We start from the raw sequence: 130,000 nt of genomic DNA on the forward strand, positions 1-130,000 counted from the left end.
TAATATTGCCTTTGCTCTGTACAACAGCAGAACCCCACCCCCCCCAACCCCCCCACCGCCAAGGTACAGAGTCTAACTCCAAAATAAGGGACCTGGGGGGGGGGGGGGGGGGGGGGGGCTGGCCTGGAACGCACGGCGATTTGGGTACCTGCAGCATTTTTCCACATCTCTGTAATGGCACACGGTCGGTAGTGCAGAAAATGGCTGCGGGTGGGTGCATCAGAGGGGTGTCCGGCCTTTAGCTGGGGGCGGGTAAGGGGGGCAGGGGGGGGCGGGGGTGGGGGGGCTGGTGTGGGGGAGAACACGGCTTGAGGAAATGTTTTTGTGTGTTTTTGAACAGTCGAGCGCTTGCTTGCTTTGACAGTGGAAGAAGCGAGAAGTGAAGGCACACTGTCACGGGATCTGGACCACAGGCTCCCGGGAGCGACTCCGGGTCCGGACCTGGGCCGAATCCGGGCCCCCGAAGTCAGCGCCGCCCGGCCCGGCCCGGCACAGATCCGGGCCCAGAGTCGCTCGCAATCTCGGAATATGTCGTCACATTTCCATGTGAGTATATATCAATTTTTCCCACTTTAGATTAAAAAGAAATTATACATATATATACTGTAAATACTGTATATACTGACGCAAGGCGTCTCCACTTAGCATTCATGCTGTTGCGCTTCAGGCTACAATTCCACCCGTATGAGCCAAGCCCCATTCCCTCCATGCCAACAATTACGCAGAGGGCTGATTGGGGGGGGAGGGGGGGGGGGGGTGTGCATGTCAGTTCCGATCCTTATGGCATTTTGTTTCACCCAAATGCCGGGAAAGCACATGCCTGACCTTGCAATCCGTCTGCAAGATCTGGCCAATCAATGACGCGTCGCCGCGTGCAATAAATTGGCAGTTACGGTTTTACGGACGCTCGGATCGCGCTGCGCCGAGCGTCGACTCCCGGCTGCCGGTGTCAGTTTTTTTCTTCTTCTTGTTTTCTTTTTTTTTCTCTCTCTCTCTCTCACTCTTTCTTGCTCTTGATGAAGTGTGATAACTGTTAACTGTGACAAATCGCCGCTGGAACGTCCCTCAACGCCCGCCGCGCAAACTCTAGGCGCGGTTTCGTTTGTTTGTCATTTTTAATTGCTTTCCGACGGGGCGAACGCAGTCGCACCCCCATCCGTTTGCGCTCCCCGCTAATCTGCTCGAGTAATTACGACTGCGGCACGTCCGAACGCGGAGTTATTTATTTATTAACGGCGTCAGATCGCATTATGCGAAGAGGCTTACGAAAGCGCGCGCGGCGCGCGTTACGACACGAAAGCTTCGACGTCCCGGGAGGCCGACATCGCTCGCTGCTTCCGGCACGTTTCGCGGTCCTCGCAGATCCGTAGCGAATCGCGGATCTCAGAGAACGCGAATCCTCCAGCCGCCGGTTCACTGCGCCCGCGAACCGGAGAGCATCCAGCAGGCATGGGAGCTGGGGGGAGAAAAAATAAAAAATAAGCGCAGGAACTGGGCTGTGCTGGTGGAATGGGGGAATTAATGAATATCTGGAAAAGCCATCTGATGCGGTCGGAGATCCTTTGTGGGGATGGGGATGGGGATGGGGGGGGGAGGGGGGAGGGGGGATAGGGGCTAGTGGGTTAGGGGTGATTATAATTGTGGACAGGGGTGGTGGTAGGGGTGGCAATTGTGGACCCAGGGCCGGGTGCGGGGGGCGCATGTGGGGTTTTAGGGGAGAAGGATAGCGATCGCGGACCACCAGTGAGCCGGCAGATTACAATCGTTGACTCGAGGGGGGGTGGGGGGGGGGGCAGGGTTTGGCCAGGGGCGGGGAATTTTAAACTGCCTTTTCAGAGAACCTCACGGATGCACAAACTGTACATAAACAGAGCTCATTGAGTAGCAGAAGGCTTGAAGAAGTGCTGGTGCTCGTATGAACACAACGCAGAGGGACCCCTACGGCCTGACGGTTCGGTTTAAGTTCTGTCTCACAACCCTTTTCGACAAGTGTCGCATGACAAAAACGAAGTATCTTCAAAGGAGGAAAAAAAGTGTCGCACGACAGTTTTTTTCAGCGTCGCGCACCTCTAGAATTTTGTTATGTCGCAGAACTTCATACTTTGCCACTACAGTGTTGATTGGACAGCCAAAGGCAACACCCAAAATTCACTCGTCATTATTTTCGGTCTATGTGAGTGACAGACCACCTTCTTTTTTTTTTCCTTTTGCATCATTTTTTTTTTCTTTTTTAAACATAAGTTGATATAAAATGTGTTCCTCCCCAATTTCTCTGCAATTTCACCGAGTGGCGCAATGTTTGCACACTTGTAAACACCAGCAGTTTGGCGTTTTCGTTGCCACAAATAACAGAATCCTCTCCACAGCCCTTCGCCGAAGCACAAATGCAAAACGTTGCGCGAAACTTGTCGGAAGGGGTTGTCGGACGAAGTATATATCAGGCTTAACAGCTCAGGGTGGCTTTAGCAAACGAAACTCTATGAAAGTTTGAGGAAGTTTTTAGGAGAGAAAAGTGGTACCGTTAAGGGTAAGTGACTGTCAATCAACCGTAGTGTCACCCAAAACGTATGGCTAACTTTACACCCTATAGGCCAGGGGTTTTCTGATCAGGGGACCCCCCGCACAGGCACAGAGGCATCCAGGGGGAGCCCCATCTTGAGTTAAAAAGAGTTTTCGCAAATCTAAATATAGTCACTGCATACCAAGTCTGGCCACAAACCCCCTGCAGTACCTTCAACGCCCCCCAGGGGTCTGAAGATGCCCTGTTGAAAACCTAGGCCATGTAGCCCACACAGTACTATAGGAGAGAGCTGTGGGCCCAAACTGAAGACCCACCTCTTCTGACTGCTACTCGGGTCCTCCTCTCCAACTCTCTCTAATCCTAAAACTCAACCCTAACACGTGATTAGGTGCAACTTCTTTTTCTGATTTCAGAGTCTCCCATAGGAAAGTAAAATCCAAGAAGAGATCTCATAGTTGTTTCTTTCATTTCTCCTAGACACAAATTAGCTATTTTTAATACTAAGGTGAGACCAAAGGCTTTTTCTCCTACTTCTCAAATTCAACTCAAGAGAAACAACCACATATAATCTAATTTATGTCTTACTCTGATCAAAACAAGAGTTCTCTAAATGATCTTAAATAAGTCTAATTTAGGTCTCCTGAACATGGGACCATGAGATCAGAGAAAGAGCTCAAAGAAAACTCAGCTATGACTCCTAGGATCTCATGATTCTTCTCAAATATGTCTCAGTTTTCTCATAGTGACCTCATGAGAAACAACCGCATCTCAATTCAATATCCATTAGTCTTACTGAAGCTCAAATTCATTCTCTCATTATCTCATCTTTTCTCCTTAGGAGCTACAATTCAGGTTGAAGTGATCTCAAAAAGATGTACAACTGAGATCTTACTACTTTCTCAAGAGTTAAAGAAAAGACTATCCTGAGCAAAAGATTTTTCCTCTGGGCTGTGGTTCATCGCCCTTGTCCACATAATGTAGATTAATCCTCATTAAGGTAGTTTTAGTTGCTGTTTCATTTTCAGCAGGGAAGTCAACAAGCTGTCCTTCAAATCTACACTTCCTGCTCTTGGTCTTGGGACGGTAATCTCCCGCTCAGGCCAAATTACTGCACTTCGATCCCTGGTCCCTGGCCTTGTGTTTGCATGGTAAGTTGTTCTGGGTAGGAGCGTCTGCTAAGTGGCAGTAAAGCAGAGTAAAGCTAGCCCTGAATGCAGCGCAGATTTATCTTTCAATGACAGGCAGTAGCCTACAGGAGCTTAGCCTGTCACTGGGAGGGAGGAACCCTGGCCAATTGAAATCCATCTTGTCTCTGGCATGAAGAAGCCAATAGTGTCCCTCCACTGTGGATTCCCAGGGTGTGTGCTATTATGGGCATGAGTGATTTTGGCGTTCTGTTCTGGGGAAGAGGGGGGGGGGTGTCACAGACCAGAGACAGGTGTGCAGTGTAGGGGGGAGGGGGTGCAGGGAAGGGGTGGGGGGGTAGAGGGGAATGTGAGGACACGGAGGCATGCTGCCAAGGGCCTTGGATCTCCTTAAAAGCATTCTAACCCACTCCGGCTATGATCTGGATCCAGAGGAGAGGGTGAGGTGAGGGAGGGATAGAGGAGAGAAGAACAAACAGACAGACAGATAGACAGACGGCCGGTAGGTGACCTTTCGAGAGGTCAGATATGCTGCCTGCCAGACAGGAGAGAAGCAGGTCCACCGGATCAGGAGATGTATGCAGGACGGGTCCATCAAATGCTGTACAGGAATATTCCGCAGATCTGCTTCAGACATGACCAATTACCCTTTAAAGTGTGAGGTCCACAAATGTTATGTGATTAGAACGTTCTTAACCGAACATTCTAATGCCGATGTAGCAATCACTACTGGTGACTGAAAGCAATGTAGTTCTAGAAAACTGACTTAAGATTTTGAAGCGAAAAAAAAAAAAAAAAAACATTCCAAAAAACCTACTCTTCAAAAAAATTGGGCAAAGGACACCTTGGCTCAAACGTATAATTGCAGTGCTTCAGCTGGAAATCAAACCTGCAAACCTAGGACGGAGTGTGGCACAGTGGGTAAGGAACTGGGCTTGTAACCGAAAGGTCGCAGGTTTGATTCCCGGGTAGGACACTGCCGTTGTACCCTTGAGCAAGGTACTTAACCGAAATTGCTTCAGTATATATCCAGCTGTATAAATGGATACAATGTAAAAATGCTATGTGAAAGTTGCGTAAGTCGCTCTGGATAAGGGCGTCTGCTAAATGCCTGTAATGTAATGTAATGCAACCTTGGAGGTACAAGGCCAGACTGACACAGTGATTGGGTGAAACTGGCAGACATCTACAGTGGCCTCCTTCCAGAACCAGGGTTCAAAACCCGCAGAAGGCCCAACTGCTGCTGTTCTACGCAGTTTATTAGACCCACGTCTTTCTTTTTAAGCACATCGGTTTTCATTTTCGTTTTTTTTATTTTTTATTTGTTTGTCTAAATTCATTATACCGATTTTCCGCTCGGCAACCTCCCGCACACACAGCGCTCGAGGGACAAAAAAGGAGAGAAAGCCAGCTTAAGCAGGGGAGAAGGTCCGCGTCGGAGTCAGCTGGGATCCTGCCAAAAAGCTGACGACGCGCGTGTGCGTCCGTGAGATCAAATCCGCCACGTGTGCAGGGCTCCCCACAAACGCCAGCTCCTTCGGACGAGCCCCCTGAAATGAGCATCGTCGTCTCGGAGAATTTAAAAAAAGGGAGCAGAACAAACAATTAATCAAACGGGATTTGCGGCGGGCTCGCATTTAGGATTTTTTTTCGGCCTTGCGAATCGACCGTCACGTGACAGGGGAGACGTCCACCGCGCTGTATTTATGTGAGAATCACACACCACTGTACACGTGCAGATCAGAGGAATTAAGAACAAAATAAAACGGCCTTGTTCATTTCTGAGGATCGACTCCCCCCCACCCCCCCCCCCCCTCCCAATCTCATCTTTCCCCTGAGGAAATCCGACACCTTCTTCATGCTGTTTTGGTTTCCTGTTTCCCCCTCCCACCAGCGGGGCAACTGTCCCGCATCTTGAGGCACTTCTGCTGTCTTCCCCCCCCCCCCATCCCCCCATCCCACCCCATTCTGCTCCAGCCCACCACCCCATTCTAGCCCCCCCCCCCCTTTAAAACTGGTCTGGACATGCCACTGTGCAAAGGCGTACTGCAGACCTTTCTGTCAGATTCCCTCAGGAATCAAAGATCCTCTTCCCCAAAAATGACTGAGCATTTCCTTCAGTTGTTCACATACGTTCATGTTTGCTTCGACAGACACAGAAAGCTTGACGGACACAGCAACAGTAACCAGGAGGGGGGGGGGGGGGCGGGTCTTAGGGAAGGATGGAGGGCCACCTCCTGATGCTTTAATACAACAAGTCTCAAACTGATTAGGCAAACTGCAAATTGGCCTGAACATTTGTCCGTGAAAACTCAAACCCTGAGCCGGCCACAGGAGGGTGAGCTCCTCGTCTGCTTCTTCCCCAGGGGCCCTGCCTGTATGTCATCCAGAGAGGCGTTCTTTGCCACTAGTACCTCTGGCTGGCTTTGTGGGGCATTAGGTTGTGCTATATCGTCAAGCGTTTTGCGACTAATACTTTGTGAAATCCGCAGGTATAAAGAATTCTGATTAGCTCTGACATGCCCATCTTTAGCCCTTTGAAGAGAGGGGGGTTTTTTTTTTTGGAATGTTTTATATTTTATTAATTCTAAGGCAGTGTTCTAGAACTCAATGGCCGGCAGTGGTTGCTATGCCGCCGTTAGAATGTTTTTTGCTAAGAACATTCTGATCACATAAGGTATTTGTGACCTCACAAACACAAAGGGGTTAACAAAGGTCCTCTCGTTCAACAGGCCTGGCCGCTCAGACAAGAAACTCACGACTCACTCAGCCTTCCCAGCTGGAGCTCTAATAGGCTTTATTTACCGGAGAATCAGCCCGGGTCCCCGATTATTCATAACGTAAAAATCCTATTTTTTTTCTTTTACTTTTTTATACTCTCCCTCTGTTCTTTTTCATTCTCATTACTTGAGCGAGAATCGGTGAGGGGTTGCCGTTAGACCGCAACACGGTCAATAATATTACTGTTTCACCGGCCCGCTTGCCTTTTATTTTTTTTTTATTTTTTATTTTTCCATTCGAGAGACGATAATGATAACAGGAACAATAATTCGAGGTCATCGCAGAAGACTCCGTGTCTACTTGGCCTGGGGAGAGAGGAAGTGGAGATGAGACGTTCATCGCTGCCAGGGCGTTGGTTAAGTCCCGCTTGTTATCGATTTAAAAAAATAAATAAGAACTAATCGGCTGGAGACGCTCGACGGGTTGATGTTTTCCTTCCGCGCAGACGGAACATTGGGCCGACTGTGTCATCCCTTCGAGCGGAGGAGGACTATAGCGCTAACTGTTTGCAGCGCTAATTTCCGCGTGGAAGGAAAATAAATCTAACTGTTTCATTTCTTCCAGTGCAGAGGGAGCGTAGGGCTGACTCTGTTTCGTGTCTGTGTACATGGAGCACACTCTGTCTGTGAAATATGGCAGCACTCTCCTGACTTTTCTCTGTTAACACACGGCACCGGGAGAGTTTGTTTCAGAGCAGTGTTCTCATCGCACAGACACATACACACAGAGTAGACACACACATGCACACACACACACACACACACACACACACACATGCATGCAAACACACACACACACACACACACACAGCAGAACACAGCCAATTACTGAGAAACGGCTCCATGTGAATCCTCCGGGGGTCGGACGCAGGCTGCGGTGTAAATGACATGCGAGGGAACTGAAGAGACAGGCGAGGAATGCATCCTCAGCTCCGCGCCCCCCCCCCCCACAAACACCCCACCCCCCCTCGGCCAGCCGCAGGATCATCCTCTCCCCAGGTACGCACCTGTACGCGGAGAACGCTCCAAGCCTACCTCGCTAGCCTCAAGGTTTTTCCCCGCACTTTTTTAAATTTTATTAAAATAACTAATACAAGTTTCAGACTGGAAATACACACAGAAATGCAAAACAACCCGGGCATCTTTTGTCTATTACAAATTATTTTGCGCTATGCGTCCAATGTGTGGAATAGCCTGCCAGGTCATATAGAAGAGACAGAAACTCTGGGGATTTTCAAGACCAGGCTTGATACAGTGTTAGATACTATCTGGTCTGTAGGTAATCAGAGCACTAATTAATTCAGGAAAATGGCAAGCACTGTTGTACTGATCGGCCTGTTCTCATCATTATGTTATGTTATGTTATGTTATCTCATGTTATGATATGTTATGTTAGGTTAGGTTAGGTTACGTTATGTTTATATCATGTCGTGTCATGTTATGATATGTTATGTTAGGTTAGGTTAGGTTACGTTATGTTTATATCATGTCGTGTCATGTTATGATATGTTATGTTATGTTATGTTATGTTATGTTATGTTATGTTATGTTATGTTATGTTATGTTATGTTATGTTAATGTCATGTTATGATATGTTATGTTATGTTAGGTTAGGTTATGTTGGGTTATGTTTATGTTATGTCATGTCGTGTTATGGAATGTTATATTATGTTATCTATCACATCTGCGTACCCCAGGAGGGAACCCGCCAGGCGCCACTGCAGCTGCTCACAGCACACTGTGTAGCCTTTAAAAACAAATATGGCCGACATTCTGGAGCTCTTTTTGAGGGAGACGGGGGTGGGGCAAGCAGTCTCCTCAAAGCTCTGATAAACACCTTCACAGCAGGAAGGACTGAGGAGCCGGGAGCTTGTTAGGGGGGGGGGGGGATGGGGAGGGTGGGCGTTGTGTGTCTCGATAATGGCTCCACAGCAAATGCGCTGCAAGGGAGAACAACCTCCTTTCAAAAAAGCGATGGGAGGAGATGGCATCTGTTTGTTCCGACTGGCGAAAACGATCCGTGGTTTTGTGTGGCCTCTGAGCACTGATGGGGGACAAAGGTTATAGAGAAAAACAAGTAAGGGCAGAGGGTAAATCTTCAGAGGTCAAAACAGAGGTTAGCCCCCCCCCCCCCCACCGCCCACTTTCCAAGCACAGTGTCTGCATGAGTGTAGAATAAAGAGGGGAAACGTGTGTGGACAGAAGGGGTCTAGGGAGACTGAGGAAGTCACTGTTTCATACAGCAATGCTTCAAACCCATCAGAATCCCAAAGCTTGTTGCTTTGCTGGTGATAATTAGATTTGGAGATCTAATTAGCTCCTTGACAAAAATGGAAGGATACCCTAAAATTCATTTTTTTAAGAAAAGCTCTCAGCAGCGACAGCAGCTCAGCACGGAATGGCAGCCACAACCATTTTGTTGAAAACACCCGTTTCCTGAACTCCCACGCGACTCGGCCACCCCAAGCTTTTAAAATCAAGAAGAAGCCGCATCACATCATAATAACAGGGTTGTTTTTATGTCAACAGGCTTTTCCCTCTAATGGAAAAAAAAGCTAAAAATGGAAGGAGGTTACGAAACCGTTGATCCGCCCCGGCCTTTGGCTTGGCAAGGCTCTGCATCTTCCCCCAGAGAACTCCGAATGCCCAGGAGAGCTTTCCGAACGTCGTTTACGGAGGTTTCGCAACACTGTGCCGCACAGGACCTTCGTCTCGGCTTAAAATAATCGGGAGGCGTTTTGAAAAAGTGAAATGTGAGTTCGGCTCGTAATTTCTGCGCCTTCCGCCAAGAAAAAAGGTGCCTCGTCCGCACGACACTCGCCCACTCGCGCGATTCGCTGTCGAAGAGCTTCGCCGCGGCGCGGCACACGCATCCGCGCGATCTACCCAGACGGGGGGGCAAAGGGCAATCTAGCCAATAAAATCAAGAGGTATCCTAGGAAACAAGCTTCTTCTACACAAGCCATGTGCCGTATATATTAGTCAATATGCTAATGTAAACAGCGCTCGCTTCTCGTGTTGGATTTGCATCAAAGTGATGAGTGTTTTTTCTTCATTTTTCCAGGTTTGCAGAGAGCAGTCATACATATATTACATATATTACAAGCTTTTAGCTGGGGGGGGGGGGGGGGGGGGGGGTGGTGTGTGTGCATAGATGCCAGAACAGAGACACAAAAACACTATCACCATGCATGCCTTGTAAAATAAATTATTTAATTTAAGGTTTTACGACAATTGTGATGTCCGTTGACCGTCGTAAATTAGTCGTAATGGGCCTAATTATTCGGCGCAGCGCGGTCAATATAACCGTAATTAAACGCCGCTGACAACAGCGACCCGCTAACTGCAAGCCCTTTCGCGTGAAGCAGGCCGGGGTTATGCTGGAGTCGCTGCTATCTGCTGTAAGCCTGTGTTAGCCACTGTTAGCCGCAGTTACGCTGGAGCCACTGTTAGCCACTGTTAGTCGCTGTTAGCCACTGTTAGCCGGTGTTAGCCGCAGTTACGCTGTTAGCCGCTATTAGCCACTGTTAGCTGGTGTTAGCCTCAATTACGCTGTTAGCCGCTATTAGCCACTGTTAGCCGGTGTTAGCCGCAGTTACGCTGTTAGCCGCTATTAGCCACTGTTAGCCGGTGTTAGCCGCAGTTACACTGTTAGCCGCTATTAGCCACTGTTAGCCGGTGTTAGCCGCAGTTACACTGTTAGCCGCTATTAGCCACTGTTAGCCGGTGTTAGCCGCAGTTACGCTGTTAGCCGCTATTAGCCACTGTTAGCCGGTGTTAGCCGCAGTTACACTGTTAGCCGGTGTTAGCTACTGTTAGCCGGTGTTAGCCACTAATTGAGACAAACACTTAACCTCCGTCAGGAAGCAGCTGTGTTTGATCAGAAAAAACTACCTCCTGACGCTACTCCAGTCAATCTGTGCGAGCTGTTGCAGATAAAATGCATCAATGACTTAATTTATCCACAAGAATTATATTTTAGACGGATAGTACGGTATGTATCAATGCTAATAGAACTAATATTCACATTACACCAACTAACACAGTAACTAATCGATGATTGTAATTGATGATTAATCATTTGAACTGATTTTAATTTTGATGCCAGGTGAAGATTGCTTGCTGCTACTTTCTTTGCCTGTTCTTGATTATGGTGATCTGGCATCCATGAACGCTTCGAATCACTGCCTTCACATGTGGGATTCTGCGCATCAACGGGCTTTGAGATTCATTTCCAACTGCAGAGCCCTGAACTCATCGTTGCGCTATGTTTTTACTTGCAATGCTATTTTTGGATGACTTCCCTCCTAATTGCTGCAGATTAATGACACTCAAATGTGAAGGCAATTCTAGGTTGCGGTTTCACGGCTGTTTGTAAAGTTCCCACTGAGGTTGGAGAGGAGGCCTTCATGCATTCTGCCCAGAATAGCCTTCAGAAAGAGCTACAGCTTTGGGGTTTGGCAACTCTCGGGGCATTTAAAACTCTTGTCAAGAGGTTGTAAACAGATTCTGTGGGAAATTGCAAATGGTTTTTTTTTTGGTTTTTTTTCCGCACTGTAATTCGATTGTCTTCATACTTTTTTTGTACGCTTTTCATGTTGTGTTTGTCTAAAACAAAATGTGCTGCCCTTCTTGGCCAGGAGATCTCTTATAAAAGAGATTTTAATCTCAAACCTGGTACAATAAATAAATAAATAAATAAATAATGCTGTAGTCCAGGTGGACGGAGACTGGGAGATGTAAGGAAGTTTTGCCGAAGCTTTCTCAGAAATACTTTACATGTGAATTGTCTCTCTTATAGTACATGTTTACTGATTCACTTATAGTACATGTGTACATACAGTGAGCCCCATAATGTTTGGGACAAACACATTTTTTTTTCTCAATTTGGGTCTGTACTTTTCTGCAATTTTAGATTATGGGAGAAAGTACAAAACATGACTACATTTATTCATATAACATTAATATGCCCCAAACATTATGGTGCCCTGAAATGCTATGCGTAAAACTGCCAACACAGTTTCTCATAGCAATTTCTACATGGCGAAACCAAACTGCACAAAACGTGCCCTCAGATAAAAGGTGAAACCGTACACTTCAACCACGTGTGAATTACTTGATTACAGATCTAAAATTGGGTTCGTACACAGCCTAATTGAGATGTGTTTGATCCCAGTCATTGTGGAGCCCAGCGTACGTCCATCTCTCTTACAATAGGAATGCTGTGTCTCTAGTACGGCAGTGCAGAATGGACAGGGAACTGGGGTCGCAACTCAAGGCTTTGTAGGTTCGTTTCCCAGGCCGGGGCAGCACAGTTCTGCCCCTGAGCCGGGTACTTAACCCGAACGGCTTCAGTAAAAAATAAACTCCATCCGCACAAACGGACGGAACGCGCGGAATGTGTGCGGTGGATAAGAGTGGCTGCTAAAATCCGAAATGTAAAATATGACCCTGCTTCCCTCATACAGTAACTCGAAGTGGGGGGTGGGGGGGGGGGGAGGAAGGGGGTATGGCAGGTTCAGGCAGAGTGGGGTGTAATTTGACTCGTCCGTGTGGAGATGAGAGAAAGTGGAAAGCGTAGCTCACCCCACACCCTCTTCTCTCTCTGTCTCTTTCTCTCTCTTCCTCATAGCTCAGAGGTCTGACTTCCCTTTTCTCTCTCCCTCTTTCATCCCTCCCTTTTCTCTCTCCCTCTTTCATCCTTCCCTTCCCCCACCCCCCCCCCGCCCTCTGTTGCTGTGGGGGCTCGGCTGTCATTAAAAGGGTGTCAGGTGAAGTGCCCCCCCGACGCCACCCCCCCCCCCCCCGGGTCCGAGGATACGCGCAGTCACAGATTGAAACAGACGGAGTGTGGTAAGAGGAGGAAGGAAGGAGAACAGAAGGGGAGGGGGGAGAATGGTAGTATTTTAACAGTTTAACAACAAAAATAAATACATTTTTTAAAAAGCAGGACGGAAGGCTTTTATCACGTCAGTCCTGGAGGGGGAGAGAAAGAGAGAGAGAGAGAGAGAGAGAGAGAGAGAGAGAGAGAGAGAGAGAGAGAGAGAGAGAGAGAGAGAGAGAGAGAGAGAGAGAGAGAGAGAGAGAGAGAGAGAGAGAGAGAGAGAGAGAGAGAGAGAGAGAGAGAGAGAGAGAGAGAGAGAGGTACGTCCCTCTTGTCTGAATGGGACACAGGCGGATGGCGGATTGCGACGGGAGGCTCTGGGAGTGATGGGGGGGGGGGGGGTGTAGTGGTAGCGGTGGCGCTGTGGGGGGGGGCTTGGATGGCAGGAGCTGTTAAAAGCAGTTCTCTCCAAAAACACGTACCCCAGAGGCACAGGGACATATTTCAGATCTGTCATCCTCAGATGCACAGGGCTATTATCAGTCCCGGGGGGGGAAGTAGTGGGGGGTGGGGGGGTGGCTGGACTCCCCTCAGCCTCTCCTGGGTCCCGCCCACAATTAAAAGTGCGGAACAGACAGCCAATCGTTACACAGGACGTTTTTTTGCTTCTTTTTCAGTTTTTTTTTTTTTTTGGTTGCTGTTACCGGGGTGGTAATTGTGTCCGAAGGGAGCGATCACCATGTACTAAATTGACTGGAACACAGTAACCGTGGCAACAGCAAGACGAAAGTAGGGCGGTAGGATGTGGGGGGTGGAGCAGGGTGGGGTGGGGGGGGGGGGGGGGTTGTGGTCAGGGGTGACAGCTGACTACGGGCACAATCAGCACTGCGCCCTGGTTGGTTGTTTTGAAGGGGTCCGGTAAGAAAAAAAACGCGAATGTTGTGGCTGGCGGGGGTTGCCACGGGTACAGGAACGGAACGCTACGAGGCGGGAGGGGCTGCAAATGCAGCTCGCTCGGTTTGTGTCACCTGATGTATGTCCCAAGGAAGGAGACGGAGGAGGAGGGAGAAAGAGAAGAAAGAGAAGAAAGAAAGAAAAATCGATAAATATTATTCCTCCTGCCGCTGATGAGACCATCGATTTCTCTTCCAGGGGCCAAACCAGAGTTTCGGGAGCAATAAAAACAATCGACTAACACCGGCGACCCTTGACCCCCCTTTTTCCCCGCCGTTCCGCCCGCTCCTTACCTCCGCGGCGGAGGAGGAGAACAGGTCTCACGGGGCCTGAAATACGCGCCTCCGTCCGCTAAAAACCGCTAACGGTCACGTAGCATGGCGCTCTGGCACGGCCGGTTCACACACTGTGTATACATGGGCTCGGTTAGCGCTCCGCTACAGCGCGCAGAAAAACAGGCTGGAAGGAGAGGACCCACAAAATGACAGTTGGGCTGCAGGAGCTCTGGCTTTCAGGCGGGAAAAAACAGCCCCGCGGAGGGGGCACTAATGGGCCTGTTCCTGATTGTCCTCCAAGAGCAGAAAAAAATGTTCATATTCAGAGCCTTTATTACTCATTCATACTGGATGTAGTTTTTGTGGTGCTTCTAATCTTTAACAACAATTTTGATCAAAACAAAGATTAGAGATGTACCCTTTTTTAGACCAGTTGTTTCATGAAGAATATATATATATATATTCCACTCACCCGCCCCGCCACTCACCCACTCCCTCGACCCCCACTCACCCACTCACCCGCCCTGCCACTCACCCACTCCCTCGACCCCCACTCACCCACTCCCCCGACCCCCCACTCACCCACTCCCCCGAACCCCCACTCACCCATTCCCCCCCACTCACCCACTTCCCCCCCCCCACTCACCCACTCCCATTCCCATTCCCTGGAGGAAAAGCAAGTACTTTTCTGTTCAATTATTTTGCTTTGTTTTTTTTATTTATTTCTTTTTATTTATTTTTTTTTAAACGGAAGAATTCAATTCTCGAGGCTGAAAGCCGGAGGTGACGCGTCCGGGAGATGAAAAGAAGGACGGAGGGGGAAGGATGAAGAACAGATTAGAGACGACAAAAGCAGAAAAGGCATTAGACTGACGTTTGAAGAAAAAAAAAAAAAAAAAAACCCCGCCCACTCGAACAGATGGGCAGCCAAGTCAGGAGCACCCAGCTCGACACACCTGATCTTTGTCATCATCATCATCATCGTCATCATCATTATCATCACAGGGTCAAAGCTGGTAATGAGACATTGATGTGCCATCCCTATTCATTTCCGTCAGATTAATGACAATTGACAAAAGACAAAGATAATGATAAATGAGCTTTAAACCTCATCAGATGTGATAAGCTTATTTTTTCTTTTTTTCTTTCTCCACAATTCCTGTAAAGCAGACATCAATCCTTAGGGGAGGGGGAATATATTTTTACCACTTCCTGTTTTAAAAACATTGTCATTATAAAAGTATCACTCAAGACAAATCAATTATATAGTGCAAACTTTGTGAGGCGATTCCTCTGAAGTAATCTGGAAGCATTTACTTGTTGTTCCTTTTTTCTGTTTGATATTTTTTTTGTTTTTAATGGATTCTTTCCAAAGGGGCTGCAGACAAAAATGGCGCCGTGTATGAAAAGCGCAGAAACAGTGAAGTAAACAGAAAGGCCGCGTTCCTGCTCACTCAAACGAGCTGCGGAGATGCCCCCGCTCCTTAAAACATCACACCCCTGTATCCCTGGCGCGGTTCCACTGACCTCCAATGTGACGAGCAGGCACAAGACTTCCTACCCCCTCAGGGAAAATGAAGGCTAATGCAGCGGTGGCTACGTTACCTCCCGCCAAAGTGCAGCCAACATTCTTCATCATTTTTTTTTTTTTGGTTTTTTTTTTTTTTTTTAGCGGAGGTCATTTAATGACCTAGAATCATTTCCCGCCTCTTTAAGCCAGCTTGCAGTATTTACTGAGTTAAGTGAGTGCGTCTGCCTCTAATTGCAGGAAAGCAAGTTTCTAGTCATTTCACTCATCAGCCCCCCCCCCCTCCCCCCCCAAACAAATCACGATTCCGTCAGACGGTCCTTGAGTTCAGTGAGAGAACCCTGTGACCCCTGAACTCTGACTTTAATGCGCATGCACTATCTCAGTGCAGTGCGCGAGCCATAAGAAAAAAGGACTTAAATAGTCCGATACCTACAACTGATAATCATCATCATCATAGGCCTATTTGTAATAATCATTGTATAAAAGACCATGCTTTACATTACATTACATTATAGGCATTTAGCAGACGCTCTTATCCAGAGCGACTTACACAACTTTTACTTAGCACTTTACATTGTATCCATTTATACAGCTGGATATATACTGAAGCAATGCAGGTTAAGTACCTTGCTCAAGGGTACAACGGCAGTGTCCTTACCCGGGATTCGAACCTGCGACCTTTCGTTTACAAGCGCAGTTCCTTACCCACTGCGCCACACTCCGTCCTATACGAAATAGTTTCATTCATTCATATAGTTTATTCGGTAGGGACAATGCACGTTCACATAGTACCACTTCAACTCGTTACAAACAAGTTGATGTGACTGATGTACCACATGCAGAGATCATAGCCGTTGCTAGTTTCCAACTTCTGTCCCTAGTTAGGCTTTTAATAAGAGACAAAAGAAACACAAAAACATAGAATTATAGAACATTATTTAATGCAAAGGAAGCGTGTGTACAATTCGATGCACGGTTCAGAGTGCACGTGCTGTGCCAGTCCGATACCCTTGTGCTCTATGACACTAAGCACGAGAAAGATACGTACTGTACTATCGATTGACCTCTTTCATAATTCCATGTTGATATTTGGTTGGCAATGGCCTTTCGGCGTTATAAGGTTAATTAAATTCATTTTTTTTTTTCCTTTTCGATTTTGTTTTTTTTTCTAAAAATCCATAATGCATCGGTGTTGACTTGCGAAGAGAGCAGTTGAAGAGGAAAACGGAAAGAAGCGAATGGTTTTTGTCAGAGCTTAAAGGATGCAGAGGCTGTTTTTTTCTGTGTTGTTGCAGGAATGTTTCAATTATGGTAAATGGACTGCATTTATATAGCGCTTTTATCCAAAGCGCATTACAATTGATGCCTCTCATTCGCCAGAGCAGTTAGGGATTAGGTGCCTTGCTCAAGGACACTTTGACACGCCCAGGGCAGGGGTTTGAACCGGCAACCCTCCGACTGCCAGACAATCGGTCTTACCTCCTGAGCTATGTCGCCCCATTATATTTGTAACCGCCTGATGACAGAAAAAAACACAAGGTGGAAAGTCCAGGGGTCAGAAAACAAAAGTGCTGCCATGTGTTTCCTCCTCCCATAATAACATAGGGCATGGGGCGACATATTGTGCTAATTAGCTGAAACAAAATACTGGAGCGACATAGCTCCAATACAGGGCGACGTAGCTCAGGAGGTAAGACCGATTGTCTGGCAGTCGGAGGGTTGCCGGTTCAAACCCCGCCCTGGGCGTGTCGAAGTGTCCTTGAGCAAGACACCTGACCCCTAGCTGCTCTGGCGAATGAGAGGCATCAATTGTAAAGCGCTTTGGATAAAAGCGCAATATAAATGCAGTCCATTTACTGGAGAGTACTTTTACTCTCTGAACCAGGATTTTCCGCCTCTAAATAAAAGTAAATAAAAACAGCCTTTCGATCTGAGAGTAAACACAGAGAAATGTGACCGGCTGTGTGATTATTCTGCGATTGTGCAGCAGCCGGTTTCATTGGGTGGGATCTTACTGGAAAGGTTGAAGGAAAGCACCCCACGTTCAAGGGTTCAACAGAAGCATCCCTATCTGGCACACGATCAGTACCTCCGGGCCATTCCATCTCTCACCAGCAGGGGGCAGCAAACCTGCATGGGGATTGCAAGACCGTTTCTCTATCCAATGGGACGCAGCGTGTTTTTGCATCTCTCCTTCTCCAGCCTCCAGCCCAGTTCATCCCTGTTCCTGGAGATCTATTGTCCCATAGCTTTTCATTTAAACCCTAATTTGCCACGCCTGACTTCACTCATTCAAAGCTCCCTGGTTATTTAACGAGGCGTGCTTTGTTAGGGTCGCAGTGAAAACCTGCAGGACGTTAGATCTCCAGGGACATGGTCGGACAGCCCTGCTCTTATCCAGACTCTAATGGGCAGGGCTCCCTTTCAAAGACATATCAGATCAGATTTAATTTACCTGGTTAAATAAAGGTTAAATTCAGCTAAAAAGATCGGATGAATGGAATCCACAAGTCAGCTGTTGTGGTGGGTCTTACATGTCCAGCATGAAGGAGAGAGCGGGCAGCAGTGTAGCATAGTGGCTAAGGAGCTGGTCTTGTAACCTAAAGGTCACAGGTTTGATTCCCAGGTAGAACTCTGCCGTTCCAGCCTTGAGCAAGGTACTTAGCCTGCATTGCTTCAGTGTACTTCCTGCTGTATGCTATTTTTAAATCTGGATACGATTACAGGAAAGATTCAAAGCAGTGTACGTCACTGTGGAAAAGGAGCGGTGTGTAAGGTTCGTTAATTTAATTTACCTCCAGGAAGGACCTCCAGGATTTCCAGTATAATATCACATCTCTTTCCACCTTTAATATCAGCCCCGATTATGTTTCACCACGGTACAGTAAATCTGACAGCAGGTTACTAATGGAAGAGCCAAGGGGGAGGTAAACTTCCTGACTGGTCACATGTAATATAGGGACCGCAAGCATATACTGTAAGAGAGAAACTGCAGAAGAGAGGTCAGTGTGTGTGTGAGAGAGAGAAAGTGTGTGTGTGAGAGTGTGAGTGAAAGTGTGTGTGTGTGCGTGTGTGAGTGTGTGAATAAAATAAAATCTCAGCGTTTTGTTTCATTCATGTCTGGATTTTCAACAATGATTCTATTATATCACTACAATGTGCGTCTTCATTTTCCCAGTGAATTTTCCCACAGTCCTCCATGTAGATTTAGTTTCGTTTAATTATTTCTCATGTCAAACACCAGAAAGATGACCAGCCCCTATGGCCTTTCGAGACACAATCAATCAGTGTGCACAGAAGAAGAAAAAAAAAACATAAAGAACACAAATAATCTTAATTGTAACATATACATGAGACCAAAATTCTAGGCATGAACTGATCCATATAATGCTTTCATTCATAGTTGGAAGGTATTTCTCAGAAACTGAGCTTCCTGGAAGTTTTGTTAACAAACAGGTATTGAAGCTTACATTCATGATGATTCACTCAGATGGGCGCAAGTACATTTCCTATTTAAACAACGTGGGCGCTGGACGGGAAAATGACAACTGCATGGTCTGAAACTAGCAAAGACACTTGCGTTGCGCTTGGCGCCGCTTTGCACCGGGTGTAAGATAGAGCCCTTAGTGTGCACTGCGGGAGAAGGATGCACTCAGCCCCAGCACTGATTGGCTGCAGCATGCCCAGGCCAGGCACTGATAGGGCCAGACATACAGGTGACACGTGTCCTAGGACAGAAGCCCACACCGGAGGGTTAATTTATGCCAAGATGGTGTGGGTGGCATTTGGGTGCAATTACAGGCATTTAGCAGACGCTCTTATTCAGAGCGACTTACACAACTTTTTACATAGCACTTCACATTGTATCCATTTATACAGCTGGATATATACTGAAGCAATGCAGGTTAAATACCTTGCTCAAGGGTACATCGGCAGTGTCCTTACCCGGGAATCGAACCTGCGACCTTTCGGTTACAAGCGCAGTTCCTTACCCACTGTGCCACACTCCGTCCAAGTTGTTGTTTTAGCCCTGCGCTACGACACCTGATTCTACCCATCAAGGTCTTCATTAGTTAATCAGCTGATTCGGGTTTCGTAGTGCTGGGCTAAAACAAAAACATGAACCGACGTTTTTTTATGAGACTGGACACCGTAGTTTGACCCGAACGCTGGCCGTCAGCCATTGGGGAGTAAAGCATCACTTTCCAGAAAAGATGGGGGAAAAAGTGAAAAGCTCATAATGGAAATTCTTCTGGTTTCCTCCCCGTTGATATGTAATATATATATATATTTAAAAACACTTAATAAAGGTTCCTCAGAACTCTGCTTGAATCATAACCAGTCGCATGCCACATTATTACACAACGTTCGCACACGCCCAAAAGACTTGAGACAATGCCTTCACAAACTCCCCAGAGCAAGATTACCCAGATCTACCGGCAGCCCCGTGCATGACGGCAGTTCTGGTACGTGTCAATGCGCTGACATCCTTTGGAAATCGTATTACACAAAGCACAACCACCCTCGGACATGATTGCAAGATGAAGTTCTAAGGAAGGAGAGAAAGTTTCGTTCTTTTACATTGCGTCAGAAGGGAAGGGGACCAGACGGCTTTTCTTTCCAGCTTTTTTCTCAGGACGGGCCGTTGGATACCTCAGTTAATACGACGAATGGGAAACACACGCAGGTCTTTTACGCAGCACCCACCCACTAATGAGCAGAACTACGTCACCACACGTACACCGTAGATGGGTGCTCTTGTATATGTATTTCGCTTGTTTATTACTTATCAGCGAAACAAAAAGATAAGAAAAAAATGTGTAGAAAATGTGCTAATCATAGCTCTATTCGTAACTTTAGTAGAGGCAGCATTGCTATGGACTGGTTTAGAACCTCCGTTCTTCATTGGATAAGCACTTGCAGCGCGAGGACAGGGATTTGGAGCGCGAGCAGCCCAGATGTCCTTATCCGGTCGTTCCAGGAAATACTTCTCTGCCTTACGATCCATCATTTAAATGAACGGCTTTGAGGAAAATTTGAAAGTTCTCTAGATTCATCTTTTTTTATTTCCTTAAAACTGTTAAGATTTTTATTTTTTAATTCTCTAAAAAAAATTCAGATGAAACATGGATAAATACTGCTCTCTAGTGGAGCAATAATAATAATAATAATAATAATAATAATAATAATAATAATAATAACAATAATAATAATAATAGCTTCATTTATATGGCACCATTCATAATAAAATAAAACATTGTAAGACATTACAATAAAATCATGGATCATTAAAATAACTGGGCGGCAGGGTAGCCTAGTTTTTAGGGTGTTATATTTCGGGCCCTACAAGAAAGAACTCTGCCATTGGGCCCTTGAGCGAGGCCCTTAACCCAACCAACTGCTCCAGGGCTTTACCATTACATCTGTTCCCTTGTTCTCTTTCTCTTTCTTTGCTTGAGGGAGCCTCAACCAGCTTTTTTCATTCATTAATACAGATAAAAATTCAACATATTGATGCCTCTTAAATCAATCTTGACTCCTGCAAACCTATCCACGCATATGCTTGCCCAATTAATGTACCGCATGCTTGTACACATAGGGCCAAGTTACTTGAAACAATTCAGGAAACATTGGTTAGCAATGCTTTGGAACACAGCATGTTCAATTTGTGTGAGGTAAAATGGCTAATATTGTATCTTGTAACGAGGTGGAATTTTGAGATCAATACTTTTAATGGAAGGCATAGATTTTGCTAGTTTGAATTAATGACTCACATGTGTGAGTAACTTGGCATTTTTGTATGTTGAAAACATGTTTTTCATCACATATTACATTACAGGCATTTAGCAGACGCTCGTATCAAGAGCAACTTACACAACTTTTTAGATAGCATTTATATTGCATCCCATTTATACAGCTGGTTATACACTGAAGCAATGCAGGTTAAGTACCTTTCTGAAGGGGACAACGGCAGTGTTCTACCCGGGAATCGAACCTACAACCTTTAGGTATATAGATACAGATATAGATCATGCCGCCAGTACCTGCGCGTCATTACCCTCAGCGGGAATTTCAGCTATCGGGACATCGGTATCTAAAGGCAAAGCAGCACGCGTGCAGTCTGCCTTTAAGATACAGGTAAAGTGTTCTCCTGGCCTCCTCTCAAGTCTGAGATTAACCGATGGACTTCGAAGCGAAAAGAAGGAACCGCCAACTTCGTGCGCTTAGGCTAAGAGCGCGTGTTTGTTTTCGCGCTGCTGATAACATAGAAAAGTTGGAACTATGGGGATAAACACGGAACATTTGGTCTTTCCGAAATTTGGATATAAAAAAGGGGTAAATCGTGTTATTTATTTATTTATTACTTTTTGCAGCAAGTAGCTCGCCTATGAACTTCAGACCACAAACGTCAATAAATCCAAAACAATATGGTAAAAACAATGGTCACAGCTTGGATTGAGTTGCGGTCTCGAGCATAGTTTAAATATGATGGACCACATGATGTGTGTGACAGCAAGCACAGACAGACATTCGACTTCGTGTGTGTGTGTGTGTGTGTGCACTTCCACTCGAGCGCATGTGCATACGTGCTACTTATAATTACCTACGGCTTTATTTTGGCTGGTCTAAACACTAGTCCTTACTTGTGTAGGCGATTCTGAGGATAATGTATAGGATTACAGTGCTACACCATTTTAGTTTTGTATCAGTGACTGAAAGGTGAATTCCAAATGTAATTGGAAATGATCCTGGAGGAATACGGCTAGATCATCTTTTTCTTTTTTTTTTGTAAACCATTTGTATCATTTGCTGCGTTTTCAAGCAGTTTATATTTATGTACATTACTGTAGCCTACGTTGTTCTCCAAATACTTTATTTTAAGTGCAATCCGTAACCTTCGTACGTTTGTGTATACTTGGTGAATCATATGGTGAATCAGCTCCAGCTCCATTAAAAATGTGGTTAGCAGCCTCGAGCTGTTGGATCCGACGTCCATGAGCTATTTCTTTGTGCTCGTTCAGCATGTTTCTCCCGGTAACCGTGTGTTTTGTACTTCGTTTTACAGGTAAGTTTCCTTCTTGGACTTGAAATTTCCCATCGCAAGACTATTAACGGAAGGTGAACAAATGTTTTTTGAGACGTAGCCTACACTCAAATACAAGGCTAACTAATGAAACGTACTGAAAGTTGCCCAAGTAAAGTTACCGAGATAGCGATAGCTGTTGGCTAGCTGTAGACTGTTTGTCGGTTTCTTTGTTACCTGTGGGATGATAGCTAAATTTCGTTTTATATTGGGAATGCGAATAATTTCAGCGCGTGAATGACTAATTCAAGGGAACGATTTAAGTAATTTCGGGGGCATTATTTAAAAATTCTAGTGAACGGACTGCTAATTCGAGGGAAATATTTATCAAGCGTTCCCCCTGGACAGTCGCCCTCCACCGAAATCGGAATAGCGTTCGAATAGCTGTATGATGTTTGTACATGCCTGTAACATTCACAAGTGAATGAAGAGTTCATTAACTTGCGTATCTTATAGACGTGGATGGTCAGGCTTGATGGTGCGTAAAGCCACAATGTGGAAATGTCGTCGCACGTTTGATTTCGCAGTTGATATCCTGCGCCCACAAGTAGCCTACAGGTGTGCATGTTTGCAAGGGAAATCTAATCGGTAATAGCCTAGTTGTGTTTAATGTAAAACGACTCTTTCAGCTCTGGTGCGAAAGCCACGAAGGTTTATTACATTACAGGCATTTATTTAGCAGACGCCCTTATCCAGAGCGACTTCCACAACTTTTTTTTTTTTTTTTTTTTACATTGTATCCATTTATACAGCTGGATATATACTGAAGCATTTTCGGTTAAGTACCTTGCTCAAGGGTACAACGACAGTGTCCTACCCGGGAATCGAACCTACGGACCTTTTGGTTACAAGTCCAGTTCCTTACCCACTGTGCTACACTCCGTCCTTATTGTTCTTTCCCCCCGCTAACGTTGTAATGACCGTTTAAAGGACCCTTTGTTTGTTGTTACTGTATTTATTTTAGGTACCGTAGTTACGAGAATGCAGAGGGATTTGCTGACTTATTTATGGCTAGCCTCAGTCTAGACCGGCCTTTGCCGAATATGGTGAGATTAAGAGGCTTTGAGTTGCGTGGGACTGACATTCAGTAACATTGCAATTATCTCCTTGTGATGGGTTTCATTTGTACTGGGTTAATGCTGAGAAGGGGCGATGTGGTTTCTGACAGTCGCGTATCAGACAGAATATCATATATTTCAACCAATAATAGTTCGAGAATATCTACTCGCGCTGATTATTGGCATTAAATTGACGCCATACTTTTCATGGCAGGAAATATCCAGTAAATGAAATCCGTTCAGCAGCTCATGTGATGTGTTACTATCTGAGCACCCTTTCACTAAATCGCTTCATAGTTGAATTTGAATCTCGTGATTTAGGTTTTAAGCCTGTTTAATGAAAAGAGTCTTACACACTGGCCCTTTCTGGGTCTGGAGTTTGCACAACTGCGAGGTTTTCATGCAGTCACATCCACTTGTGAAAATGCATGTCTCAACCAGGCATGCCAGTAAGATACATCAGGGTTCCTGCATTCTCACGCCTTAAACTTTTCATCGTTACCTGAACCCCGGCGCTCTCCCTGCCTCCTCTGTGATTTGGTGCGAGCGCAGACGAACATGTGCACTCTCTCTCTCTTTAGCGATGCGTGATGACAGCCCGGTGCACTGCACTGCACTGGCTCAGTTTATGGATGCGCCGCGTTCAGAAACAGTGTGGAAGGGTGGTGTGGCTAGAGTGCCATCTGCAGGCATTTAGCTGGCCTGCCGCCGCAGCTGTAGGCAAATTGCAGTGAATTACGCACGTGCAGCTGGAGTAACGCTTTATCTGGTTTGCCTGCGGCGAGACCGCGGCGCCAGAACGAGAGACGCACACGGGACAGACGTGGCGTTTAAGCCCCTCCCCTACCGGGTGTGTTGTGCTTTTTGTGTACCAGAGTGTATGCAGACCTGCCAACCTTAGGAAAATATTTTGAGTACCATAATAGTCAGTGTAACGCTTAGTTCACATGCTTCCGCACCACTTCGCTTTGCACGCACACACAAGCCTTTCTTCATAATTCTAGTTTTGACTGTTAAAGTGATCAGGCAAAATTGTATAATTTGACCTGATTCTAAAATATTGCTTGCACTGCACTGGGCTATATAATGATATACTTTCAAGTCAAAAGTGTCACGGCGCGGGTAGGGGGGGACCCAAACGCAGAGGGAAAAGAAAACACAAATCCAAAATGGGAGGGGAACAAAGACTTTACTATAGACGGGAAAACAAGCAGGGAACAGACAAGGCCACAAAGGGAAAAAACACGAACTCAAAATCTCTAAATAAAACAGAAAACAAGAGGAACTCAAACACAGTCAGGGCAGAACGCAGGCAGGCAGAACACAAGGGCAAATCAACAAGTCAGGAACTAAACAAGTCAGGAACTAAACAAGTCAGGAACTAAACAAGTCAGGAACTAAACAAGTCAGGAACTAAACAAGTCAGGAACTAAACAAGTCAGGAACTAAACAAGTCAGGAACTAAACAAGTCAGGAACTAAACAAGTCAGGGACAAAACAAGTCAGGGACAAAACAAGTCAGGGACAAAACAAGTCAGGGACAAAACAAGTCAGGAACTAAACAAGTCAGGGACAAAACAAGTCAGGAACAAAACAAGTCAGGAACAAAACTGGTCAGGAAACAAACACAAGCAGGCAGGTACATGTAAGTCAGGGAACAAACACAAGCAGGCAGGTACATGTAAGTCAGGGAACAAACACAAACAGGTAAAAGAACGCAGGCAGGTATAAATGGACTGAACATACATCGGTAACAAACACAAGGCAGAACAAACGCAAGGAACCAGCACCCGAGTCAAGGGAACAGAGAACTTAAATAGACAAGGGTAACAAGACACAGGTGAACTCAAAAAACAATCAAACCAGAAGGAGGGGAAAAGACACAGGTGGGAACAATGATGGGATAACGAGACAATGAAACAATCATACAATTAACAGGGGGGGAGCAGGACACAAAACAGAAGTGCCGCCATCTGGCGGCCCAACAGGGGAAACACAGACAGGAAAACAGGACCATGACAAAAAGTTTGAGTACACCTGCTTAAAACAATTTTTTCATGATTAATATTTCATTATATGATATGTGTGCTTATACAAACTGATAACCACAAGTGAACTGCATTCACTTATTTAATAAAAATGGAAATAATTTATTTTGTATATTGTAACATATGTTTTCATTTTCAAGTATTTACAGAAACTTATGTTGTAATGTAAAAAAAAAAAAGCTTATGTTGTTAATGTACTCCCCACTTCCCATTTTACCTCAGCAATGCAGCGTTACGCCTCGGTGGATAATAAAGTACCGCTGCGTACCAGTGGATGTTGAGTCGGTCGGGGAGGGGTTACAGAACCACAAGCACAAGGTCGTAGCATCTGGTTCAATCCGAGGGATGTAGTTTAAATACCGAATAAATGTACGGTATTGTTTTGTATTAATTGGTTGTTTTCCGTAATTAAATTGTAATAATATATATATATATTTTTTGGGGTAGTTTCAGCTGGCATTTCGTACCTGCGTATTTTGACCAAGAACTGCGTGGTTGGTACACAAAATGCGTGCAGGTTGGCAGGTCTGTGTATGTGACCAGCGCACAGTAAAACCCGTGTGTGTCCCGGATCTGCGGATTGTGTGGTTTGTGGGGAGAAGGACCGCAGAACTTCTTACACTCAGTGTTTCCATAACTTAGTACAGTACAGTATGGCCATACAAAACCCCCTGGGCCTGAAGAATCCTTAAATGCTGTGTGTGCAGTCAGATTAAGGGGCCGCCCTCGGGGAGTGCGTGGTGTGCTATGCGACTCAGACATCCTGCCAAACCCTAACCCCCCCCCCCCCCCAACAGTGGCGCTGTAGCTGGGGGTGCACGGCTCTGTGGGGGCCAGTCTGGACTGCCACGGATTTGGTGCCAGACCGCGAGGCAGACCCCCTGCAGCTAGAACCACGTCGTTACAGGTTAAGCCAGCCAGCTATCCCCTTTTTCAAAGGTTTTTTTTTTTTTTTTTTTTTTGTTAAACGCTTGCAGGGTCGTCTCTGGCTGCCTTTGAGGTAAGCGTCCCGCAGCGGAGGGTGCTGGCGGTGCGAGGCCGGCCGGTGGTTTTGGGGTGCAGCTACGCGCCCAGCCTCGGCAACAGTCTGGAGGGCCTGGTGGTGACGTGGCAGACAGCGGAGGACAACTTGGTCCTGCACAGCTTCTATTATGGGCAGGACCAGCTGGACCAGCAGAGCGCCCGCTACTGGAACCGCACCTCGATGTTCCGCCCCCTGCTCGGCACCGGAAACGCTTCGCTGAGGCTGGACCGGGTCGGCCCGCAGGACTCCGGGCGCTACCTCTGCTCCGTCGACAGCCTGCTGGGAAATGGCAAAGCGGAGGTGCAGCTGGAGTACGCGGGTGAGACAACTTCCTGTCCCAGAACGGCAGACAGCCAGGTGCAGCCAGGTAGAGATGAGCACAGCCAGGTACAGCCAGATGCAGCCACGTAGAGATGAGCACAGCCAGGTGCAGCCAGGTAGAGATGAGCACAGCCAGGTACAGCCAGATGCAGCCAAGTAGAGATGAGCACAGCCAGGTACAGCCAAGTAAAGATGAGCACAGCCAGGTGCAGCCAGGTAGAGATGAGCGCAGCCAGATACAGCCAAGTAGAGATGAGCACAGCCAGGTACAGCCAGATGCAGCCAAGTAGAGATGAGCACAGCCAGGTACAGCCAAGTAAAGATGAGCACAGCCAGGTGCAGCCAGGTAGAGATGAGCGCAGCCAGATACAGCCAAGTAGAGATGAGCACAGCCAGGTACAGCCAGATGCAGCCAAGTAGAGATGAGCACAGCCAGGTACAGCCAGGTGCAGCCAAGTAAAGATGAGCACAACCAGGTACAGCCAGGTGCAGCCAAGTAGAAATGAGAACAACCAGGTACAGCCAGGTGCATCCAAGTAGAGATGAGCACAGCCAGGTGTAGCCAGGCACAGCCAGGTGTAGCCAAGTAAAGATGAGCACAGCCAGGTATAGCCAAGTAGAGATGAGCACAGCCAGGTGCAGCCAAGTAGAAATGAGAACAACCAGGTACAGCAGGTGTAGCCAAGTAGAGATGAGCACAACCAGGTACAGCCAGGTGTAGCCATGCACAGACAGACATATCTGGCAAAGTGAAAGTATTCTGTCAATATTCATGGAAATTTAATCAACAGACTTCTCCCAGTATTGCAGCAACAGTTTAATTACCTTCAGACGCTCCCTATGACTCACTGCAACATGTCACTGCATTAAATGCACATGACCCCCCCCCAGTAAATCTCACTAACTTCAGGTGCTTTCCCCCCCTCCCCCGGGCAGCGTTCTACACCGAGCCCAGGCTCAACATCCAGGTCCACCCCAGCAGCATCAGCCTGGAGTATCAGAGCGAGGGGTACCCCGCGCCCCAGGTCCAGTGGACCGACTCCGCGGGCCGCAACCTGACTGCCCGGGAGGAGCTGTCCGGGCCCGGGGAGGACGGGCTCCTGTCCCTGAGGACCAGTGTGACACTGAAGGACCCTGGACCCGGAGTCAACCTGAGCTTCACCCTGAGGAACGCCGCCCTGGGACAGGTGCTGGAGAGGCCCGTCTGCCTCAGGCTGGGTAAAAACCTGCTCAAATTTTATGTGCCTTGTTTTCAGTTGCAGTTGAACTGCCTTGGTGTGTTTTCAGTTACATTTGAACTGCTTTGGTGTGTGTGTTTCAGCTTCCGATGACATTGGGCATTGCACAGACTGCGCCAGAGTGACCATCCCGCTCATTTGCTTTCTCTGCCTGCTGCTGCTGTGTCTGGGACTGGCGGCCTTCGCGTACCTCCGACGCAAGAGGAACAGAATGCAGACGGAATGCTGGAACGGCTCGGAAAAATTACCTCCGCGTGACCCTGGGGGGGGTGGAGACATTACATTACATTACATTGCAGGCATTTAGCAGACGCTCTTATCCAGAGCAACGTACAACAAGTGCATTAGTTCAAGGTGCAGAGGTGCAAAAGAAACACACTAGAGTGAAGTAAAGATCGTAGTGCCAGAAGTGACCACATAGATCAGGACTCCAACCCTGTAGGGTAACCTGTTTAGCAAACAAACAAACAATCCTGCCAAGTATAAACTAGCACTGAAATCACATTTGCCTAATCAGAATCAGACAGAAACAATCCTGCCAAATAAAAACGAATGTGATCGTATTAGCCTAACTAGGTACATTGAGCTAAACTATAGGCTAGGGAGGGGTGGGGAGAGGCGCAGCCTGAGGAGATGAGTCTTTAGTCTGTGTTTGAAGATAGTCAGATTCTCTGCTGTTCTGACCGCCACGGGGCTGGTCATTCCGCCAGCGAGGGGCCAGGACAGACAGCAGACGGGAGCGGGAAGTACAGACACGAAGAGGGTGAGGTGCCAAGCGTCCAGAGGTGGCAGAACGGAGTGGTCTGGCTGGTGTGTAGGCTCTGATGATCCTCTGACGGAACGGAGACGGTCGACCAGAGACAAGCTGCGCAAAAAGGCTGGCGGCGAAACGTCCCACCCGTGCCAGTTAAGAGCAACGGTGACCCTAGGGGGTGGGAGCTAAATACATTAAATTAATGTTTTTATACTCGTCTAGTAATTTATGTACACATCATGCCCGTTATGCGTCTGATTCTAATGTTACCCTGACCTTATTGTGCTCATTTATGCTCTGCATCACATATTTAAAGTTAGATTGACTGGACTTTGTCGTAATCCCTCACTGTCCAGATCATAGCACAGGTGTCAGACTCCAGTCTGATTGGCTAAGGGATCCGCACACCTTGTCCTCAAGGCCTTAATTGGCAGCCGATTGAAAGGAACCCGCGAAAAACCACAGCCCCCTGTGGGATTCAGCTCGACACCCCCTGGTCCTATGGTATAGTTACATCGACTGATTATACTGTAGGTCAGGGATCGTCAACAACCAGACTGTCTTCACACCTGACTCCCAGGCAAAGGGAGGGTGGAAAACCAGCAGTTCTCGGCCCTCAAGGACCATCAGTTGCTGATCCCTGCTGTAGGCCTTTCATTCCTTTTCTCTGGCAGCTACATACACAACCCTGTTGATAATCTGTTGTTAAACTTTTGTGGCCAAAGCTTTTCGTGACTACAGTAGTTGGAAAAACTTTTTTTGGAGTCCTTGAAGACACTTCCCTGGAACGTTAGACTTTCCATTTGCATTTCTCCAAAAAAAAAAAAATGCTACACAAGTAAGACTGAATTGAATTAATCCTTGGGTTGTGTTTTATGCCGTTTCTATTGTTTTTGTTCTGCTCCTAAATCAGGCAGTCCATTTGAACTATTTATAAAGCAATAATAAAGCATATATTTTCACCTAATGTTGCGTTACACCTTTTAACCAGCTTCATTTCCAGTCATCACAAGTTTTACACTTCTTTTTGATATAGTCTACAGACCTCATTTTTTTTGAAGTAAAATAAGCAATTTATTTGAAAAAGAATAGTCATATAACATCAAAACTTGTTTCAAAATGAACATTTATTTTGTACACTCCGAAATAAAGGTACAGTGAATGTATGTAAAAAAAAAAAAAAGTATGCTTTTTTTTCTCTTTAAGGATCAAATTTCTCAAACTGTTACCCTGGAACGTGCAATAACGTTCTAATAAGCAGGAGACCTCAGTCTTATCCAGAAAGGTTCGGTGTTGGTGCAGGCTTTTGTTCCAGCCAAGCCGTGACTGCACCTGATTCTACCAATCGAAGGTGCACGCTCGGCAAAGACTGTTGTAGTCGATCAGTGGAATCAGGTGTGCACCTGCTCCGTTGAAACAAAGGCTTGCAGCTGCACCAGCCCTTTCTGGATACGACTGAGGAACGTGGTCTATGTGAAGGACAGCGCTCGGCGGAGAATCGAGCCCTTATCTTTTGTTGATAGCAGAGCTGGGGGAACCTTGGGCATATTTATTTGGACAGTTCCAAACAGCAGCTCCCCACTGGATGATAGTTTCCCACTTTCCATATGGCAAACCTCCCTCAGGTTGGGGTTTTTAGGGAGCTTATTCTTCAAGCATTGCAGCACAGTCCTTCGAGGTTGCATGTTTATGATGTCATTATTTCGAGGAGGCGAGGAGACCAAAAATTGTTACTAGGACAGAAATCCTGCCCCCCCCCCCCCCCCGATGGCTGGTCCTGGCATTGCATGCTGACCAGATTTTCATGCCTTGCTTCCCTGGCTCTTGGCATGTAATTGTCTGAAGGGACATATACCTTTTGAAAGTGACCAGGTGCTCATCCACAGTAACTTCATGTATGTGTAAAGAGAAGGTGGCTTGTGAGAACAAATGACCAAACTCATCACTGGGCTGGCAAATAAGCGGGAGGGGGGGTGTTTTTAAAGGCAAGCAAGCGAATCATATGAGCCTGTAGTTCTAACAGCCGAAAGACATCACCCACTTTCAGAACCATAAATTCCTGGGTTGCTTTACCACCTTGTTGGCCAATGAACAGGGCCCCACCTCTGACCTCGTGAGATTTCCGCAATTAGCAGATGCTCTTATCCAGTGTGTGTGAGTGTGTGTGTGTGTGCGTGTGTGAGTGAGTGTGTGTGAGTGTGTGAATAAAATAAAATCTCAGCATTTTGTTTCATTCATGTCTGGATTTTCAACAATGATTCTATTATATCACTACAATGTGCGTCTTCAGTTTCCCTGTGAATTTTCCCACAGTCCTCCATGTAGATTTAGTTTTGTTTAATTATTTCTCATGTCAAACACCAGAAAGGTGACCAGCCCCTATGGCCTTTCGAGACACAATCAATCAGTGTGCACAAAAGAAGAAGAAAAAACATAAAGAACACAAATCATCTTAAATGTAACATATACATGAGACCAAAATTCCAGGCATGAACTGATACATATAATGCTTTCACTCATAGTTGGAAGGTATTTCTCAGAAACTGAGCATCCTGGAAAGTTTTGTTAACAAACAGGTATTGAAGCTTACATTCATGATGATTCACTCAGATGGGCACAAGTACATTTGCTATTTAAACAACGTGGACGCTGGACGGGAAAATGACAACTGCGTTGGTCTGAAACTAGCAAAGACACTTGCGTTGCGCTTGGCACCGCTTTGCACCGGGTGTAAGATAGAGCCCTTAGTGTGCACTGCGGGAGAAGGATGCACTCAGCCCCAGCACTGATTGGCTGCAGCATGCCCAGGCCAGGCACTGATAGGGCCAGACATACAGGTGACACGTGTCCTAGGACAGAAGCCCACACCGAAGGGTTAATTCATGCCAAGATGGTGTGGGTGCAAGTATATTATCATGGGGAAATAATAAACTTTTTTTCCCAATCAAATTTTTTTTTTTTTTTTTTTTTTTTTGCCACAGACACAGACAAGTCTTGCCACTGACACGTTTGTCCGTGTACAGACCAAGCGGCCAAAATCAGACTTCGTTTTTGAAGCTCATTTCCTGGTCTTGTTGTTCCTGGTTTCTCACTAGCGCCACTACGGTTGGCTCCATTATAGGTGTTTTCATATCCGGTTTCCATGTAAGTCTATGGTTAATCACCGCTGACACTGTTAATTTTTATTCGGTAAAAAGTGACTTAAGAACGACCGGTCAGCTAGCGTCACCCAGCAAGTGAACACCACAAACGGCGATGGAGTAGGCTAGTAGCAGTTACTGGCTCATTAACTGACTGTGGCGAAAACCTACAATAACCTGCTCGGTTAACAGCAGGTCTACCAGACAGTTATATGAAAATTAGCCTAGTCAAATCACCAGTAGCCTACACATCTCTGATTGATTGACCATCAGTGTAGTCGATGCTCTTCCCCTGTGGTTCATATTGCTAATGCGTGAGCTAAACACGGATAGCCTACCTAGCTCACTGGCAAGCTGATAAGCTAGCTAAGCATATTCGTTTTGCTGAGAAACATAAATTGAAGATAATTGAACATAATTGTATTATTAATGTCGAATATATAACGTGATTACATTACACAGTACACTCACGGATGGAAATTAAACACCGTAAACATTTGATAATACAGTAAGTCAGCTAGCCTCAAGTTCGTTCTGCAACCGTTCGTTCAGGTTGATTGGCTTTTCCGCACCGGACTGTCAATCACATTATAAAAACCACAAGATCGCGTAACTCTATGGTTTTGGCTCCAAATCAACAACATGGCCGCGCCCGCCGAGCTTCAAAACGTGTTTTAGAGACCCACGGAGAGTCAATGGGTGACGTCACAGTAGCTTTGTCCATATTGTTTACAGTCCCTGCTCAGAACTCTGTCTCATATCAACGCTTTGTAAACCATTTACAAAACAGCATTCATTTTTTTTTGTTTAGTCTTTCAGTGAACACGTGCAGTCATCACGACACTAGGCCTACATAGTATAGTATAAAAAAGGGATAAATCGTTTATTTATTTATTTATTTATTTATTTATTTATTACTTTTTGCAGCAAGTAGCCGCTCCAAGCCTACCTCGCTAGCCTCAAGGTTTTTCCCCGCACTTTTTTAAATTTTATTAACAAAACTAATACAAGTTTCAGACTGGAAATACACACAGAAATGCAAAACAACCCGGGCATCTTTTGTCTATTACAAATTATTTTGCGTTATGCGTCCAATGTGTGGAATAGCCTGCCAGGTCATATAGAAGAGACAGAAACTCTGGGGATTTTCAAGACCAGGCTTGATACAGTGTTAGATACTATCTAGTCTGTAGGTAATCCGAGCACTAATTAAGTCAGGAAAATGGCAAGCACTGTTGTACTGATCGGCCTGTTCTCATTATGTCATGTCATGTCATGTCATGTCATGTCATGATATGATATGATATGATATGTTATGTTATGTTAGGTTATGTTTATTTCATGTCATGTCATGTTATGTTATGATATGTTATGTTATGTTAGGTTGGAAGCAGCTGTGTTTGATCAGAAAAAACTACCTCCTGATGCTACTCCAGTCAATCTGTGCAAGCTGTTGCAGATAAAATGCATCAATGACTTAATTTATCCACAAGAATTATATTTTAGACGGGTAGTACAGTATGTATCAATGCTAATAGAACTAATATTCCCATTACACCAACTAACACAGTAACTAATCGATGATTGTAATTGATGATTAATCATTTGAACTGATTTTAATTTTGATGCCAGGTGAAGATTGCTTGCTGCTACTTTCTTTGCCTGTTCTTGATTATGGTGATCTGGCATCCATGAACGCTTCGAATCACTGCCTTCACATGTGGGATTCTGCGCATCAACGGGCTTTGAGATTCATTTCCAACTGCAGAGCCCTGAACTCATCGTTGAGCTCTTCATTCTGTTCTAAACATGCCTGCTTTGTCCACATCAAGGCTTAGTCATGCATCTGTTTTTACTTACAATGCTACTTTTGGATAACTTCCCTCCTAATTTCTGCAGATTAATGACACTCACATGTGAAGGCAATTCTAGGTTGCGGTTTCACGGCTGTTTGTAAAGTTCTCACTGAGTTTGGAGAGGAGGCCTTCATGCATTCTGCCCAGAATAGCCTTCAGGAAGAGCTACAGCTTTGGGGTTTGGCAACTCTCGGGGCATTTAAAACTCTTGTCAAGAGGTTGTAAACAGATTCTGTGGGAAATTGCAAATGGTTTTTTTTTTTGGTTTTTTTTCCGCACTGTAATTCGACTGTCTTCATACTTTTTTTGTACGCTTTTCATGTTGTATTTGTCTAAAACAAAATGTGCTGCCCTTCTTGGCCAGGAGATCTCTTGTAAAAGAGATTTTAATCTCAAACCTGGTACAATAAATAAATAAATAAATAAATAAATAAATAATGCTGTAGTCCAGGTGGAGGGAGACTGGGAGATGTAAGGAAGTTTTGCCGAAGCTTTCTCAGAAATACTTTACATGTGAATTGTCTCTCTTATAGTACATGTTTACTGATTCACTTATAGTACATGTGTACATACAGTGAGCCCCATAATGTTTGGGACAAACACATTTTTTTTTTCTCAATTTGGGTCTGTACTTTTCTGCAATTTTAGATTATGGGAGAAAGTACAAAACATGACTACATTTATTCGTATAACATTAATATGCCCCAAACATTATGGTGCCCTGAAATGCTATGCGTAAAACTGCCAACACAGTTTCTCATAGTAATTTCTACATGGCGAAACCAAACTGCACAAAACGTACCTTCAGATAAAAGGTGAAACCGTACACTTCAACCACGTGTGAATTACTTGATTACAGATCTAAAATTGGGTTCCTAATTGAGATGTGTTTGATCCCAGTCATTATGGAGCCCAGCGTACGTCTATCTCTCTTACAGTAGGAATGCTGTGTCTCTAGTACGGCAGTGCAGAATGGACGGGGAACTGGGGTCGCAACTCAAGGCTTTGTAGGTTCGTTTCCCAGGCCGGGCAGCGCAGTTCTGCCCCTGAGCCGGGTACTTAACCCGAACGTCTTCAGTAAAAAATAAACTCCATCCGCACAAACGGACGGAACGCGCGGAATGTGTGCGGTGGATAAGAGTGGCTGCCAAAAGCCAAAATGTAAAATATGACCCTGCTTCCCTCATACAGTAACTTGAAGTGGGGGGTGGGGGGGGGAGGAAGGGGGTATGGCAGGTTCAGGCAGAGTGGGGTGTAATTTGACTAGTCCGTGTGGAGATGAGAGAAAGTGGAAAGCGTAGCTCACCCCACACCCTCTTCTCTCTCTGTCTCTTTCTCTCTTCCTCATAGCTCAGAGGTCTGACTTCCCTTTTCTCTCTCCCTCTTTCTTCCCTCCCTTTTCTCTCTCCCTCTTTCATCCTTCCCTTCTACCACCCCCCCGCCCTCTGTTGCTGTGGGGGCTCGGCTGTCATTAAAAGGATGTCAGGTGAAGTGCCCCCTCAACGCCCCCCCCCCCCCCCCCCCCCCGGGTCCGAGGATACGCGCAGTCACAGATTGAAACAGACGGAGTGTGGTAAGAGGAGGAAGGAAGGAGAACAGAAGGGGAAGGGGGAGAATGGTAGTATTTTAACAGTTTAACAACAAAAATAAATACATTTTTTAAAAAGCAGGACGGAAGGCTTTTATCACGTCAGTCCTGGCGGGGGAGAGAGAGAGAGAGAGAGAGAGAGAGAGAGAGAGAGAGAGAGAGAGAGAGAGAGAGAGAGAGAGAGAGAGAGAGAGAGAGAGAGAGAGAGAGAGAGAGAGAGAGAGAGAGAGAGAGAGAGAGAGAGAGAGAGAGAGAGAGAGAGAGAGAGGTACGTCCCTCCTGTCTGAATGGGACACAGGCGGATGGCGGATTGCGACGGAGGCTCTGGGAGTGATGGGGGGAGGGGGGGGGGGGTGTAGTGGTAGCGGTGGCGCTGGGGGGGGGGGGGGGGCTTGGATGGCAGGAGCTGTTAAAAGCAGTTCTCTCCAAAAACACGTACCCCAGAGGCAAAGGGACATATTTCAGATCTGTCATCCTCAGATGCACAGGGCTATTATCAGTCCCGGGGGGGGAAGTAGTGGGGGGTGGGGGGGTGGCTGGACTCCCCTCAGCCTCTCCTGGGTCCCGCCCACAATTAAAAGTGTGGAACAGACAGCCAATCGTTACACAGGACTTTTTTTTTTGCTTCTTTTTCAGTTTTTTTTTTTTTTTTGGTTGCTGTTACCGGGGTGGTAATTGTGTCCGAAGGGAGCGATCACCATGTACTAAATTGACTGGAACACAGTAACCGTGGCAACAGCAAGACGAAAGTAGGGCGGTAGGTTGTGGGGGGGTGGAGCAGGGTGGGGTGGGGTGGGGTGGGGGTGGGGGGGGGGGGGGGAGCGGTTGTGGTCAGGGGTGACAGCTGAATACGGGCACAATCAGCACTGCGCCCTGGTTGGTTGTTTTGAAGGGGTCCGGTAAGAAAAAAAACGCGAATGTTGTGGCTGGCGGGGGTTGCCACGGGTACAGGAACGGAACGCTAGGAGGCGGGAGGGGCTGCAAATGCAGCTCGCTCGGTTTGTGTCACCTGATGTATGTCCGGAGGAAGGAGACGGAGGAGGAGGGAGAAAGAGAAGAAAGAAAAGAAAGAAAGAAAAATCGATAAATATTATTCCTCCTGCCGCTGATGAGACCATCGATTTCTCTTCCAGGGGCCAAACCAGAGTTTCGGGAGCAATAAAAACAATCGACTAACACCGGCGACCCTTGACCCCCCTTTTTCCCCGCCGTTCCGCCAGCTCCTTACCTCCGCGGCGGAGGAGGAGAACAGGTCTCAACGGGGCCTGAAATACGCGCCTCCGTCCGCTAAAAACCGCTAACGGTCACGTAGCGTAGCGCTCTGGCGCGGCCGGTTCACGCACTGTGTATACATGGGCTCGGTTAGCGCTCCGCTACAGCGCGCAGAAAAACAGGCTGGAAGGACGGGACCCACAAAATGACAGTTGGGCTGCAGGAGCTCTGGCTTTCAGGCGGGAAAAAACAGGTCCGCCGGGGGTGTGGGGGGGGGGGGGGGGGGGGGGGGGCACTAATGGGCCTGTTCCTGATTGTCCTCCAAGAGCAGAAAAAAATGTTCATATTCAGAGCCTTTATTATTCATTCATACTGGATGTAGTTTTTGTAGTGCTTCTAATCTTTAACAACAATTTTGATCAAAACAAAGATTAGAGATGTACCATTTTTTAGACCAGTTGTTTCATGAAGAATATATATATATATATTCCACTCACCCGCGCCCCCACTCACCCCCACTCACCCACTCCCCCGACCCCAACTCACCCGCTCCCCCAAACCCCCACTCACCCATTCCCCCTCCCCCCCACTCGCCCACTCCCCCGACCCCCCACTCACCCACTTCCCCCCCCCCCACTCACCCACTTCCCCCCCCCCCACTCACCCACTCACCCACTACCATTCCCATTCCCTGGAGGAAAAGTAAGTACTTTTCTGTTCAATTATTTTGCTTTGTTTTTTTTATTTATTTCTTTTTATTTATTTCTTTTAAACGGAAGAATTCAATTCTCGAGGCTGAAAGCCGGAGGTGACGCGTCCGGGAGATGAAAAGAAGGACGGAGGGGGAAGGATGAAGAACAGATTAGAGACGACAAAAGCAGAAAAGGCATTAGACTGACGTTTGAAGAAGAAGAAAAAAAAAAAAAAAAACCCCGCCCACTCGAACAGATGGGCAGCCGAGTCAGGAGCACCCAGCCCCGGGGTATCGCTCGACACACCTGATCTTTGTCATCATCATCATCATCATCATCATCGTCATCATCATTATCATCACAGGGTCAAAGCTGGTAATGAGACACTGATGTGCCATCCCTATTCATTTCCGTCAGATTAATGACAATTGACAAAAGACAAAGATAATGATAAATGAGCTTTAAACCTCATCAGATGTGATAAGCTTTTTTTTTTCTTTTTTTCTTTCTCCACAATTCCTGTAAAGCAGACATCAATCCTTAGGGGAGGGGGAATATATTTTTACCACTTCCTGTTTTAAAAACATTGTCATTATAAAAGTATCACTCAAGACAAATCAATTATATAGTGCAAACTTTGTGAGGCGATTCCTCTGAAGTAATCTGGAAGCATTTACTTGTTGTTCCTTTTTTCTGTTTGGTTTTTTTTTTTTTGTTTTTAATGGATTCTTTCCAAAGGGGCTGCAGACAAAAATGGCGGCGTGTCTGAAAACCGCAGAAACAGTGAAGTAAACAGAAAGGCCGCCTTCCTGCTCACTCAAACGAGCTGCGGAGATGCCCCCGCTCCTTAAAACATCGCACCCCCGTATCCCTGGAGCGGTTCCACTGACCTCCAACGTGACGAGCAAGCACAAGACTTCCTACCCCCTCAGGGAAAATTAAGGCTAATGCAGCGGTGGCTACGTTACCTCCCGCCAAAGTGCAGCCAACATTCTTCATCATTTTTTTTTTTTTTTTTTTTTTTTTTTTTTAGCGGAGGTCATTTAATGACCTAGAATCATTTCCCGCCTCTTTAAGCCAGCTTGCAGTATTTACTGAGTTAAGTGAGTGGGGGCTGCCTCTAATTGCACGAAAGCAAGTTTCTAGTAATTTCACTCATCAGTCCCCCCCCCCCCCCCCCCCCCCCCCCCCCCCCCCCCAAACTAATCACAATTCCGTCAGACGGTCCTTGAGTTCGGTGAGGGAACCCTGTGACCCCTGAACTCTGACTTTAATGTGCATGCACTATCTCAGTGCAGTGCGCGAGCGATAAGAAAAAGGACTTAAATAGTCCGATACCTACAACTGATAATCATCATCATCATAGGCCTATTCGTAATAATCATTGTATAAAAGACCATGCTTTACAAAATAGTTTCATTCATTCATATAGTTTATTCGGTAGGGACAATGCACGTTCACATAGTACCACTTCAACTCGTTACAAACAAGTTGATGTGACTGATGTACCACATGCAGAGATTGTAGCCGTTGCTAGTTTCCAACTCCTGTCCCTAGTTAGGCTTTTAATAAGAGAAAAAGAAATACAAAAACATAGAATTATAGATCATTATTTAATGCAAAGGAAGCATGTGTACAATTCGATGCACGGTTCAGAGTGCACGTGCTGTGCCAGTCCGATACCCTTGTGCTCTATGACACAAAGCACGAGAAAGATACGTACTGTACTATCGATTGACCTCTTTCATAATTCCATGTTGATATTTGGTTGGCAATGGCCTTTCGGCGTTATAAGGTTAATTAAATTCATTTTTTTTTTTTCCTTTTCGATTTTGTTTTTTTTTTTCTAAAAATCCATAATGCATCGGTGTTGACTTGCGAAGAGAGCAGTTGAAGAGGAAAACGGAAAGAAGCGAATGGTTTTTGTCAGAGCTTAAAGGATGCAGAGGCTGTTTTTTTTTTCAGCATCTTTTTTTTTTGTGTTGTTGCAGGAATGTTTCAATTACATTTGTAACCGCCTGATGACAGAAATAAAGACAGAGGTGGAAAGTCCAGGGGTCAGAAAACAAAAGCGCTGCCATGTGTTTCCTCCTCCCATGATAACATAGGGCATGGGGCGACATATTGTGCTAATTAGCTGAAACAAAATACTGGAGCGACATAGCTCCAATACAGGGCGACGTAGCTCAGGAGGTAAGACCGATTGTCTGGCAGTCGGAGGGTTGCCGGTTCAAACCCCGCCCTGGGCGTGTCGAAGTGTCCTTGAGCAAGACACCTGACCCCGAACTGCTCTGGCGAATGAGAGGCATCAATTGTAAAGCGCTTTGGATAAAAGCGCAATATAAATGCAGTCCATTTACTGGAGAGTACTTTTCCTCTCTGAACCAGGATTTTCCGCCTCTAAATAAAAGTAAATAATAACAGCCTTTCGTTCTGAGAGTAAACACAGAGAAATGTGACCGGCTGTGTGATTATTCTGCGATTGTGCAGCAGCCGGTTTCATTGGGTGGGATCTTACTGGAAAGGTTGAAGGAAAGCACCCCACGTTCAAGGGTTCAACAGAAGCATCCCTATCTGGCACACGATACCTCCGGCCCATGCCATCTCTCACCAGCAGGGGGCAGCAAACCTGCACGGGGATTGCAAGATCGTTTCTCTATCCAATGGGACGCAGCGTGTTTTTGCATCTCTCCTTCTCCAGCCTCCAGCCCAGTTCATCCCTGTTCCTGGAGATCTATTGTCCCATAGCTTTTCATTTAAACCCTAATTTGCCACGCCTGACTTCACTCATTCAAAGCTCCCTGGTTATTTAACGAGGCGTGCTTTGTTAGGGTCGCAGTGAAAACCTGCAGGACGTTAGATCTCCAGGGACATGGTCGGACAGCCCTGCTCTTATCCAGACTCTAATGGGCAGGGCTCCCTTTCAAAGGCATATCAGATCAGATTTAATTTACCCGGTTAAATAAAGGTTAAATTCAGCTAAAAATATCGGATGAATGGAATCCACAAGTCAGCTGTTGTGGTGGGTCTTACATGTCCAGCGTGAAGGAGAGAGCGGGCAGCAGTGTAGCATAGTGGCTAAGGAGCTGGTCTTGTAACCTAAAGGTCACAGGTTTGATTCCCAGGTAGAACTCTGCCGTTCCAGCCTTGAGCAAGGTACTTAACCTGCATTGCTTCAGTGTACTTCCTGCTGTATGCTATTTTTAAATCTGGATACGATTACAGGAAAGATTCAAAGCAGTGTACGTCACTGTGGAAAAGGAGCGGTGTGTAAGGTTGGTTAATTTAATTTACCTCCAGGAAGGACCTCCAGGATTTCCAGTATAATATCACATCTCTTTCCACCTTTGATATCAGCCCCGATTATGTTTCACCACGGTACAGTAAATCTGACAGCAGGTTACTAATGGAAGAGCCAAGGGGGAGGTAAACTTCCTGACTGGTCACATGTAATATAGGGACCGCGAGCACATACTGTAGGAGAGAGGCTGCAGAAGAGAGGTCAGTGTGTGTGTGTGAGAGAGAAAGTGTGTGTGTGAGAGTGTGAGTGAAAGTGTGTGTGTGTGCGTGTGTGAGTGTGTGAATAAAATAAAATCTCAGCGTTTTGTTTCATTCATGTCTGGATTTTCAACAATGATTCTATTATATCACTACAATGTGCGTCTTCATTTTCCCAGTGAATTTTCCCACAGTCCTCCGTGTAGATTTAGTTTCGTTTAATTATTTCTCATGTCAAACACCAGAAAGGTGACCAGCCCCTATGGCCTTTCGAGACACAATCAATCAGTGTAGAAAAAAAGAAGAAGAAAAAAAAACATAAAGAACACAAATAATCTTAATTGTAACATATACATGAGACCAAAATTCTAGGCATGAACTGATCCATATAATGCTTTCATTCATAGTTGGAAGGTATTTCTCAGAAACTGAGCTTCCTGGAAGTTTTGTTAACAAACAGGTATTGAAGCTTACATTCATGATGATTCACTCAGATGGGCGCAAGTACATTTCCTATTTAAACAACGTGGACGCTGGACGGGAAAATGACAACTGCATGGTCTGAAACTAGCAAAGACACTTGCGCTGCGCTTGGCACCGGGTGTAAGATAGAGCCCTTAGTGTGCACTGCGGGAGAAGGATGCACTCAGCCCCAGCACTGATTGGCTGCAGCATGCCCAGGCCAGGCACTGATAGGGCCAAACATACAGGTGACACGTGTCCTAGGACAGAAGCCCACACCGGAGGGTTAATTTATGCCAAGATGGTGTGGGTGGCATTTGGGTGCAATTACAGGCATTTAGCAGACGCTCTTATCCAGAGCGACTTACACAACTTTTTACATAGCACTTCACATTGTATCCATTTATACAGCTGGATATATACTGAAGCAATGCAGGTTAAGTACCTTGCTCAAGGGTACAACGGCAGTGTCCTTACCCGGGAATCGAACCTGCGACCATTCGGTTACAAGCGCAGTTCCTTACCCACTGTGCCACACTCCGTCCAAGTTGTTGTTTTAGCCCTGCGCTACGACACCTGATTCTACCCATCAAGGTCTTCATTAGTTAATCAGCTGATTCAGGTTTCGTAGTGCTGGGCTAAAACAAAAACATGAACCGACGTTTTTTTATGAGACTGGACACCGTAGTTTGACCCGAACGCTGGCCGTCAGCCATTGGGGAGTAAAGCATCACTTTCCAGAAAAGATGGGGAAAAAAGTGAAAAGCTCATAATGGAAATTCTTCTGGTTTCCTCCCCGTTGATATGTAATATATATATATATTTAAAAACACTTAATAAAGGTTCCTCAGAACTCTGCTTGAATCATAACCAGTCGCATGCCACATTATTACACAACGTTCGCACACGCCCAAAAGACTTGAGACAATGCCTTCACAAAACTCCCCAGAGCAAGATTACCCAGATCTACCGGCAGCCCCGTGCATGACGGCAGTTCTGGTACGTGTCAATGCGCTGACATCCTTTGGAAATCGTATTACACAAAGCACAACCACCCTCGGACATGATTGCAAGATGAAGTTCTAAGGAAGGAGAGAAAGTTTCGTTCTTTTACATTGCGTCAGAAGGGAAGGGGACCAGACGGCTTTTCTTTCCAGCTTTTTTCTCAGGACGGGCCGTTGGATACCTCAGTTAATACGACGAATGGGAAACACACGCAGGTCTTTTACGCAGCACCCACCCACTAATGAGCAGAACTACGTCACCACACGTACACCGTAGATGGGTGCTCTTTTATATGTATTTCGCTTGTTTATTACTTATCAGCGAAACAAAAAGATAAGAAAAAATGTGTAGAAAATGTGCTAATTATAGCTCTATTCGTAACTTTAGTAGAGGCAGCATTGCTATGGACTGGTTTAGACCTCCGTTCTTCATTGGATAAGCACTTGCAGCGTGAGGACAGGGATTTGGAGCGCGAGCAGCCCAGATGTCCTTATCCGGTCGTTCCAGGAAATACTTCTCTGCCTTACGATCCATCATTTAAATGAACGGCTTTGAGGAAAATTTGAAAGTTCTCTAGATTCGTCTCTTTTTATTTCCTTAAAACTGTTAAGATTTTTATTTTTTAATTCTCTAAAAAAAATTCAGATGAAACATGGATAAATACTGCTCTCTAGTGGAGCAATAATAATAATAATAATAATAATAATAATAATAATAATAATAGCTTAATTTATATGGCACCATTCATAATAAAATAAAACATTGTAAGACATTACAATAAAATCATGGATCATTAAAATAACTGGGCGGCAGGGTAGCCTAGTTTTTAGGGTGTTATATTTCGGGCCCTACAAGAAAGAACTCTGCCATTGGGCCCTTGAGCGAGGCCCTTAACCCAACCAACTGCTCCAGGGCTTTACCATTACACCCTTGTTCCCTTGTTCTCTCTCTCTTTCTTTGCTTGAGGGAGCCTCAACCAGCTTTTTTTATTCATTAATACAGATGAAAATTCAACATATTGATGCCTCTTATATCAATCTTGACTCCTGCAAACCTATCCACGCATATGCTTGCCCAATTAATGTACCGCATGCTTGTACACATAGGGCAAAGTTACTTGAAACAATTCAGGAAACATTGGTTAGCAATGCTTTGGAACACAGCATGTTTAATTTGTGTGAGGTAAAATGGCTAATATTGTTTCTTGTAACGTGGTGGAATTTTGAGATCAATACTTTTAATGGAAGGCATAGATTTTGCTAGTTTGAATTAATGACTCACATGTGTGAGTAACTTGGCATTTTTGTATGTTGAAAACATGTTTTTCATCACATATTACATTACAGGCATTTAGCAGACGCTCGTATCAAGAGCAACTTACACAACTTTTTAGATAGCATTTATATTGCATCCCATTTATACAGCTGGTTATACACTGAAGCAATGCAGGTTAAGTACCTTTCTGAAGGGGACAACGGCAGTGTTCTACCCGGGAATCGAACCTGAAACCTTTAGGTATATAGATACAGATATAGCTCGCCTTTGAACTTCAGACCACAAACGTCAATAAATCCAAAACAATATGGTAAAAACAATGGTCACAGCTTGCGGTCTCGAGCATAGTTTAAATATGATGGACCACATTCGACTTCGTGTGTGTGTGTGTGTGTGTGTGTGTGTGTGCACTTCCACCTCGAGCGCCTGTGCATACGTGCTACTTATAATTACCTACGGCTTTATTTTGGCTGGTCTTACTTGTGTAGGCGATTCTGAGGATAATGTATAGGATTACAGTGCTACACCATTTTAGTTTTGTATCAGTGACTGAAAGGTGAATACCACATGTAATTGGAAATGATCCTGGAGGAATACGGCTAGTTCATCTTTTTCTTTTTTTTTGTAAACCATTTGTATCATTTGCTGCGTTTTCAAGCAGTTTATATTTATGTACATGACTATAGCCTACGTTGTTCTCCAAATACTTTATTTTAAGTTTGTATATACTCGGTGAATCATATGGTGAATCAGCTCCAGCTCCAGTAAAAATGTGGTTAGCAGCCTCGAGCCGTTGGATCCGACGTCCATGAGCTATTTCTTTGTGCTCGTTCAGCATGTTTCTCCTGGTAACCGTGTGTTTTGTACTTCGTTTTACAGGTAAGTTTCCTTCTTGGACTTGAAATTTCCCATGGCAAGCCTAATTAACGGAAGGTGAACAAATGTTTTTGAGACGTAGCCTACACTCAAATACAAGGCTAACTAATGAAACGTACTGAAAGTTGCCCAAGTAAAGTTACCGAGATAGCGATAGCTGTTGGCTAGCTGTAGACTGTCGGTTTCTTTGTTACCTGTGGGATGATAGCTAAATTTCGTTTTATATTGGGAATGCGAATAATTTCAGCGCGTGAATGACTAATTCAAGGGAACGATTTAAGTAATTTCGGGGGCATTATTTAAAAATTCTAGTGAACGGACTGCTAATTCGAGGGAAATATTTATCAAGCGTTCCCCCTGGACAGTCGCCCTCCACCGAAATCGGAATAGCGTTCGAATAGCTGTATGATGTTTGTACATGCCTGTAACATTCACAAGTGAATGAAGAGTTCATTAACTTGCGTATCTTATAGACGTGGATGGTCAGGCTTGATGGTGCGTAAAGCCACAATGTGGAAATGTCGTCGCACGTTTGATTTCGCAGTTGATATCCTGCGCCCACAAGTAGCCTACAGGTGTGCATGTTTGCAAGGGAAATCTAAAATGTAAAACGACTCTTTCAGCTCTGGTGCGAAAGCCACGAAGGTTTATTACATTACAGGCATTTATTTAGCAGACGCCCTTATCCAGAGCGACTTCCACAACTTTTTTTTATTTATTTATTTTTTTTACATTGTATCAATTTATACAGCTGAATATATACTGAAGCAATTTTGGTTAAGTACCTTGCTCAAGGGTACAACGACAGTGTACTGTAGTAATGACCGTTTAAAGGACTCTTTAGCCGCGTTTCCACCGCAGGAACTATACCCCGGAACTAGGAACCTTTTGAGGAACTCAGTGCGTTTCCACCGCAGGAACTAGGGTCTAAATTTAGTTCTGGGGGCTTTGTTTTACCCCCCAAAACGTTCCTGCTCGGGGGGTAGTACTTTCCGAAAGTACAGGAACCTTTTGGGTGGAGCTTGCAGCGCTGAACATTTCTGATTGGTCGAGTACTCGTAGCATTTGTGTTGTATTTATTTTCCGCCATTACCCGCCATGTTTGAAAATATGCCGCGGCAAACCAATGTATTTTCATAATAACTTCAAATCAAACTTGTATGTTATGCGGCGCAGTAGCCTACTTTTGGTTATAGCCTGTCAACGTCTTGGAATTATAACGTGTGCTCTTCTGTTCTTTTCTTGCTTTAGTATTCGTTTTATAAAATGCTAAGCATTCGTGCTGGGACAGCATATTACGTAGGCTACCAAAACATTCAAACGGATTAATTCGGTTGCTGAATATTTTCTTCCGGATTTTCTTTGTTAGCCCGTTGTAATTGACTCAAAACGTTTGATACAGTTATGTGAGGTATGCGGTAGTTCTGCATAATTAACATTGGTGATACAGTACAAGCAAACTGGAAATCACCTTCCGCACTTTTTATCCGGGTAAAATAACAGGTTAATTCTAGTAATCTTCCCTTTAGCTTTTTCAGACTGCCGTAATTTTACTCAATTTTACTGCCATTTTTCAATTCCGCGAAAAGACCAGGAAGACTATTGACTCATTTATGGTGCATGGTTCGCATCTGGAGGGCACACTTCGCTGCTCGGCTAGCAGTAACTTCGAAGGAAAGCAAACGGTGGCTGTACCACTACTAATTTACATTTTCACGCAAGTCCGAGTTTTCGTTCTATTCTTGTCATTTTGCGATTAGCCTATATGGAATTGACGACGAGAAAGTAATAAAACAGCAAATTGTTTACAACGTGTGCATGTTTTCTGCTGTTAATGAATGTGTTTGAGAGGATATATGAAAATCAATAAATACAAAAGTAACCATATATAGTCATTGTTGGTAACCCGTTGTATATAAGTGGAATAAACCCCTCCGGGCTGTCCCGGTTATTAGAAAATAATATAGGCTACTTCGGTGGTAGTATGGGGTTACAGAAGAAATCATATGACAGATGGACCGACGACAACGTCAGTGGGCTAATTTGCCTAATCTTCGCGGTACTTTAGACCCCGGTGGAAACGCAGACAACCATTGGCTGAAGGAACCTTTTAGTTCCTGGTAAAGTAGTTCCTGGGACTGAAAGTTCCGGGTAATTTTGGTGGAAACGCGGCTTTTGTTTGTTGTTACTGTATTTATTTTAGGTACCACAGTTACGAGAATGCAGAGGGATTTGCGGACTTATTTATGGCTAGCTTCAGTCTAGACTGGCATTTGCCGAGTATGGTGAGATTAAGAGGCTTTGGGTTGCGTGGGACTGACATTCAGTAACATTGCAATTATCTCCTTGTGATGGGTTTCATTTGTACTGGGTTAATGCTGAGAAGGGGCGATGTGGTTTCTGACAGTCCCGTATCAGACAGAACATCATGTATTTCAACCAATAATTGTTTCACCACCCCCCCCCCCCCCCCAAATGATAACTTCTGTCTTTTTCTCTGTGAATGCTGTGTGGGAGTAAGAGGTGTCAGAGTGATGAAAAACCATAATCTACGGTTTCTTTCCTGCATAGAAAAACTCGTCATTGCGTACAGTGTGGCTCATTTTTTTTACTCTCGGTGTTGAAATTTGCGTGCGTGAAAGTGGTTTTGTGCTCGCGCGCGCGCGCGGCTGCTTGTGTTACTCGCGGTGTTGGAATTTACACGCATGAAAGTGGTTCTGTGCTCGCGCAGTGAATATCTACTCGCGATTATCGGCATTAAATTGACGCCATGCTTTTCATGGCAGGAAATATCCAGTAAATGAAATCCGTTCAGCAGCTCATGTGATGTGTTACTATCTGAGCACCCTTTCACTAAATCGCTTCATAGTTGAATTTGAGTCTTGTGATTTAGGTTTTAAGCATGTTTAATGAAAAGAGTCTTACACACACTCCCACTGGCCCTTTCTGGGTCAGGAGTTTGCACAACTGCGAGGTTTTCATGCAGTCACGTCCGCTTGTGAAAATTTGTCTCTCAACCAGGCATGCCAGTAAGATACATCAGGGTTCCTGCATTCATGCCTTAAACTTTTCATCGTTACCTGAACCCCGGCGCTCTCCTTGCCTCCTCTGTGATTTGGTGCGAGCGCAGACGAACACGTGCACCCTCTCTCTCTTTAGCGATGCGTGATGACCACTGCACTGCACTGGCTCAGTTTATGGATGCGCCGCGTTCAGAAACAGTGTGGAAGGGTGGTGTGGCTAGAGTGCCATCTGCAGGCATTTAGCTGGCCTGCCGCCGCAGCTGTAGACAAATTGCAGTGAATTACGCACGTGCAGCTGGAGTAACGCTTTATCTGGTTTGCCTGCGGCGAGACCGCGGCGCCAGAACGAGAGACGCACACGGGAGAGAGCGTGGCGTTTAAGCCCCTCCCCTACCGGGTGTGTTGTGCTGTTTGTGTACCAGAGTGTATGCAGACCTGCCAACCTTAGGAAAATATTTTGAGTACCATAATAGTCAGTGTTTCCGTAATTAAATTACAATAATATATATATTTTTTTTTTTGTTTTTTGTGTAGTTTCAGCTGGCATTTCGTACCTGCGTATTTTGACCAAGAATTGCATGGTTGGTACACAAAATGCGTGCAGGTTGGCAGGTCTGTGTATGTAACCAGCGCACAGTAAAACCCGTGTGTGTCCCGGATCTGCAGATTGTGTGGTTTGTGGGGAGAAGGACCGCAGAACAGTGTTTCCATAACTTAGTACAGTACAGTATGGTCATACAAACCCCCCTGGGCCTGAAGAATCCTTAAATGCAGTGTGTGCAGTCAGATTAAGGGGCCGCCCTCGGGCAGTGCGTGGTGTGCTATGCGACTCAGACATCCTGCCAAACCCTAACCCCCCCCCCCCAACAGTGGCACTGTAGCTGGTGGTGCACGGCTCTGTGGGGGCCAGTCTGGACTGCCACGGATTTGGTGCCAGACCGCGAGGCAGACCCCCTGCAGCTAGAACCACGTCGTTACAGGTTAAGCCAGCCAGCTACCACCTTTTTCAAATGTTTTTTTTTTTTTTTTTTTGTTAAACGCTTGCAGGGTTGTCTCTGGCTGCCTTTGAGGTGAGCGTCCCGCAGCGGAGGGTGCTGGCGGTGCGAGGCCGGCCGGTGGTTTTGGGGTGCAGCTACGCGCCCAGCCTCGGCAACAGTCTGGAGGACCTGGTGGTGACGTGGCAGACAGCGGGGGACAACCTGGTCCTGCACAGCTTCTATTATGGGCAGGACCAGCTGGCCCAGCAGAGCGCCCGCTACCGGAACCGCACCTCGATGTTTCGCCCCCTGCTCGGCGCCGGAAACGCCTCTCTGAGGCTGGACCGGGTTGGCCCGCAGGACTCCGGGCGCTACCTCTGCTCCGTCGACAGCCTGCTGGGAAATGGCAAAGCGGAGGTGCAGCTGGAGTACGCGGGTGAGACAACTTCCTGTCCCAGAACGGCAGACAGCCAGGTGCAGCCAGGTAGAGATGAGCACAGCCAGGTACAGCCAGATGCAGCCAAGTAGAGATGAGCACAGCCAGGTACAGCCAAGTAAAGATGAGCACAGCCAGGTGCAGCCAGGTAGAGATGAGCGCAGCCAGGTACAGCCAAGTAGAGATGAGCACAGCCAGGTACAGCCAGATGCAGCCAAGTAGAAATGAGAACAACCAGGTACAGCCAGGTGCATCCAAGTAGAGATGAGCACAGCCAGGTATAGCCAAGTAAAGATGAGCACAGCCAGGTGTAGCCAATTAAAGATGAGCACAGCCAGGTACAGCCAGGCATAGCCAAGTAAAGATGAGCACAGCCAGGTGTAGCCAGGCACAGCCAGGTGCAGCCAAGTAGAAATGAGAACAACCAGGTACAGCAGGTGTAGCCAAGTAAAGATGAGCACAGCCAGGTGTAGCCATGCACAGACAGGCATATCTGGCAAAGTGAAAGTATTCTGTCAATATTCATGGAAATTTAATCAAGAGACTTCTCCCAGTATTGCAGCAACAGTTTAATTACCCTCAGATGCCCTCTATGACTCACTGCAACATGTCACTGCATTAAATGCACATGACCCCCCCCCCTCTCACTAACTTCAGGTGCTTTCCCCCCCTCCCCCGGGCAGCGTTCTACACCGAGCCCAAGCTCAACATCCAGGTCCACCCCAGCAACATCAGCCTGGAGTATCAGAGCAAGGGGTACCCCGCGCCCCAGGTCCAGTGGACCGACTCCGCGGGCCGCAACCTGACTGCCCGGGAGGAGCTGTCCGGGCCCGGGGAGGACGGGCTCCTGTCCCTGAGGACCAGCGTGACGCTGAAGGACCCCGGTCCCGGAGTCAACCTGAGCTTCACCCTGAGGAACGCCGCCCTGGGACAGGTGCTGGAGAGGCCCGTCTCCCTCAGGCTGGGTAAAAACCTGCTCACATTTTACATCCCGCCCATCCATCCGTTATCTAACTGGCTTATATCTGGCCAGGGTCTCGGGTGGGGGTGGGGGTGGGGTAGGTGGGTCTGGAGCCTATCCCAGCATGCACTGGGCGAGAGGCAGGACTACACCCTGGTCAGGTTGCCAGTCCACCGCAGGGCCCACACACCATTCACTCACACACTCATACTCATGGACAATTTAGGGTCTCTAATTAGACTTATCTGAATGTCTTTATACTGTGGGAGGAAAACCTGAGGGTTATAAGTTTTTTCATCTCACGTTTTTTCCTGTTATATTTATGTGTTGACTTTTATTGAGTTTTTGTTATCGCTTTATTTAAAATGTAATTTACATACATTTTATTTGTAATTTAGTTTTTTTTCGCGGTCTCGGTTCGAACCCAGACCGTGCCGGTACCCCACCCCCCCCCAGCACAAGGGGGTAACACCCCAGGGTACGGGACGGTTCGGTCAACTAGGTTTCATGGCCGCTGTGTGCAAGGCCTCCGGCTCCTCTGCGCTGTTTGGACGGCACGCGTTTCAGAGGGGAGAGAGCTCACCCAGCTCTCCCGAAACGGCAGGGGTGGTCCGCACGTGGGTCGCTCACGACTCGTGCGTTTTGTCTCCTGGGTGTACCAAGGGCAGAGACCACAAAGTGCCCTTTGTCAGCGGTTTGGAAATGGCTGTGTATAGTTCAGCGTAACTGGCTAGACCTTGGAGCAGCGTGTCTGTTAGGCAACTGAACTGTGCGAATGTGCAGTGAAGGAATATGAAGAAGGGAGAAATCTCTGCCCTGCAGAAGGTAAAGGGATAATGGCTGTTTGTCCGAGTTTTCCCGATGCCCCGACCTGCAGTTTTCCACAAAAGAACGCTGTTGTGGAATGTTTAATGTCGGACACACGCATTTGGGCTTTACGTTGACGCTGTGTGACTCAGTGTGGAGCTTGTGTGTTATGAAACTGCCCCGTTTTTATTGCTGTTCGCTCTCCAAAAACAAGAATCCAGGCGGTTTTAAATTTAATTACTAGTGCGTTATACAAAAACATGTTTTTTTTCCCTCTTTGCTAACTAAAGCCTATTTTGACATCATATAATTTCTCACAAGCTCCTTGAAAACAGCATCCTTGAATTTTGAACACAGAATACCTTGGGAAAGCTTCTATCTGTGCCATATCAGCACAGAAATACAGCTGGGTTAGGTATTTTGGTTCATTTGTTTAACAAGATAATGGCCGTTGAGCAGAGAGAGTGAAAACAATGGCGTGTTTTCAGTTCAATTTGAATGGCCCTGGTACTTGTTTCCGTTACATTTGAATGGCCTTGCCTTGTTTTCAGTTGCAGTTGAACTGCCTTGGCGTGTTTTCAGTTACATTTGAACTGCTTTGGTGTGTCTGTTTCAGCTTCCGATGACATTGGGCATTGCACAGACTGCGCCAGAGTGACCATCCCACTCATTTGCTTTCTCTGCCTGCTGCTGCTGTGTCTGGGACTGGCAGCCTTCGCGTACCTCCGACGCAAGAGGAACAGAATGCCGATGGCATACTGCAACGGCTCGGAAACAATTACCTCCGCGTGACCCTGGGGGGGGGGTGGAGACATTACATTACATTACGTTACAGGCATTTAGCAGACGCTCTTATCCAGAGCAACATACAACAAGTGCATCAGTTCAAGGTGCAGAGGTGCAAAAGAAACACTAGAGTGAAGTAAAGATCGTAGTGCCAGAAGTGACCACATAGATCAGGACTCCAACCCTGTAGGGTAACCTGTTCAGCAAACAAACAAACAATCCTGCCAAGTACAAACTAGCACTGAAATCACATTTGCCTAATCAGAATCAGACAAAAACAATCCTGCCAAATAAAAACTAACGTGATCGTATTAGCCTAACTAGGTACATTGAGCTAAACTATAGGCTAGGGAGGGGTGGGGAGAGGTGCAGCCTGAAGAGATGAGTCTTTAGTCTGTGTTTGAAGATAGTCAGATTCTCTGCTGTTCTGACCGCCACGGGGCTGGTCATTCCACCAGCGAGGGGCCAGGACCGACAGCAGACGGGAGCGGGAAGTACAGACACGAAGAGGGGGAGGTGCCAAGCGTCCAGGGGTGGCAGAACGGAGAGGTCTGGCTGGTGTGTAGGCTCTGATGATCCTCTGACGGAACGGAGACGGTCGACCAGAGACAAGCTGCGCAAGAAGGCTGGCGGCGAAACGTCCCACCCGTGCCAGTTAAGAGCAACGGTGACCCTAGGGGGTGCGAGCTAAATACATGAAATTAATGTTTTTATACTCGTCTAGTAATTTATGTACACGTCATGCCCGTTATGCGTCTGATTTTAATGTTACCCTGACCTTATTGTGCTCATGCTCTGCATCACATATTTAAAGTTAGATTGACTGAACTTTGTCATAATCCTTCACTGTCCAGATCACAGCACAGGTGTCAGACTCCAGTCTGATTGGCTAAGGGATCCGCACACCTTCTCCTCAAGGCCTTGATTGGCAGCCGATTGAAAGGAACCCACAAAAACCTGTTGACACTGTGTCCCCCTGTGGGATTCAGCTGGACACCCCCTGGTCCTATGGTATAGTTACATCGACTGATTATACTGTAGGTCAGGGATCATCAGCAACCAGACTGTCTTCACACCTGACTCCCAGGCAAAGGGAGGGTGGAAAACCAGCAGTTCTCGGCCCTCGAGGACCTTCAATTGCTGATCCCCGCTGTAGGCCTTTCATTCCTTCTCTCTGGCAGCTACATACACACCCCTGTTGATAATCTGTTGTTAAACTTTTGTGGCCAAAGCTTTTTGTGACTACAGTAGTTGAAAAAACTTACAAAGCGCTGCTGTTTTTTTGTCCTTGAGTCCTTGAAGACACTTCCCTGGTACATTAGACTTTCCATTTCTCCAAAAAAACAGATGCTACACAAGTAAGACTGAATTGAATTAATCCTTGGGTTGTGTTTTGTGCCGTTTCTATTCTTTTTGTTCTGCTCCTAAATCGGGCAGTCCGTTTTAACTATTTATAAAGCAGTAATAAAGCATACATTTTCACCTAATGTTGCATTAAACCTTTTAACCAGCTTCATTTCCAGTCATCACAAGTTTTACACTTCTTTCTGATATAGTTTACAGACCTCATTTTTTTAGAAGTAAAATAAGCTATTTATTTGAGAAAGAATAGTCATATAACATCAAAACTTGTTTCAAAATGAACATTTATTTTGTACACTCCGAAATAAAGGTAGAGTGGATGTATGTAAAAAAAAAAAAAAAAAATTTTTTTTTTTATCTTTAAGGATCAAATTTCTCAAACTGTTACCCTGGAACGTGCAATAACGTTCTAATAAGCAGGAGACCTCAGTCTTATCCAGAAAGGTTCGGTGTTTGTGCAGGTTTTGTCATGGTCCTGTTTTCCTGTCTGTGTTTCCCTTGTTGGGCCGCCAGATGGCGGCACTTCTGTTTTGTGTCCTGCTCCCCCCCTGTTAATTGTATGATTGTTTCATTGTCTCGTTATCCCATCATTGTTCCCACCTGTGTCTTATCCTTATCCTTCTGGTTTGATTGCTTTTTGAGTTCACCTGTGTCTTGTTACCCCTGTCTATTTAATTCTCTGTTCCCTTGACTCAGGTGCTGGTTCCTTGTGTTTGTTTCCTGACTTTCATGTACCTGCCTTCTTGTGTTTGCTCCTGAATTCTGTTTGAAAACCGTATGTACCTGCCTGTATTTTGTTCCTGATTTGTGTTTTGTTTGACCTTCCCTTGTGCTCTGCCTTCCCGTGTTCTGCCCTGCTTGTGTTTGTTACCGATGTATGTTCAGACCATTTATACCTGCCTGCGTTCTTTTACCTGCTTGTGGTTCGTTCTGATTGTTTGTTCATAATCCATGTGTTCGTGCCTATGCCCTGGTGTTCTGGTGTTTTTGGATTTTTTCATTTTCTTGTTCCTGTGTTTGTTCCTGAGATCTGTTTTGTTCCCGCCTATGTTTTTGACCGGTTTGTGTTTCTTACTTTGTTTCCGCTTGTGTGTTTCTGTGCGTTTCTGCCGTTTGTTTTCCGTACTAGTGTAGTTCTGTTTTTTTTTTTTGTTCTTAAGAATGTTTTGAGTTTGTTTTGCCCTTTGTGGCCTTGCCTGTTCCCTGTTTGTGTTTGCCTTCTTTTGTGTTAGTAAAATCTTTTAATTTTCCCTTTGAGTTTCGTGTTTTTTTTTTTTTTTTTTTTTTCCCCCCCCCCACTCTGCGCCTGGGTCCCAGCACCCGTACTGTCACAGGTTTTTGTTCCAGCCAAGCCGTGACTGCACCTGATTCTACCAATTGAAGGTGCACGCTCGGCAAAGACTGTTGTAGTCGATTAGTGGAATCAGGTGTGCACCTGCTCAGTTGAAACAAAGGCTTACAGATGCACCAGCCCTTTCTGAATACGACTGAGGAACGTGGTCTGTGAAGGAGAGCGCTCAGCGGAGAATCGAGCCCTTTTGTTGATAGCAGAGCTGGGGGAACCTTGGGCGTATTTATTTGGACGGTTCCAAACAGCAGCTCCCCACTGGATGGTAGTTTCCCACTTTCCATATGGCAAACCTCCCTCAGGTTGGGGTTTTTATGGAGCTTATTCTTCAAGCATTGCAGCACAGTCCTTCGAGGTTGCATGTTTATGATGTCATTATTTCGAGGAGGCGAGGAGACCAAAAATTGTTACTAGGGCAGAAATCCTGGAATTTGGCAAAGGTCTGGTCATTTCCCGTACTCAGCTGGCACACCGACGTGCGGTCGTGGCAGCATGGTTGCCATTTCAACCGGCTTTTTAACTAATTAATACAGATAAAAATTCAACATATTGATGCCTCTTAAATCAATCTTGACTCCTGCAAACCTATCCACACATTTTTGCCCCATTAATGTACCACATGCTTGTACACATAGGGCCAAGTTACTTGAAACAGTTTAGGAAACATTGGTTAGCAATGCTTTAGAACACAGCATGTTTAATTTGTGTGAGGTAAAATGGCTAATATTGTTTATTGTAACGTGGCGGAATTTTGAGATCAATACTTTTAATGGCAGGCATAGATTTTTTTTTTACAGTGGGTAAGGAACTGGGCTTGTAACCGAAAGGTCGCAGGTTCGATTCCCGGGTAGGACACTGCCGTTGTACCCTTGAGCAAGGTACTTAACCGAAATTGCTTCAGTATATATCCAGCTGTATAAATGGATACAATGTAAAAAATTGTGTAAGTCGCTCTGGATAAGAGCGTCAGCTAAATACCTGTAATGTAATGTAATGTAGATTTTGCCAGTTTGAATTAATGACTCAACATGTGTGAGTAATTAGGCATTTTTGTATGTTTAAAACATGTTTTTCATCAGATATTACATTACAGGCATTTAGCAGACGCTCTTATCCAGAGCGACTTACACAACTTCTTACATAGCATTTACATTGCATCCCATTTATACAGCTGGATATACACTGAAGCAATGCAGGTTAAGTACCTTGCTGAAGGGTACAACGGCAGTGTCCTACCCGGGAATCAACCCTGAAACCTTTACACAGATATAGATCATGCGGCATGCAGTACCCGTGTGTCATTAGCCACAGCGTTACCTGTGGATGGGGAATTTCAGCTATCGGGACATCTAAAGGAAAAGCAGCACGCGCGCAGTTTGCCTTTAAGATACAGGTAAAGTGTTCTCCTGGCCAGTCTCAAGCCTGAAGTTAACCGATTGACTTCGAAGGAAAAAGAAGGAACCGCCAACTTCGCGCGTTTAGGCAGGGGCGCAACAACCTAAGACGCAACTTGGCGCCCCACCCCCCGAAAAAAAACAGTGTTGATCAATATAAAACAGATTTATTTACTTTTTTATTTTTAATACATCACAATCATTATAGGATCAAATGCAACTGCGCTTGCATTCACGATCAAAATAGGAATGAAAGTGAAAGATTATCGATTATGTAATCAGCTTTTTAGGTAACAGCCATAGGTGTCATTTACACTGGGGACGCTGGGGACATGTCCCCACCACTTTTTGAAATGGCCGATTTTGTCCCCAAAAATGGCATATGTTGAAGACTGTTTTAAAGAATGTTTTGTTTTTTATTTTTCATCGGAGCCCTTATGTCCCTGGTAACAGCCTACCTGCCAGCCTCGTCCGAGTCTCCACTAGCATTACTTGTCACTCCGTCACTGCTAATGCTGGCATCAGCACCCTCTCTGCTCTGTTCCTGGCTGGGGATATTGATAAATTAAGCGAATTAACACCTCTTTAAAAACACGCAATGCAACCTATGTGTCATCATGTGATACACTAACGTTAGTTAGTAATCGCTGGTTTGTTATCAGCAGAGCATTATTCACATTTAGCTATCGATAGCTAACGTTAGCTAGCCATGTGATAAACAGGCTAAAGTCAACTGAATGCAGGACTGGAGGAAAGAGCGGGTTAAGTTAGCTAGCTAACTTCTTTCCACCAGTCCTGCATTCAGTTAGCCTGTTTATCACCGCCAGATGTTAACGTTACTTCAGCTATATCCACAGCAACCTATTATTTATTAGTATGAAAACTTTCTTTCAAACTATCTTTCAGTTGCTAGCTAACCTTAGCTAACTTTAGTCAGCTTGCTTACCTAACGTTAGTATTCCCGCCTCCATTTGCTAAGCTCTGACTGGACTCTGAACTGCTCTGATCACCCTGCTCCTTCTGTAATGTTGGTTTGGTTATCCAGTTTGACAGTGATGTTCTCATCTTTCTTTCTGTATCCTGTCTTTTCATTTTTCTTTTTCGGGTTTGGGCGCCCGAAGGCTTCTTTCTCCCATCCATGATGGTAACGTTCGTTAACTATCATTATTCTCCTAACGTTAGTCCTGAGAGTGTCAGTTTTTTCATATGCTCTTTGGCGCCCCCGCTGATGTGGCGCTCGGGTGCATTGCACCCCCCCTTGCTGCGCCACTGCGTGCAGTCATCACGACACTAGGCCTACATAATTTGAGTATAAAAAAGGGATAAATCGTTCATTCATTTATATATTTATTACTTTTTGCAGCAAGTAGCTCACCAATGAACTTCGGACCACAAACGTCAATAAATCCAAAACAATGGTCACAGCTTGGATTGAGTTGCGGTCTTGAGCATAGTTTAAATATGATGGACCATGATGGTGTGTGTGGCAGCAAGCACAGACTTTCGACTTTGTGTGTTTGCATGTGCTCACAAGCATTCGCTTAAAAATGGAATCCATCTCGAGCGCTTGTGCATACCTGTTGTAATTACCTACGGCTTTCTTTTGGCTGCTAAACACTAGCCCATACTCATCGTGTAGGCGATGTCTCATTTTGAGGAGCATGTGTAAATAGGATTGTGCCACACCATTTTAATTTTGTAATACACTGAAAGTTGAACACCAAATGTGATTGGAAATGATCCTATACGGCTTGTTCGTCTTTTTTACCATTTGTATAATTTGCTGCTTTTTCAAGCAGTTTATATTAATGTACATGACTATAGCCTACATTGTTCTCATTCTTTGTGTGCTTGCGTGCGTATGTGTGCACTTCCACTTCGAGCGCCTGTTCATACATGATGATTATAATTACCTACAGCTTTATTTTGGTTGGTCTAAACATTAGCCCTTTGTATCAGTGACTGAAAGGTGAATACCAAATGTAATTGGAAATGATCCTGGAGGAATACGGCTAGTTCATCTTTTTTTTTTGTAAACCATTTGTATCATTTGCTGCGTTTTCAAGCAGTTTATATTTATGTACATGCCTATAGCCTACGTTGTTCTCCAAATACTTTATTTTAAGTACAATTCCTAACCTTCGTACGTTTGTTTATATTTGGTGAATCATATCAGCTCCAGCTCCATTAAAAATGTGGTTAGCAGCCTCGAGCCGTCGGATCCGACGTCCATGAGCTATTTCTTTGTGCTCGTTCAGCATGTTTCTTCTGGTAACCGTGTGTTTTGTACTTCGTTTTACAGGTAAGTTTCCTTCTTGGACTTGAAATTTCCCATGGCAAGCCTATTAACGGAAGGTGAACAAATGTTTTTTGAGACGTAGCCTACACTCAAATACAAGGCTAACTAATGAAACGTACTGAAAGTTGCCCAAGTAAAGTTACCGAGATAGCGATAGCTGTAGACTGTTTGTCAGTTTCTTTGTTACCTGTGGTATGATAGCTAAATTTCGTTTTATGTTGGGAATGCGAATAATTTCAGCGAGTGAATGACTAATTCGAGGGAACGATTTAAGTAATTGGGGGGGACATGATTAGCCTACTACTAATTCGAGTGAACGGACTGCTAATTCGAGGGAAATATTTATCATGCGTTCCCCCTGGACAGGCCCCCCTCCACAGAAATCGAAATAGCGTTCGAATAGCTGTATGATGTTTGTACATGCCTGTAACATTGACAAGTGAATTAAGAGTTCATTAACTTGCGTATCTTAAAGACGTGGATGGTCAGGCATGCCATGTGCTTGATGGTGCTTAAAAGCACAATGTGGAAATTTCGTTGCACGTTTGACTTCGCAGTTGATATCATGTTTCCACAAGTAGCCTACAGGCGTGCATATTTGCAAGGGAAATCTAATCGGTAATAGCCTAGCTGTGTTTAATGTAAAACGACTCTTTCAGCTCTGATGCGAAAGCCACGGTTTATTGTTCCTTCGCCCCGCTAACGTTGTAATGACCGTTTAAAGGACCATCGTTGTGCACCATGTATTTCAACCAATAATAGTTAACCCCCCCCCCAAAGGGGTAACTTCTGTCCTTCGAATCCACCTGCCGTCACTGAATCCTGCTTTTTACACACACTGAGGGGGAAAATGGCCAGCCGAAAAAAGCCAGTCTGCTTTAAGGCAGTCGTTTTAGGACTTGGATTTCTCTGTGACAGCTGGGTGGGAATAAGAGGTGTCAGTGTGATGAATAACCATAATTTACGTTTTCTTTCCTGCCCAGAAAAACTCGTCATTGCGTACAGCGTGGCTCATTTTTTTTACTCTCGGTGTTGAAATTTGCGTGCGTGAAAGTGGTTTTGTGCTCGCGCAGTTAATATCTGCGCGAGCGAGGCTGCTTGTTTTACTCGCGGTGTTGGAATTTGCGTGCGTGAAAGTGGTTCTGTGCTCGCGCAGTGAATATCTACTCGCGCTGATTATTGGCGTTAAATTAACGCCATGCTTTTCATGGCAGGAAATATCCAGTAAATGAAATCCGTTCAGCAGCTCATGTGATGTGTTACTACTTGAGCACCATTTCACAAAAAAAAAAATTTTAATTATTTTTTTAAAAACCTTTGCAGGGTCATCTCTCGCTGCCTTTGAGGTGAGCGTCCCGCAGCAGAGGGTGCTCGCGGTGCGAGGCCGGCCGGTGGTTTTGGGGTGCAGCTACGCGCCCAGCAACAGTCTGGAGGGCCTGGTGGTGACGTGGCAGACAGCGGAGGACAACTTGGTCCTGCACAGCTTCTATTATGGGCAGGACCAGCTGGACCAGCAGAGCGCCCGCTACCGGAACCGCACCTCGATGTTCCGGCCCCTGCTCGGCGCCGGAAACGCCTCTCTGAGGCTGGACCGGGTCGGCCCGCAGGACTCCGGGCGCTACCTCTGCTCCGTCGACAGCCTGCAGGGAAATGGCAAAGCGGAGGTGCAGCTGGAGTACGCGGGTGAGACAACTTCCTGTCCCAGAACGGCAGACAGCCAGGTGCAGCCAGGTAGAGATGAGCACAGCCAGGTACAGCCAGATGCAGCCACGTAGAGATGAGCACAGCCAGGTACAGCCAAGTAAAGATGAGCACAGCTAGGTGCAGCCAGGTAGAGATGAGCGCAGCCAGGTACAGCCAGGTGCAGCCAGGTAGAGATGAGCACAACCAGGTACAGCCGGGTGCAGCCATGCACAGACAGACATATCTGGCAAAGTGAAAGTATTCTGTCAATGTTCATGGGAATTTAATCAACGGACTTCTCCCAGTATTGCAGCAACAGTTTAATTACCCTCAGACGTCCTCTATGACTCACTGCAACATGTCACTGCATTAAATGCACATGACCCCCCCCACCCCCAGTAAATCTCACTAACTTCAGGTGCTTTCCCCCCCTCCCCCGGGCAGCGTTCTACACCGAGCCCAAGCTCAACATCCAGGTCCACCCCAGCAACATCAGCCTGCAGTATCAGAGCGAGGGGTACCCCGCGCCCCAGGTCCAGTGGACCGACTCCGCGGGCCGCAACCTGACTGCCCGGGAGGAGCTGTCTGGGCCCGGGGAGGACGGGCTCCTGTCCCTGAGGACCAGCGTGACGCTGAAGGACCCCGGTCCCGGAGTCAACCTGAGCTTCACCCTGAGGAACGCCGCCCTGGGACAGGTGCTGGAGAGGCCCGTCTCCCTCAGGCTGGGTAAAAACCTGCTCACATTTTACATCCCGCCCATCCATCCGTTATCTAACTGGCTTATATCTGGCCAGGGTCTCGGGTGGGGGTGGGGGTGGGGTAGGTGGGTCTGGAGCCTATCCCAGCATGCACTGGGCGAGAGGCAGGACTACACCCTGGTCAGGTTGCCAGTCCATCGCAGGGCCCACACACCATTCACTCACACACTCATACTCATGGGCAATTTAGAGTCTAATTAGACTTATCTGAATGCCTTTATACTGTGGGAGGAAAACCAGAGGGTTTTAAGTTTTTTCATCTCATGTTTTTTCCTGTTATATTTATGTGTTGACTTTTATTGAGTTTTTGTTATCGCTTTATTTAAAATGTAATTTACATACATTTTATTTGTAATTTAGTTTTTTTCGCGGTCTCGGTTCGAACCCAGACCGTGCCGGTACCCCCTCCGCACAAGGGGTAACACCCCAGGGTACGGGACGGTTCGGTCAACTAGGTTTCATGGCCGCTGTGTGCAAGGCCTCCGGCTCCTCTGCGCTGTTTGGACGGCACGCGTTTCAGAGGGGAGAGAGCTCACCCAGCTCTCCCGAAACGGCAGGGGTGGTCCGCACACGGGTCGCTCACGACTGCGGTTGCAGGCAGTTGGACACTCCAGATTGGGGCATATATGCAGCCTCGAGTTGGGGCGCAAAATGTAATTTTTTTAAGTGTTGGGTTGTGAATACTTCACCTCCACTTTCTATCCTTTTGTCCTAGATAGAGGGCAAGCGCTAAATTTAATGTACAGTAATGGTTGGAACGGGCCGATTTGACGCGTTTCACTTTTGATGTGTCACCTTTGATGTTTTAATGAAAATAGAGGTCCAAACACAAACTGAAGATGAGCCGGGTATCCAGTTCCTGCGTGAAGATCTCAGGAGTCTCGGATTGCAGAGCAGATGGGGTTTTTTTTCCTACGGGCGACGCACTGCTTGGCAAATCCAGCAGGTTACCACAGCGACAGTGTTCCTGCGTGCGTTTTGTCTCCTGGGTGTACCAAGGGCAGAGACCACAAAGTGCCCTTTGTCAGCGGTTAGGAAATGGCTGTGTATAGTTCAGCGTAACCGGCTAGACCTTGGAGCAGCGTGTCTGTTAGGCAACTGAACTGTGGGAATGTGGAGTGAAGGAATGTGAAGAAGGGAGAAATCTCTGCCCTGCAGAAGGTAAAGGGATAATGGCTGTTTGTCCGAGTTTTCCCGATGCCCCGACCTGCAGTTTTCCACAAAAGAACGCTGTTGTGGAATGTTTAATGTCGGACACACGCATTTGGGCTTTACGTTGACGCTGTGTGACTCAGTGTGGAGCTTGTGTGTTATGAAACTGCCCCGTTTTTATTGCTGTTCGCTCTCCAAAAACAAGAATCCAGGCGGTTTTAAATTTAATTACTAGTGCGTTATACAAAAACATGTTTTTTTTCCCTCTTTGCTAACTAAAGCCTATTTTGACATCATATAATTTCTCACAAGCTCCTTGAAAACAGCATCCTTGAATTTTGAACACAGAATACCTTGGGAAAGCTATCAGCACAGAAATACAGCTGGGTTAGGTATTTTGGTTCATTTGTTTAACAAGATAATGGCCGTTGAGCAGAGAGAGTGAAAACAATGGCGTGTTTTCAGTTCAATTTGAATGGCCTTGGTACTTGTTTCCGTTACATTTGAATGGCCTTGCCTTGTTTTCAGTTGCAGTTGAACTGCCTTGGCGTGTTTTCAGTTACATTTGAACTGCTTTGGTGTGTGTGTTTCAGCTTCCGATGACATTGGGCATTGCACAGACTGCGCCAGAGTGACCATCCCACTCATTTGCTTTCTCTGCCTGCTGCTGCTGTGTCTGGGACTGGCAGCCTTCGCGTACTTCCGACGCAAGAGGAACAGAATGCCGATGGCATACTGCAACGGCTCGGAAACAATTACCTCCGCGTGACCCTGGGGGGGGGTGGAGACATTACATTACATTACGTTACAGGCATTTAGCAGACGCTCTTATCCAGAGCGACATACAACAAGTGCATCAGTTCAAGGTGCAGAGGTGCAAAAGAAACACTAGAGTGAAGTAAAGATCGTAGTGCCAGAAGTGACCACATAGATCAGGACTCCAACCCTGTAGGGCAGACCTGGGCATTTTACGGCCCGCGGGCCGGATGCGGCCCTTTGGTTGACTCTGACCGGCCCGCGTAAGGTTCATAAGAAATTACAAAATAAACTTTTTTTTTTTTTTTTTCGTATTTTCTTATTACCTCATACGTGGATTAAATGTGCATGGCTTTTATTTTATTTTACGTAGTGCATAGGGACGTAAGGTACGTACGTGATGCGTGTTACCACAGAGCTGAAAAAACTGCTAAAAAAACTTTTCGGCTCTGTGCGTGTTACTGAATGGACGTTAGCTGTCTCGACGACTTTCACCCCCAAAATGTCAACTAAAAAAAGAAAGGTAGACGCTGAATGCAGGGTTTTCAAGAAGACATGGACTGCAAAGTATTTGTTTACTGAAATCAGAGGTAAAGCGGTGTGTTTGGTTTGCGGGAACCAGATTGCAGTGTTAAAGGATTACAATTTGAGTCGGCATTACGAGACGAAACATTCAGAGACATATAAAAACTTGAATAATGCTGAAATGGCGCGGATATCGGAAGATTTGGTCGTTAAGCTACAAAAACAGCAAGGATTTTTTACAAAGCTTCACACATCCAGGGATGCAGCAACCAGGACCAGCTTTGTAATTGCCCACAAAATCGCTAAAAACAGTAAGCCATTCTCAGAGGGCGAGTTCGTAAAAGAGTGCTTGGTGGACTCTGCAGCCCTACTATGTCCTGAAAAAAAAGAAGCTTTTGAGCACGTCCCGCTGTCCAGGCGCACCGTGACAAGAAGGATCGAGGACATTGCGGTAAATTTGGAACTTCAGCTGCAACGTGATGTGGCAAATTTTGACTTTTTCTCTTTGGCTTTGGACGAGAGCTGTGATGTCCGTGACACAGCCCAGCTACTTGTATTTGTCCGTGGGATAACGGACTTCAAGATTACAGAGGAGCTGGCAGCAATGCGCTCAATGAAAGGGACAACGACGGGGAGCGATTTGTTCACGGAGGTAAATGCATGCATGGACACGCTGGGACTGAAATGGGACAGACTGACGGGTGTTACAACGGACGGTTGTCCAAATTTAACAGGGAAAAATGTCGGGCTGTTGAAACGTTTGCAAGATAAAGTGACTGAAAACAACGCAGATCAGAAAGTAGTATTTTTGCATTGTATTTTACATCAGCATGTGTTGTGCAAGTCAGTGCTTAAAATTGACAATGTGATTGATGTTGTAACTAAAATAGTTAACTTTATTAGGGCACGAGCATTGAATCACAGGCAGTTTGTTGCACTTTTAGAGGAGCACGAGACAGAACATGTTGATATCAGCTATCACACAGCTGTGAGATGGCTCAGTCTGGGTAAAGTGCTAAAAAGAGTCTGGGATCTGAAAGCAGAAATCCGAGAGTTTTGTGAAAAGAAAGGCAGAGACATCCCAGAGCTCTCAGATGAGAAGTGGATGGCAGATTTTGCATTTGCTGTTGATGTGACCGCACTGATGACTGCACTGAACACCAAACTGCAAGGCAAGGGCCTTTTCATCCATGAAATGCACAACCTAGTGAAGGCTTTCATGACGAAGTTACAGTTTCTTTCGAGGCAACTGGAGAGCAACAATCTTACTCACATGCAAACCCTGAAAGAAGTCACACCATCAGATGATAACCTCCGCAGGTACTCATCCATGTTAGGAGCACTGCATGATGAGTTTTCAAGGCGATTTAAAGATTTCAGAACAATGGAGAGTGAAATGCACTTGATTTCCTCTCCATTTACCTGCAATGTGGATGATGTGCCTAGTGATGTCCAGCTGGAACTCATTGACCTGCAGTCTGATGCAGTACTCACAGAGCACTTTAAGTCACAACCACTGCTGCAATTCTACTCTTCTCTTAAGCAAGAGAAGTTTCCAAACATGAGGAGACATGCTCAGAAGATGTTTGTTCTCTTTGGATCTACCTACATATGTGAACAAACATTCTCAGTGATGAAGTTTAATAAGTCCAGATACAGATCCTTTCTCACTGATGATCATCTGTCAGCTGTGCTTCGCATCTCAACCTCAAACATTCACCCTGACTTTGATGCACTTGTTAAAGACCAACAGAGACTAGATTTCTCTCACTGAACAAGAAAAAACTGAAAAACGCAGAATGAGTGACAAGTGAAAATGTTTTAACTACAAATGTAGGCATCATTATTTTTCTAATATGATGTATCTTACTGAATTTGGCTGAAAATGGTCACTAATGTAATGAATCAAAAACTGTTCAAATGTTCACATTTTGTTAACCATTATTTTAGGAAATTTTATTGAGTAAATGTCATTTTTCCTAAGACAACCTCTCTTTTTCATTGCTCAATTTTAACTTATACTCTTACCAGTCTTACCAACTAATCAAAACAATTAATATTATGCAGACTTTTGTCCAGCCTTTTGGTCCGGCCCTCCATAATATTTTCTTGTTCTCATGTGGCCCCATGTAAAAAATAATTGCCCACCCCTGCTGTAGGGTAACCTGTTTAGCAAACAAACAAACAATCCTGCCAAGTACAAACTAGCACTGAAATCACATTTGCCTAATCAGAATCAGACAAAAACAATCCTGCCAAATAAAAACGAACGTGATCGTATTAGCCTAACTAGGTACATTGAGCTAAACTATAGGCTAGGGAGGGGTGGGGAGAGGTGCAGCCTGAAGAGATGAGTCTTTAGTCTGTGTTTGAAGATAGTCAGATTCTCTGCTGTTCTGACCGCCACGGGGAGGTCATTCCACCAGCGAGGGGCCAGGACAGACAGCAGACGGAAGCGGGAAGTACAGACACGAAGAGGGGGAGGTGCCAAGCGTCCAGGGGTGGCAGAACGGAGAGGTCTGGCTGGTGTGTAGGCTCTGATGATCCTCTGACGGAACGGAGACGGTCGACCAGAGACAAGCTGCGCAAGAAGGCTGGCGGCGAAACATCCCACCCGTGCCAGTTAAGAGCAACGGTGACCCTAGGGGGTGCGAGCTAAATACATGAAATTAATGTTTTTATACTCGTCTAGTAATTTATGTACACATCATGCCCGTTATGCGTCTGATTCTAATGTTACCCTGACCTTATTGTGCTCATTTATGCTCTGCATCACATATTTAAAGTTAGATTGACTGAACTTTGTCATAATCCTTCACTGTCCAGATCACAGCACAGGTGTCAGACTCCAGTCTGATTGGCTAAGGGATCCGCACACCTTCTCCTCAAGGCCTTGATTGGCAGCCGATTGAAAGGAACCCACAAAAACCTGTTGACACTGTGTCCCCCTGTGGGATTCAGCTGGACACCCCCTGGTCCTATGGTATAGTTACATCGACTGATTATACTGTAGGTCAGGGATCATCAGCAACCAGACTGTCTTCACACCTGACTCCCAGGCAAAGGGAGGCGATATAGCTCAGGAGGTAAGACCGATTGTCTGGCAGTCGGAGGGTTGCCGGTTCAAACCCCGCCCTGGGCATGTCGAAGTGTCCTTGAGCAAGACACCTAACCCCTAACCTCTAACTGCTCTGGCGAATGAGAGGCATCAGTTGTAAAGCGCTTTGAATAAAAGCGCTATATAAATGCAGTCCATTTACCATTTAGGGAGGGTGGAAAACCAGCAGTTCTCGGCCCTCGAGGACCTTCAGTTGCTGATCCCCGCTGTAGGCCTTTCATTCCTTCTCTCTGGCAGCTACATACACACCCCTGTTGATAATCTGTTGTTAAACTTTTGTGGCCAAAGCTTTTTGTGACTACAGTAGTTGAAAAAACTTACAAAGCGCTGCTGTTTTTTTGTCCTTGAGTCCTTGAAGACACTTCCCTGGTACATTAGACTTTCCATTTCTCCAAAAAAACACATGCTACACAAGTAAGACTGAATTGAATTAATCCTTGGGTTGTGTTTTGTGCCGTTTCTATTCTTTTTGTTCTGCTCCTAAATCGGGCAGTCCGTTTTAACTATTTATAAAGCAGTAATAAAGCATACATTTTCACCTAATGTTGCATTAAACCTTTTAACCAGCTTCATTTCCAGTCATCACAAGTTTTACACTTCTTTCTGATAGCTATAGTTTACAGACCTCATTTTTTTAGAAGTAAAATAAGCTATTTATTTGAGAAAGAATAGTCATATAACATCAAAACTTGTTTCAAAATGAACATTTATTTTGTACACTCCGAAATAAAGGTAGAGTGGATGTATGTAAAAAAAAAAAAAAAAAAAAATGTTTTTTTTCTCTTTAAGGATCAAATTTCTCAAACTGTTACCCTGGAACGTGCAATAACGTTCTAATAAGCAGGAGACCTCAGTCTTATCCAGAAAGGTTCGGTGTTTGTGCAGGTTTTGTCATGGTCCTGTTTTCCTGTCTGTGTTTCCCTTGTTGGGCCGCCAGATGGCGGCACTTCTGTTTTGTGCCCTGCTCCCCCCCTGTTAATTGTATGATTGTTTCATTGTCTCGTTATCCCATCATTGTTCCCACCTGTGTCTTATCCTTATCCTTCTGGTTTGATTGCTTTTTGAGTTCACCTGTGTCTTGTTACCCCTGTCTATTTAAGTTCTCTGTTCGCTTGACTCAGGTGCTGGTTCCTTGTGTTTGTTTCCTGACTTTCATGTACCTGCCTTCTTGTGTTTGCTCCTGAATTCTGTTTGAAAACCGTATGTACCTGCCTGTATTTTGTTCCTGATTTGTGTTTTGTTTGACCTTCCCTTGTGCTCTGCCTTCCCGTGTTCTGCCCTGCTTGTGTTTGTTACCGATGTATGTTCAGACCATTTATACCTGCCTGCGTTCTTTTACCTGCTTGTGGTTCGTTCTGATTGTTTGTTCATAATCCATGTGTTCGTGCCTATGCCCTGGTGTTCTGGTGTTTTTGGATTTTTTCATTTTCTTGTTCCTGTGTTTGTTCCTGAGATCTGTTTTGTTCCCGCCTATGTTTTTGACCGGTTTGTGTTTCTTACTTTGTTTCCGCTTGTGTGTTTCTGTGCGTTTCTGCCGTTTGTTTTCCGTACTAGTGTAGTTCTGTTTTTTTTTTTGTTCTTAAGAATGTTTTGAGTTTGTTTTGCCCTTTGTGGCCTTGCCTGTTCCCTGTTTGTGTTTGCCTTCTTTTGTGTTAGTAAAATCTTTTAATTTTCCCTTTGAGTTTCGTGTTTTTTTTTTTTTTTTTTTCCCCCCCCCCACTCTGCGCCTGGGTCCCAGCACCCGTACTGTCACAGGTTTTTGTTCCAGCCAAGCCGTGACTGCACCTGATTCTACCAATCGAAGGTGCACGCTCGGCAAAGACTGTTGTAGTCGATTAGTGGAATCAGGTGTGCACCTGCTCAGTTGAAACAAAGGCTTGCAGATGCACCAGCCCTTTCTGAATACGACTGAGGAACGTGGTCTGTGAAGGAGAGCGCTCAGCGGAGAATCGAGCCCTTTTGTTGATAGCAGAGCTGGGGGAACCTTGGGCGTATTTATTTGGACGGTTCCAAACAGCAGCTCCCCACTGGATGGTAGTTTCCCACTTTCCATATGGCAAACCTCCCTCAGGTTGGGGTTTTTATGGAGCTTATTCTTCAAGCATTGCAGCACAGTCCTTCGAGGTTGCATGTTTATGATGTCATTATTTCGAGGAGGCGAGGAGACCAAAAATTGTTACTAGGGCAGAAATCCTGGAATTTGGCAAAGGTCTGGTCATTTCCCGTACTCAGCTGGCACACCGACGTGCGGTCGTGGCAGCATGGTTGCCATTTCAACCGGCTTTTTAACTAATTAATACAGATAAAAATTCAACATATTGATGCCTCTTAAATCAATCTTGACTCCTGCAAACCTATCCACACATTTTTGCCCCATTAATGTACCACATGCTTGTACACATAGGGCCAAGTTACTTGAAACAGTTTAGGAAACATTGGTTAGCAATGCTTTAGAACACAGCATGTTTAATTTGTGTGAGGTAAAATGGCTAATATTGTTTATTGTAACGTGGCGGAATTTTGAGATCAATACTTTTAATGGCAGGCATAGATTTTTTTTTTACAGTGGGTAAGGAACTGGGCTTGTAACCGAAAGGTCGCAGGTTCGATTCCCGGGTAGGACACTGCCGTTGTACCCTTGAGCAAGGTACTTAACCGAAATTGCTTCAGTATATATCCAGCTGTATAAATGGATACAATGTAAAAAATTGTGTAAGTCGCTCTGGATAAGAGCGTCAGCTAAATACCTGTAATGTAATGTAATGTAGATTTTGCCAGTTTGAATTAATGACTCAACATGTGTGAGTAATTAGGCATTTTTGTATGTTTAAAACATGTTTTTCATCAGATATTACATTACAGGCATTTAGCAGACGCTCTTATCCAGAGCGACTTACACAACTTCTTACATAGCATTTACATTGCATCCCATTTATACAGCTGGATATACACTGAAGCAATGCAGGTTAAGTACCTTGCTGAAGGGTACAACGGCAGTGTCCTACCCGGGAATCAACCCTGAAACCTTTACACAGATATAGATCATGCGGCATGCAGTACCCGTGTGTCATTAGCCACAGCGTTACCTGTGGATGGGGAATTTCAGCTATCGGGACATCTAAAGGAAAAGCAGCACGCGCGCAGTTTGCCTTTAAGATACAGGTAAAGTGTTCTCCTGGCCAGTCTCAAGCCTGAAGTTAACCGATTGACTTCGAAGGAAAAAGAAGGAACCGCCAACTTCGCGCGTTTAGGCAGGGGCGCAACAACCTAAGACGCAACTTGGCGCCCCACCCCCCGAAAAAAACAGTGTTGATCAATATAAAACAGATTTATTTACTTTTTTATTTTTAATACATCACAATCATTATAGGATCAAATGCAACTGCGCTTGCATTCACGATCAAAATAGGAATGAAAGTGAAAGATTATCGATTATGTAATCAGCTTTTTAGGTAACAGCCATAGGTGTCATTTACACTGGGGACGCTGGGGACATGTCCCCACCACTTTTTGAAATGGCCGATTTTGTCCCCAAAAATGGCATATGTTGAAGACTGTTTTAAAGAATGTTTTGTTTTTTATTTTTCATCGGAGCCCTTATGTCCCTGGTAACAGCCTACCTGCCAGCGTCGTCCGAGTCTCCACTAGCATTACTTGTCACTCCGTCACTGATAATGCTGGCATCAGCACCCTCTCTGCTCTGTTCCTGGCTGGGGATATTGATAAATTAAGCGAATTAACACCTCTTTAAAAACACGCAATGCAACCTATGTGTCATCGTGTGATACACTAACGTTAGTTAGTAATCGCTGGTTTGTTATCAGCAGAGCATTATTCACATTTAGCTATCGATAGCTAACGTTAGCTAGCCATGTGATAAACAGGCTAAAGTCAACTGAATGCAGGACTGGAGGAAAGAGCGGGTTAAGTTAGCTAGCTAACTTCTTTCCACCAGTCCTGCATTCAGTTAGCCTGTTTATCACCGCCAGATGTTAACGTTACTTCAGCTATATCCACAGCAACCTATTATTTATTAGTATGAAAACTTTCTTTCAAACTATCTTTCAGTTGCTAGCTAACCTTAGCTAACTTTAGTCAGCTTGCTTACCTAACGTTAGTATTCCCGCCTCCATTTGCTAAGCTCTGACTGGACTCTGAACTGCTCTGATCACCCTGCTCCTTCTGTAATGTTGGTTTGGTTATCCAGTTTGACAGTGATGTTCTCATCTTTCTTTCTGTATCCTGTCTTTTCATTTTTCTTTTTCGGTTTTGGGCGCCCGAAGGCTTCTTTCTCCCATCCATGATGGTAACGTTCGTTAACTATCGTTATTCTCCTAACGTTAGTCCTGAGAGTGTCAGTTTTTTCATATGCTCTTTGGCGCCCCCGCTGATGTGGCGCTCGGGTGCATTGCACCCACCCTTGCTGCGCCACTGCGTGCAGGCTATTAGAGCGTGTTTGTCTTCGCGCTGCTGAACTATGAGCAGGGCCGTCTGAAGGGGTGGGCGGGCCCCAGCTGTTTAACTATCACAGCCAACCTCAATGTTTTGTTATTTTATTGGTCACAGTAATAGTAGCTTACTACAGAACAGCCTCAGAACTCTGTCTCATATCAACGCTTTGATCACAAGAGTAAACCATTTACAAAACAGCATTCATTTTTTTTGTTTAGTCTCAGTGAACACGTCATCACGCAGTCATCACGACACTAGGCCTACATAATTTGAGTATAAAAAATGGATAAATCGTTCATTCATTTATTTATTTATTTATTTATTACTTTTTGCAGCAAGTCGCTCACCAATGAACTTCGGACCACAAACGTCAATAAATCCAAAACAATGGTCACAGCTTGGATTGAGTTGCGGTCTTGAGCATAGTTTAAATATGATGGACCATGATGGTGTGTGTGGCAGCAAGCACAGACTTCGACTTTGTGTGTTTGCATGTGCTCACAAGCATTCGCTTAAAAATGGAATCCATCTCGAGCGCTTGTGCATACCTGTTGTAATTACCTACGGCTTTCTTTTGGCTGCTAAACACTAGCCCATACTCATCGTGTAGGCGATGTCTCATTTTGAGGAGAATGTGTAAGTAGGATTGTGCCACACCATTTTAATTTTGTAATACACTGAAATTTGAACACCAAATGTAATTGGAAATGATCCTATATGGCTAGTTCGTCTTTTTTTACCATTTGTATAATTTGCTGCTTTTTCAAGCAGTTTATATTAATGTACACGACTATAGCCTACGTTGTTCTCATACTTTATTTTAAGCACAATTCCTCATCTATATTAAAGTGCGTTCATACGTGAGTTTATACTTGGTCATTTGCTGCGTTTTCAAGCAGTTTATATTTACGTACATGACTACAGTCTAGGTCGTTCAAGGAAAAAGAAGGAACCGCCAACTTCGCGCGCTTAGGCTAAGAGCGCGTGTTTGTTTTCGCGCTGCTGAATTAACATTAACAGTTGGAACTATGGGGATAAACACGGAACATTTGGTCTTTCCGAAATTTGGATATAAAAAGGGGGGTAAATCGTGTTTTTTATTTATTTTTTACTTTTTGCAGCAAGTAGCTCGCCTATGAACTTCAGACCACAAACGTCAATAAATCCAAAACAATATGGTAAAAACAATGGTCACAGCTTGGATTGAGTTGCGGTCTCGAGCATAGTTTCGATATGACGGACCGTCAAAGCACAGGCATTCGACTTTGTGTGTGCTTGCGTGCGTGTGTGTGCACTTCCACCTCGAGCGCCTATGCATACCTGATGCTTATAATTACCTACGGCTTTATTTTGGTTGGTCTAAACACTAGCCCTTTGCATCAGTGACTGAAAGGTGAATACCAAATGTAATTGGAAATGATCCTGGAGGAATACGGCTAGTTCATCTCTTTTTTTTTTTTTTTTTTGTAAACCATTTGTATAATTTGCTGCGTTTTCAAGCAGTTTATATTTATGTACATGACTATAGCCTACGTTGTTCTCCAAATACTTTATTTTAAGTGCAATTCCTAACCTTCGTACGTTTGTTTATACTTGGTGCCGTTGGATCCGACGTCCATGAGCTATTTCTTTGTGCTCGTTCAGCATGTTTCTCCTGGTAACTGTGTGTTTTGTACTTCGTTTTACAGGTAAGTTTCCTTCTTGGACTTGAAATTTCCCATGGCAAGCCTATTAACGGAAGGTGAACAAATGTTTTTTGAGACGTAGCCTACACTCAAATACAAGGCTAACTAATGAAACGTACTGAAAGTTGCCCAAGTAAAATTACCGAGATTGCGATAGCTGTAGACTGTTTGTCGGTTTCTTTGTTATCTGTGGTATGATAGCTAAATTTCGTTTTATGTTGGGAATGCGAATAATTTCAGCGAGTGAATGACTAATTCGAGGGAACGATTTAAGTAATTTGGGGGATATGATTAGCCTACTACTAATTCGAGGGAAATATTTATCAAGCGTTCCCCCTGGACAGTCCCCCCTCCACAGAAATCGGAATAGCGTTCGAATAGCTGTATGATGTTTGTACATGCCTGTAACATTGACAAGTGAATTAAGAGTTCATTAACTTGCGTATCTTAAAGACGTGGATGGTCATGCATGCCATGTGCTTGATGGTGCTTAAAAGCACTATGTGGAAATGTCGTTGCACGTTTGATTTCGCAGTTGATATCATGTTCCCACAAGTAGCCTACAGGCGTGCATATTTGCAAGGGAAATCTAATCGGTAATAGCCTAGCTGTGTTTAATGTAAAACGACTCTTTCAGCTCTGATGCGAATGCAAAGGTTTCATCGTTGTGCATCATGTATTTCAACCAATAATAGTCGCCCCCCCCAAAGGGGTAACTTGTGTTTTTCGAATCCACCTGCCGTCACTGAATCCTGCTTTTTACACACACTGAGGGGGAAAATGGTCAGCCGAAAAAAGGCTTTGAGGCAGTCGTTTTAGGACTTGGATTTCTCTGTGACTGTTGGGTGGGAGTAAGAGGTGTCAGTGTGATGAATAACCATAATTTACGGTTTCTTTCCTGCATAGAAAAACTCGTCATTGCGTACAGTGTGGCTCATTTTTTTACTCTCGGTGTTGACATTTGCGTGCGTGAAAGTGGTTCTGTGCTCGCGCAGTGAATATCTACTCGCGCTGATTATTGGCGTTAAATTGACGCCATACTTTTCATGGCAGAAAATATCCAGTAAATGAAATCCGTTCAGCAGCTCATGTGATGTGTTACTACTTGAGCACCATTTCACTAAAACATTTTTTAAATTATTTTTAAAAAAAACCTTTGCAGGGTCGTCTCTCGCTGCCTTTGAGGTGAGCGTCCCGCAGCGGAGGGTGCTGGCGGTGCGAGGCCGGCCGGTGGTTTTGGGGTGCAGCTACGCGCCCAGCAACAGTCTGGAGGGCCTGGTGGTGACGTGGCAGACAGCGGAGGACAACTTGGTCCTGCACAGCTTCTATCATGGGCAGGACCAGCTGGACAAGCAGAACGCCCGCTACCGGAACCGCACCTCGATGTTCCGGCCCCTGCTCGGCGCCGGAAACGCTTCTCTGAAGCTGGACCGGGTCGGCCCGCAGGACTCCGGGCGCTACCTCTGCTCCGTCGACAGCCTGCAGGGAAATGGCAAAGCGGAGGTGCAGCTGGAGTACGCGGGTGAGACAACTTCCTGTCCCAGAACGGCAGACAGCCAGGTGCAGCCAGGTAGAGATGAGCACAGCCAGGTACAGCCAAGTAAAGATGAGCACAACCAGGTACAGCCGGGTGCAGCCAAGTAGAGATGAGCACAACCAAGTACAGCCAGGTGTAGCCATGCACAGACAGACATATCTGGCAAAGTGAAAGTATTCTGTCAATATTCATGGAAATTTAATCAACAGACTTCTCCCGGTATTGCAGCAACAGTTTAATTACCTTCAGACGCCCTCTATGACTCACTGCAACATGTCACTGCATTAAATGCACATGACCCCCCCCACCCCCAGTAAATCTCACTAACTTCAGGTGCTTTCCCCCCCTCCCCCGGGCAGCGTTCTACACCGAGCCCAAGCTCAACATCCAGGTCCACCCCAGCAACATCAGCCTGCAGTATCAGAGCGAGGGGTACCCCGCGCCCCAGGTCCAGTGGACCGACTCCGCGGGCCGCAACCTGACTGCCCGGGAGGAGCTGTCCGGGCCCGGGGAGGACGGGCTCCTGTCCCTGAGGACCAGCGTGACGCTGAAGGACCCCGGTCCCGGAGTCAACCTGAGCTTCACCCTGAGGAACGCCGCCCTGGGACAGGTGCTGGAGAGGCCCGTCTGCCTCAGTCTGGGTAAAAACCTGCTCACATTTTACAACAAACCAGTGCCTGCCCGCCCGCGGCAGATGGGCAGATGGGTAACCCCTCTGAGTCCGGTTCTGCTCAAGGTTTCGTCCTGTTATCAGTCAGGGAGTTTACCACCCCTCATATAGGGTCTGCCCTTCTATCCGCTCAACGCACAGATGCAGAATCTTCAGAAGGACGGGCGGCCTATCTGAACTCTTTTGCTCCAATAGATCTCATGGAGTTTAATGCCATAGTTAATTCCTCAAAATCTTCTACTTGTCTTCTAGACCCTATCCCAGTTTTGCTAGCTAAACTGTTAGAGAATAAAGCTGAGCTGGGTGTTAAATTAGCAATCAGAACAAGAAGAATAAAACAAAAACAAAGGAGATTTCATCAAAAAGGGCATAAAGGCTGAAGGAACATATGAGGAAGCGTAATAAAATAATAACAATGCTAATCCATACTGCCGTATTCTTTTATTTTTCTCCTGCATGACATCTTCAGAAATCAGACCCGGCTCTGCTCCACATACCCCAGCTTATTCCAATCGTTATAATATATTGATGAACTCGATGGCAATGTAAATAACGGTAACGTTAAGGCCAGTTCAGATCAATGATTCGCAACGAGGCGAAACGGTTTTAGAATGTTGCAGAGAAAATTACAGCGGTGTGAACTGGCTAGTAGCAGAGCCGTTGCCTGCCCTGAGGTTTTAAAAGACCGTCCTTGTCAAATTGCCAAGTGCAGTTTTAGAACGTTTACAATCAGTCGTCTTGGAATTTTGCAAGTTGCACCCAGTCTCGTTGCGAATCATTGATCTGAACTGGCCTTAAGTTAGCTACACTGCAACGTTGCAACAAGGTAGCATTGCATTCGAGAAACGGTTTGCGAGGTCGGTACCGGTCGGAAGCGTTAGCTAGCATTTTTTTTTTAAATTGTTAGCCGACATTAGATTGTGTTAATTACATTAGCTAGCTAGCTAGCTAGCTAACGCAACGTTACCTGATATGAGAGATGGATATTGTGCGCAACGTTGTCTAAACGAATGTTGTCATGGTCCGGTAGCTAGCATTAGCTGTGCAAATAGCTATGTAATTTAGTAAAGTTACATTGTCATTAAATGTAATACGAAATCTACATCAACAAATAATATGACCTCTCATGATACACAAAAACTTTTTAAGGTTCCGTAACTCCCCCAACCCCCCCTTTCTCTGTTATTGTAATGCATGCAGACACCGGAAAAAACAGTACGCCGCTCACACACAAGTGAGTTGAAGAGCGAGCCTGTTGCGTTAGTTCCGCCTACCCTCTCTGGCGGACCAACCACTGATGGGTGATGAAAAACGTGTCACCAACTGTGCGCCGCTTGTGATTTTTTCCCAGGAATGTCGCCACAGACACCAAGCTTTTTAATCATGAATTATGATAATAATAATAGTATAAATTAATATAAAAATAGGCTCAATCACCATTGTGTTACCCAATGCAGCGATAGGTAGTGACTTAAAAGACATTTATTTTAATAAATCTTTGAGATTATTACTTTAAGAAGCCAAACTTGGATGTGACTGACCTGTCTAACTACAGGCCTATCTCTGCCCTTCCGTTCCTTTCTAAAATACTAGAAAATGTCATTTCAAAACAGCATATCAATATCAACGATATCAATTTGTGCATTTTAATAATGATACCTCTTATCAATCCAGGGTTAGATATGGAGTACCACAAGGATCTGTGCTTGGGCGTTTGCTCTTCTCTCTTTATATGCTCCCCCTGGGACAAGTTATTCGCAAACATGGCATTCATTTCCACTGCTATGCAGATGACACCCAGTTGATCCTCTGGATGTATCCAGAGGGAGGAGTGGGGAGAGGCTGCACCTCTCCCCACTCCTCCCTAGCCTATAGTTAAGCTCAATGTACCTAGTTAGGCTAATACGATCAAGGTAGTTTTTATTTGGCAGGATTGTTTTTGTCTGATTCTGATTAGGCAAATGTGATTTCAGTGCTAGTTTGTACTTGGCAGGATTGTTGGTTTGTTTGCTGAACAGGTTACCCTACAAGGTTGGAGTCCTGATCTATGTGGTCACTTCTGGCACTATGATCTTTACTTCACTCTAGTGTGTTTCTTTTGCACCTCTGCACCTTGAACTAATGCACCTGTTGTACGTCGCTCTGGATAAGAGCATAAGCTAAATGCCTGTAATGTAATGTAATGTACATATCTATCAGTTAAACCTGATGAAGTTGTCCAGCTGTCAAAGATCAAAGCCTGTCTTACAGACATAAAGGAATGGATGACCCAAAACTTTCTCTTGCTAAACTCCGATAAGACCGAGATAATGGTAGTGGGGCCCAAGTCCCTGAAATGCAAACTGTCTTCCTATATGCTTAACATTGATGGAATCTCCATTACTTGAAGTGCTGTAATCAAAGATCTTGGTGTTACCCTTCATCCAGATCTTGCATTTGATATACATATTAAAACATCTCTAGGGTTTCTTTTCATCACTTGAGAAATATCTCAAAAATTCAGAAGATATTGTCCTTACATGATGCAGAAAATCTAGTTCATGCTTTTGTTACTTCAAGATTAGATTACTGCAATGCTCTTTTGTCTGCATGTGCAAATTCCTCTCTGAAAGGGCATTGCTTCACTGGTTGCCTTTTAAATTCCAAATAGAGTATAAGATACTACTTCTTACCTTTAAAGCCTTACATGGGCTTCCCCCTTTGTACTTAAATGATTTACTTCTTCCTTATATTCCCTCACGAACACTCCGTTCGCAGGGTGCAGGCCTCCTTCCTAGAATAGCTAAATGTACCATAGGTAGTAGAGCCTTCTCCTATCGTGCTTGGTAGTGCTGTGTTAAGCTGAACCGGTCATGGTCTGGTGATGACTGTCTCAAGCCTGCATTGGCCCCTGCCTCTGTTTCCCTATGCTGCCATCGCCTTATTCTGCCAGGGCTTTCCTTATTGCACGCAGGCACCTCTGTCTCTTCTGCTCTGCTTGCTAATCTACCTTTTGAACTCCCTACCAGGGTTTTTTTTTTCTTTCTCGTTTTCCTCTGCTCTGGGCACCTGCCCGCAGCTCTAGCCCAAGTTTGCTGAGCACCCCCCCCCCCTGGCCCGGAGCTCCAGCCCTAGACCAGCTAGACCAGCTGGGCATCACCTGCCACTGTTGATTTTCCATAACAAACCGGTGCCTGCCCGCGGCAGTCCGGTTCTGCTCAAGGTTTCTTCCTGCTATCAGTCAGGGAGTTTTTCTTTGCCACTCGTGCCCTAGGCTTACTCTTTGGGGGCCGGTTCTCTGTAAAGCTGCTTTGTGACAAAGCTCCTTTGTTAAAAGCGCTATACAAATAAAAGTGAATTGAATTGAATTTTAAATCCCGCCCATCCATCTGTTATCTAACCGGCTTATATCTGGCCAGGGTCCCTCTGGGGGTGCAGCCAAGTAGAGATGAGCACAACCAGGTACAGCCAGGTGTAGCCAAGTAGAGATGGGGGGGGGGGGGTCTGGAGCCTATCCCAGAATGCACTTGGCGAGAGGCAGGAGTACACCCTGGACAGGTTGCCAGTCCATCGCAGGGCCCACACACCATTCACTCACGCACTCATACTCATGGGCAATTTAGAGTCTCTAATTAGACTTATCTGAATGCCTTTATACTGTGGGAGGAAAACCTGAGGGTTTTAAGTTTTTTCATCTCTTTTACATGTTTTCCTGTTATATTTATGTTTTGACTTTTATTGAGTTTTTGTTATCAGTTTATTTGAAATGTAATTTACATAAATTTTATTTGTAATTTAGTTTTTTTTTTTAAATATTCAGATTATATTTTCCTTCTGTTTTACTTGTATATTTCCACCTGAAGGATGGCTGATCTGGTTGACAGTTTCAACTATTTACATTTTTTTAATTATTTGAACTTGCCCTTTTATGAATACAGAAAATCATTCATTCGTAACTGTAAGAATAAGGTTTGAAATGAACAAAGATTCCTTTAGGACCTGCCCAACAGAAAGCTCTTTGGCATGCTTGTACTGGTGGCCTTTAGAGATCTGAACTGTAGATTATATATAAAATATTTCTTCCTTTTCCTTTCTGCCGAGATGCGGAATTTATATTGAGATAACCGAAGCTTTATTTACGACCACTCGTTCACCTGAAAAATAGGGTGAACATTAAAATAAATTATCATCAGTTAGCAGGAGCAGCTCTCTTTTCTGTTTACATGTTTTCATGTTTAAAATATAGTGTGACCTTTCCCAGTCACCTTCCCCACACAAAAGGTCACGGGGTCCAATAAATCTCACAGACCGCTGGGATTTGGCGAATCTTCACATCAATGATTCAGTTAATTTCCGTTGGCGTTTTCCCCCACGTTTTTCCCAAGAAGTCGAGGGCGGCTGCGGACGTGGCGACGCACTAGGGGGGCAACACCCCAAGGCACGGGACGGTTCGGTTCGGTCCGCTAGGTTTCATCGCTTTCGGGGGGGAACCCTCGCCGGATGATATGGGTGCACTGTCTCTGGCTGCTGGTCCGGGCCGCGTGTGAAAGGGCCCCTGACTCCGCTGCGCGACGGCCAAAAGAGCCGGCGTTTCAGAGGGGAGAGAGCTCACCCAGCTCTCCCGAAACGGCAGGGCGGTTCGCACGTGGGCCGCTCCCGAATTGTCCCGAATTGGGAGGCAAATTATTTATTTATTTATTTATTTATTTATTTTTTAAAAAGTTTTAGGCTGTGAAAACGTTGTCTCCACTTCACTGTTTATCCTTTATAAAATGAATTTTGCTCTGGATAGAGAGCAAGCGCTAAGTTTAACGTACAGTAATGGTCCGGACGGGTCGATTTGACCCGTTTAACTTTTGATGTGTCACCTTTGATGTTTTAATGAAAATTAAAGTCCAAACACAAACTGAAGATGAGCCGGGTATCCAGTTCCTGCGCGAAGATCTCAGGAGTCTCGGATTGCAGAGCACATGGGTTTTTTTTTTTTCTTTCCACCGGGCGACTTGCTTGGCAAGTCCAGCAGGTTACAATAGTAACAGTTTTTCTGTGTGTGTTTTGTTTTTCTGTGTGTGTTTTGAACACGGATCACTTGAGATATCTCCTGGGTGTGACAACGGCAGAGATCAAAGTGCTCTTTGTCAGCGGTTAGGAAATGGGCGTGTATCAAGGATGTGCACAAAGCCGGGCTAAAGTTGCCCGAGCAACAGCCCATTTGCCCTCTTTGTCTGAGCCGCCCCTCTGGAGGAAAAAATAACTGTTTTATTTTTGCCATTGTGGCTGTGTCACGCCAATTTTTATCCGGGCTGCAAAAATGGTCCGGGTAACGCAGTGACATTCTAAAACAGCTATTATATCCATTGTGACGTACTTAACGTTTCGTAACGGTGTCCGTTTCTGTTGCGATAAAGACAACTCGGTAATTTTTCTGGTTTAACGGGTTATTTTCCCGCCTGAAGTGCAATCATATTAGTAAATGGCTACACATTGACGCTGTGTGACTCAGTGTGGAGCTTGTGTGTTATGAAACTGCCCAGTTTTTATTGCTGTTCCTGCTCCAAACAAGAATCCAGGAAGTTTTAAATTACTAGTTTCCCACGCAAAAACATGTTTGTTCCTCTTCGCTATCTAATGACTGTTTTGAGATCATTCCATTACTCACAAGCTTCTTGAAAACTGGCGACAGCATCCTTGAATTTTGAACACAGAATACCTTGGGAAAGCTTCTATCTGTGCCATGTCAGCACAGAAATACAGCTGGGTTAGGTGTTTTGGTTCATTATTTTGTTTAATAAGATAATGGCCGTTGAGCAGAGAGAGTGAGAACAATGGCCTGTTTTCAGTTCAATTTGAACGGCCTTGGTATGTGTGTCAGTTACATTTGAACGGCCTTGGTATGTGTGTCAGTTACATTTGAACGGCCTTGGTATGTGTGTCAGTTACATTTGAACGGCCTTGGTATGTGTGTCAGTTACATTTGAACGGCCTTGGTATGTGTGTCAGTTACATTTGAACGGCCTCGCCTTGTTACAGTTGAGCTGCCTTGGTGTGTGTGTTTCAGCTCCCTGTGACCCTGTAAATGGGACCAGAGTGACCATCCCGGTCATTTGCGTTCTCTGCCTGCTGTGTCTGGTACTGGCGGCCATCCTGTGCGTCCAACGCAAGAGGATCGGAAGGCAACGTGGATAAAAACGGTGACCCCCTAGGAACAGCTTTTGCCTCTATTATTGATTCCATTGGTTTTGTACAGAATGTTTGTGAGCCCTACTCACTACCGTGGCCATACCTTAGACTTAGTTCTGTCCCATGGTATTAGTGTGGTAAATCTTACCGTCGCACCTCATAACCCTATACTATAAGATCATTTCCTCATTATGTTTAATATTAAGGCATCCAATCCACCTGTATCAGAGCCTAGACATTACTACAGCCGATCAGTAAATTCTGGGGTTATTCCAAAGTATATAATTATGCTTCTGGGGTCATTCCTCTCCACAGAAGAAAAGGCTGATGAAAATGCTGATGAAGTTGCACTGGACCAATTGACTAACCAGCTAACCCTTACCCTCAGGAACACTCTTGATGCTGTTGCCCCCCTTAAAAGAAGAAACCCTAGTCGGAAAAACTGCACTCCATGGTACAACGATACCACCCGGGCCCTGAAGCAGTCTACTAGAAAATTAGAGCGAAAATGGCGGTCAACAAAGCTAGAAGTATTTCATCTTGCATGGAAAAACAGCTTTCTTCAGTATAAGCAAGCTCTTGCTTCTGCTAGATCTAGACCAAAACTAATTCAACAAAACAGACATAACCCCAAATTTCTATTTAGTACTGTGGATAAATTAACTAAAAAACAATCATCAGAGTTTTCAGCTTATCCCTCCAATCTTAGCAGCATTGACTTCCTGAACTTTTTCGATCAGAAAATTGAGGCTATTAGAGACCAGATTTCCAAACTGTCTCCATCATGCACTATTTCTGTTCATGTTAATAATCAGCCCCGCACCTGGTTCAAACAGGAAGATTTACAGACAGCGGTACTAAACTGTTTTACGCCCATTAGCATGGTCGAGTTATCGGAATTGGTTATGTCTTCAAAACCGACGACCTGTCTACTCGATCCTATTCCTTCAAATTGGATTAAAGAACTATTTCCAGTACTAGGCCAGCATATACTAAAAATCATTAGCACATCCCTAGTCACAGGATACGTACCTGAGTCACTAAAAGTGGCAGTTATTAAGCCATTATTGAAGAAACCAAACCTAGAACCTGATAAATTGGAACATTATAGACCTATTTCAAACCTTCCATTTCCATCAAAATTATTGGAGAAAACTGTTGCTAAGCAACTAAGTGCATACCTCAGCTCTAACAGTATCCTTGAAGTATTCCAATCAGGGTTTAGACCCCACCACAGCACAGAAACCGCACTTATCAAGGTTACAAATGATACACTACTGTCAGCTGTACGTAACTCTGTGTTGGTTCTTGTACTCCTTGACCTGAGTGCAGCTTTTGACACAATTGATCATGGAATTCTACTGGACTCCAGGCCTGTGTTGGACTTCATGGACAGGCACTCGCATGGTTGGATCATACCTATGTGACAGGAAGCAGTTTGTCAAATTAAAAGGAGAGTCCAGCTCCTCAATAATGAAATACGGTATTCCACAAGGATCAGTACTAGGACCAGTACTCTTCTTGCTATATATGCTACCTCTTGGCAATATTATCCGGGCACATGGCATGGCAAGTTCCACTGTTATGCGGATGATACTCAGATTTATATTTCAATGAAACTTGACGAAGCACTGCCACTTTCACGGTTAGAGGCCTGTATTGTAGATATCAAGGTTTGGATGCTTTCAAATTTTCTGCTCCTAAATTCAGATAAGACTGAAATGTTGGTTTTAGGTCCCACAGTATTAAGGGAGAAATTGTCTACTCTCACTTTAAACTGTGATGGTTGTTTGGCTGAACCTAATATGGTCGTTAAAGACCTTGGTGTCACCATTGATCCTGATCCATCTTTTGACACCCATATGAAAAACATATCCAGAATTGCCTTCTTTCAACTACGCAACATAGCTAAAATTAGACATTTCCTGTCAGTTGGGGATGCTGAAAATTTATCCATGCATTTGTTACGTCTAGGTTATATTACTGTAACGCCCTGCTTTCTGGCTGCCCTAATAACTCGTTAAAGAGTCTCCAGCTTGTGCAGAATGCAGCTGCTCGTATCTTGAGCAGAACTAAGAAGTATGAGCACATTACACCAGTACTAGCGTTGCTTCATTGGCTACCCATTAAGCATGCTCCTGACTTTTAAAGCCCTGCATGGACGTGCACCTGTGTACATATCTCACCTGCTCCTACCTTATAAGCCCACAAGGTCACTTCGATCCCAAGATGCAGGCTACTTGGTAGTCCCAAGTATTTCCAAAAACCTAAAAGGTGGTAGGGCTTTCTCCTACAGGGCCCCACTACTGTGGAACCAGCTTTTAAAATTTATAAAGGAGTCAGACTCAGTCTCAATATTTAAACCTAGATTAAAAACGCACCTTTATGCTCAGGCTTATAATCAGTTGTAGTCTGGAGACAGGGTGCGAGAAGCCTGTAGTCATAGAGCTTTGTAGGTGGCAATCCTTTCCTTGCTGTCACTTGTCAATCAGCTGTGACCCGACTTTACATGGGCTGGCTCTTGATAGGCGGGTATGGTTGTCTACCCCTCATGACTGCATGGGCTCTCCATCCTTGTCCTAGTAGCTATGCAGCCATATACTACTCCTGGCGGGGTCCCCCCAATACATACTACTGCCACTTTACCCACTGTCTGCTATACTAATTGCCGTTTCTACCCTCTTCCCCATGCTGCCGGCGGGGCTCTTGCCCCAACCCTCGAGAGTGCTTTGAGAGTCGTCTGGTCTCCCCCACCTCTGTGGTCCAGCCCCTCTTTCGTCATGACTGACAGCAGTTGGAAAAACTGACAGAAGCGCTGCTATTGTTCTTGGGAATCCTTGAAGACACTTCCCTGGAACATTAGACTTTCCATTTGCATTTCTCCAAAAAAAAATGCTACACAAGTAAGACTGAAGTAAATTAATCCTTGGGTTGTGTTTTGTGCCGTTTCTGTTCTTTTTGTTCTGCTCCTAAATCGGCCAGTCCGTTTTAACTATTTATAAACAATAATAAAGCATATATATTTCACCTAATGTTGCGTTAAACCAGCTTCATTTCTAGTCATCACAAGTTTTACACTTCTTTCTGATATAGTCTACAGACCTCATTTTTTTAGAAGTAAAATAAGCAATTTATTTGAGAGAGAATAGTCATATAACATCAGAACTTGTTTCAAAAGGAACATTTATTTTGTACACTCCGAAATAAAGGTACAGTGGATGTATGTTTAAAAAAAAAAAGTATGTTGTTTTTTTTCTCTTTAAGGATCAAATTTCTCAAACTGTTATCCTGGAACGTGCAATAACCTTCTAATAAGCAGGAGACCTCGGTCTTATACAGAAAGGTTCGGTGTTGGTGCAGGCGTTTGTTCCAGCCAAGCCGTAACTGCACCTGATTCTACCAATCAAAGGTGCACGCTTGGCAAAGACTGTTGTAGTCGATTAGTGGAATCAGGTGTGCACCTGCTCAGTTGAAACATTTTTTTTTATTTGATTTTTTAAATTATATTTTACTGTATTTTATTCTAGTTATTTTATTATTTACTATGTTAGTTACTGTTGCTATATTCTATGATCTTTTATTACACTTATTGTGTTTTAATTGTGTTTGTAATCTCGGCTACATTGAAAATGAGGGCCTGGCCCTCAATTGTACCTCCGAGAATTTAAATAAAGGTTCTGACTGACTGACTGAAACAAAGGCTTGCAGCTGCACCAGCCCTTTCTGGATACGACTGAGGAATGTGGTCTATGTGAAGGAGAGCGCTCAGCGGAGAATCGAGCCCTTATCTTTTGTTGATAGCAGAGCTGGGGGAGCCTCTGACCTCGTGAGATTTCCGCAATTAGCAGATGCTGTTATCCAGAGCAGATTACATTCCTTACATACAATCCATTCTTACAGCCGGGGCCTGTATTGCGAAACAGGATTACTGAGATGGGTGGAGAACAGCACTGGGTCACACCCAGAGACCCTCCCAAATCTGGAACGTGGACTGAAGGTTAAAAAATAAAAGCTGTTCCAGGGTTCTACTCAGTGCAGTTACCCAGGTAACAAACAGTAGCCAGTAATCCCGCTTTGTGGCACCTGGATATTGACTAAAGTGTTTCCCATTAATTACATAGACTGTGGCGGCCCATCATGGTCTAATTTGTCCCGCCACAGTTTCATAATGACCCGAAAACATTTTTACACTTTTTTTGCATTTGTGATGCCTGGGTACCTTCCAAAATAGCTGTGCGTAATACAACACCTGTTGTTTACGGCATTGTCGCCCTTTTTAGCACAGTCTGGCTTGATTGACAATTCATTTATTCAGTAGGTGAGAGTATAAGCTTTCTAGCGATGTATAACATGTCTAATTTTACTTTTGGAATAGCGTTTTTTAGGTCTGTGTAACCAAATTTTTGCATTCACTTACACTTTCTCTCTGTGGTAGCAGTAAAAGACGTTGCATCTAACAAAACGTGCTCAACGATTTTTCGTAATTTCTTGGAAAATACTATTATTATTATTGAGGACTTCTGGGCATAGCTAAGCTATGTTTGCTTATAGACCTAGCTGACATCGTTTTCTGGAGCAAAACAGAAGCGAATAGAACAGTATCATTGCTTTACTGTCTCTGTCTCCATCTACTGAACATAGATATGCTTTCATCATTGCTATGTAAGAATTACTGCTGAAAATATTTAGGTTATATACGTTATTTTTGAAATTGAGTGTCTTTAAATGGGTTAGTGGTATTATATAATGTGGATATTTCACACTATAATGTAAACGTTAGTAGTGTAATAGTTTTTGTGAAGCAAGCAACAGTTATGACGTGAGAGTTGGAACATTGCCAAAACGTGGTGGACGGTTGAAAATTGTTTTCATATCGTCCCATCCCCATACAAGAAAACATATGAGAGTACAGAGTATAGAATTACATACAAGAGTTAATTATTACACATTTAGGCACTGTACCGCTTTGTGTGACAACATTTTTGCATTATTTTTTAATCTGGTAGCAATGTTTCATCTTAAATCTTCATAAGGGGCTCATTTATATGCTTTATAATGGTCAAAAGGCATTTTATTCATTTTTGGAGATTAATACCATGTCCTCTACCCATGAGATAAACAATAAATCTGCATTAAAAGCCCCCGTGGACTTTTGTGTTTGTGTTGACCAATGTGTTTATGATTAAATTGTTTACTAGAGCACAAAACTCTTTACAAGAGCACAAAGTTCTTCATAGATCTACTTGGTTGTACGTCGCTCTGGATGAGAGCGTCTGCCAAATGCCTGGAATGTAAATGTAATGTAATCTAGCCTCTTAATTTTGCTCTCCAAAGTGCACCAGATTGACGCATTTCACTTTAAAATGTCAGGAGTCAGACGCTGGAATGTCAGCTGGGGATCAAACCCACGACCCGAGTTCCGAACCCATATCCGTGACCTCACTGTACTACATTTTTCCATAGACTGCGTTGTTGCCGTTCTCGTTGTTGGTGTTAATCAGTTTAACCTTCAGGGTCCAAGTTGAACTATGCGGTTGTTCCCTGCACTTGGACCGGTACTTCTCTTTAGGGGTTTCGTCATACTTGTTCCTGGTTATGGTTATACACTTTGTTGTACGTCGCTCTGGATAAGAGCGTCTGCCAAATGCCTGTAATGTAATGTAATGGCCAACACAATAACTGCAAATGCGTTTGGAACAGCAAGTAAAATAAATATAACACACCCATGGGAAAATAAATAATACTTCTGCTAAACTGTTAAAGTGTTAGGAAGCCGTTAAAGTATTTGCATTTCTTTCTTTGATAAGAAACGGTTTTCAGAATTCACTGCTTCAGTGTCACTCAAAAGAAGGAAAACAAACTGGAAAACACTTTTTTAATTTCTTCATTCTTTAATTTCTTCATTTCCCCCACACTCACTGAATATAAATAATTTTCCCATTGTAGCATTGTCCTAAAAGAAAGATACAAAACAATCTTGTGTACTTGCATATATACAATCTTATGAATACCCCCCCCCCCCCCAACAAAAAAAAACCTATCATACCTCGTTAAAATGGTTAATGTCTGACAGAATTAGTCAACATCTACCCACGGGCTGCAGTGCAGTAGCTGTGGCATCGGTATCCGTGCAATTAACGCTTTTAAGGTGTGAGATCACAACTGTGTGGTCAGAATGTTCCTAACCGAACATTCTAATGCTGATGTCACAATCACTACTGAAAGCAGTGGACTGGGTGGACTGCGCACACCGACCAGGAGAGGCAGAATGTCCACAGGCTGCATGGCGTGGTGTTCAGTACAAAATATGCGGGTAAATTACAACGGAATGACGGCTGTCAGTTTGCAAATGCGTGATTAAAATGATGAAGTACGCCCATATGAACGTATTTTTGTCGATCGTGCTAAAGACCTCCCAGGGGCTTCGTCCACAGGCCAAGTTTTGGAACCCCGGTACTGTAGAGCACCGATAATTCTCACAAATAACGGAACACAACAGGTGGATGTATGACAGGTGCATGGTTTCCCAGAAACAAAAAAAAGAAAAGAAAATCCCTGCATGCAAGTGGCCAAGCCGCAATATCATCCTAATTGCATTTTGGAACAGTGCTGTGACCACTAGAGGACTCATTACTCATGAAGCAGGCAGCGAGAGTGGCGGGGGGGAGGCAGGAGTGGGGGGGGGGGGGGGGGGGGGGGGTCCACAGAACACAATCAGACACATTCTTCCAAAGACCGCACGTCTGGAATACCTTCATTCCTTCTGCCTATATCTCATAGATAAATTATTTTTGTTGTTAACAAGTCACATCTTTGTGTGACTGCAGTGCTACTAAGCTGTGCATTTAACACTGCTGGCATTTCGGTCAGTTCGTCACCACCCAGTCATCAAAAGAAAAACGTAACCTCAAACCACCATTTCCCACTTCACATTCCTGACCCCGTGCCCGTTTGGCGAAGTCACGACACCGTGATCCCGAACCCCCCCCCCCCCCCCCCCCCGGTGAGGTCACATGACCGCAGCCGCCGGCTGGCCATCATATGTCGATGATGACGAAGATCTCCGGCATCTGCTTGTCGTGGACCTGCATGGCTGAGTATGTGATGGCCTTGACCTCCGTCCCCTGCCAAGAGAGTGGCATCATCATCTCCAGATCTCCAAGAGGACAAACACTTCCCCGCATCCACCACAGACCCACATCTTCAAATCACACCTCCACCCACCGCTCCAGCACTTCAGTAAACAGTTGCTCTACCACGGCCATGACTAATCACTACTGACTGCACTTCCATTCAGCTGTTGTAAAAGTTGTGTAAGTCGCCCTGGACAAGAGTGTCTGCTAAATGCCTGTAATGTAAATGGTAAATGGTAAATGGACTGCATTTATATAGCGCTTTTATCCAAAGCGCTTTACAATTGATGCCTCTCATTCGCCAGAGCAGTTAGGGGTTAGGGGTTAGGTGTCTTGCTCAAGGACACTTCGACATGCCCAGGGCGGGGTTTGAACCGGCAACCCTCCGACTGCCAGACAATCGGTCTTACCTCCTGAGCTATGTCGCTAATGTAACGTAATGTTGTTGCGCTGTTCATTGATACTCTCTCCACGGAGGTATTATTCTTGCCACGTTGTGCTCATTATGTTTTTTTGCTACTGTGTAATTCCCCAACAGTTGTAACTGTTTACAGCTCGTTTACAGCTAGCCCGAGGTTTTTTCAGGTTTGTGTGGTTTCCGAATATTTACCTCTCACCCCTAGGGTCACTGTTGCTCTTAAACCCCCCCCCCCCCCCAAATTCATGCGCTCAACTCAATCTGCCAAATGGCAGTAATGTAATGTAAAATCAGGGATGTGATCTTCCCCCTGATTTTTCCATCAAAAAATCAAGGATGTATGCCAATTTTCAGCCTCTAACACTTGTGTTTGTAATGAGCACGCACATGAAGAGCTCAGGAGATACAGCCAAATACCAGCAGGCCCAGGCATATTGGTGTTTACCTTGCTTACTCTTTAAACAACCCCCCCCCCTTCCTCCCCACTGGGAAACTGGGAAATACTTTGGAGGCTCCCATCCACACACAAACGCAAATACACAAACACATGCACATGCGCACACACGTACACTCACTCACCCTAAACACTAGGCTGTTTACCCTAAACACTAGGGTGTTTCCCTAGTTACTCTTTAAACAAACCAGTACGATGTCAGTCAATGAGAACAGATCATTCATTACTCTTTACCCCCCCCACCCCCTCTTCTACTCCCTCTCCCCTCTCCCCTCCCCCCCCTCTCCTCCCCCGCTGGAAAATACTTTGGAGGCTCCCATCCACACACGTGCACAAACACACACACACACACACACACGCACGCACTCACTCACTCACTCACCTGAGGGTGTTTAGCAAGGCTGAATTCCTCTCCCCACCTATAAAAATCGAATCCCACAAAGACTTGGTTAGAGAGAGAAAGAGAGGGAGAGGAGAGGCAGACAGGAGCAAAAGGAGCAAACGCTTTGCGATCGAAGGGGTGTGGACTCCTGAAAGCAAAAGCAAAACGCTTGTTTTGTTCAAATGCTTTTCTTCACTGTTTCAACTTATAGCGCGAGGCGCTACCTCGTGACTGAACGGCCGGGTTTGGTCCCCTTTTGTTGGGACTGTACAATGAAGGAGCCTTGCGCATAGCACCTCTTATTCCTCAAAGGCATGAGAATACGAAATATGTGATTAGAATGTTGTTAACTGAACATAGGGCGGCAATGTAACACAGTGAGTTAGGAACTGGGCTTGTAACCGAAAGGTCACAGGTTCGATTCCTGGGTAGGACACTGCCGTTGTACCCTTGAGCAAGGTACTTAACCTAAATCGCTTGAGTATATATCCAGCTGTATAAATGGATGCAATGTAAAATGCTATGTGAAAGTTGTCTTAAGTTGCTCTGGATAAGAGCGTCTGCTAAATGCCTGTAATGTAATGTAATGTAACATTCTAATGGTGATGTCACAATCGCTACTGGTGACTGAAAGCAGTGGAGTTCTAGAACACTCGCTTAGAATTCTGAAGAAGAAAAAAAAAAAAACCGCAAAAAAAAAACCTCTGCTCTTCAAACGGATGAAAAAGAATTCTGTGGGTGAATGCTGGGAAAAGAAAACGCTCTGAATAAAAACTTTTTATTTTTACTGTCCTTTCCTGTTTCAGCATGACAATGCGCCTGGGCTCACAGCGAGGTCCATATTGAAATCGTTTTGTAGATATCTGTGTGTAAGAACTTGACTGATCTGCACAAAGCCCTTACTTCACCCCATCCAGCACCTCTGGAATCAATTGGAAAGCTGCGTGTCAGGCCTAATGGCACACTCAGTGCCTGGACCTCACCAGTGTTATTCTGGCTGAATGCAATGCTCTAACGTCTAGTATGAAGCCTTCCCAGATGTGTGGAGGTTGCTATAGCAGCAAAGGGTGGACCAAACTCCATATTGACGTCCACAATTTTGGATGAGATGTTGGACGTCTTTTGGCCACGTGGCGTACGCATAATGCCGGGTGCGGTACAGTACCTGACTGAAACGAGACGCAGTTAAGGGAGCACCTGGGTCGGGGCGGACGAGGTCGTGACGAAAAAATCCGAAACGGGAAGAGGCGGGACGCTCGGTGAAACTCACCCGATGGAACGAATTCGGAAACGCATCCGATCGACGTGCAGAACCTTCACCTCCTGCAAGCACAGAGGCGTCAGCGTTAAAGCGACAGGCCCAAGTCTGACTGGCCAATCCCGTGATCGGCCCTTATGTCTGAACAACACATTAACGACACCACCCGAGGGCAAGGAAGTGCCAATCCCACAGAATACATTACATTACAGGCATTTAGCAGACCACCTTATCGAAAGCGTCTTAGCGACAACTACTTAGCATTTTTTTTTTTTTTTTACATTGTGTCCATTTATACAGCTGGATATATATACTGAAGCAATTCAGGTTAAGTACCTTGCTCAAGGTTACAACGGCAGGGCATTACCCGGGAATCGAACCTATGACCTTTCGGTTACAAGCCCAGTTCCTTACCCACTGTGCTACACTGCCGGTAATCATTGGTAATCATTGTTTCCACCTGTGTCTTGTTTCTCAGCGCATTTAAGCTGCCATTGTTCAAAGTTCAGTTGTTCTGTCTTGAAGTCTCCTGCCTAGTGCATGCCTACTGGGGTTTTTCCAAGTTAATTTTGCTAATTACATCATCGTTTCACCGTTCTCCCTGCTACCTGCATTTTGCATCTCTGCATTTGTACCACCTCAGTTCCACGTGACAGTCATATAATGGCCAGAGGACTGGGCTTGTAATTCAAAGGTTGCCAGTTCGATTCCCAGCTGGGGCACTGCCATTGTACCCTTGAGCAAAGCTACCAATCCCTGAATTTCGTCAGGACAAACATCCAGCTCCGTAAGTGACTAGCAAGTAAAAATGTTACCCGTGCAAGTTGCTCAGGATAAGAGCATCGGCCAAATCCTCAAAATGCTAATGAAAATCGTTGGAAAGTCTTCACTCACAGTAGTTAAATAAACACAGAACGTTCTTGGAGGCAGAGGCATATTCCCAGGTTAAAATACACTGAGGCCGCTGTGGGATTCCTCGCTAACCCACAACAGATGTGAGTATTTGGCATGACCGTGGTGCCTCTCGGGGCAGCTTTCGGTACGTTGTGTGGTTTGGAATAATCGTGTTGAATCGGTAAAAGTGAATCATGCAACTGACTCACACGTGTGACTCACTGAAAGTAAAACGAGGGAAACACAAACATTGTGTTAAAGAACTTTGCGCTATGAGTCGAGTGTGACTAATTGTTGACTGTCTCACACTAATCATAGGCTGCGTGCGTAAAATGGTATTAGTTCATAGTGAGTTTCTGTGTAGTGGTGTAGCAACCTTGTTGAGAGAGCGTTTCACTTATGAATCATAATACTAATACTGTAACGTCTGACTAGTCACTACATTCCACATTACATGTACGGAATTGTATTGTGCCACACTGTGCCAGTATCCTATCCAAAATTACAACCAAACTGCTTAACTTCCAATAACAATTATTTGTCATTAAAGCTTATATTTTTGTATGTGTGTTTGTGGTTCCTCTCTCATGCTGATGGAATGATCCACCAACGAAGCCAAATAGAGACATTTGAATTCATAAGTGCCGAGGGTCAAGTGCCGATGGGCAGCAATGTAGCACAGTGGGTAAGGAACTGGGCTTGTAACCGAAAGGTCGCAGGGTCGATTCTTGGGTAAGACACTGCCGTTGTACCCCTTGAGCAAGGTACTTAACCCGAATTGCTTCAGTACATATCCAGCTGTATAGATGGATACAGTGTAAAAGTTGTGCAAGTCGCTCTGGATAAGGGCGTCTGCTAAATGCCTGTGATGTAATGTAACGGAAGCCATCGCTCCGCCTGCAGCCAACGCTGCCCCCCTCACGAAATATAGGACGGAGTGTAGCACAATGGGTAGGGAACTGGGCTTGTAACCGAAAGGTCGCAGGTTGAGCAAGGTACTTAACAGGAATTGCTTCAGTATATATCCAGCTGTATAAATGGATACAATGTAAAATGCTATGTAAAAAGTTGTGTAAGTCGCTCTGGATAAGAGCGTCTGCTAAATGCTCGTAATGTAATGTAATGTAATGTAATATATGTAGGGCAGTTGTAAGTTGTTTCTCTGCAGTCCTCTCTCTGAGGGCCCAAATGCTTTATTTCTGCATAAGCTCCCAAATGAGCCTGTGTCTGTTACATTCAACATCCCAACACCATCTTCCACTTCCCTTCAGGATCGCCAGACCCCTCATGCCAGATACCCATAATGCTAAGATCAAAGCTATAGATGACACTGCTGGGGATTATGAACCTCCTTGCATGCAGTGGAGGCATAGTGACAAATGTTCATTCACTGTTAACCCAATTGTACGGCTAAAGAACTTTGCGCTATGAGTCGAGTGTGACTAATTGTTGACTGTCTCATACTAATCATAGGCTGCGTGCGTAAAATGGTATTAGTTCATAGTGAGTTTCTGTGTAGTGGTGTAGCAATCTTGTTGAGAGAGCGTTTCACTTATGAATCATAATACTGATACTGTAACGTCTGACTAGTCACTACATTCCACATTACATGTACGGAATTGTATTGTGCTACACTGTGCCAGTATCCTATCCAAAATTACAACCAAACTGCTTAACTTCCAATAACAATTATTTGTCATTAAAGCTTATATTTTTGTATACCTGTGTTTGTGTTTCCTCTCTCATGCTGATGGAATGATCCACCAACGAAGCCAAATAGAGACATTTGAATTCATAAGTGCCGAGGGTCAAGTGCCGATGGGCAGCAGTGTAGCACAGTGGGTAAGGAACTGGGCTTGTAACCGAAAGGTCATAGGTTCGATTCCTGGGTAGGACACTGCCATTGTACCCTTGAGCAAGGTACTTAACCTGCAATGCTTCAGTATATAACCAGTTGTGTACATGGATACTATGTAAAATGCTATGTAAAAGTTGTGTAAGTCGCCCTGGATAAGAGCGTCTGCTAAATGCCTGTAATGTAATTCCCTCTAAATAATTTTAAGTGTTGAGGTTGATAAAGGGTGATCTCCAGTTATCCCGGGTTCAGTATTCAGAGTGCTGTGCCACTAACAGGGTAGCCGAGGGTGACCCCCTAATAATTAAAATTGGAATAATACAAGAAATTAATTTAAATTTAAAAACTCAACTAAGTTCTATCAACCTTATGACATATATTTTCCTGAAAGATTGTGGGCATTACTCACTGCATACGCTGCCATTATGACTCAGCCACGGGTGCAAGTTGTTAATTCGGGAAGATATTACATTACATCACAGGCATTTAGCAGACGCTCTTATCCAGAGCGACTTACACAACTTTTTACATAGCATTTTACATTGTATCCATTTATACAGCTGGATATATACTGAAGCAATGCAGGTTAAGTACCGTGCTCAAGGGTACCACGGCAGTGTCCTTACCCGGGAATCGAACCTGCGACCTTTCGGTTACAAGCCCAGTTCCTTACCCATCTGGGTTTACTCAAAGTTAAAGTCCTGACCGGATAACAACAGCGCACTTGGTTGCACATCGTATTTTGGCTCTGCTAATTACAGGGTAATTTTCCATCCTACCCTGTATTTTAGTCAAAACCACAACACTTAATGTGAAGTCTGTAGGGAGGAAACAGGGCCCCAGTCCCGGGGGTGCCACGAATAAAACTTTCTAAACTTTCTTAGAAATTCCGCTTTCACAGCACATGCGTGCGAAGGGGGTGGATGTGGCGGGCTGGCGGCCCGTACCCTAGGAACGAAGAAGAGATCCGCGCTGAATTTGAACAACCAGTCATCCAAGAAGTGAAACAGCAGGGACTCCATGTCATCTCCTAGAATACAGAGAGAGAGAGAGAGAGAGAGAGAGATTGGAATACATAGATAGAGAGAGAGAGAGAGAGAGATTTGAGATTTAAAAACCCCTTTTTTACTTCGATGCGCAAAGGGAGACTCGCCACGGTGCCTCGACAAGCGTTCCGTACGAATCTCAGCGAGGCAGCTGCAAGCGAGGGTTTAAGTATACTGTTGAGAGGTTGTGGTTATTGCCTAGCGTGAACATTCCCAGACAGACTTCCTGGGGACACCCAAATGGCCTGCTGCCAGTGGCACCCCTTTGATCTGTGGCTAATGCACATCCTTAGCAAACAGTGACTGAACTCTATTTGCAGCCATTTTGTCTCTAACAACGTGAAGCAGCTACAGACTGTGAGTGCGGGAATGCGTGTTCGGATGAAGTTAAGGCACGTGAAGGAACTTAATTGTTCAGACCTATCACATGCTGAGATAACGGCCAACGGTCGCTCAAGCTCAATCTAGCTGGTCAGTTAGCAAAACTGGCTTGAGCAACGCTGCAGCAACTCGACCAAACGGGAAGAAGTTACACATTACATTACATTACATTACAGGCATTTAGCAGACGCTCTTATCCAGAGCGACGTACAACAAGTGCATTGGTTCACGATGTAGAGGTGCAAAAGAAACACTAGAGTGAAGTAAGGATCGTAGTGCCAGAAGTGACCACATCGATCAGGACTCCAACCCTGTAGAGTAAGCTGTTCAGCAAACAAGAATCCTGCCAAGTACAAACTAGCACTATCACATTTGCCTAATCAGACAAAAACAACAATCCTGCCAAATACACTAACGTAATCGTTTGTTTTCTTTCGCACTGTCGCGTGCATGGCGATGAAACGAACCCACCGCATGCGATCTGTGCTTCTCTCTCAACCCCGCGCAGGGCCTGCTGCAGCAGATAAAAGAGAGAAGCTTTTAGAGAGCCTCCCAGAAAGAGTCTGTGGTTCCGGTGTTGTAATTAGCAGAGCGCTTGGGCGGACGGGCGTGGTGGGATGGGTGGAGTGGGGGGGGGGGGGGTGGGGGTTTGGGATTTTGGTGGTGTCGGGTGGGGTCATGTTTAAAAAGTTCACCCGGGGGAATAGGCGGAATTCCATTGGTTAGCTGGGTTGAGTTACATCTCAGCAGCGTTGGGAATTCCCCAAAAGCGCCGCGTCTGGGCTGGAAAAACGGGCCGGCTTTGTTTTCGCTGAGCGCTCCCCTCTGTGAGGCCCGTCCACACCTTAGTCAAAAGTCTTAGAGAGTCACGATGCGTCACGCGCCACAATCACAAATCAAATCTGCCTTGCAGACACAGACCGAAAAACATCACTGTTCAAACTTCCCCTCGACTCATCGTCGACCGCGCTCGGAGCACATTCCACGGTCATACAAGGCTAGGCCGCAGGCCGCCCAGGAGACCTGCGGCCTCGGCCACAAAGCTGGGTAATTGCGCGATAATTGAGCGAAGGCCAGAACAGCTCTTTTTATTACTTTATACACTACATGGCCAACTTGACATCAAATAACTGGAGTTGGTCCACTTTCTTCTGGTACAGAAACCTCCCTTCGGGCAAGGCTTTATACGGGGTGTTGGAGCATTGCTGGAAGGATTCGCTTCCATTCAGCCTTAGTGGGCATTAGTGAGGTCGGGCACTGATCGGACAATTAAGCCTAGCTCGCAGCTGGCTTCCTCGACAAAACCATTTCTATACGTGCATCACAGTCTGTCCGGGGGCGCTGTCCCGCTGAAACAGGAAACGGTCCTTCCCCAAACTGTTGAGGAAGCCCAGAATCATCAAGAATGTGATCGTATGCTGCATCATTAAAACCTGCCTTCACTGGAACGAAGGGGCCTAGCCCAAAACCTTGAAAAACATCCGCAGACCAAGGGCTGTCCAGGTAGTGGTCATATAGTGTACCAGACAGAGTCCGGTTTGCTCCGTTTCCATGACATACTGACAGGAGCGCTGTCACTTGTTTTCCCACCAAGTTCGGACTGTTACCGAAGTAGAGCACAGAGAACGAAACAAATATTTACTTTCACTTCATCCCACGCTTGCGCACAGTGGACTACAGAGGCAGCAGGCAGTCCGCCGTACTCAAACATCAGATCAGACGAAAAACGAAATCAGTTCCCAGAGCAACAGGAAACTGATGCGCTGATGGGGAAACGAACACACAAACCAGACCGGGGCGTATTCGTGATATATCCCATAAACATGTCTTTGTTTTCACTCTGAGCTGGAGTTCTTAAAACGCACCCAAAACACATGAAAGGTCTGTCCAAACAACCCAAAACGTTCTGGAAGTGACTGTGTTTTTTTTTTAGCGAGCGAGGCAGTCTGTGTGTGTGTGTGTGTGCGTGCGCGTGTGTGTGCGCAATAACATTTCTATGTGTGGAATGTGGTCAGTGAAATAGAAAGGGCTTCTGTTTCAGTCCTCCGGCCTTTCTGGCAACCTAATCGCACAGACACCCTCACTGAACCCAATTACTGAATAGTTCCACTGCTGATAACCACTGGAATGATCCATCTGGGCAGGCGGTGGGGGGGGGGGGGGGGGTGGCTAGACTATATATTACAAAATTCACTATATGACCAAAAGTATGTGGACACCCCTTGGTCCGGGGCTGTTTTTCATAGTTTGGGCTGGGCCCAGTTCCAGTGAAGGCAAATCTTAATGCTGCAGCATACAATGACATTCCAGGAGATTCTGTGCGTCCCCAAAGAGTCTGAGAAAGGCCCTTTCCCCTTTTCAGCATGACAGTGCCCCCTGAGGAACGGTTCTGTCAGGAAAGCCAACAGTGAGCCAGTTGTAATCACCCAGTCATTGCCTGACATCACTTGCACTCTTCCGGCTGAATGGAAGCAAATCCCAGCAGCAGTGCTCCCTCTATTGTAAAGCCTTCCCAGAAGAGTGGAGGTTGTTAAACCAGTAAAAAAAAGTAGATCAACTCCATATGAATGCCCATGATTTTGGATAAGATGTTAGATGTCAGGTGTCCACATACTTCTGGCCAAGAAGTGTATTTGCTTAAGGCACAATGAGTCCTAAATCGTCCCTGGCTACACCACGTGAACGGTTATTCCTTGCTTGTTTTTAACTCCTCATTATAATGCTAGATTAAATCAGGATATTAAACATTAAATCAGGATATTAAGCGGTTTATGTGGACATTAAAACTCAAGGTCACCATCTCTTAAACTCTTTATCTGAACCAACTCCTTCACAAAAAAAAAAAAAAAAAAGATATAAACACATTGTCTGGAGAAAAACATGAATAATATTAAAAGTATATCAAACAGAAGGAGGGTGGTTCCAAAAGAGTACAAAATATGCAATATGCAATGGCAGCTGCCACCTTGTGGACACAAACTGCTATAGCAATGCAGCTACAGCAAAAACACACCATAGACCGTAAAAAAAAGTGGACAAAATCCCTGTGACGTCACCCATCGACTCTCCGCGGGCTTGGTGAAAAGCGGTTAGAAGCCCGGTTAGTGTAGCTCGTGAGCGCCGCCATGTTGTACAAATTGGAGCCAGAGACCACGCAGTAGGGACATGAAGTCCGGTCCGTCCACTAAGCGTGTGAGATACAGTGACTTGGTAATGAGAAAAACTGTCCCTGATTTGTCCACAAAATCTTACCGTCTTGTCCAAACGGCACAATAACTTAACAAATCGGCGTATGGGGACCTGCCAACCTTAGGAAAATATTTTGAGTACCACCGTAGTCAGTGTAACGCTTAGTTCACATGCTTTCACACCACTTCACTTTGCACGCACACACAAGCCTTTCTTCATAATTCTAGTTTTGACTGTTAAAGTGATCAGGCAAAATTGTATAATTTGACCTGATTCTAAAATATTGCTTGCACTGCACTGGGCTATATTATGATATACTTTCAAGACAAAAGTTTGAGTACACCTGCTTAAAACAATTTTTTCATGATTAATATTTCATTATATGATATGTGTGCTTATACAAACTGATAACCACAAGTGAATTGCATTCACTTATTTAATAAAAATGGAAATAATTTATTTTGTATATTGTAACATGTTTTCATTTTCAAGTATTTACAGAAGCTTATGTTGTAATGTAAAAAAAAAGCTTATGTTGTGATGTAAAACACTATCAATTATGAATAAAACCAAGTTTCTGTTCATGATTTCCATTTTAATTTAACAATTAAATAATTGAATCCGCTTATATAGGCACACATCATATAGGCCTAATGAAAAAAATAGTATTCAATTGAAAAATTATCTAGGAATGTAGGCTTTTGTAACTAGAGGTTTAGCCAAATTATTACCTGAAGCTCCTTGGTGGCTAATGTCAAAATCATAATTGCACAATGTGCAAAATGCATGGTGCGGAAGTTTTGAGGGGCACGGCCATTGCTCCTGATATTTTGTGAGGAACTTCTGGGAGGCATGGACTCGCTTCTTTTTAGTAGGTCTGCTGCTCTCTCTCTCTCTCGTTAGTATCCTCGTCATCTGACGTCATGATTATTTTCTAACTGCAAGGCTGGTCGGGTGACTGGCTGCAATAATAGGAATTATTTGCTACGTTAGCAGTATGTAGTCAAACACCTTTGCAATGGTCACTTTGCTCCACAAGAGCGTGCGCGATTCAAAGTTTGAACAGGGAGTCTACGTAGCGTTTGAGTTACTGCAGCTAAATTACTCCATCAGTTATTCACACGTCTTGTAACGAGACTAAATCGCATGCGAGCAACAACTACGGCTAACTATATACAGAAATTTATCTCATTAGGATATACCCCTTGACATGCATCATCTCGTAAAGTTACCGAACATGTTTTACCGATTTATATGTTAACATTACGGTCACATTTTTGTGCTTGATTATTACTCCCCACTTCCCATTTTACCTCAGCAATGCAGCGTTACGCCACGGTGGATAATAAAGTACCGCTGCGTATCAGTGGATGTTGAGTGGGTCGGGGAGGGGTTACAGAACCACAAGCACAAGGTCGTAGCATCTGGTTCGGTAGTTGAAATACTTAATTGGTTGTTTTCTGTAATTAAATAATAATTATATATATATAGTTTTTTTTTTGGGGTAGTTTCAGCTGGCATTTCGTACCTGCGTATTTTGACCAAGAATTGCGTGGTTGGTACACACAATGCGTGCAGGTTGGCAGGTCTGCCTTTCTGTCAGTCTATCCATCTTTTTTATGTGCGAGTTTGCCGGTCTGTTTGAACCATCTCATCTGTCCGTCTGTCCCTCTGTGCTTGTCAATCTGCCACTCTCACCTTTTGACTCCACCTCAACCGTATCGATGGGCTCCACAGTCTCTGTGTCCGTCATGTAGCCGAACATCGCCATGGCAACCTGCTCAAACGCTTCTTCCATGGAGTCGCCCCAGGAATGAAGCCTGAACAATTACAAACAACACAGTTACAAACAACAGTTACAGACAACAGTTACAAACAACACAATGACAAACAAGACAGTTACAAACAACAGTTACAGACAACACAGTTACACACAACACAGCTAGGGACTACACAGTTACAGACAACACGATTACAAACAACACAGTTACAAACAACTCACAAACAACACAGTTACAGACAACACAATTACAGACCACACAGTTACAGACAATATAGTTACAGACAGCACAATCAGAAACAATGCAAACAAGAAAAAACAAAAAAATAAAAACATAAGCATCGCCACAAACAAAACAAACAAAAAACCCAAATCACACAAACACACACAATAAAAAAAACAGCACAACTTGGGGAAGAGCACAAAGCAGGACAAGTTCTTCCCATAACCTTGTCAAATACTGTAAATTATTTGCATTACATTAACCCTTTAGACACTAGGACATTTGTATAATAGTTAACAATTTGAAAACAAACAAAAAACATAATTTTCACCTGTATTCGGCATAAAACTAATTCATATGACTGCACATTCTTAGTAACATGTTTTATTCATTCTGAGGCAGCAGCAGGAGTGTTATTCATTTATAAAAAATAATACAATAGGTATGACTTTATTAACTTTACACATTAACTTTTACAACTGTACATCTGAACTTTTATTACAGGTCTGCCGTTACATAATTAACAATATGCATACTTTTATATCGTGTTTGATTTGGATTCAAACCCACTTACTGGACGTCAGCAGTGTGATCCAGATCTGAAAAAAGAGAAAGTTGCATGTTATTTAAGAAACTGCCAAAAACACTAATTAAATCCTGTTCTGTGAAGCCTAGGATTGTTAGTCGCTCCTGTCCCTACCTACTGGTACCAAAACCATGAAACCGTCACTAATGCTTGTCAATATACAGACGGGTGACAAATTAACGTAAAAACCAACATAAAGTGTTTTAGTAAGGTGTTGGGCCACCACGAGCCACCAAAACAGCTTCAATGCACCTTGTCATAGATTCTACCAGTTTCTGGAACTGTACTGGAAGGATGGAACACCATTCTTCCAAATATATTCCCTCATTTGGTTTTTTGATGATGGTGGTGGACAGCGCTGTCTAACACATCGGTCCAAAAATCTCCCATTGGTGTTCAATTGGGTTGTGATCTGGTGACCGCGAAGGCCATTAGCATACGATTCACATCGTTTTCATACTCATCAAACCATTCAGTGACCCCTGTCGCAGCAGAAATTGACATTCGCCTGACCAGACAACGTTCGTCCAACATTCAACTGTCCGGTTTTGGTGATCATGTGCCCACTGTAACCCCGTCTTCCTGCTCTTATCTTAGCTGACAGGAGCTGAACCCAGCATGGGCTTCTGCTGCTGTAGCCCATCAACTTCAAGGTTGGACACTTTCGTTGAGCGTTCGCAAGTGCCCTTCTGCACACTGCTATTATAAACAGCCATTATTTTTCAGCATTTGTGGTCATTCTGTTAGCTTCAATGAGTCTGTACATTCTCCTCTGACCTCGCTCATTAACAAGGTGTTTTCACCATTCTCTGTAAACTCTAGACATTGTGGTAAAGCAAAATACAAAGAGAGCAGCCGTTTCTGAAATGCAGGAACCGCCACGTCTGGTACCAACAATACCACAGCCAATCGCCTCTTCACCATGTCTGCGTACCTAAAGTTTAGTATATTTATTGAGTTGCAGCCACACGATTTGCTATTTGCGTGAGTGTATACTGTGTTCGGCAGCCAGCTCAATTACTTTTATCCATCAGTATCCAACAGCTCCACGCACACGACAGACGTATGCACTTGCTAACTGGGGAAAGTTCTGCTGCCATTTCAGCTAAAATGCAACGCTTTTCACGGATGTGTTCTGTGTACTGAATTACACTGCAGTGGTGCTTATTAAAAACACTGCCGATGTATTCAGCTGTCAAAGTTTTGACTTCCTTCGAGACACCGGCCCAAACGCCTTTCGGTTGTAAATAAGCCCACGCATCTAAAGCGAACTGGATAATTAGTTGATTTTTGCTTTAAATCAACTAACTGGACGTCGCGACTAAGAGCTAGCCAGCCAACAGTCATAAAAATGTGCCGATAGAAGCTTGCCATATATTTAAATTACAAATAGCAGATAATGTTGGTGGGCAGGCAAATTCCCACACTAATCTAGCTAGCTACGTAGATAGGTAGCCAGCTTAAAAACACGTTAACACAATGACTCACATTCATACTTCTTGTTGATCGGCGGATATTTTGCCTTTATTGCTTTCTGTGCCTCCGTAAGATCGAGTTCGCGATCATTCATTCTTACTACTTCGCTCTTCGGTTTTGTTTGTTTCACTGTGGTAACTTAATAGACGCAAGTGCCTAACTAAAAAGTGACTGAATCAATCCAGGAAGTGGTGTGCGGGGCTCGCCGACTTCCGGTTAACTTTCCTTACTTAGTTTCAAAATAAAAGCGCGCTCTCCCTCCCCACTTTGCGGATGTGTGGTGAGCATTCTGGCTCAAAAAATGGCTTCTATGCATCACCCAGGAGGGTGCTACACAGTTTTGATAAATGTTAGACATAATAATAATAATAATAATAATAACAATAATAATAATAATTATTATTATTATTATTATTATTGTATAAATGAAGGTAACTGCAAAAGTGCTAATGTCTGCAATTTGTTTCAGGATCCTGACATCATGTAATAAGAAGGAACAATACGGAAAATAAAAGGGAAAACATTTACCTATTTGTTGTAATGGCAAAGCAGTATTCTGTAAGATTTTGTCAAATTCAAAAATACACATTTACATTGCTTAAGCATTGTTACGGCCGGCTCGCAGGGCCGCAACAACAGAGTCCAACGTACCAAAAACAAGACTGAAACTGATCTAAAAACACAAACTCAGACATTTATTAATCTAAAACACAAACTAAAACAAACAAAAACTCACAAAAACCTACCAAACACAAACCACACAAAAGAAACCCCAAAGAAGAATCTCCCCAGCCTCATACTGCAGGGCTTATATTGGGCCACAGACAGGTGGAGGCAATCAAGCAATTAAGCAATTGGGTATTACCTCCACCTGCACTACCCAGGCAAGCAGAGGATGGGGACGTAACAGCATACACTACTGAAATAAGGAGAACACCCATCCCCATCTGCAGTCAGTATAGCATGGGGAAAGTGCACTGGACTACATGTCAAAACTCCTGTACAATTAACTTTACATGATGTACTGGCAATGAAAAATTGGATAATGTGTGTGTTGTTCATAAATGCAGATTGTGAGATGTACTAACTGATATAATAATATTTAGATTCATTACAATCTTTATGCAGATATGGGCTTTTCATTTTTTGCTAAGTGCCTAAAATTAGCTAGTTAGTTTTCTGCTGAGTAGAGTAAATGTTGACTAATATAATATTATTATATTATAATAAATATAAATGTAGCAGCCATGAATATTATAAGCCCTGCTGTGGTTTCTGGATAATTTTCACAATTTTAAAATTGCTATAAAAGGATTGGACATTGAGGGGAAAAAAAGGTACAGTGGAGGTACATTTTTGTTCTTTAAGGGACAAAAAACTTCCCAAATGTACCCTGAAAGTATTTGGGTGCTTGTATGTACATTTTACAAGCAAAAGAGTTACAGATTAGTTATGTATTTCTAGCTAGTGGTACAGTTTAATGTAACCATGGGATACCTCCCCAGTGGCAAGCATGTGTGCCTTTTTCCTGAGAGTGAATGAATGAATGATGCAAATGCTCGCATGTCTACTACACATACCACAATATATATGAGGATTGAGTGAGTATTTAAAGGTAAGTGGAGCGGAGTTTCCTTCAGTAGAGTACTGAGTGAGTATTTAAAGGTAAGTGGAGTGGAGTTACCTGCAGTAGAGTACTGAGTGAGTATTTAAAGGTAAGTGGAGCGGAGTTACCTGCAGTAGAGTTCTGAGTGAGTATTTAAAGGTATAAAGGTAAGTGGAGTGGAGTTACCTGCAGTAGAGTACTGAGTGAGTATTTAAAGGTAAGTGGAGTGGAGTTACTTGCAGTAGAGTACTGAGTGAGTATTTAAAGGTAAGTGGAGTGGAGTTACCTGCAGTAGAGTACTGAGTGAGTCTTTAAAGGTAAGTGGAGAGGAGTGGCGTTACCTGCAGTAGAGTACTGAGTTAGTATTTAAAGGTAAGTGGAGCGGAGTTTCCTTCAGTAGAGTACTGAGTGAGTATTTAAAGGTAACTGGAGTGGAGTTACCTTCAGTAGAGTACTGAGTGAGTATGTAAAGGTAAGTGGAGTGGAGTTACCTGCAGTAGAGTACTGAGTGAGTATGTAAAGGTAAGTGGAGTGGAGTTACCTGCAGTAGAGTACTGAGTGAGTATTTAAAGGTAAGTGGAGCGGAGTTACCTGCAGTAGAGTTCTGAGTGAGTATTTAAAGGTATAAAGGTAAGTGGAGTGGAGTTACCTGCAGTAGAGTACTGAGTGAGTATTTAAAGGTAAGTGGAGTGGAGTTACTTGCAGTAGAGTACTGAGTGAGTATTTAAAGGTAAGTGGAGTGGAGTTACCTGCAGTAGAGTACTGAGTGAGTCTTTAAAGGTAAGTGGAGAGGAGTGGCGTTACCTGCAGTAGAGTACTGAGTTAGTATTTAAAGGTAAGTGGAGCGGAGTTTCCTTCAGTAGAGTACTGAGTGAGTATTTAAAGGTAACTGGAGTGGAGTTACCTTCAGTAGAGTACTGAGTGAGTATGTAAAGGTAAGTGGAGTGGAGTTACCTGCAGTAGAGTACTGAGTGAGTATGTAAAGGTAAGTGGAGTGGAGTTACCTGCAGTAGAGTACTGAGTGAGTATTTAAAGATAAGTGGAGTGGAGTTACCTGCAGTAGAGTACTGAGTGAATATGTAAAGGTAAGTGGAGTGGAGTTACCTGCAGTAGAGTACTGAGTGAGTATTTACGGGTAAGCGGAGTGGAGTTACCTGCAGGCAATAATTACATATGAATGAATGAATGAATGAATGAAGAAACACACTGAATAGATCGAACTGTATATCCTTGTCAATACGGTATGTGTTTTTAACGTTCCGTACGTCTTCAGTCAATTTAAGTTCCCAGCAAATGAGAGCTTTGTTCTGTTAGGGCACCCCCATGTGGCTGTTGGTCCCACTTCGAAACCCAAACCACTGCGATGCCCAAATGATCTCATGCGGGCTATTTATTTATTACATTTGAACAGCGTCAAAGAGCTGCAGCTATTATCATTTAATCAATGTTACCGCCCGCGAGCGAGATGTATTGACATACTTATGGCCCAGGGAAAAATATGCCAGCTACACTCATATCAGTCTTGCTGAGATCTGGTATTGGATGAGGGGTTGCTATGACGTCTGAGGACTCAAGGAACCATTGGATGTTCAATGTGTCATGTTAAATTCTGAACAGAAGAGGGGGACACAGACTGCCAAACAAGTAAATAACATTTTCATCTTCTACAGCTGGGGGTTCTGCTGGGAGAAACTATTTATATTGCACCATAAATATAATGTTACACATTTCGTATATAATTCTGTACCATAAATATAATGTTACACATTTCGTATATTAATCTTACAGCAATGAAATATACCGTAATAATAATGTATTGAAACAAAATATAAAAATATTGCAACTTCACAATGTATGGGCAGATATGCAAATTATTTCCCCTTTCAGATATTTCTGTATTATTATATTTTCAAACAAGTCCACATATTTACAGTATACAGTCCTCCGGGTACTCCGGTTTCCTCCCACAGTCTTAAGACATGCAGGTTAGGTTAATTGGAGAGTTCATAAATTATCCCTAGGTATCAGTGTGTGAGTGAATGGTGTGTGTACTTTTTTAACCAGGTATGTCAGCCAGTAACTAAAAGTTTTTTTTTTTTTTACAGAGATGGACAGGTGAAGTCGGGTGACTGTCAAGAGACATGTGAACTGTGTTTCTGCAATCAGGAGCGCAGTTCACTTGCTAAAAGAGAGGTTTCAAAATACTGTAAGTGCACATGAACAAAGTGTCCAACCTTTAGCTCTTGTGCTGGGGGGGGGGGGAGGGGGGGGGGGGACAGTATCTAGCTGTATAACCGAGGGACCAGCAGCCACATGAGCTGGTTTGGAGTGGTGCAACTGGGTTCCTCCGTCTGACTGGGACACTCCAACAGAGGCCCACCAGTTCTGACCCACTGCCCCACCTGTCATGTCCCAAAACGGGCAAGACGAGCGCGGGGCGGCTGGGTCTAGAGGGAGAGACCAAGGCCGCGCCCTCGGACACGACTGTCACCAGCCTGTCGCATCAATGCGCTCTCCTCATCCGACAGGTGCTTTTCGCCGCAACTGTCACCCAGCGACAGATGTGAGTTCCATGCAGGTGCGATCTGACAGTAGCTTCATAAAAAAAAGAAAGAAAGAAAGAAAGAAAGAAAGAAAGAAAAAAAACACTGTGCTGGCAAACATGACTCATTTAAACTCCTGCTTCAACACCAGGCCTTCCAGTATTGTGTTATGAGATTTTTTCAGGGAGAGACTGTTACCATCACTCAATGCAAACAACACTGTTTATCTGCACTTTATATTATATTATATTATATTATATTATATTATATTATATTATATTATAGAATGCTTGGGGCAGGGGTAATACATTGGCAATTGCCCGGGGTGAAGCATGAAAAGGAACTAGAAAGACACATTTGTTGCGAAGTGACATGAGGTTTGAGGCATTTGTTGGATGCTTAAGCAACGCTTCCACTGAAATAGAATCGCACATTTTGAAACGTGTTTTGATTTCAATTGTGCTTTTGGTTCGTAAGCTGCTGAATAAGCAAGGTAATGAAATCAACCACTATGTAGAAAGATTATTTGTTCATTTAAGCTCACATGCTTGACTCGCAAAGAAAACATTAAGAGCTGCGCAAACTTCCTTCAGTTTTTGTCTTGACGACTTCATTAAATGGATGGGTTACCCGGCAGGCCACGCTAAAGTGGGCTAATAGCTCCCTCTCCTGGATTTCTGGTGTTATTGCATCCTTAGTTCACTGGCCCAAGATGTGAAGTTGGGGGGCCAAATTTATCAATCACAAGGCCCCCTGAAATGACAATTAGCAGTGCCTATTTCTCACACTTGTACATGGAAGCATATTCTAAATACTCAAATCATTATATCACAAACATGCAAGTAGCCGTTTTAGTTAACCAGACAACAACTATTTTATATATGAATGCCTAAAAACTGTGTAATATATTAAATGGGAGAACGCAAGCAAAATGTTTTTAAAAGGGGGACAGGGTCCAGTTTCCTGTACCCCCAGTTTGGGAACCTGTGACCTAAGGGACAGGAATGGGACACCCATGATAACACAGTGACTGTTCTGTAATCAAGATCGCATACTTCACAGGAATTTAGATAATACTTTCTTGGAAATGCCTCTATTACAAAGTAAGTATTGTCTCATTTTCTAGGATGCATACACAATTACACTCAGGCTGTAACCAACCTAAAATACATTCACTTGAAGTCAAAGGGAAAAGAGGTGTTTCTAAGAGTTTCAGTTCTGGTTTCTTAGTAATTACTTACATTTTATCAGCGGTAATTATCTCGTTACGTACTATTCTTACCACATATTTACCTAGTAAATACCTAGTAGCCTACTTGGGGCACTGCAAAGGGAAGCGGTACCGTCCAGGTAACTCTTCCTTTTACAGACCATTGCCGTTCTTTCTGTTTGATGGGGAGAAACCCCATTCAGTGTGGTTGTTTATATGAAGGGTTTTGTGTTGCTTTATCGTTTTGCATTTAGACACGGTCAGAGAAATCGCCGTTTTAACGCAGCTTATTTAATGACGACATTAGACAAGTCAAATGCTCAACGTGCTGCGAAAAGCATGTGCGACGTCTATATTAGCACGAGATAAGAGCGAGAATGGTTCAGTGTGCAAATTAAAACGCGTCGAGACGTGCAGGCTAGCCCGTCCCTCTCCGTGCTCATACGCCGCGGCTGTCATTATTCAGCTAATGGGCCATCTAGTGGCAGCGCGAGCTGGCTGTCTGATCTGTCAGGCGATGAGGCGTGAGACACGCGCAGGTACCAGCGTAGAGCGGCTCGCGCGAGCGGGGGGCTGTGATCATCAGGTACCGTTCATCGAACATCCGCTCGTTAATACGCCGTTAAGACTTGTCTGCTCATTTTTTTTCCTTCCCAAGAGAAAAAGACCACATCGTTCATGCCGAGGTGAATGATTTAATATCCAAGGCTCCGGAATTAACAGGTGTTTCGTGTTTAGGCAAGTTGGAAGAGTGATTGAGTGTTTATCTATTCGTTTACCCTCGTTTTCTTCACTTTTAACGTTTCCTTTTATCGCATTATGTTTAGTCAACTCAAAAGGTGATCGCTATATTCACTTCACCATCACATCACCCTGCTGTCCAATCAAAACTTTCGCAAAAAAAAAAAAGTGGGTGGGACAATGGAATGTGCCAGGCCTAACTCACTCTCGCTTTTTCAGTTTACGTATTCATAAATTGTGAATTGTCACCTGGTTTTGAACTTCACCCACACCAACTTGGTCCATCTACTTTCACTCCGCTGACTCCGCCCACCATTTTAGGTGAGATCTTCACCCTTCCCACCCTCTTTCTCTCTCTCTCTCTGTCCCCGGTGAGCTGAAAGTTAGCTCGCCCTGCTCGTGAGTTGGGACGGCAGTAAGGGAATCCGTTTGCTGCGCTGGCTGTCTGTAGAGCCCCAGCTGTAATTACAGCGCGCGACGGGGCAGGGGGCCGCGCCTCCGCCCCGCGCCGTTAATGTACACTCAGCCTTCTTGTGGACGGCACGCTCCGGTTGCGCACACGTGCAAAACCGCACAAAAATCATCTCTATGAACAAAACAGAGACAGTGTCGGGTATCCCCGCGACGCGTGATCCGGAGCGGGCTCTCTGCATGTTATTGGGGTCCTGCCACTGAACCCCCGCACACACGCGCACGCGCGCACACACACGCCACAGAGGCCCCTGTGGAACTCATCGCGCTGCAAAAGCAAACCCTTGCATAAACAACTCTCAACAAAGAAAACATTTTTTTTTTTTTTAAAACAATCAGCCAAACTTCTCACTTTGAAAACGCCTGCATCAAAAATAAAAACTTTCATGCCTTTGAAGTGAAAAAAAAAAAATATATATATATCATATAACTTTCATTTGACAACCTAGCAGTTTATTTGCCTTGGGTAGAAAGAAAGAAGAAAGGAATTCAGTTTTCACTGGGCAAGAAAAAAAGAAAAAATATGGCCCCCCTCCCCTCCTCCGCCCCATCATCTTCGTTAGAGCCCTGCTGTTCTTCCATTACTCTTTCTTTTGAAAAGCCGAACTCCCCCCATCCCATTTCAGTTTCCCTCAGAGTTAGCCCATGTGCGCTAACGGCGTGGATAAATATTTCAGCGACGGCCGGAGGCTGGTCAGAGGGAGCACTCAGCCTCCCGCTAACCTCGCCACCGACACCGAGGGGGGGGCAGGGAGGGAGGGAGGGGGCAGAGGGGGCAAAGGGGGGGGGGGGGGGCGCAACGGGCAGACAAATCCACCAGACCACGCTAAACTTTCAAACGTCCTCAGTTTTGGGCTGCTGTAGGCCTCGCTTCCCCCGCCCCCCCTCGTCCTTCACGGGCCTCTGCCCCAGCTCGCCCCCGCCGGCCCGGAGGTGTCGGAAGGTCCCGGCGACGCCCGACGCCTCGCGCCCGGCGGTCCTGGGGGGGAGGGGTGAAGGGGGGGGCACAAGGGGGGGGGAAACCACAGACCACCTCGCTGGCGCCAGGGTGCGCGCGGCTCAATCGATACCGCCGCACTTCCTGTCCATTTGCTGAGGTCACGCGACTCGGGCTCATTAATTATTACTGCCCCACGCAGCTTCAAGTGCGCTTCTGGCAGGGCCCGGCAGCGCTTTGACCTTTTCTCCCCCCCCCCCCCATCACACCCCCTGCACCCCCCCCACACCCCACACCCCTGCCCACCACACCCCCCCCCCCACCTCTCCAGCCCGCCCCATCACAGGTTCTGTTTTTGCTGCAACGTGAAGAGTAAAGTCATTTTTAAAAAAGTTAATAAAATTTTAAAAACAAAAAAAAACAAACACCGACTGCTCTCCATCCAAAAATGAGAAGCTGCAGAAGGACTGTACGCACTGCTCAGCACTCTGGAGAAGAGCAGAAAGCAGCACTCAACACCATGGGACATTTATTACCACTGCAGATATACTCGCACTCGCACTCGCACTCGCACTCACACATTAAATACATGCACACACACACACACACGTTACATACATACATGCACACACACACACACACACACACACACACACACATCATATGCACGCAGTGTACACATACACATCATACATACACACAGATATAGAACACTTTCTTTATTGGTTTAAAAAAAAAAAAAAAAAGAAGTCACAGCTTCTTTCAGCAGCTGGACGTTGGTTACCGCGGCAGTTATGCAGGCCTCCAGGCATCAGTGAGAGCGCTTCACTGGTTTTGGACCAGCCCTCTCAGGCAGATCAGGCCCAATTGGGAGGGGAGGGGAGGGGAGGGGGGGGGGTGGCAGCTCCCTGTGGCACCTCAGGCCATATTCTGGTCCAGGCCCGACTGGATCAGAACCTTGAAGTTCTCAGGACGAGGCGTTCTTCCGCGAGCCGGCCCAGATCAGGCACTGAGGGCGGGGGGTCAGCAGTCTGTGAGGCTGGCGAGAGGAGGAGTTTTTCGGGGGAGATGGAATGCCCCCCCTCCCCACCCCGCTGACCGGGTCAGAACTTGGCGACGGCGCTGGCGATGTTCTCCAGGGCAGACCGGGCCTCCGACGGAGCGAAGCACTCGATGGCCTCCAAGGCTTTGTTTCCATGGTAACGGCAGAGGCCGATGGCAGAGCTCACGCCTTTCCCCGCCTGGATCGTTCTCCAGAGCTGCGGGAAGGAACATCGCTGTCGTCAGAAACGGCAGGACAGGTTAACCGCCCCCCCCCCCCCCCCTCCACCCACCCACCCACGCCCCCCTTCCCACAGCAGCAGTTTCGACCAGTTCAGCCTCAGCCCTGTACCTTTAAACCTTCGAAGAGTTGGTTTTTTTGGGATGTTGCAAGCAACGGCGTTCTAGAACTCGCATCTCTCGCAATCACCGGGAGTGACGTCAGCATTGGAATGTTCGGTTTAGAACATTCTAATCGCACATCGATGATTCTGCACCTCAAAGGGTTAAATAAACGGTATTTATAATTTCGCGCTTGTACGAGCACTGGAGCCCACAGCCGGTCGGTTCCATTCGGGGAGAGTCAGGGTGCCTGTATGTATGTGCGAGTTTTTTTTGTTTCCACTCATCACTGCTGTTTCCAACCATCGGTTGAATCAGCTGTTCGCACCAAAGCCAGTTCATTTGCGGATTTAGATTAAAGAGTGAAGCATTTCACAATGAACTCCGCACGGACACACGCGCGTTGTCAGTTCATTAACAGCAGCAGTTGACGTGAAGCCACCTTGTCCAGCCCCCCGCTTCGAGGATCTGCTGTTTCTCTGGCGGGCGGTGACTGACCGAAAGGTAGAGCTGGAGACAATTTGAGATGCACTCAGAGACAGAGAAGCTGCCATTCCTTTTGGGAGAAAGAAGGGAATGTGTAGATTTGGCAGCACAATACATTGCCACTTGCCACAAACTGAGGGACAGGGAGTAACATTGACACCAAAAAAAAAGTTAAGTTATTATAGTTCATTGACATTTTGTATGCGTTATCTTCTAGATGTAGAATTTTATTTCTGAGGTCTGAATTTTATATTTATTCTGTTTATTGTAGTTAAATTGTTATTGCCTGTCTGTTATGTTTGTCACGTGAGTGTATGCTTTGGCAATGGAAGTGTAGCTTATTTAATTGAATTGAATTGAATTGAATTGAGCGGTGGAGGTACGCGACGGCGGGCGTGTCGTTAGCTGGCTAGCGTACCCGTCTGGCCGCCGGCCGGCCGACTCTGGCGGGCAGCGTAGCGGCGCGTGGCGTTCGCCGCTACCTGCCCTCCGCTTTCGGAATAAGCCCCGCGGTCGATTAGCACGCGACGGCGGCTCGGCGCAGGGGGCGCTACCGACAGGCCTGCGCGCGCGATCTCTCTCTCTCTCCGACCGCGCGGTCTGTTCTGCCGTCCAGCGACCTGCCAAACCCCCCCCCCCTGCGGTGGAGCCTGCTCTGCCTGTGAACCCAGCACACACCTCCTGCCCAGACCCAGAGAGAGAGAGAGGGAGAGGGGGAGAGAGGGAGAGAAAGAGAGAGGGAAAGAGGGAGAGAGAGAGAGGGCAGGAGAGAGGGAGAGAGAGAGAAAGAGAGAGGGGGAGAGAGGGAGAGAGAGAGAGCAGGAGAGAGGGAGAGAGAGAGAAAGAGAGAAGGGGAGAGAGACAGATAGATAGAGAGAGGGAGAGAGAGAGCAGGAGAGAGGGAGAGACAGAGAGAGAGAGATAGAGAAAGACAGAGGGAGGAAGAGAGAGAAAGAAAGAGAGAGGAGACAGAGAGAGCGAGAAGGAGAGAGAGAGAGAGATAGATAGAGAGGGGGAGAGAGAGAGCGGGAGAGAGGGAGAGACAGAAATTCAGTTCATGTTCAAAAATCTGAAGCTGTACTGATAAAAAGGTAAGCCAGAGCAGTCGTGCCAATAATATCCCAGAATTCCACTCTCCCTGTACGGCAAATAAATATCTTCATAACAAAATTTCTCAGTTGCTCCATCAATGGCAGAGCATGCACCATGTGAGCATGTGCCAACATGGACGCAAGGAAAACAGGGAAAAAGTCTTTTAAAATGAGCTGATGACGTCCTTCTGTGACCCCAACACCCCCAGATCTAATTTGGTCCTGGCCTAAGCTGACGTGTTTTTGGAGAGCAGCACTTCAAAAACATTTTATTTTGATGCCTCAGGACTCTGACACACACACACACATGGGCACACGCACACAAACACACACACACGCGCACACACAAACACACACACACGCACACACAAACACGCACACACACACACACACTCGCACACGCTTGTACACACTCACACACACGCTTGTACACACACACACACACACACACACACACACACACACACCTGACACACACCTCTCCTCCTCTCCTCTGCCTGGTGCAGACCTGTTTCGCTCAGGACAGCTCTCGCTGAAGGCAGTCTGGCTAATGAATTGTGGGAGAAGTGAAAGGCCCCTCTGGAGCGGGTCTTAGCGCAGCCTCCGCTGAGTGTGACTGCCTCTCGCTAATGTGAGAGAAAAGGGGGGGTGCGGTGGGGGGGGGGGTGGGGGACGGCGGGAGCGCGGGGGCGCGCAGCTTCTCCATATGTCTCATCTCATTTCCCTTCCTCTTCATCCACACGCTTTCTCTCTCCGTGTATTTTTTACTTGAATGAAAACAGGCGAGAGAAATGTACAACCCCCCCCAAACCCCCCCCCCAACCGAAAAAAAACCTCAACCTAACAGGGCGGATATGAACTGGGACGCGTGCCCTGAAAGCAGCATTCAGCGGCGCCGCTAGCCTCGTCCGCGCGGCGCGCTGCGATAAAGCTCAGGCGATTTATCTCCCGGGGCGGGGGGTGTCTGATCCCGTCCCGAAAAGGGCCGGTGGGGGCGGAACCCTCCCGCTCAGGAGCGGCGCTAATACACCTGATTCGACAAATCGGCTAATTATGGTGCTCCATCAAAAGCCTCGGCGAGATGGATCGGGCGGCTCGGAGCCAGGCCCGGACCCACGCCAGCCCCCTGCCGGAGCAAGACCCCGGACCCACGCCAGCCCCCTGCCGGAGCAAGACCCCGGACCCAAACCAGCCCCCTGCCGGAGCAAGACCCCGGACCCACGCCAGCCCCCTGCCGGAGTAAGACTCCGGACCCACGCCAGCCCCCTGCCGGGGTAAGACCCCAGACCCACGCCAGCCCCCTGCCGGAGTAAGACCCCGGACCCACGCCAGCCCCCTGCCGGAGCAAGACCCCGGACCCACGCCAGCCCCCTGTCGGAGTAAGACCCCGGACCCACGCCAGCCCCCTGCCGGAGTAAGACCCCGGACCCACGCCAGCCCCCTGCCGGAGCAAGACCCCGGACCCAAACCAGCCCCCTGCCGGAGTAAGACCCCGGACCCACGCCAGCCCCCTGCCGGAGGAAGACCCCGGACCCACGCCAGCCCCCTGCCGGAGGAAGACCCCGGACCCACGCCAGCCCCCTGCCGGAGCAAGACCCCGGACCCACGCCAGCCCCCTGCCGGAGTAAGACGCCGGACCCACGCCAGCCCCCTGCCGGAGTAAGACCCCGGATCCACGCCAGCCCCCTGCCGGAGCAAGACCCTGGATCCACACCAGCCCCCTGCCGGAGCAAGACCCCGGACCCACGCCAGCCCCCTGCCGGAGTAAGACCCCGGACCCCCGAGCTACAGAGATGTTCCAACACTGCTACTGCTGCAGCCAAGGGTAGTCTCTACAGAATGCCTCTTCCCTCAGAGAAGTGTGTGTGTGTGTGTGTGTGTGTGTGTGCGTACTAGTGTGCGTGCGTGCTATAAATGATAATGATTAATATATTTCAAAGCAATCTCTGAAAGTGACAATACATTATCCACACACTGAAGTGCTGCAATACGTTTTTTGATCTTGATCATATTTTTACCTCCCAAAATAATAGCAGTACATTCCTTTTAAAAAAGATTTTTTTCTACAAAGGTCTCTTTTCTGATTGTGATAATGCATTTAATTCCATAATATTATCAGTAAGGGTTAAATCTCGTTGACTGGAGTGAGGGATTAGAAATGGCACTTCCCCAGGGGAGAAATGAATCCTGTCCTGCCCCTCCCATTCAGGGCATGGGTCTCTTAGGGGCTCAGGGGGGTCCTGAAGGGTCCGAGGGTCAGGGCGTTTGGGGGAAGCTTCACTGAGGGGTTTGGGAGGTCCTGTAGAGTTCCTGTAGGTCAGGGTGTTTGGGGGAAGCTTCACTGAGGGGTTTGGGAGGTCCTGTAGAGTTCCTGTAGGTCAGGGTGTTTGGGGGAAGCTTCACTGAGGGGTTGGGAGGTCCAGTAGAGTTCCTGTAGGTCAGGGCGTTTGGCGAATAGTTCTCTGGGATTTGGGAGGTCCTGTAGAGTTCCTGTAGTTCAGGGTGTTTGGGGGAAGCTTCACTGAGGGGTTGGGAGGTCCTGTAGAGTTCCTGTAGTTCAGGGTGTTTAGGGGAAGCTTCATTGAGAGGTTGGGAGGTCCTGTAGAGTTCCTGTAGGTCAGGGTGTTTAGGGGAAGCTTCATTGAGGGGTTGGGAGGTCCAGTAGAGTTCCTGTAGGTCAGGGCGTTTGGCGAATAGTTCTCTGGGATTTGGGAGGTCCTGTAGAGTTCCTGTAGGTCAGGGTGTTTGGGGGAAGCTTCACTGAGGGGTTGGGAGGTCCGGTAGAGTTCCTGTTGCTCAGGGTGTTTGGCGAATAGTTCTCTGGGATTTGGGAGGTCCTGTAGAGTTCCTGTAGGTCAGGGTGTTTGGGGGAAGCTTCACTGAGGGGTTGGGAGGTCCGGTAGAGTTCCTGTTGCTCAGGGTGTTTGGCGGATAGTTCTCTGGGGGGTTGGGAGGTTCTGTAGAGTTCCTGTAGGGCAGCGCGTTTGGGGGAAGCTTCACTGAGGGTTTGGGAGGTCCGGTAGAGTTCTTGTGGGTCAGGGTGTTTGGCGGAGAGTTCTCTGAGGTTTTGGGAGGCGCTATAAAGTTGGGGCGACTTTTGCCTCCCCGTGTCCCTTCCCTGGTGGAGTCTCTCCAGTGCCATTGTCACAGAGACGCCCTGTCTCCTCCACAAATAGGACCGGTACCCTATCCCTCTCCGGTCCGGTTACAGACGCGACTCGAGATCCGAGATCCACACCGCCCCCCCCCTGTGCCCCCCCCCCCCCACCTCTCCCCTCCTCCTTCAAACTTCTCCTCCCCTGATCTGTCCCTCGGTTCTTTTTCATCTGACTTTGGAGACTGAGTTTTCTTTCCGCTATCAGTTACAGCAAACAGATCCCCTCTTTCAACCACCCCCTCTCTGCCCCCCCCCCCCAAAAAAAGGCAACACAACCCCCCCCGAACCCCCACCCCCCCCCCCGGCGGGTGTAGGATAGACTGAATGACAAAATGAGGAAGAAGGAGCTGGACTTGTGACAGTACCCCCTGCGTTCCTGTAACGTGACCTGAACATTTTGTTTTTCGTTCTCTCGTCGATATGAGTGCAACATTTCTGTAAGAGAAGTAAACCCATCCTACAGGTGGATTTTGGGAGTTTGGGTATTGTGAAGGTTTAGGTGCACTGGGGCAGCAGTGTAGCACAGTGGCTAGGGAAATGGGTCCTGAGGCTGCAGGTTCAAATCCCACGAGAGACATTGCCACTGTAACCCTTGGGCAAGGTAACTTAACCTGAATTGCTTCATTAAACCTCCATTTTACAAACTGAACGTAAAAATGAACAGTGTTAAAAAAAGTGAAGATGAGGAGGCCATTCAGTGCAGCCTGTTGGGTGGCTGACTCTCAACTCCCCCCCCCACACACACACCCACACACACACACACACTCATACACACAAAGTGGCCAGGGGTCAGGGGTTTGATTCCCCACCGTCAGCCTCTCACAGCGTGGTGATCCCACTTCTATCTGTAACCCTCTCTGCCTCCCCCCCCACCCCACATCTGAATAAAGTGGGAAAAATATTTAAAGAGGACAGACTGTGCCCACTCTGCTTTCATGCATGCAGTTTCACTATCCTTTGTGTGAAAGTAGAAAACGCACAGAAGGCTGGGGGTTTTTACCGTGTCAGTGGGAAATCAGGCAGCTTGTCGCTGAAGTGCAACGTGCGGCTTTGAAAGCATTAGCTTTTTAAACTACCGAGCAGGGGGCAGAGCGAGTGACAGGTAGAGAAGCTGAGTATTCACAGCCGAAGCGGAGCAAACAACAACAGCTATTTATTTTTTCAAAATGGCCGAGTGAATCACCTTTGTGTAGTCCACCTGCCGTCCGATAGTAGTGGCCTGTGGAGCGGGAGAGAGAGGAGGGAGAGAGAGGGAGAGGGAGAGAGGGGGAGAGGGAGATTAATAAAAAAAAGCATATAACATGTTGTTCTTCAACATGCTCCCTCCACTCGCGGGCATGTGAGCTTCCACTTAGATAATGCCCCAGAGCTCTGGCCTTTGGATTTGTAATTCATTTTTATTTTTAATGCAAAAAAAACAAGGTGAACAAGGTCTGGAATAAGTCAAATACTTTTGATTTAAATCACCAGTTATATGTTTTGTTTTGTTCTTACACATGTAGGGCTTCAGGAGCAGAAGGTGAGAAGCAAAGAAAGGTTAAAGCACACCCTGGATGTTTAAAGATTCCTTTCCCCAATTATTTAATTTAGATTAATTTAATTTAATTTAATTTAATTTTAAAAAGCAGGGGGAGCAGTGTAAACGTGAGGAAGTAAAATCGGTGGAAGCTGCTGCTACAGGGCGAACGTTCAGCCTGGCTGAGCGGAACCCGCGGGGCTCAGGGGAGGTTAAGGTGAGGGACGGGCGTGTCTGGGGGGCGGGGCCTGTACCTGCTGCAGCTGCAGGAGCCAGGTCTCCGCCCCCACCGCGTGACGGTGGAACGCCACGGGAGCCGAGTTCAGGCTGAAGGAAACGGGGTCCCCCGGACCGCCCGTCACAAAGGGCTGCAGGTCAGAGTTCATCTGGAACACAGCAGAAACAGGCACACACGCGTTAATGTGTACGTACACACACACACACACACACACACACACACACACACACATACACACACACACACACACACATACACACACACACACACACACACACACACACACACACACACACACACATACACACGCACACGCACACACACACACAGCTGCAGGTCAGAGTTCATCTGGAACACAGCAGAAACAGGCACATACGCGTTAATGTGTACGTACACACACACACACACACACACACACACACACACACACACAGACACACGCACACGCACACGCACACGCACGCGCACGCGCACGCACACGCACACGCACACGCACACGCACACGCACACACACGCACACGCACACGCACACGCGCACACACACACACACACACACACACACACACACACACACACACACACGGCTGCAGGTCAGAGTTCATCTGGAACACAGCAAAAACAGGCACAGAGCTGAACTGGGGGCTTACACACGGGGCAATCGCAGGCGTCTCCAGACTTATTTTCCCCCCTTTATCAAGTAATATAAAAATCATCAACATGTACTTATCAGAATCCTCCCCCCCCCCCCCCCCAAAAAAAAAAAAAAAATCCAAGGGATAAAAATAAAATCAGCTTAGTTTAACTCCATATAGCACCCTCGTTTAATGCCCAACCACTTGTTGGGGGGGGGTTAGGGTTAGGGTTAGGGTTCGGGGGGGGGGGGGGTATGCAAATGAAGTTCAATTTCTATTATTTAGATTACACTGTGATTTCTAAATGTGAAGTCTTCTACTTATTCTAAGGAATACATTACATTACATTACATTACAGGCATTTGGCAGACGCTCTTATCCAGAGCGACGTACAACAAAGTGTATAACCATAACCAGGAACAAGTATGACGAAACCCCTAGAGAGAAGTACCGGTCCAAGTACAGGGAACAACCGCATAGTTCAACCTGGACCCCGGTGGTTAAACTGATTAACACTAACAACGAGAACGGCAACAACGCAATCTATGGAAAAATAAAAATAAATAAAAATAAATAAAAATACAAAGTAAGGTAATCACATGACTTACGGTCATCCCTGACACTGCACAAAGGTTTATGAATTATTAATTATTTATAAGCATGCTATACAGTAGTAATAAAGACATTGTATGTTTTTCATGAAGGCTATAGGAATATATACTTTAGGAAAAGCGTAATCTCTGTGTACATGAAAAGTGTCTCAGAAGGAGGAGATGACTTGTGTCCCTCCCTCCTGCTCTCTCGCTCTCTCTCCATCCCCCCCCCCCCCCCTCATGTCCCAGTGCCATGTGCTGGCAGTGCCAGTCTGATCGTGTGCCCCAGTGCCATGTGCTGGCAGTGCCAGTCTGACCTTGTGCCCCAGTGCCATGTGCTTGCCGTACTGGAAGGCCAGGGCCTGGGCCTTCTTGTCGTGCTTGGCCAGCTCCATGGCCGCCTGGCAGCTATTTGCCAGCAGAGAGCCATGGGAAAGGAACGCCTGCTCCTCCCAGGTGGCCATGGTGACGTCAGCGACAGGACTGCTCTCCTTAAAAAATAAAATAAAATCAAACAAACAAACAATCAAACACGCTATTCATTTTATACACATATCTCACTTAGCACTTTCAGGTGCTAAGTGAGACATGTGAGGTGTGAGGTCACAAATACGTGATTAGAATGTTCTTAACTGAACATTCTAATGCTGATGTCACAATCACTACTGGTGACTGAAAGCAATGGAGTTCTGGAATACTGACTTAGAACTTTGAAAAAACATTCCAAAAAACCTACTCTTCAAAGGGTAAAATCTGCAAACATTCAGATGCAGGATGTCGTAAATTACACACTTTAACAAAAAAATTTAAAAAACAAATTACTTAGAAATCTCGAGTGGGTTCTCATCACGCCATTTTTAAATGTTTAAAAAATGACAAATCAGAAGCCAGTACTTAGAGAAAGACTAGTTTAAACAGCAACATTGATAGGTTGTCTGTTTGCCGTTCTGGTAATATAGAACAGGGCTAGTAAAATGCAAGTGAAGAGAAACAAGCAGATGAACGAATTCCATTCTTAAAAATAACTGTATGCAATTTAAGTGGCGAGGTCGGGGGGGGGGGGGGGTGTTAAAGTGCTTGAGACTCCTGTAAGAATAAATACCTGTTACTTGCAGAGATACGAGGAGAGAAAATAGAAAAGGGGTGTGCGTGATGTGCTGTTTGGGTGGGGGGGGGGGCTGGGGGGGTGAAATCTATCCCAGGGGGCCGAGGAGGAAAACGGCTCTGTCCTCTGCTCGGAAATTCGCTCCTTGGTCAGGTAACTCGAGTCTCAGCCCTCCCTCCTCCTCCTCCCTCCTCCCTTTCTCCAAGCCCCCCCCCCCTCCCCATTCAGGAGGAAACACATTAGACGCACATCTGCTACTACTGCTGCCATCACTGCCCTCCTCTGCCCAGCTTTCTCTCAGCCATTCATAATTCAGAGAGCAAGCCTCTTCCAGTGTGTGGCAATCTCCTCCTCCAGCAATCACTGACTGAGAATCAGACACACCCTGCACACAGCGAAGTCCCGAGTGCAACATCAACACTGCCAGTGTTAAATCAACTCTTAAATCAACAGAGATAAATTAACACTGAACAGTGTGAAATCAACTCCTAATCAACAGAGATAAATTAACACTAAACAGTGTTAAATCATCTCTTAAATCAACAGAGATAAATTCACACTAAACAGTGTTAAATCAACTCTTAATCAACAGAGATAAATTAACACTAAACAGTGTTAAATAAACTCTTTAATCAACAGAGATAAATTAATACTAAACAGTGTTAAATCATCTCTTAAATCAACAGAGATAAATTCACACTAAACAGTGTTAAATCAACTCTTAATCAACAGAGATAAATTAACACTAAACAGTGTTAAATAAACTCTTTAATCAACAGTGATAAATACACACTGAACAGTGTTAAATCAACTCTTAAATCAACAGAGATAAATTAATACTAAACAGTGTTAAATCATCTCTTAAATCAACAGTGATAAATTCACACTAAACAAAGTGAAATCAACTCTTAAATGAACAGCTATAAATCCACACTGAACAGCGATAAAGAAATTCTAACATTGTTAAGTAAACTCTAATAGTATTACAACTCTTAATTGTGCTAAATCAACTGAAATTGTATTAAATAGTGTTAAATCAACTCTAAAATCAATAGTTATAAATCCACATTAAATGGTGGTAAATCAACTATAACACTGTTAAATCAATTGTAACATTGTTAAGTAAACGAATAGCGTTAAATCAACTCTAATAGTGTTAAATAAATAATTAATTAATAAATAAATAAATATCAGATTTTGTTGTTTTACACAAAATATTTTGCAGTGTAAAAGACCTTCAGGAAGTGGGTGTTGGACCAATCGGATACAACAGAACACTGATAGGATAATACAGATCTGTATCAGAAATACATTTATAGCAATAGCCAAATGGCATGCATTACGACGATAATATCATCAAGGACGAGCAGATCGGGTTATAAAAGCCAGGCTCACATTTTACCTTAAAGACTAAAATGCACCAAATATAGAAACATAAGTACATATTCTAAAAGGGGAAAAAAATGTCTTTTTCCAAATTTTGCTGTGCACTAGGCCCCCCTGGTGTGAACCCCTAGAGTTCCACAGTTGGGAGCCCCGTGTCTAAGGGGTGGTGACAGAAAGGGGGGGGGGGGGGGGGGCACAACGCGGTCTCTTACCTCAGCAGTGCAGGAGTTCTCATAGTAGATGCCCTGCACCAGGTCCCCAATGGCACTGGAGATGAGCTCCACTACCTGTGATAGAGAGATAGACATAGAGACATAGAGAGAGAGAGAGAGAGAGAGAGAAAAGAAAAACATGGAAAAAGAGAGGAGGAAGAGGGGATGAGATGTGGGTTACTTGCAGTCAGCACCCAATTTAGGCCTTGGAAAAAATGTGAGGTCTCTGTAGGCCAGTGATCTTCATTCCTGGTCCTAGGGGGACTCAAGGTCAGCCGATTCAGACCCAAGGTCATTTAGCTGCACAATCACCCGCTTTAATTAATCAATTAAGAGCTGAGTCACAACAAAAACCAGCGGACCCTGCGGCCCTCTCAGGATCAGGACCTAGCGTCACTGCTGCAGCCAATCGGTCACTTGCATTAATCACTTAAATGTAGCGAAAACCAGCAGAAACAACAGCCCCCCCCCCCCCCCCCTCACCAAAACAGGAGAGTTTGAGGCCCCACTTGAGACCCCACCACCACTTACTCCTCTACCTTTTCATCTTCCACAGTCTGCAGGGGGTGGGGGGGGCCTTCACTTCAAAATAAGAGTTAATAAATTACGAACAGCCCGCGGAGGACTTACGATTCTGCACACCTCGGTGTGGGTTACTGTGAGGCCTGTTCGCGTGTGGGAAGCCACACTGGAAACACTGCACCGTCTATCACAGACATTCACACAAACACAAAAACACCTCAGATTTACCTGTCGTAAATGGATGATATGAAAATAACGAGACCCATTTTGAGGGCGGGAGGTAGATGTGATCCCCCCCCCCCCCCCGCAGGGTTTGAGTGAGGAGGTGTCTTAAAACTTTACAATATGGTGCAGTAGCAAATATAATGTTATAAATCAGTAATAACTAGCTTACAGGTCATGAAAATGCACTGTTTAGGGTTTCATAGTCAACATTAGTATTAGTAAATATTTTCACTCTGGTCTCAGGTTCATAATTCACCAGTATTGTCGAATAACCGCAAGTAAATGTTGACTAACCACCCGTGAACAGAGTATTTTCACGACCTGTAACACAGTTATTAATTATTTATTAGCAACTGTAACTGAACCATATTCAAAGGTGTTACCGATCATGAAAATACACTGTTCACGGGTGGTTAGTCAACATTTACAGAGTATTTAAACTCTGGAGTCCATAATAAGTTAGAAGAATTTGTTCATGTCAAATGACCACAAATAATGTATTTGATATAATGTATTTGGTGATTATACAATTTTATTAATAATTTATTAAACATTTATAACCATATTTATAATCATATGTTTTAAGGTGCTCCCAAACAAATGATTCATTCTCTCCCTTTAATTTTGCGATTAACCGAATTCAACTTCAAAGTGTGGAAACTGAACTCAAAATAGACTTGATTAGATCATTTTTTTAAAAATACTAGCCGATTTTATATTACATTCCCTGTGAGGGAATGTTACAGTACATAAGCATTTTGCAGATGCTCTTTTCTAAAGAAACTTCCAGAACTCCAGTTCCCTAACCATTACACCACACCACAGCCCATGGCAAGCCAAACTTCAAAGCAAGAAACACGATGCAAGGTAACAGCGGGACTTCCCTTCAAAATAAAAGACTCCTGGCACATTTGGCGCTTGACTGAAGCATCTCGTTTAACCCTTTTATGATGTGACATCACAAACATGTGATCAGAATGTTTTTAACTGAACATTCTAATGCTGATGTAACAGTCACTGCTGGTAACTGAACACAGTGGAGTTCTAGATCACTGCCTAAAAATTCTGGAAAAAATAAAGGGTTAAACATTTCTTTTATCTTTGCTTTACCAATATTTAACAGTGTGAGTTAACAGAGAACTACATAGCCTATATATAGTTAAAATATATAATGTATTTAAACATCATCTTAGTCTTCCTTGGAGGTCTGTTATCAAAGTGCTATCCAACCCCAGGCCTGCTCAGCTTTAGCAGTTTAACTTGTGAAGGGAACAGGGTTGCTAGGTGTGGCTGCAGTGGATGCAGCCACAGCCTGTTTAAAGAAAATCCCCCCTCCCCCCCACCCCAAAACAGAGTTAGGGGACGGAGTCTGGGGCGCTAGGAGCACAGGTGCGTGTGTGCGAGTCACACATCCCAAACTGGGACGTGTCGCCTTAGCTGGCAGCGAGAGGGGAGGCGAGGGGGGGGGGTTGGGATGGTGGGGGGGGGACGGTCTTATCCCGTCACCTCGGCAGCTCATTATCGCCGTCGTTCCCCCGGCTCACAGTTTTCGCAGGGCGCATTTAGACTGAGCTCGGCCAGTTCGGGGTCTTATTTATAGCGGCGGACGCAGAAGCCGCGCCCACACCGTCCACCGATTGGCTGTCCCGGCCACAGCGTCGCGGACGGCTCCAACCGCGTCGGACGCAGGAGTCAAAGCACAGGAATGTCCAGAGGGAGGAGGAGGAGGAGTCGGCCGCAGATGTCCAGCATTCACGCCACTGCAAACCTAGCCCTCTAGCCCCGCCCCTTCCCTCCCCGCATCACGTGCCCTAGCCACGCCCCCAAAACTGAGCCATGTTTACGAGCGTTTTGCCAGGTGCTTCAAAAGAATCTCTGCGGAATAAGGTTACCTCGTGTAAAAGTGTACACACACACACACGTGTGCATACTCTCGCAAACATACACACAAATGTGCGTATATGTGGTGCACACACGTACAGTACACGCACGCACACACTCATACTCACACACGCACACACTCATACTCTCACACGCACACTCATACTCACAAACGCACACAATTGATTCCACCTGCAACAGCACTACACAGTGTGTGGGGTAAAATAAAAGAAAGGAAAGGAGAAGAAAATAAAAGTTTGAGGTGTTGGAGAGACACAGAGGGCCTCGTTACAGCTCAAAGGGAATCTGACTCTGCGCAAGCAAACAGCCAGACTTTAAAAAAATAAATATAGACAATCGCAGGCCTTAAATACCACCGTCTCCAGGGGCCAAACTCAGGAGCCTGTTCTTCACAATCATTCCAGCGGAAGGCAGGTAATCTTCTTCTGCAGTTTTTTTCCGATTTTTTTTTCTCCTCAGCCCCTTCCCTTCTTACCTTCCCTGACACAGTGCGGGTTTCTATGGAGATCGCTGGGTTTGTTTCGGTGAGCTTGTGCATGGGTACACAGGGTTACAGATGGTTAAGAGCACGATCGACTGTACCTTCAGCTGGAGTTAGCGCACGGTGCTCAGTATTTCAGCTATTGTTAGAGCACGGTGCTCAGTATTTCAGCTAGGGTTAGCGCACGGTGCTCAGTATTTCAGCAAGAGTTAGTGCACGGTGCTCAGTATTTCAGCTAGGGTTAGCGCACGGTGCTCAGTATTTCAGCTAGAGTTAGCGCACGGTGCTCAGTATTTCAGCTAGGGTTAGCGCACGGTGCTCAGTATTTCAGCTAGAGTTAGTGCAAGGTGCTCAGTATTTCAGCTAGGGTTAGCGCACGGTGCTCAGTATTTCAGCTAGAGTTAGCGCACAGTGCTCAGTATTTCAGCTAGAGTTAGTGCAAGGTGCTCAGTATTTCAGCTAGAGTTAGTGCAAGGTGCTCAGTATTTCAGCTAGAGTTAGTGCAAGGTGCTCAGTATTTCAGCTAGGGTTAGCGCACGGTGCTCAGTATTTCAGCTAGAGTTAGCGCACAGTGCTCAGTATTTCAGCTAGAGTTAGTGCAAGGTGCTCAGTATTTCAGTGAGCTGGCGATTGGAGCTTCAGCTAGTTTGTGCACAGTATTTCAGTCAGCTTATATATGGCTCATTGTTCATCAGCTTGTTTGCACATGCTGGTGCACAAATGTTTTAGTCAGTTTGTAATACATCTCACCCAGAAGGTGAGCATTGACATCTTTCATCGGGGCAAATCCAGGTAGGTTCCCTTTATTTCAAAAAATTATTTTTCAGATCTCTACAAAGAATAAAGCACAGATTTACCTCCCTGTAGATAAGAAATATATTGAAAGATTCAGGTAAAATCGCACATAAAAATGAACACAAGCAGAGATAACACACCAGACCTGGGCCCTCTCTCACAAAGCAGGATTACTGAGTTGGCTGGCTAACTGCGCTGAGTAAAACCCGGAACCCACCCAAATCTGGAACATGGACTGAAGTAAAAACAGCTGTTCCGGGTTTAACTCAGCGCCAGTGATCCAGCTGCTGGGAGTTCTCCTGCAGCACCTGCGGAAATCAAAGCCACGATCCGCTACACACCGCTTATTCGCGCGTTCGATTTGAGCAGTCGTCGAGTTCAACCCGCGGTCCCGTTTCCGTCCTGAAGGGGGAGCCCACGAGCGCTCCCGCTCAGAATCCACTCCTTCTCTCCCATAATTCCGCGGCTATAATTAGAAAATATTAATGCGAGGGGGTAAAGTAACCAGACGTGTCTCGTCCTATCGAACTGGCCTGACTGCAGGACCAACACTTCGCCCGTAACCAGGAAGTCCAATTAGCATAGGCTTGTTAGCATTCATTCATACTGTCCAATCATATCCCCCAAACCGACAAGGGGAAAATATATATATATATATATATATATATATATCCCCAACTCCCCTCAGTCGTCATTGGCAAGCAGCAGGAAAAAGAGGAATATATTATATGTTAAAGAAAACATGGCCGTTCATTAAATCCAGACGTTTTTATTTGAGAGGCTGGTATAAACACGGCACGCTCGCGGCCGCCGTGCCCTCTGGGTAACCGGATCCTTGAGGAAATATTGAGGAAACCGGAGAGCTGGAGAGAAAAGCTGAAAGGACAATGGCTCCTACAGTGTTACCAGATGTGCCTCCTTAGCCAGCTTTGGGAATAGAGAAAATGAGCGTCTTTTTTTGGAAGGTATCAGATAAGCACCATTCCCAAATCCAGGCGGCTCGGGTATCGCCACCAGGTCTATGAAAGGGGGGGAAACCGGAGGCGGGGGCGGGGATCGCCTTACCGTTTACACAAGCGCCGGCCCGGGATTCGCTCAGAGCCAGGACACATAATACAGATCAATCAGCCGGGGGAAAAATGCACCGGGTTCGAGAGGAGCTCACGGGCCCCCGAGAAACAGGGCTGCCTCTGCGCAGACTGGAGGAGCGCACCGGCACCGGCGTAGTGTGTGTGTGTGTGCGTGTGTGTGTGAGAGAGTGTGTGTGTGTGTGAGAGTGTGTGAGAGTGTGTGTGTGTGTGAGAGTGTGAGTGTGTGTGTGAGAGAGAGTGTGTGTGTGTGTGTGTGAGAGTGAGTGTGTGTGTGTGAGTGAGTGTTTATGCATGTGAGCGTGAGTGTGTGTGTGTGTGTGAGTGAGTGTTTGTGCATGTGAGTGTGAATGTGTGTGTGTGAGTGAGTGTTTTTGCATGTGAGTGTGAGTGTGTGTGTGTGTGTGAGTGAGTGTTTTTGCATGTGAGTGTGAGTGTGTGTGTGTGTGTGAGTGAGTGTTTGTGCATGTGAGTGTGAGTGTGTGTGTGTGTGAGTGAGTGTTTGTGCATGTGAGTATGTGTGAGTATGTGTGTGAGTGTGAGTGAGTGTTTATGCATGTGAGCGTGAGTGTGTGTGTGTGTGAGTGAGTGTTTGTGCATGTGAGTGTGAATGTGTGTGTGTGTGTGAGTGAGTGTTTTTGCATGTGAGTGTGAGTGTGTGTGTGTGTGTGAGTGAGTGTTTTTGCATGTGAGTGTGAGTGTGTGTGTGTGTGAGTGAGTGTTTGTGCATGTGAGTATGTGTGAGTATGTGTGTGAGTGTGAGTGAGTGTTTGTGCATGTGAGTGTGAGTGTGTGTGTGTGTGTGAGTGTGCGTGTGTGTTAGAGTGTGTGTGTGTGTGTGTGTGAGTGTGTGTGTGTGAGAGAGTGTGTGTGTGTGTGTGTGTGAGAGAGTGTGTGAGTGTGTGTGTGTGAGTGTGTGAGAGAGTGTGTGTGTGTGTGTGTGTGTGAGTGAGAGTGTGTGTGTGTGTGTGTGTGTGTGAGAGAGAGTGTGTGTGTGTGTGTGTGTGTGAGTGAGTGTGTGAGAATGTGTGAGTGTATGTGTGTGAGTGTGAGTGAGTGTTTGTGCATGTGAGAGTGAGTGTGTGAGTGTGTGTGTGTGTGTGTGAGTGTTTGTGCATGTGAGTGTGAGTGCGTGTGTGTGTGTGTGAGAGAGTGTTTGTGCATGTAAGTGTGAGTGTGTGTGTGCGCTTATGCACGCTTGTGCATGCACTTTGTGTAATACTGAAAGCTGTAGCTCTTTTCTACTGTATGGGTATGTGCGTGTGTGAGTGTGTGTGTGTGTGTGTGTGTGTGCGTGCGTGCGCGCGCGTGCGTGCGTGCGTGCGTGCGTGCGTGCGCGTGCGTGCGTGCGTGTGTGTGTGCGCGCGTGTGTGTGTGCGTGTGTGTGTGCATGCGTGTGTATGCAAAGCAGCTCTTTGAGTAATACTGTAAGTTACACTGTGTGGTTCGTTTTCTGCATGGGACGGCCTCCTTCCCACTGTGTGTGCGTGTGTTTGCTAGATTCCCTTTCACTGGTAGTGTAATAAAGTTGTAGCTCTATCTTTCCCTTTTATCTCTCTCTCTCTCTCTGTGTCTCTCCCTCTCTCTCTCTCTCGCAGACTATTCAATTCAATTTCATAATGCCTTATTGGCATGACTGTACATAAACAATATCACCAAAGCAATACACAATGAAACTATTAACAATGACAACTAATACAGTGGATTAAATAGATGTAGAATTTTTAAAAAGGCCAAACTTACAGACAACCACAACCTATCTCTATCTATCTATCTATCTATCTATCTATCTATGTCTGTCTGTCTGTCTATCAATCCATCCATCCATCCATCCATCCATCTGTCCATCCATCCATCCATCCATCCATTTATCTATCCCTCCCTCCCGATCTGTCTGTTTGAACACTTCTCTCCCAGCTAATTTCCCTCTCCCTGCCCAGGAACACCCAAGATGGCCGCAGCGCTACACCCCTGACTTCCCTCACCTCTGACCTCTGAACACATGCTCTTCCCACCCACTAACACACACCCCTCCCCCTCCACCCCAAACACACCTTAAATGGGGAATCAGTTGTATAAACACGGGGAGGGGGGGTTGTCATGAGGGCAGCGCGGGGGGGGGGGGGGGGGGGGGGTCAGGGGTCTTTCTGGCCTACTGCTTAGCCCACACCAGCCGAGCCCCTGGGAAACTCCCACCTAAAGAGCCCGAAGTGAACGAGCAGGCCCCCCCACTTAGCCCCCCTCCCTCCAGGGCTAGCGGTGTTAGCGCCCCGGCTCCAAACCGCTATCCTGAGGGCAGTTGGGAGGCGAGTATCCGAGCTCTTACCGTTTCATACACAGTTAACTTTGGACGATTTGTTCCTTTTTCTTCTTGCTCTTTTTTTTTTTTTTTTTTTTTTGAGTAACAAAATATCTTTTCCTTCTCCTTTTCGACCTCTGCGTCCGCGGAACCGAACACTCAACACACCGGTTCAATGTTCGAAGAACATCTCGGAGTCTAAGACCGGAAAGAGCCCGGCGTAAACCCGACCAGACGGGCGCGTAAGACGACCAACAGCGCGCGGCGGGGACAAATCCCAGAAGTGCGGACCAGAAGGTCGTTGGTTTGAATCTTCTGCGCTTTCCCAGAGTCTGGGCCTCAGATTTCCTCAAAAAAAACTGCGCCACACAGAGTGAGTTGTTATTATTTTTGTATTTTATCACCAGGATCTTTTTTTTCTTTTTTTTCTTTTTTTAATTTAATTTTGTTCAGCTTATGAGTCTCATTTCCCTGTGCGTCTCCTTTTTTAAAATTATTTTTACGGCACTGAATCTGTCCGTTTCGCGCGTCTCGTTTTATCGTTATGATTATGGAGCGTCTTTATATTCAGCCATATCAATAAAGCATCATTGAACTGAACTGAATTCTCAGTAGAATTGTCCCACCCTCACACACACACACACACACACACAGAAACATACACTCGCCTCTCTCATCAGAGTTTTACAAACACAAACACACTCTCAGTCCCCTCTCTCTCTCTCACACACACACACACACACACACACACAGAAACATACACTCGCCTCTCTCATCAGAGTTTTACAAACACAAACACACTCTCAGTCCCCTCTCTCTCTCTCACACACACACACACACACACACAGAAACATACACTCGCCTCTCTCATCAGAGTTTTACAAACACAAACACACTCTCAGTCCCCTCTCTCTCACACACACACACACACACACTCACACTGTATCGGTGATAAATGGGGAGGGTTCTCATTCACCTGCTCCGCAGAAAATAAATAAATAAATTTAAAGAACACCGGAGACGTGGGTTGGCTCCGCCCCCCGCTCGGCGCGACCTGCAGATCCCATCAGCCCCGCGCGCGCCGGGCCATCCGTCTAAACAACCGCCAGAGCGAACGCGTTAGCCACGACCCGCCAGCTCCGCGACGCGGCGCAATCTTCATTTCAGTAAAGGAAGGAAACACCCCCGCCCCCGGCACACCTGTAAGCCCGTCGGTCGCCGCGGTAACGCCCGCGCTCAAACCGCTCGTGGGTAAAAAATTGGGCGTCCCCGTCTCCCCCCCCGCCCCCCGGCGCCCGCGCCGCCGCTCAAATTGGGGATCTTAATTACCGCGCGAAAGGATTTTAATAACGCTCCAGAGCCGCCAGCGGAGCTTTCTAGAAGCTGTCCAGAACGGCGGACCACCTGTTTCCACCCGAACGCCTCGGACGCAAAAACACAAACGGAAAATTAGGCGAGGAGATTTTTTACGTCGTCATGAAGAAAAGCAGATTTTTAAAAAAAATTATAATTTATTCCCACTCCTCATTCGTCATGATGAAACAGTCTGGACTCCGCAGTAGCTGTGCAGGGCCCCAACCGCACAGGAGAACTGTGTACTCAATTATCCAGTCTGCAGTGCAGATTCGTAATTAAATCAAGAGATTCGGCGCGGATGGTGCTGCTGACGGTTTTGAGATAAGGCTGCCTTGCTGAACCGTGACTTGAGAATGTTGTCGAATGTGTTGTACAAGATTCATGCAGGGCAAAAAAAAAAAAACCCATCTGAGATTCAGGCGAGTAAACAAGCATTGTGGTTTAACCATCCATTCCCTACTGGGTGTGCGCTTTTTTGGGGGGGAGATGTGTGTGTGTGGGGGGGGGGGGGTCTCCGGGGGGGCTTGGAATCATCAATTTCAGCACAGATAAGATAGAGTGAGATGTGCAGGAAAGGGGGGGGGGTGCAATTCTGACTTGCTGTTTGCACCACCAGCGAAAAAGTCATTTCTGCCCGTCGTCCCCGTTTCTGGCTTCTGAAGCTCCTGGACTGGAGGTCTTCCCTTTCGGTTGCAGTTTGAGCGTGTGACCAGCAGGGGGAGCTTCAGAATGACAGAATGATTCCGCGGGAAGCTCCGGTCCCACTTGCCCTGCGGCAGCTGCGCAGAGCGGCGGCTCTTCAGGAGCCCCGACTGCGCAGCTCCCCCATCCCCCACCTCACATACAGGCTGCCATGCAGTCGGACGGTGACCCAACACGGAGTTAACCCAGCACTGGGCGC

At 45.6% G+C, this 130,000-nt stretch overlaps 6 protein-coding genes across 16 annotated transcripts; 4 read left to right on the plus strand and 2 right to left on the minus strand.

Moving 5' to 3' along the window:
• Positions 1 to 21,231: 21,231 nt before the first annotated feature.
• Positions 21,232 to 62,034, plus strand: LOC118226432 (CD276 antigen-like). 5 transcript variants are annotated; one of them, XM_035416059.1, is made up of 5 exons: positions 21,232 to 21,366; positions 57,558 to 57,610; positions 58,878 to 59,291; positions 59,682 to 59,963; positions 61,741 to 62,033. In XM_035416059.1, the coding sequence occupies exons 2-5, from the start codon at positions 57,589 to 57,591 to the stop codon at positions 61,914 to 61,916; spliced, it is 894 nt and encodes a 297-aa protein (XP_035271950.1). In that variant the 5' UTR covers positions 21,232 to 21,366; positions 57,558 to 57,588; the 3' UTR covers positions 61,917 to 62,033. The 5 variants fall into 5 exon arrangements, with proteins under 5 accessions (XP_035271950.1, XP_035271959.1, XP_035271969.1 ...); XM_035416068.1 differs by lacking the exon at positions 21,232 to 21,366 and adding an exon at positions 44,144 to 44,193 and having other exon boundaries at positions 57,566 to 57,610; XM_035416078.1 differs by lacking the exon at positions 21,232 to 21,366 and adding an exon at positions 51,616 to 51,831.
• LOC118226420 (CD276 antigen-like) lies at positions 21,383 to 29,524 on the plus strand. 2 transcript variants are annotated; one of them, XM_035416025.1, is made up of 5 exons: positions 21,383 to 22,096; positions 26,198 to 26,617; positions 27,502 to 27,783; positions 27,887 to 28,080; positions 28,641 to 29,524. In XM_035416025.1, the coding sequence occupies exons 1-5, from the start codon at positions 22,054 to 22,056 to the stop codon at positions 28,758 to 28,760; spliced, it is 1,059 nt and encodes a 352-aa protein (XP_035271916.1). In that variant the 5' UTR covers positions 21,383 to 22,053; the 3' UTR covers positions 28,761 to 29,524. The 2 variants fall into 2 exon arrangements, with proteins under 2 accessions (XP_035271916.1, XP_035271924.1); XM_035416033.1 differs by having other exon boundaries at positions 21,385 to 22,096; positions 26,198 to 26,563.
• LOC118226459 (CD276 antigen-like) lies at positions 43,693 to 51,246 on the plus strand. 2 transcript variants are annotated; one of them, XM_035416091.1, is made up of 4 exons: positions 43,693 to 44,164; positions 48,232 to 48,651; positions 49,281 to 49,562; positions 50,982 to 51,246. In XM_035416091.1, exons 1-4 carry the CDS (start codon positions 44,122 to 44,124, stop codon positions 51,155 to 51,157), a joined length of 921 nt encoding a protein of 306 aa, XP_035271982.1. In that variant the 5' UTR covers positions 43,693 to 44,121; the 3' UTR covers positions 51,158 to 51,246. The 2 variants fall into 2 exon arrangements, with proteins under 2 accessions (XP_035271982.1, XP_035271992.1); XM_035416101.1 differs by having other exon boundaries at positions 43,697 to 44,164; positions 48,232 to 48,597; positions 50,982 to 51,238.
• LOC118226470 (CD276 antigen-like) lies at positions 57,172 to 80,482 on the plus strand. 5 transcript variants are annotated; one of them, XM_035416133.1, is made up of 5 exons: positions 70,485 to 71,391; positions 71,687 to 71,739; positions 72,846 to 73,205; positions 73,580 to 73,861; positions 79,928 to 80,482. In XM_035416133.1, the coding sequence occupies exons 2-5, from the start codon at positions 71,718 to 71,720 to the stop codon at positions 80,053 to 80,055; spliced, it is 792 nt and encodes a 263-aa protein (XP_035272024.1). In that variant the 5' UTR covers positions 70,485 to 71,391; positions 71,687 to 71,717; the 3' UTR covers positions 80,056 to 80,482. The 5 variants fall into 5 exon arrangements, with proteins under 5 accessions (XP_035272016.1, XP_035272024.1, XP_035272031.1 ...); XM_035416140.1 differs by having other exon boundaries at positions 70,485 to 71,079; XM_035416125.1 differs by lacking the exons at positions 70,485 to 71,391; positions 71,687 to 71,739 and adding an exon at positions 57,172 to 57,557.
• Positions 80,483 to 85,917: 5,435 nt separating this feature from the next.
• Positions 85,918 to 101,328, minus strand: zbtb8os (zinc finger and BTB domain containing 8 opposite strand). The gene is made up of 7 exons (XM_035395148.1): positions 101,137 to 101,328; positions 99,637 to 99,661; positions 98,758 to 98,879; positions 93,391 to 93,473; positions 89,707 to 89,759; positions 88,437 to 88,473; positions 85,918 to 87,173 (listed from the first exon to the last, which is right to left on the minus strand). Exons 1-7 carry the CDS (start codon positions 101,216 to 101,218, stop codon positions 87,087 to 87,089), a joined length of 489 nt encoding a protein of 162 aa, XP_035251039.1. The 5' UTR covers positions 101,219 to 101,328; the 3' UTR covers positions 85,918 to 87,086.
• An 8,150-nt stretch (positions 101,329 to 109,478) lies between these two features.
• Positions 109,479 to 120,508, minus strand: pdss2 (prenyl (decaprenyl) diphosphate synthase, subunit 2). Its single transcript, XM_035410735.1, has 5 exons — positions 120,432 to 120,508; positions 118,046 to 118,219; positions 116,520 to 116,651; positions 115,933 to 115,968; positions 109,479 to 109,891 (listed from the first exon to the last, which is right to left on the minus strand). Exons 2-5 carry the CDS (start codon positions 118,190 to 118,192, stop codon positions 109,736 to 109,738), a joined length of 471 nt encoding a protein of 156 aa, XP_035266626.1. The 5' UTR covers positions 118,193 to 118,219; positions 120,432 to 120,508; the 3' UTR covers positions 109,479 to 109,735.
• Between the last annotated feature and the right edge of the window lie 9,492 nt (positions 120,509 to 130,000).

This window comes from Anguilla anguilla, chromosome 1 (genome assembly GCF_013347855.1).
Source record: "Anguilla anguilla isolate fAngAng1 chromosome 1, fAngAng1.pri, whole genome shotgun sequence".
Taxonomy (NCBI): Eukaryota; Metazoa; Chordata; class Actinopteri; order Anguilliformes; family Anguillidae; genus Anguilla; species Anguilla anguilla.

Coding starts and splice junctions, on each gene's coding strand:
- LOC118226420 (XM_035416025.1), top strand. CDS start 22,054: ATGTTTCTCCCGGTAACCGTGTGTTTTGTACTTCGTTTTACAG. Junction 22,097..26,197: donor TTTTGTACTTCGTTTTACAG/GTAAGTTTCCTT, acceptor AAACGCTTGCAG/GGTCGTCTCTGGCTGCCTTT. Junction 26,618..27,501: donor CCAGGTGCAGCCAGGTAGAG/ATGAGCACAGCC, acceptor TCCCCCGGGCAG/CGTTCTACACCGAGCCCAGG.
- LOC118226459 (XM_035416091.1), top strand. CDS start 44,122: ATGTTTCTCCTGGTAACCGTGTGTTTTGTACTTCGTTTTACAG. Junction 48,652..49,280: donor CCAGGTGCAGCCAGGTAGAG/ATGAGCACAGCC, acceptor TCCCCCGGGCAG/CGTTCTACACCGAGCCCAAG. Junction 49,563..50,981: donor GCCCGTCTCCCTCAGGCTGG/GTAAAAACCTGC, acceptor TGTCTGTTTCAG/CTTCCGATGACATTGGGCAT.
- LOC118226470 (XM_035416125.1), top strand. CDS start 57,515: ATGTTTCTTCTGGTAACCGTGTGTTTTGTACTTCGTTTTACAG. Junction 57,558..72,845: donor TTTTGTACTTCGTTTTACAG/GTAAGTTTCCTT, acceptor AAACCTTTGCAG/GGTCGTCTCTCGCTGCCTTT. Junction 73,206..73,579: donor GGTGCAGCTGGAGTACGCGG/GTGAGACAACTT, acceptor TCCCCCGGGCAG/CGTTCTACACCGAGCCCAAG.
- LOC118226432 (XM_035416043.1), top strand. CDS start 58,405: ATGGCCAGCCGAAAAAAGCCAGTCTGCTTTAAGGCAGTCGTTTTAGGA. Junction 58,490..58,877: donor CAGCTGGGTGGGAATAAGAG/GTGTCAGTGTGA, acceptor AAACCTTTGCAG/GGTCATCTCTCGCTGCCTTT. Junction 59,964..61,740: donor GCCCGTCTCCCTCAGGCTGG/GTAAAAACCTGC, acceptor TGTGTGTTTCAG/CTTCCGATGACATTGGGCAT.
- zbtb8os (XM_035395148.1), bottom strand. CDS start 101,218: ATGAATGATCGCGAACTCGATCTTACGGAGGCACAGAAAGCAATAAAG. Junction 99,662..101,136: donor GATCAACAAGAAGTATGAAT/GTGAGTCATTGT, acceptor CTCTTTTTTCAG/ATCTGGATCACACTGCTGAC. Junction 98,880..99,636: donor GATCACACTGCTGACGTCCA/GTAAGTGGGTTT, acceptor GTAATTGTTCAG/GCTTCATTCCTGGGGCGACT.
- pdss2 (XM_035410735.1), bottom strand. CDS start 118,192: ATGGCCACCTGGGAGGAGCAGGCGTTCCTTTCCCATGGCTCTCTGCTG. Junction 116,652..118,045: donor ACATGGCACTGGGGCACAAG/GTCAGACTGGCA, acceptor GCTGTGTTCCAG/ATGAACTCTGACCTGCAGCC. Junction 115,969..116,519: donor GGCTCCTGCAGCTGCAGCAG/GTACAGGCCCCG, acceptor CCCGCTCCACAG/GCCACTACTATCGGACGGCA.